A 144,179-nucleotide genomic window follows, 5' to 3' on the forward strand; every position below is an offset into this window, starting at 1 on the left:
AAACAGAAATGACAGCTTGGCCTGGAGTGGCAATGGAGAAGAAGGTGAAAAGGAGTTAGATTCCTATTGTGAAAGTAGAGCCTAAGTATTTACACATGGGTTAGGCATGAGCATTGAGAGGAAGAAATTAAAGCCTGAGTTACTGGTAGAAACGTGCTGTCATTTACTGAGATGGGCAAGACTGGGGAAAAGAGGTATGGGGAGATGGGAAGGAGGTACCAAGCATTCAAATAGCAAGTATTGCATTAAGTCAGAGGAGAGATGATGATGCCTTGGACTAGGGTGGTTGTAGTATAAATTGAGAATTAGATAGATTTGAGATATCCTCTGGAAGCAGAATTGGCATAATTTAATGATGGATTAAACATGATATTTGATTCATATGCTGTCTGGCTTTTTTCTTGAACAACTGATTCAAGGGAATTCCATTTTCTGAACTGACTAAGAAGAAGCAATTCGGCATGGTTCAGGGGTCTGTTTTTGGCAGATGACTTTGGGATACCTTTTTGTTATCCAAATGGAAATGTCAAATTGCAGTTGGGGTCTAGGGAGAAATGAGGGCCGGAGATAGAGATTTGAGAGTCGTTTGCACATAGATGACACTCAAAGCTAAAGGGATTAGATGAAATAATCTGGGAGGAAAGTGGAGATAAGAAAGTGGAGATAAGTACTGAGCCTGGGGTTGCCCAGACTTGGAAGTTGAGCAGAGGAGGAGGCAGGAAAGACAACTGCAGAGGAGTCCCCACAGATATAGGAAAAAACTAGAATAATGTGCCCACTTCACAGAAATCAAAGAGGCTTTCAAGAAGAGTGGCATGATAAATGGTGTTGAATGTTGCTAAAAAGTAGAGATTAGGTCTAATAAGCCTTTGGATTTGATAAGATGGAATCTCTGTTGACTTGTCAAGAGCAGGTTCAGCAGAGCAGTAAACACAGAGGCTTTATTGGGGGAGAGAGTAAGAGGTGAGGAAGTGGAGACATCCACTTCAAGAAGTTTTGCTGTGGGGGCGCCTGGGTGGCACAGCGGTTAAGCGTCTGCCTTTGGCTCAGGGCGTGATCCCGGCGTTATGGGATAGCCCCACATCAGGCTCCTCTGCTATGAGCCTGCTTCTTCCTCTCCCACTCCCCCTGCTTGTGTTCCCTCTCTCGCTGGCTATCTCTATCTCTATCAAATAAATAAATAAAATCTTTAAAAAAAAAAAAGTAGAGCTCAAAAAAGAGATGATAAAGGTTGACAAAAGAAGTAACAGTGTTAGTAAAAGCCAGTATTAGACATNCTATCAAATAAATAAATAAAATCTTTAAAAAAAAAAAAGTAGAGCTCAAAAAAGAGATGATAAAGGTTGACAGAAAAGAAGTAACAGTGTTAGTAAAAGCCAGTATTAGACACGGAGAATAAGACTCATGGGAAGGCAGTATACAGGGACATGCCTCAGAGTGGGGTCAAAATGAACAAGTTAACACTGGTGCTAGGCTCCCACCCTGTACCCTGTGTGTGTATATGTGTGGGGGTGAGGCTGAACTCACACACACATATAAATGCTATTATTTAATTAACAGCCAATCTGAATGGAGTATGCCCTCAAAGAATGTACTTACCAACTTGTTAGGAAAACAATCAAAATAATGATTAGGATGCACACTTCAGACAATCAGTGATCCAGGAGTTCAGCCTTGCGAGAGATTTGGGGAGGGGGAGCGTGGCGGTGGAAGAGGGATCAAGGAAGCAAGGAAAAGTTCAGAGCAGAGCTATACCAGTCAGGCAGGACTTGAAGGAGGAACAGGTCCAGGAGAAGGAGGAACATGTCAGATGAGAAACACTGGAAAGTTCAGTCACAACAGCAGGGAAGGTTTGTTGGACAGTGAGGCTACTGGTGTGAACACAATGAAGAGTAGGTGGATGACAGGGGACAGAGGGGGATGCCGCAGGATAGAGTCTAGCTGTTAGAAGCCAGGCTGAGGAATTTAGCCTTGATTCCATAGGTATGTAGGGGACCGCTGTGGATCAGAAGTGATCAAAGAGGGATTCAAAACATATAACAAAGTTTTAGTCTGTGTATCCTATTCTACTTAACCATTAAAATAGAGGTCCTGTGTGTGTTACACTTTTTATTTTTACTGAATTAGATTAGATTTCTCTCCAGATAAAAAGGATAGTTAAAAATAACTTAGACCTTTGTTTTTAACATGGATGCTGAGATTCTAAATGGAATTCTAGATAAGGGGCACCCAACTCTTGTTGACATCTGGGAGCACTTTACTATGTTGCTGAACTTCATGAAAGAAGATAATGACCCAACCGAGAAGCAAAGACCTGCTGATGACATATTGTAATTTAAAAATGATTTAAATAGAAATGCTTCTACTCATCTCATACCAAGAATAATTAGTGGATTGAATAACTAATCACCAGATGTAGGTAAGCCGATGCTAATGTGCTATTTTTAGAATGGAAGCACATGGCTATATGAGCGTTGCTGAGACATATATTCATAAATTCTATATTATATCATGTAAATAACCATTAAAGCATATTATAATAAAATATAAACATCTATATTTAAATACTTTTCTGTATCTGAGTTAATTTTGTGTAATATGTGCCTAACAATGTTACACTTCTGCCTCTTATTGTTTCCTTGTCTCTCTTTTGTTGACAAAACCTGTTCTGACATATCTTAGCATTCTGATCTCAAGCTGGGCATTGTCAATTTTTTTTTTTCCCCTAAAAATCAAGAGCAGTAGTTTGGGCCAAAGGCCCATGTATACATGTAAATTGTTAAAAAACATTTAAAGAAAACATTTAGGTCCCAACCTACAAAAAAGTAGTGTCTCAAAATATTCATTTGCAAGAGAGTTGTTTGAAACTTAGAACATGCTCTCCCGTAGAAACGGCCAGGTAAATCATGGTTTAGTCCCTGACTAATCCGCAAAATGTTATTTGATTTATGATATTGTTCAGATAATGTGCATTTGAAACGAAAAAATACAGCTGAAAGCAATAATTTTGCAATAGTTCATAATTTTAAAAACAAGAAGGAAACCCTTTTGGTATCGAGCTGGTAATTTTTCATGAACACTGGTGCTTAAAAGCAGGTTTGAAGGGCCCGAGGATGGAGAGCTGGATGGAAGTTGCGGAGCTCAGAAGCGCACAGGGGAACGGGTGGGTGAGCGGGAAGCGGCGCCCGCCCAGCCATGTTGGAGCCTGGCGCGACCACGAAACGTGCCTCCTTCTACCGACACGGATCAAAATATCCTCCCCTATTTGGAATCAGTCGGGATAAATTAATAAAAGCCCACGACTTCGAAAACATCTATATATAAAACCCCGCATTGTCAATCTGTTCTCACACCCCTGTCAATCTTCACAATCCGCCCTGCTGGGCAGCGGGACTGACAGCCACGCGAGCGGGACTCGCGGGCTGACTGGAAACCACTGTTGCTGCGCACAGCGATGCGGGATTGGAAAACACACAGGCAGCTTGTCTTTATTAAAAGGTTGAGACTGTACTTTGTTAGGACCATGGGCTTTTTTTTTTTTCACATTCATTTTTATTTAATTTTTAATTTTTAAATATATAGCATTAAGATTATTTATTATTTTGATTTGCCTTGATTACTGGGCTTTTGCGGGTTTTTTGATGTTCCCTGATGGCTCATCCCAATCCCGGCACTGGTGGAGAGTAGTGAGGAAGGCAGCCTCACAGGCAGCACCCACGCGTTACACTTTTCTGCCTTCCTTTCTCCCTCTTGCCCTCTTCCCTCCCCCCCTTTATTTATTTATTTATTTTTAATTTTTAAATTCTGCTTTTCTTACTTTGGGCCTCCAGCTCCAGCAACTTTCCCTGGCTGTTACTGAAGGCTCTGACATGGCTAGGAGCCAACTGGCTCTTGGGGACTGGGAGCTGGGGAGGGCACAATATTTCTGAGGGGAAGAGGCTTAATCTATTTCGACAGGTTTTTAAATACTTTTTTTTTTTTAAGGTGGTTAAACCTTCTAAATTTCAGAACCTCAGGGCCAAGTCTGGTTTGCCCACACCTAGTAACTGTTAATTTCATGTATATGATAAACACAGTTGGAGGGGAAAAACAAACAACTAACTTAAGAAGTAACTGGACAAGAAGAAAAAAGATATTTTAAAAAGGACTGTGTAAATGTGAGAAACAGAGTGCCTGAGGTGGAATCACTTTGGCTGTGAGGGGCAAAGTCCAAAGAAAATTGAGGAGAGTGTGTGGTGGGAGGAGAGATTTGGGGTTTGGGAGGGTCATTCTCTTGAGGAAAAAGAAGTTGAGAGGGAAGAAAAATTGATTTGGCCAGTTCTGCGTCCTGGCCACTGAGTGGTGCTGTGGGTACAAGACCGGCTGATTTCTGGAATGAGGGACCGAGGGCTTCAGGCCTCCTGGAAGAAAGATTAGGGAGAACTGTCAGAGGGTTGGCCAGGGAGTTTGTGGGGAACAGAAATTTACACATCAGGTTTTTGTAAATTGTGCTTATTTGTATTTAAGTGCCCCCAATAGATGCATATTTTAAAGTAATAGTAACTTGCAGGAGACATTGCAAACAGTTCTAAACTGCTGCTTTTAGTAGTGCGGAGTGTACTAGAAGAGTACAGCATGAAAAAGCACGGGTTTCCAGGCTAGACCACTTTACTCTGACAGAGCAAGAAACTTTAGGGCAATGTTAAGGAAGGTTATAGGAGCATTTTAATGCATTCCGCAGAAATGAACAATGTCAAGTTGTACAAGGTACCATTATTCCTTTTTTCTTGTTTAATTCTGTCTCTATTTATAAAATCATACTTCGTTTTTAGTTTCACATACAAGGCCCGTGGGTACACTTCTTCTTTAGTCACTAGCTTGAGCACTTCTGTAATGGACTAATTGTTCTGACTATACCCTGACCGTGAGGGGTGCTAGAAAGAAATGCGTGGAGTTAAAGACAGCAGATGGAGGATACTCATCTCACCACTACTATCAGAAATGTATGTTTCCTATCAGAGAAGTTCTTTCATGTAGCTTAGGGTATCCTTCTGAATACCGAGAAGCAAAATCTCCTTCCACATGCAGGAGAATAGTATGCTAAGTTGATGGACCCTCCGTGTGCCAGGGGAAAGACTGTTCGCAGCACTTTGGTGCTCATTGTGTGGAGACATGGTTAAGAGCATAGACCTTAGGGTCAATACCGGTGGGTTTAACCTCCGATTCTAATACTTATACTCTGAGAAACTTTGGATAATCCCCAGTTTTCTCAACTAAAGTTTGGAAAAATAATTATCTACATCACAGAATTCAATGAGATAATATATCATAAGTGCTTGGTGAGAAAGGATCAGAAAATGGTGCTAATGCCCAAGGGAAGAAAGGAAGACCAGCACAGGTATGGAGATTCTTTGGTATGACTGATTATCTCCCTATTTTTAAATTGCATCAAGGGGGAAAATGGTCAAGTAGGTTAAAAGTATGGATTTGGAACTGCTCTGCCTTGGTTCAAATCCTGGTTCCACCACTTCTTTTGCTTCTATGGCCATGAGCAGATTATTTAATACTTCTGACCACAGAGTTGTTATAAACCACCTACATGTTTGCCTTATTATTATTGTCATTTTTTTCCTTTTTTTTTTCTTTTAAGATTTTTATTTATTTATTTATTTGACAGAGATAGAGACAGCCAGCAAGAAAGGGAACACAAGCAGGGGGAGTGGGAGAGGAAGAAGCAGGCTCATAGCAGAGGAGCCTGATGTGGGGCTCGATCCCAGAACACCAGGATCACGCCCTGAGCCGAAGGCAGATGCTTAACCGCTGTGCCACCCAGGCGCCCCTATTGTCATTTTTTTTCTATCTATAGCCAGAGGACTTGGATTAAACATGTGATAAGCTGCCTTGCTATGGGACTTGATTATGCTATATTTACAAATCTATTTTTTGTAAAAAGAGCATTAAATTACCATTTTAAAAAATCATACTGCTATATTGAAGGTGAAAAGTTAAATATAAATTGGTATCCCCCATTTCAGTGGGCATCAAATCATTAACATAGGTCATTTCTGGAATTTGTTTTAATACATTCAAACTCAAGAAATTAAAACAAATAAGCAATCATACAAATGCAAAGAATAACAGAGAGAAAACATCTGGTCTGTAGAAGCATCTATGGATTTCCCAAGGATTCCTACAATTTTAGACAATCAGTCCTTTTTAGGTATAGTGTTCAGTATCATTGCATTGTTTTGCAAGCTAAGTTATTCTGTCCCAAGAACACCTTGCAATTAGATTTCTGTACCTGTTCGTGAAATGTCTTTTTTAACCTGTCATTGCTTTCCAGTAGTTTTGGAATGTGGACCTACACATACAGAATCACTCAGCATTCTTGGACTTTCCACCTGTAGTTATCAATTTTGATCCACAACAGGTAAACTGCTTGTTCAGAAGCAAAGGCCAGGATGTGGGGAAAGCCTGAACGAGAGGTGGGAATCTAATATCAGAGCCAGCAGTACAGAACTTCAGCTAGAAAACTGGTAACTGGGGCATTTGGGATTTCTGAGCAGAAATTCCCAGGGCTCTAGAAATTGTTTTCTAAATCAATAAGAATCTGTGCAATTTGGAAATGTGGTCCTTACGCTCCACATACTTTCTCAATAACTCATCAGTTTTGAACCTTATTCTTTCTTGGAAATAGTAGGTAACACTGGAATTTATTCCATCAACTTCGCTGTGGAAACTAAGTACATGTGGACAAATAGCACGCTAATATGCAATAGTAATATGATGTAAATAAAGACCACAGCTACAAGTAAAGGAAAAAAGGAGACCCAGATACCATATGCTTGCAGTTCTGCTTATTGTCAGAAGACAGCACTCTCAGCACATAAAAGTTTCAAGTTAAACTACTCCAGCAAGAAGAAAGACATGTGATTTAAGAATCCCACTCCATAGCTTTTTCTGTTTTTAGAGAGAGATCTCGAGAGAGCACGTGCAAGCTGGGGTTGGGGGTGGGCCGTGGAGGGGCAGAGGGAGAGAGAGACTCCCAAGCAGGCTCCATGCTAAGCATGGAGCCTGGGCATGGAGTCTGACATGGGGCTCGATCTCAGGACCCTGAGATCATGACCCGAGCTGAAATCAGAAGTCCAGCACTTAACTGACTGCGCCACCCAGGGACCCCTCTATAGCTTTTATTTGGAGCAAAGATGATGTTCATGTTCCTCCTGATTCATGAGCTGGAGTCACTTAGCTGTTACTGGTTCATCCTGAATATAACAACTAATTTAAATTTAGGCCTAATAATTAATGAGAAATGCAACAAAACTGAGATTTGGTGCTCTCTGTACAAATAGTATTATCAGTGTGTCTTCATTAAATAAAATTTGGGAAATTTGGTAGTCTGGGGAGCTTTATAAAATTTTCTACTATTTGCTAATTTAGTAACCTTGAGAAAGTTACTTAAACTCTCTAAGACTCAATTATTGCATGATCAAGTGGGGATAATAATGGTACCTACTCACTGTCGAGGATCAGCATGGAGTCTGGCACAGAGCAAACACTGATGTGGTTGCCGTTGCTATTATTATTTATTATTATTATTTCTGTACTTTTATGAAAAGCCTCCCCTGCTTTGTTGGAAGTAAGCAGGAATATAAACAAATAAATAATCCAAATGTATAGGTTTCATGTGAATGTGGTTTTAAAAATACTGTTCATTTTCTGCTTTCTAGAAAATTCTTTTTTTTTTTAAGATTTTATTTATTCATTTGACAGAGAGAGAGAGAGACAACCAGCAAGAGAGGGAACACAAGCAGGCGGAGTGGGAGAGGAAGAAGCAGGCTCCCAGCAGAAGAGCCCAACACAGGGCTCGATCCCAGAACTCCAGGATCACTCCCTGAGCCGAAGGCTTAACGACTGAGCCACGCAGGCACCCCTGCTTTCTAGGAAATTCTTTTTTTTTTTTTTTTTAAGATTTTATTTATTTATTTATTCGACAGAGAGACAGCCAGCGAGAGAGGGAACACAAGCAGGGGGAGTGGGAGAGGAAGAAGCAGGCTCATAGCGGAGGAGCCTGATGTGGGGCTTGATCCCAGAACGCTGGGATCACGCCCTGAGCTGAAGGCAGACGCTTAACCGCTGTGCCACCCAGGCGCCCCTCTAGGAAATTCTTAAACACACAAAAACGAACCTCCAGATAGCCATCACCTAGCTCAAGCTACCATCAGCGTTTTCACCAATTTTGTTTTTTTATACCCAACATTATTTTTCTGGAATATTTTAGAGCAAGGAAATCATGTCACTCTACCCATAAATACTTCAGTAGGCAACTCTAACTGTAGGATTGTTTAAAAATGTACTCACCACGCAAAACAAAAAATAAATTCTTCTTAAGATTATCTAATACCATATTTAAATTTCCATATTTGTTTCAGAAATGTTGTTTTACAGTGGTTACCAGGGGCTGGGGAGGGAGGCAAGGGGGAAGTGTCTGTCAAAGGCTGCAAAGTTTCAGATACTCAGGATGGATAAGTCCTGGAGATCTCATGTGCGGCAGGATGGCTACAGTTAACAATGCTGTACTGTGTACCTGAGATCTGCTACGAGAGTAGATCTTTTTTTAAATATTTTTCCCCCAGGAGAGATCTTTATTGTTCTTACTAAAAAAAGAAAAAAGTTAACTGTAGGAGGAGAGAGCAATGTTAATTAGCTTGATTGCAGTGAACACTTCACAATGTATACATCTATACAAGGTGTCGCCTTGTACACCTTAAATATACGCAATTTTTGCCAGTTATACCTCAATAAAGCTGGGGAAGAAAGAAATGTCATTTTCCAGCTGATTTGCTCAAATCAGGATCCAAACAAGGTCTGCATATTGCCTGTTTGTTGTGTCTCTTAAGACTTTATAATTCACGTTTTGTTGCCATAGATTTGTTAGAGAAATCAAGGTATTTGTCCTTTCTGATTTGGCTGTTTGTTTTATTGTGGTGTTATTTAACTTCTCTGTCCCCTGTATTTCTTGTAATTTGGTTTCAGATCTTAGACACTTGATTAGATTCAGATTAGATAAATTTTTTTTCCTTAGCCAAAAATACATACAGGTGATGCTGTATAATTCCTGGTACATAATGTCTGGGTATCCCAAATTTAGTAGAGCTAAGATTGATCAGTTGACTCAGATGTTGTCAACCTCACCCTTCATTACAAAGTTCCTTATCAGTCCTGCATGATTTTAGCCTCCATTGATGATTGTTGCTTATATTATTGCATAATAGTGAATTTTCTGCTTTTATAATTTCTTCTTCATTTATTAGCTGGAATTCTTCTATAAGGAAGAATTTCCCCCTCGTTAATTATGTGATAACCCTGGAAAAACAATTTGTATATAAAAGACAAAATATACTTGATTTTTCCCCTTTATTTATCAATATTCAGAATCATGAACTGGTATACTAAGAAACCTCCAATTTATCTTTTAGATAAATTTATGCATTTTATTTTTATTTATTTATTTATTTGAGAGAGAGAGAATGAGAGAGAGCGTGTGCTCATGAGAGGGGAGAGGGTGAGAGGGAGAAGCAGACTCCCTGCTGAGCAGGAAGCCCGACAGGGGACTCGATCCCCGGACTTCAGGATCATGACCTGAGCCTAAGGCAGTTGCTCAACCAACTGAGCCACCCAGGTGCCCCAAATTTATGGATTTTATGTATTTCATGTGTTTCAATCCATTGCAGTTATTATTTTTTTTTTTGATACTTATATTGTCCCATCTTAAGCCAAATGGGAGTCCCTTCAAGTTGGCTCTTACATCCTTTTGACATGACTCCCGTTGACGTAAAATGAGCCTGGGACATCTTTCCCGTTGTTTAAGTTTTTATTTAAGTTCCAGTTAGTTAACACATAGTGTAATATTATTTCAGATGTACGATAAAGTGATTCAACACTTCTATACATCACCCAGAGCTCATCATGAGTGCGCTCCTTAGTCCCCATCACCCATTTAACCCAAACCTCCACCCACCTCTCTCTGGTAATCATTAGTTCGAGGACATCTTTCTTGATAACTTCTTAGATTGCATGTTCTAGATATCCAGCCACCATTTCTCCATGGATGCTTGGTTCTTTTTAATGGAAAATGATATTTAGAGATCACAAACTGAGTACTAGGGTTGCTCATTACTATTGAGTCATCATTGTTTCTAGGTCTTTTGGCTGACAGAGCTTTTTTTTTTTTTCAGGAAAAAAATCGAAAGTTCATATCGATATTTCCAAACAATTTTAGATAACATGATTTTGGGGTACCTGGTTAGCTTGACCAGTAGAGCGTGTGACTCTGAATGTCAGGGTTGTGAGTTCAAGCTTCACACTGGGTATAGAGATTACTCAAAAAGAGAAAAATAACATGATTTTTACTTGATTTGTTTGATTTTATATTTATGCCTATTTTTTCTTATGCTGAAAAGTTTAGCTCTGATGACATTATCATGATTATTTATTTGTTTAATCCTAAAATACACCAATAACAGTTTCAAAGTAATAGTAACAATAATAGTAAAATTAGTGACTACAATTTATTTCTCATTTCTTTGCCACAAAAGGTAACACAGAAAAACAAAAAAGCATTCTGCTTTCTCCACGTAACAATATATTTTGACAATCACTGCCTGTCATTATATAGAGCTCTTTTTTATAGCTGCATATTACTTCATTGTGTAGATGTTTATTTTTAATGTATCTGACAAACTTTACATTATTCCTTACAATATTGTCTATTGAATGCTTGTGATAATCTGCATATTCTAGCACAGTTATAATTAAACCATAATTCCTAATAATCTGACTAAATTTAGACAGAATGCAAATATTGGAAAAAGTGTAAATTCTCAACTAAACATAGTAGTTTGAATACCCACTGAGTGAGAAAGGAAAAAGGTCTCCAAAAATGTAGGGTGGAAGAATCTAGTCTGAAATTGTCTATAACCTGTAATTTTATTGCTAGTTAAAAAATGGCTATGGGGGCGCCTGGGTGGCACAGTGGTTAAGCGGTTAAGCGTCTGCCTTCAGCTCAGGGCATGATCCCGGCGTTATGGGATCAAGCCCCACATCAGGCTCTTCCGCTATGAGCCTGCTTCTTCCTCTCCCACTCCCCCTGCTTGTGTTCACTCTCTTCCTGGCTGTCTCTATCTCTGTCAAATAAATAAATAAAATCGTTAAAAAAAAATGGCTATGATCTGTCTTAACACAGATAACCTGGAAACAGAGCCTGAAGCAAAAGCTTACATGCTAACACTTCATAATTCTGAGGGTGAGGAGTCATGTGCAATCCCAGGGAAGTAGAAGCCAGGGGAAAGGGAAGCAAAGCAGAGAAGGAGGGAGAACAAGTGCATGGAGTATGTTTCTGATCTGGCCTCACCTCCCCAACAGCCATTGTTGGTATCATAATGGTGGAATGCACTCCACAGGACTTCCTCATTTCTTGATTGTGTTACCTGGCCCTGGCAGGCTGGTGGCCAGGCATGAGGGTCTCTCCTTGTCAGTCACTCAATGTGTGGGGGCTCTTTGGTGATGGGGAGGTAGCAGTAACAGTGGTTACACTTCAAGACAGCCTAGTGGGCTCCTCCAGCCATGAAGCTGACCAGGCTACTGAGGTACCAGCCAACCTGGAGGGTGCATAAACTGGATTTGACTCACAATTCCAAATGAAATCCACTTCTTGTGATGAGCACTGCATGTTGTATTAAGTGATCAATCACTAAATTCTACATCAGAAAAAAAATGAAATCATCTAAATCTTTCCTTACTCAGAAATATTTGATAACAAAACTTGTTTTGGGTAGAGAACTAGAAAACATCTCAAGAAACCATCTAATGTTTTTCCTTGACCTTAAACAAGACCATAACTTATTTTATTTTTGAAAATTCTGAAGGGGGGTGCCTGGGTGGTTCAATCAGTTATGTGTCTACCTTGGGCTCATGTCATGATCCCAGGGTCCTGGGATTGAGACCCAAATCAGGCTTCCTGCTCAGTGGGAAATCTGCTTCTCCCTCTCTTTCTGCCTCTCCCCCAGCTTGTGCTCCCTCTCTCTCTCAAATAAATAAAACAAAAACTCTTTTTAATCTTAAAAAAAGAAAAGAAAATTCTGAAGGGTATTTAACAATTTCCCTGAGTAGCCCATCTAGTATTTAAACATAGTATTTTAAGTCTTAAGCATTAGGCTATTCTCTTTAAGCAATTTGTGACTTAGGTGAATTACCTCCTAGCAAATAAAAATGCTAGCCATTTAAAAAATCTAAAATTTATGACAATTAGAGAGTAATAAAGAAAAACTGTCTTAAACTTGGTCTGGGTATGAAACAATTCACAACCTCCTTTCAAGCAAAAATCAGCATTTCTCATAAAATGTATTATAATCAAACTATGATAAATTCTAATGGAATTAAGTATTCTGGGGAATTAACTTCTTTCACTCTCTGTTGATTGCTGGTCAAAGATTTAATAGTCTTTAACCAAATAACTTTTTTTGTATTAGTTTAACCAGTCACCTTTTTTTTTTTTTAAGATTTTATTTATTTACTTGACAGAGAGAGAGACAGTCAGCAAGAGAGGGAACACAAGCAGGGGGAGTGGGAGAGGAAGAAGCAGGCTCTCAGCAGAGCAGGGAGCCCGATGCAGAGCTTGATCCCAGAACTCTGGGATCACGCCCTGAGCTGAAGGCAGACGCTTAATGACTGAGCCACCCAGGTGCCCCTGGTCATTTTTTTTTTTAATTAAATGTCTCTAATCTGGGGTGCCTGGGTGGCTCAGTCGGTTAAGCGCCTGCCTTTGGCTTGGGTCATGATCTCAGGGTCCTGAGATGGAGCCCTGCTCAGCAGGGAATCTTCTTCTCCCTCTCCCTCTGCCGCTCCCCCTGCTTGTGCGCTCTCACTCTCTCAGCCAAATAAATAAATAAATAAATAAAATCTTTTTTAAAAAAGGCTCTAATTTAAATGAATCTTTAAGTTGGCCTGTTTTACATATCTTCTCTTATGGCAATTTTAAAATAAAACTTCAATGCATGCTCATCATTAAATTCTCTGAAAGGGTTTTTTTTAAAACTTGAGGTTCAGATATCAAGCATACATAAATATTGTTGTAGTAATAGACATGATTAATTTTTTCCCTTAATGATACTGATTGTGTGTGTGTGTATTCTATATTCTGTCTCACTCTGATTAGTACGTTATAGTGGCAATAATATTAGGAGTGTATGAGAGAAAAAGTTCTGCTCAAACTAGTTCCTTGATGTGGCATGCTATTAATATGGTAACCATTAATTACATTTATGTGGCAGGAAGGGACGGGGGAGTGGGAAGAAGAGAGGGAGAGAAAAAGATATTTCATGCAAACTCCTCTCCCCCCACCATTGGGTAACATCATTATCTGCATAGTAAGAACAACACAGGTGCTCATTAGATCATTTTTGAATCAATGAATGAATAACTACCACTCTGGGACTATCAGCTACTGCACACTGTTGCTTGGAGGCAAAGAGATGAAGATATCTTCCTATTCTATGGTTCTGTGGTTTCTTTGACTACTAAAAGTTGGCTAGGTTGGAAATTTATTTTAAAGTCTGAGAAGTAAAATGCTTTCAGATGAAAGGCAGGGAGAAAATACTCCTCAACATGTCCACTTTAGCACCAGGAAAGCCTAATAAATATCATGGTCATATATGAATAAGCAATGTAAATTCATCAAAGCCGTGTACTGTAACAGCACTAACTTGTGCCTGGAAGAAGAACTTTGTGCCAAAATTGATTCCATCCGATATTAGCCGTCCTGTTTTCAGTTGTGCACAGAAGAATGCAGGCGGCCACCTTTCCGATGTAGCTTCTTGCACTGATCAGGAAAAACTGCTGAAGTCATGAGGCTCTCCCCTCCGAGCCCTCATGTGAGTCATATGAAAGCTCCAGCCTTGCTGACCTCTGGCAAAAAGGGAGTGAACAAGGACAGGAGAGGCGGAGGGGAGAGGTTCAAGTGTGGGTTTTCTCCTTGAACCTAGAAGATTATGGGTCAAGAGCTGTGTTCAAAGACTCTCCAGCCTGGACGCAGCTGCCATCGCTGCTGGGAGGGAGGCGAGGCACAGAGCTGCCAGAGAACAGCGCCTGTGCCCGAGACGCCGGAGCCTGCGATCGAGGTATTTGTCTCCCAGGAGGAGCATCTTCCTCTGTTAATAAACAAAGGAGTTCAGAGACTCCCTTTCTGAAACAGGGTCGGATTTTTCTGCGGTAGGTCTCAACCAATAAAGGAGAAATCCTATTAAAGTCACAGAGAATTTATGGCTGTTGTTATCAAATTTGTGGATGTTCTTGTAAACCAAAAGGGAAAAACAATCGTATGCGTTGGGCTGCACAAAACTCAGTTGACCTAAAGTTGAGAAAGCAGTTATTCTCTTGTAATCTCTGAAGTACTAAATTACAGAGCTGAGCCTCAGAAAGCAAGCTGCAGTATTGGTATGCTATGGGTTCCAGACCTTGATGATTAGCTTATGGTTATTAGCAATGACATATGAGAAAATCATTCCCCAAAAAGATAAATTAAGAGGACATGAGGGAAAAAAGAAAAGGCTGAGTTAAACAGAAAAATTGGAAACCATCCACCAGAGAGATTTAGGTTAACTGAAGTGTTTAAGACATATTTTTAAGTGAAGAAAGAATGTAGAGTTTCTGCAGTTGATATCATCACGGTCTTTTTTAAGGATCTGGCTTTCAGAAAAGGACTTGCTTTTTGGGGTGTAGGAGGCTTAGAAAGCATCTGAAGAATGACAATCAGACAAATGAAGAAAAAATAGTTTCTGCCAGCCACTGAGTCTTGACTTTGCATACATTTATTCCTGTACTTTCCTTTTTCTCTAGCTGACGGACCTAAAAGAAGCGTCATGTTCCATGACTTCATTTCACCCCAGGGGACTTCAGGCTGTCCGTGCCGGGAAGTTCAAGAGTAAAAGGCCACGGAGTAACAGTGATTCTTTTAAGGAAGAGGATGTGAGGCAGGGTTTTCAGTGGGTGAGTGAACAGCTGATGTGGGTGAAGAATTCAATGTGTGCTTGTCTAGGGAGGTTGGCCCTCCCTCCCAGGGTAGTTATGGAGGGGGCCTTCCCAAGTATGCTCTGGCAATGCTGTCTAATTTCTCTTGGGGGGAAAAAAATCAACCTTAAAAAAAAGAAGTGTTCTTTCTTTCTCTCCCACCTCTCACCCCTCCCCATTCCGCTCAAGCAGAGGAAGAGCCTCCCTTTTGGGGCAGCCTCATCTTACTTGAACTTGGAGAAGCTGGGTGAAGGTTCTTATGCTACAGTTTACAAGGGGATTAGCAGGTGAGTGACTCATAGCTGGGAGAGACTCTCTAGATGAGGATCCCACCCTTCTGATTAGAAATAATAGAGCCAAGGGGACACAGGGCAGAAGTTCCGAACTGGTGCAAGACCATAGTCAACAGGGAGAGACACAATGATTTAAAGAGCCTTGCAAGAAAAACAAACTTCTCTTGCCCTAATTAAAATCGACCCACTGAGATGTTTATCAGCTTTTCCTCTCTTTTATTCAATTCGAAGTAGAATCTTTCTACTACAGACCCAAGAAACAAGTATTGTTCTTCACAAGTGCAGCCTCTAAGGGGTTTTTCATATTTCTCCCTAAAACATGATGACAGAGGTTTGCAATGGCAACCTGAGTGTTTGCTCCTTCCTTCTTGCTTTACCTTTCTAGAAGAAACTGAAGTTGGTTTCTACAAAGTATGATACATGCAAAAAATGATTAGTCCTGGGGTTTGTACACTTGCAAAATACACAAAATGGCTGGAGAATAAAAATAATGCTAATCCAGAAGCCAAGTGCCCATTTTGGCTAACAAAGTTTATTAAACCTATGTGAAAGATCCATGAATTTCATTGCTTTTTAATCAAGGTGGGAAAGTCAGAGGTCTGATTTCTTTAGTTTATGTTACTATTAGTGGAGAAAAATAATGGCTCAATGATTTAAAAATCATTTAAAAATGTAGTATAAATACGGCAAGACTATTTATTATTTATCCTAGTAATCATGTTATTATTTTTACATGTTGAAATAGGATTTTAGGGAAATATCATTTAAAATATATTATTTAATTGAATTCCACAGACTATCTTAGGAACTAAGAATATAAGATGTTTCCTTCAAGGGACTCACCTGAGTAATAGGATAAAAAATACATGAGGGGCGCCTGGGTGGCACAGCAGTTGGGCGTTTGCCTTCAGCTCAGGGCGTGATCCTGATGTTATGGGATTGAGTCCCACGTCAGGCTCCTCTGCTAGGAGCCTGCTTCTTCCTCTCCCACTCCCCCTGCTTGTGTNGGGGGTGTTCTCCCCCCCCCCCCCCCCCCCCCGTGCTCTCCCTCTCTCTCTCTCTCAAATAAATAAATAAATAAATAAAATCTTTAAAAAAAAGAGAAATAGTTTTTTAAGTGCATAGAGATATATATACAAGTATATTCATTGCAGCAAGATTTATAATAGAAAAAGTAAAAACCTAGTCACCTCGTTAATGGAGGACTGGCTAAATAATCACCATGCAGTGAAGCAGTGTGCAGCCATCTAAAGGAAAAGGTAGACGTACCAATATGAAAAGATGTCCAATATTTTGAAAGATAAAAGCAAGTTATAGAATAATATATACTCTATATTCTCACTTAGGAAAAAAACTACTTTTTATCATTTAAAAATTTATCATTTAAAAATAAGTTCATCATTTCAAAATTCATCATTTAAAAATAAGTTTTAAAATATCAAAAAGATAGATGCCAAATAAATTCAACATCACTTACTAGTTTTTAAAACTCTGAACAAAATAGGAATAAAATGAAAATTCCTCATCATGATATAGAATATTTCAAATCATCAATCCACATACCTTTTTTGTTAAATACTAGAGACATCCCCATTAAGTTAGAGATAGGGTGAGAATGCTCATTATCCTTTACTCTTAAAGATTATCATAAATATTCTAGCCAATGTAATGACAAAAAAAAAGGACTGAATGTTGTTTTTGTGGATTATAGAATTGTCTACCTAAAAAAACCAAGGAATCATCTAAGAAACCAACAGAAGCAGTAAGATAGAACAGTAAGGTGATCAATTACAAAATCAAAATACACTTATCAAAAGTAGTCTTATGTATTAGCAATATCCATTTAATAGAAAATATAGTAAGGGAAGTTACTCTTACAATATCAACAACAAAAATCATTAGTATCAAAAAATGGGCAAGGGTTTATTAAGGGACATAAAGACCTGAGAAAGAGCCAGACAGGAATTCATTCATTCTACTAATATTTATTAAGCACCTATTATGTGCCAGGCACTATTTCAGCCAATAAAGAGTCATTGGGGAACAAAGGAGACAAAATTCTCTACTCTTATGGTGTGTACATACTAGTCAGGCAATAAACAAATTGACGAAAGACTGAGTCTGTAAAAAGTGAAAAGTGCTTTGAAAAAAAATAAAACAGCAAAGTGGGATAGGAGTGCCAGAGTGCGGTGGTAGGTGACTCTTTTAAATAGCGGGATGAGAAAGGAACCCTTGAACACAGACTCTGACAAAGGTGAGGCACAATCCGTATGCATGAACAATGGAACAGAGCCTCATGCGGAGGGAATAGCAAGTAACAAATCCCTGAGGCAGGAATAGGCAGGACATTGCAGGGGAAAGTCGAACGAGGTGAGGACAGGGAAGAGCTGCAGTTGCAGCTGTATATAGATCAGGTGTATAAAGTCTTGTGGATTATTCCGGAGACCATCATAAGTACAGAATATTTGGGTGAGAAAATCAAATAGTGCAAAGATGTCAATGATTCTTTAATTTCAAGTATTAATATATTATAAGTATGTTGAAATGCTATAGTGTAGTATAGAAATAGTGTATATATAATGAAGCATCGAACTTTGCATTGGAATCCGGGGATGTACTGTATGGTGACTAACATAATATAATAATAAAAAAAAGAAATAGTGTATATAGAGTAGTATAAGAAAAGACAGATCAAAGAAATATGATTTTTTTTAAAAGTCCAGAACAGTCACAAACCCAAGTGTTAGTAAGATCTAATATATAATCGTGGTAACTTGTCAAATCAACCAAGGAAAAGAAGACAGTCCAATAATGAACCTGGGATGATAATTAGCAACTTGGAAAAAGTAAATAAACAATATAAATTCCTAATAGATTAAAGAGCTAAATGAAAGGGACGCCTGGGTGGCGCAGTCGTTGGGCATCTGCCTTCGGCTCAGGGCATGATCCCGGCGTTAAGGGATCGAGCCCTGCATCAGGCTCTTCCGCTATGAGCCTGCTTCTTCCCTCTCCCACTCCCCCTGCTTGTGTTCCCTCTCTCGCTGGCTGTCACTATCTCTGTCAAATAAATAAATAAAATCTTAAAAAAAAATAAAGAGCTAAATGAAAAAGAAAAGATAAGAACTAGAAGAATAGGTAAAGGAATTCTATGCAATCTTTGGGCTGGAAAGATCTGTCTATACATAATACTGAAGTCAGAACCCTTAAGAGAAGATTGGAAGTGTCCATGGTGCCCCATCTGGCCATGTATGTTCTAGGGAGCCCTAGTTCTGAGAGACCTTACGAAATGTTTCACCGAAACACTTGCCGTTGTCAAATCATTGCAGGGAACACTAAAACAAAACTGAAAATGTGATTCGTCATTACAACTGCTTTCAGCATCTTTGAAATGTTAATGTATACCATGACTATCTAAGAAAGATTAAGAAAAATTTTAAAGTATAAAGCATTTTCTAAACATATTTGATCAAAAAACTGTTTTGTGGGGTGGGAGAATGTCACAGAGGTATGCTCTGAGTAAAACATTTTGGAAAATACTGGACTTCATAAGAATTTTAAAGTTCAAAATTTTAAAGACATGTTAAAGTAGACAAAATAAATAGGTGAAAAGTATATGAAAAATATTTCAATAAAATTTTGGCAAATAGGCAAATCACATAAGAACAGAAAAGACCAATAAACTTAAGAAAATTCAGGTCCGCGATTAGTTAAAAAATAGAAATTAAAATGTGATAATCCTTTTTAAGCAAATTAAATAGGCAAAAAGAAAAAAATGAAGATAGAAGTATGACCCCCAAAAACAACTCCCATATTTATGGGGCTACGTCAAAGGGACACAGGAGCCAATTGAAAGGACTCCCAGAGGATAAAGCTGGAAAAATTTGAGCAACAAAATAAACTAGTATTGGATTATAACCCAAAGTGTAAAATAAATATCTATGAGTCTACACTGCTACGAATAAATGGCTCAGTAAATTAATAAATGGGAGAGAAGAGAGAAATTTCCTGTGCAGAAGAATTTCAAATAATTTATGTAAATAACCCACCTGGAAGGAGGTGGAGCATATATCCCCCATACCTTAAGTGTGGGTTACTCTTAGTGACATTCTTCCAAAAGTACACTGTGGAAAGGGAGTTGGGAGGAGTAACCACAGTGAAGAAGTCTGATAGACACGACCTCAGCTGGTGGTTAAGGCCAATATCAAAAGTCATAAACTCTGATGATAGTATGTACCCTTAATCTGATGTGATGAAAATGGCACTTTACCTTCTCAAAAACCATAACCCCCATCTCATCAGAAGAGAAACATCAGAAATATTCACATAAAGAGGTATCCTACAAAATTCTTTACCAGTACTCCTCAAAATTGTCAAGGTCATCAAAAACAAGGAAAATCTGGGAGTCTGTCACAGCCAAGAGGAGCCTAAAGAGACATGACAACTATATGTAATGTGGCATCTTAGATGGGATCCTAAAAAAGAGAAAGGACATTAGGTAAAAACTAAAGAAATCCTGATAATCATACTGCAATATATAGATGTAAAGCAACACATTGTACACCCTTAACCTCCAAATGCTGTATGTCAATTATATCTCAATTTCAAAAAAAGATTAAGATAGATAAATTGATACTTTAAAGGAGATAAAAGAAAGCGTTTTGAAATCAAATTGGAAAACCATAACAAACTTATAAATGCCGTAGAAAAGGAAAAAAAGGAATATGTAATATCAAATAAATTTTTAAAACTTAAAAATCCTCTATACTCCATCACTCTAGCACAGCAATTGCATATGCACACAAATTATTTAAAGTCACAAACGTGGTATGCTTGCTACTTAGTATTCCATTGTTCATTTTATCATGAATATTTTCTACTTTTTACATGTTTCCTGACTTATGCTATTGTCATGAATTCAAAGTATTCTATCATATTGACGTACCACACATTTTTAAATTGCTCTAATGTTGGACATTTCAGCTATTTCTATTGTGTTCTATTATAACATAGTAGAGAATATCTTACATGCATTTGGAATTTTAAAAATCATTATTAAATGAGTTCATTGGAAAAAATTCCTGGGTCTGGTACTTTTATGGCTTTTCCTGTGTATTATCCTGTTGCACTACCCCCAAATTTTACCAATGTATAATGCAACCCACAATAAAAAATACAATTTTACTGCAAAAAACTAAAGAACTCTTAATAAACTATAATCTTTAGTTAATAATAATGTGTCCATATTGCTTCATTAATTATAACAAATGTATTGTACTAATATATTAACAATAGGAGAAACTGGATGAGGGGTATATGAGAACTCTCTATTTGATCTTCTCAATTTTTCTGTAAATCTAAAACTGCTCTAAAAAATGAAAGAAAAAAAAAAAAGAAAGAAAACCAGTGTTGGCAAGAAAGTGCTGGAATGGCCACTCTCATTACCAGTCAGTGGTGTGATCACTCTGTGGCATAATTTGGGAACGTGCGTTCAAAACAATAAAAACTACCTACCAATTCCGACTCGACCCTAAGAAAAGAATAGGGGCTGTGTGAAGAGACTGAGCGACAAACAGGACAGTGACTGTATTTTTATAATGGCCCAAAGAAACAATTTAAAAGCATTTGGAAGCAGCTAAGCATAAACACACTGAGGTATATTTATATGATGAATTATTATCTCATTATTAAATATCATATAGTACAAGAATGAATAGAAGAAAAATTAGATGGAGGAAAAGCAGGTTACTAATAATATGATATGAATCCCACTGTATTAAAAATAATATATTTAAGGGTGCCTGGGTGGCTCAGCCGTTAAACGTCTGCCTTTGGCTTAGGTCATGATTCCAGCGTCCTGGGTTCCAGCCCCGCATCGGGCTCCCTGCTCGGTGGGCAGTCTGCTTCTCCCTCTCCTCTTGTGCTCTCTCTTGCTCTCTCTCAAATAAATAAATAAATAAAATCTTTTAAAAAATAATATATTTACCCTTATATGAAAATCTTGGTTCTCTAGGGCTTCACTTACATCGGTGACCGAAAGGATGAATAAGGGGAGAGCAGGAGGAGATTAAGAGAGAGAAGTAATGGTGGGGCCGGGCAGATATCAGGGGCACCCAGGAGATGGTTCTAAGAATTTGGCTTTTATTCAGAGTGGAATGTGAAGATAACATGGGCTGTGAGCAGAGAAGTGATTTGTTCTGACTTTCCCTTTGAAACGATGTCCTGGGCTACTCTGTTGAGAGTAGAAACTAGGGGTACAGACATACAAGTAGGGAAACTGTTAGGAGGTCACTATAACAATCAGAGGGAAAATAAGGATGGCTTAAAGTGCACAAAGGGAAATTAAAGGAACAAGATACATCAAAATATTACGAGAATGGATTTGGTGGGGGAGGGGCAGGGCTCTGTGCTTTTCTATATTCTCCAAAGTTTCTATAATGAGTCTCTATCACTTTGGTAAAAAGAAAAAAATATATATATATTTTGGTATACATACATATGACTTTTTAAACCTGTTTATTTTGAAAACATTGTGGATTCATATGCTGGAATATATTTGGAAGGAAAAGTGACTTTTGTTACACTGTCCTTAGTATAAACTGCTGCTATGAACTGCTGTGAACCATTGCAATAAATGTGTGCCCTTCCCCCCCCCAACCCCAACTCTTCTAGGATAAATGGACAACTAGTGGCTCTTAAAGTCATCAGCATGAATGCAGAGGAAGGAGTCCCATTTACAGCTATTCGGGAAGGTAAGAAACAAGAGATCTGTTTTATAAGTCCTCGACTTGGTAAAAAAAAAAAATCCATTGAGTCTCTCCATTCAGCATCTAGCTTTTGATATTTCTAGAAGTAATATTATAATTGCAACTGTATTCTTCATAATGGTTTTCAGAGTATATTGAAACTATCATTGTATTATTTATTCTTGAGGAAATTAAGATTCAAAACTATTATATTAGTTGCCCAAGACTGTGGACTCAATGTGTATTCACTAAATACTCTCTGTGTGTTTGGTCCCATGCTAAAGTGCTAAGGCTATATATATAGAACCCTGGACAGATCCATATAAAAGAGAAAAAATAATACAATCACACAAATTCTCTGTTAGTAATTTACCTGAAAATCGTAAGTTGTTTAGACAGCATTTGAGAAACTCTTTGGGAAGGCATGAATTTTTAGTGTTGTTCCTGTATGTTCTCTGTACCCTGGGCAGTACAGCAAGTAGGTGAGGCATCTGGTCTCAGATGGACTTGGGTTTGAATCCTAAATCTACCAATTACTATGGTGTGACCATGGATAGATTAGCTTATCCGTTTTAGCCACATTTATTGCAGAAAGAGGATAATAATACCACTTTTATTGAGTTGTTATAAGAATATGCATCTAAAGCACTTATCACATTTCCAGAGGTCAACAAATACTGGCTATTACTTACTATTCCATTCTTGTTCCTTTCCTTTAGTGATGTCTCATTCACTATCAGGATAACTAATAATCTATAATATAAAAATCAAGAAGGGGGCACCTGGGTGGCTCAGTCAGTTAAGCATCTGACTCTTGATTTCAGCTCGGGTCTTAATCTCAGGATCATTCATTCAAGCTCTGTGTTTAAAAAAAAAAAATCAAGAAGGAAATATAGTAAAAATAAATCATTAAAAATATAATTTATTAACATTTTACATGAGCCATTTAAAATAAAATGATGATAGGATTGCTGTCCATTTTAGGAAAAAACCAGAAACGACTCTTCCCTTTTATTGTCTCCCCTTTGAACTACTTTATCTTCCCCTCTTTATGGAATGCATAGTCTATGTACAGCATAATGCTGGGCCTTGTGAAGGATGAGAAGAAAACGCTCTGATCTTTGCTCTGTATCATTTTCAGTTTTAACAGAGTAGATGATTCAAGTTACAAGTGTTATAATGGAGGTTAGCAAAGAAAAAAGACATAAACTAAGATGAGAACCAGTGAGTCTTGGTGTGGCTAATGGAGTCAGTAGATTTGGAACTGAGCTTGGAAGGATGGGTTATGTAAACAGGCATGGAAAAAGCAATTTAGAAAATGAGTTTATAACTAAATTTGATGCCATTTTCAAAAGTCTTTTAGAGCCCTTGGGAAATAATTCATTTTGAATTTGAGTAGAGGGGCCAAATGGCTCTCAGGTTAGGCGGGGATTCATCCTGGTAGGATCAGGTGCATTCTAGAGGAAAGCAAGGTTTTAAGTGTTTAATATAATGGAAGCTGCATTTACTAATGTACTTATTAGTGGTCCCCATGAAAGTATGATCAGATTTAGAAAGAGATGTGTGGATAGGTTGAATAGTATTTCTGAACATAATAGAAATCCCCAGGTCACCAATATAATGGGAGAGTCTCTGGCCCAGTTTCACTGCATTTTCATGGTGTTGCCTTTGTGCGTTCGAGTTTGCCTATTACTTCAGGCCTGCCTCGCTCAGATTTTGCCCACAGCCAAGTTTTTCAGGTTGACATTTGACTTAGCAATGAAAATTTTTCACCAGTTTTGCTAACAGATGGCTCTCAGCATGGTTCAGAAAAGCTGGATCTGTATTGTTCTGTATGGTAGATGTTTCTTTTATTGCATATTTACTGAGGAATTGCCTCTCCCTCCCAGGTGTTTGCAATTACATTTAGTATTCGACTGTGGACTTTCTGGGTTTGTTTTATGGACTTACCTTACTGAACGCTTTGCTTGTATAATATTAAAAACCACAAGAGGATTTTTGACACATTGGAGGTTGTTAGGCATCCATTTTCCAACAATGAATGTTTCTTTTTCCATCACTGAAAAACTGGGGGCCCTTGTTAGAGAAGCCCTCTCCCCTCAAGAAGAGATGAGGCCTCATTTGAAAACTTTGGCACTGTCCCATTTTTCCTGTAAGAACTTTAAGGATGTGAGACCAGGGAGACAGGAGGTTAAATGAGAAGGGATGGAAGGCAAAATAAGAACAGCTGGAGTTCATTAGTTAAAATCCAGGGTCACTAGCTAAAAAGGCAACCAAAAGCCACATGCAGAAAAACTGAACAAGTAATGCAGATTTTTTTTAAGAAAAGCCTTGAAGCAGGAATTACTTTTCCTGAACAGTTTGGCTGCTCTGATGGGATATCAGCCAAAGATTTACTGAGTAGGATTTTACTACATGGACGGTCTCTCTCCATATAAGTAGAATACATATGGTGGTTCATTAATCTGGTCATTTGGAGAACTATTTGATCTTAACATGTAATATGATGAAATTAGCAAAAGTATGAGCAACACTAAGGGACACATATCATAATACATGTGCCAGATACTTTTTATGTGTCACCTCTTTCAATTCTTTTAACAACCTTTGGAGATAGATGCTATTATTATTCCAATGGATAGCCATGATTCAAACCAAATCTCTCTGACTCAAAAATCTATACACTCTCTATGAATATTCCACAGATATTCTACAAATATTTATTGAGCACCTACTATGGCTACACACTTGGATGGATGCCAGATACATAGCAGTGCACATAACAGACACGTTCACTGCCCTCATTCCTTTGCTAATTAAAAAGATTAGCTGCCTTCATGAAAAAATCTTCCACAATTGGCTCTAGAATTATATTTTAACTGTTTATTTTTACAGCTAGGAGAACATACTTTCATTTGAACGGGTGAATATTTTAAGCTTTTATGTAAGAATACATTCCCTAGTTTTACAAAACTGTGTATCATTACGTATCTTAATAATGTGCATTATTTTAAATATCTTTCAAAAAATAGAAACTTTTGGTTTAAACCCAAGACTTTTAGCCCATTAGCAGTATTTGTTTAGGAAGCAATCATATAACTAAATTTTTTTGAAGACTAGGCATAAGACATAATCTTTTCTCCCCTTCCCCCCCCATTATCTTTTTTTAGATATTTACATCAACTCTAGGAGGTAAAGCATGTTATTTTTGTTGTGCAGATGAAGGCATCGAAGTCTCAGAGAGGTTAAGTAACTTGTCTGAAGCCTCAGAACTAGTAATCAGAATAGTTAGGTATTAGAATCCATTCTGTCCTCATCCTACTTTATTATGATAAATTTAGAAATCCATAACTCAATCATTTCTCCTTTAGCAAAAGTAAAAATAAAAATAGAAATCTGTTTTTATGATACATTTTGTATAAATGTTAAGCAAAATGCAGAAGTAATATTTTAAAGAGAATAATATTGTATGTTTGTCAATTCTGATTCTATCATGTACTTTATAGCACCAGTAATTGCAGTGTTTAAATTAGAAACAGTTTTAGCTGAGGACCTTTCTCTAATAGAAAACATTACAAAGTAATTATTCCCAGTCCATATTTGAGAAAACTGAGCCAAAAATAGACTAAGGAACCACCCCAAGGTCATACAATGGGGTAGAGGATACGATAAGAACCGCTGACTTGCCTGTTACTACAAATAGACTGCGGGAGGCCTGGTTGACAAGAAGTCCTCCATAGAATGCAATCAAATCACATCACAGACCTAGCACATTTTCATAAGCATAGATTTTTATAAAACAAAATGATGTCGGGATGACGATATGGGATCAGATTACAATTGCAAAGAAATCGGGTGACTATCTAACGTTTGTCTTAACATTTAACATAATCTAGATTTCTTTTCTTGGAATGAATAACTTGACTCATTTACTTGATTTGTGACACCCAGGCCGAAAGAAATGTAACATCAGGAAGCACAAACTTTTTAATTCAATGCCCAGTGGAGGTTGGGGGTGGAAACTGACTCCATTATTAACTCCTACATAAACTCAATTACAACCATTTGGTCTTCACTAATTTACAAGCTCTTACTGAGCAACACATGCCAGGCCTATGCTAGATGCTAGAGATGCAAAGATAGGGACAAGGACAATCCAGACTTTCAAAAGCTTACAGTCAGCCAGCCATTCACTACCTAGAGCTGGGCCATAGGACTTTGGGAGCCAGCCTCGTTCTTCCCTGTCCCCATCATATTTTACATACACTAAAGCAGACACAGTAGAGTAACATTAAAACATCATGACCCGTTGCACTTGGAAAGCATCAATTTTCCTAAAACTTCACTAACCCACAAACCCCAATAAAATTTAACGAAACCAGGAAACTAAATATTCTCATATCATTGCAAGATGAAAATAATTTTTAAAATTGTTAAATATCTTACATATATGAGAATCAAATTAAGTGCCATTTAATGTTCAACCAGTTGGTCCTACTACATTTGGACACTTAAAATGAAGAAAGAATACTTTGGATTTTTAAAATGAGCTGAATAATGTTCAGTTGTGATCTGATCTTTGGGATTAAGTTGTTTTCTTCAGATTTACTCTTTGGCTTTCTGACTGTTCTCATACCAAGGTAATATATGCAGAATTCCTACAGCAATGCCTGGCATGTGGTAAATGCTCGATGAGCTATCATCATCATCATCATCATCGCCATGATCACCAAAAGTATTTTGGAAGCACTCAAAGAAATTCCACTGTGATTCTACTTGTCTGGATCTTTAAAGACTCCCAATTTATCTGTGTGTCTTTTCTTTGAAAAGAAAACAAAAACAGGTATACTTAGAATATGTGAATTATAAAAACAATAATTTTACAGGAATCAGAATGCTCTGATTTTAGGATCTTTCCCCTTCGCAGTCAGCTTTTGTATCCTTCAGTTTGTTAGTCTGCAGAACACACCATATCCTACTGTGAAGTTTATGAGGCAGCCTTGAAATGAGAAGAAAGAACTTTTCGTCTTGGGGTTGAGACCCACACATCTGAGGCTGAAAGCATTTTAGATCCCTTTGGTAGATGGACCTGACAATATCCAATACCATGAGATGCCATTTACTCTTTCATGTAAATTGCCTATTCTTGCTCACCAAAAGTCACAGTGTGCATATAAGTATTTCGGTAGTTCTGGAGTGTTAAAAAAGCAGTCGTAGATATGGCAATAACACTCACAACATTTATAACGTAATGAGGAAGACAACGAAAAGAAAGCATTTCTCACAGAAAACCCTCTGCGAACCAATTATAGTTATAGTAATGATATTAGGTGGTTAGGGGCACCATATAATATTCTATATCACTAGAGATACAGCAATAGGCAAAAAAGACAGAAGTCTCTGCTTAAGGGTGGAGATAGAATATTAACAAATATATAATAGGTTAGGGGTAATAAGTGGTAAGTGCTATGGAGAAGAATAAAAACAGGGCACAGAGACAGAGGATCATTAGCGTAGGTCAGGGGTGGGGAGGCTGCTATTTCATTGAGAAGGGTCATGGAAGCCCAGACTTTACGTGTGTGGTTTGAACAGAGACCTATAGGAAGCGAGGGAGAAAACATGCAGGGAATGAGATAAGAGGGTTATAGGCAGAGACAAGGACAAGTATAAGACTCAAGGAGCAAATGTGTTTGGAAGTGTCCAAGGAACAGCTAAGAGGCCAGCATGCTAGAGACAAGTGAGCAAGGATAGGAGTGTGAATTGATGAGGGCAAGGAGGTAATGCGGGCTGGACAGGCCAGTGTGAGTCCTTTGGATCTTACCCTGAGTAAGATCCACTGGAGAGTTTGGAAGCAAGAAAGACTTCCATCTGAGGAGGTTGGCTGTTCTGTGCACAACAGACTGCAGAAAGGGAGGGAGGATGCAGGGAGAGACTAGCTGGAAGGGATGGGCACGAATTCAGTCAAGATAGAATGATGGCTTGGCCCGGGATGGTAGCAGAGAGATGGCAAGAAGGGAGAGATTCTGGGCATGTTTTCGTATTGCCAACAAATCTGCTGAATTGGATAAGGGTGTGAGAAAAAGAGCTGAGAGGAGTTTAAAAAGATTTCTGCAAAGAAATTGTGAATTGAAGATGAGACTAATAATATAAAAAGTGCACAATAGAGAAATGATAAAACTGACACTTTTCCTACCCCTATAAAATAGAAATTACCAAGAAAACTAAATAAAATATTTATACCCAGTGTTAGCAGTGAGCCTCATCCTAAGTAGATATTGTTCCTTGAGCTTTTTAGCAAATAACAGTATGAAGCCATCATGATTAAGAAAACATGCCACCATGACTTTAAAAATAAGCATCACAAGGGGTACCTGGGTGGCTCAGTCAGTTAAGTGTCTGACTCTTGGTTTTGGCTCAGGTCATGATCCCAGGGAGGTGAGACTAAGCCCCACTTTGGGCTACGTGCTCAGCAGGGAGTCTGTTTGAGATTCTCTCTCCCTCTCCCTCTGTCCTTCCTTCCCCCCCCCACCCTCTCTCTCTCAAATAAATGAATCTTTAAAAGAAAAAAAAATAAGCATCATGAGTTTTAGTAATATCAAATTTAAGTAAGAATAAAATTATATTAAAAATATCTTAATATTATTCCTAGCGATTACAGCTTTACCATATCCTTTAAAATCTAGTTTTGGTGTGTGCTTTACAATGCATGGATGTGTGTGTGTGTGTGTGTGTGTGTGTGTGTGTCTGTCTGTCTGTGTGTCTTTGTATAGGGAGAGAAAATGAACATAATTCATAAATAAAAATATACACAAACACAGCATTCTCAACTGATGGTCAGAGGTCATTGTTGTAAATATGGAAGGTGCTGAAAACTCCAGCAGGAACATAACACAAACAAAATTTAAAGATATTCACCTGGGAGTTAGGGTTTAGTGGAGTTCAAGGTAAAAGGCAGGGGCAAGAAGCTGACGGCTGGGGTATTAATTCTAATTTGCAACTGTGTGATGCTTGCCATTTTCCAAGGGTTCCACACATAACATCTGATTCCATCCTCATGTCAACCCTGTGAAGTCAAGTCAGAAAAGGCCTTATCTCTTTTTCAGTAGGAGTGAATTGAGACTGGGGTTGAGATACTCTCCTGAGCTCACTCAGATAGAAAGTGACAGGGCCGGGATTCACATTAGGGCCTTTGGCTCCACAATCGGTTCTCTGTGAAGACATTCAATAAATACATTTGACAAATTAAGTGCTTACTCTTGGCTGAGTGTTGTACTAGGTGGTGCGGCCGCATCCAAAAGAGAGGGAACGTCCCTCCCTCTGTTCCCATGTAGCCTTCAGTCTGGGGCCAGGGACATTAAACAGATGCCTGTCAAACTGTTCACTACATTGACAAAGCAACATATTTGTAAAAGTGGAATAATAAATTTAGCTCCTAAGGACTCAGGGGGCAAAAAGTAAAGTTAGAGTATTAGTCATTAGAGCAAAGTAGGGTTAGCGGGTATAATAGGGCTCCTTTGAAGTTTCGAGGTTCCCAGCTCATACTGATGTTAAATAAAGAAGGAAATTCACTGGCTGATAGTTCTGATAACTATGGGCTAGCAGGGCGTAGATGATGTCACCAGGAATCCAGGCCTCTCCATCCTCAGCACTGTTTTTCTCTGCCTTAGTTTTAGTCCCAGGCAGGCTGTCACCAGGTGTTGGTAATCTGGCCAGAGCAGCTCCTAGTGAAATCCTACAAGCTCAATCTTCTTTTCACAGTGGAAAAGAAAGTACTTCTTTCTGGACAACACCAACAAAATACAGTTTTGTGCCTGGTCTCTATCGCGGTGCCTAGAGAGTGCTGTGCTCTGACTGGCCAGGCCTGGGTGACACACTCAGTCTTGAGTAAGGGTGGGGTCAGCCCCACCGGAATAGCATGGACTGGGTGGGTAGAGGGTTGGTTCCCCAGAGGAAAATGGAGGTGTCCCCACTAGAAAGGAAAATGGCAATCAAGAGGGCAAAACAACAGAGGACCCTCACAACAGGGTAATAAGATTCCTGAAAGAAGTAATTTGTTCCAAACCTTGAGGGTGGTATTTGAGTTTGGTTTTGATCTTATGGAATTCTGGGAAAGAGTTGGTGTAAGAGATTCTTGACATGCAAGCGTGCCCTGCAGAACATGGATTGGAGGCTTATACTTAACTTTCCCTTTCCTGTAAGTCTTAAGGACACCATTTACTCATGCACGGATGTCCTGAGCTGAGACTCATCATCTCCTTTTATGCCTTTTCTAGTCTCCACCCTTGTGAAGCGAGGGCATCCTATCCCGGAAGCCCCCAACAACAGCCTCTCAGACTCCTTCCCAGCCGCTCACTGGCCTTTTGTGGTGACGTCTCCCTTTTAAAGCTGCCTTTAGTGACCTAATAATAATCTGTTATTAAAGATGAAAGAGACAGTTCTCAGACCGCTCCACTCACACTCCCCTGGGCTCCCCAAGTTTGCCTCTGTCCTCTTTTCAAGTTTGCATTTTCTCCTTTCCATAGAGATTTGCAATTCTCCCTTTAAGAAATCCTCTCCACTCTCTATCATGTTTCAACAATTCTTCATCCCATACTCTTATCCCCCGCCTTCCACTGATCACATCCACTGGCCCTGCTGACCCTCTGTGACACTTTGAATTTTAGAGAATGGTCACATATTGCAAAGTCCTACTCTAGAGGGCAGAACACTCCATTTCCTGCTCCTCCAACGGCCTTTATCTCTCCAGGCCTTCTCTCCTGTAACTCTGAAGCGGAGATAAGATTCCCAGAGGGAAGCACTTGCAAAGTGCTCTGAGTGCTTTGATGAAATTGATTAGATAAATGGAAACATATTTTTTTTGCAACTGCTCTAGCCTGTAAGAAAAATAAGTTATGTAAATGCAATGACTTGCCATTTGACAAATAATGAAGGTCCTTTGTAATTTCAAATATTATTTCATGAGAGTTTTTTCCCAACAACAAAAAAACAGAACGTTTGATTTGAAGTGTTTAAAAAGTAAATACTACTTGATATCTTTAAAGCAGTACTTTCATTATCAATGATTGAATTAACATTTTGTTTAATTTTTCTAGCTTCTCTCTTGAAGGGTTTGAAACATGCCAATATTGTGCTCCTGCATGACATAATCCACACCAAAGAGACTCTGACATTCGTTTTTGAATACATGGTGAGTTGCCCCAGCATTTTATAAAGCATAAGGGAAGAGCCTGGTGCTTGTATAATGAATCTGTTAATATTTTATGGCATGATAAAACTTTCATTACAATGTGGAAAGTGTCATGGAAATTTTCATTATTATGATTACTAAAGCCTATTGTTCTTACACTCCTTCTTTGGTTCTGCTTCTTTACCCACTGTATTTGCTGTCTTTTTCCCCCCTTACCGGCAACAATAAATAAGCACGTTGAGTTTGCCTCCTAAATAAAACTTCTGTACTTATTTTTTTATGTATTTTTAATCACCATCTGAGCAGAACCCAACATTTTTTCATTGACAATAAAGACATAAATCACAAGGTTTTTAAAAATTGTATACAAGTTTGCTGAATAATAACTCACTCTCATATTTTTGAAAGGAAAAAAAGCCATTCAAAATATTAGCAGAAAGAAATCCTAAGGCATGTGTACTTGACTTGCCTCCAAGGAGAGTGAAAAATGCCTGTATCACTGTGTTCAGTGGCAGCCATTTAAAATGAGCACCTTTTTGTGATGGTGAGAAACAAGCTTCCTTCTTAGGACAGCCATTTAGAAAGACACACTGTGCTCGACCTTAATAGGGAGGTCTCAGGAAACCTGGTTATGTATCTTTTGTACCTTATTCTCAAAAATTCTGAAGTTTGTAATACCTCTGACAGTCACGTCTGGGGTCTGCTTTAGGGCACTGTTCAAGACCCACTAATGTCGTTCTCTCCACCATTTGGTGCAGCACACAGACCTGGCCCAGTACATGTCTCAGCACCCAGGAGGGCTTCGTCCGCACAATGTCAGGGTGAGTACTTTGAGAGTCAGGGCTCCTCTCCAGCTTGCCCTCAGCAGACAAATTTTGAAATGGACTGTCATGGCAAAGCAAAGTCCCATCATACTAAATAGAAGATGCATAGCATTGATATTCTGGAGAAAAGTTTTTTTAAAAAGTCCCCCCTTGGGGCGCCTGGGTGGCTCTGTCAGTTAAGTGCCCAACTCTTGATTTCCGCTCAGGCTATGGTCTCACGGTTGTGGGGACTGAGCCCCCTGTCAGGCTTTGGGCTCAGCGGGGAGTCTGCTTGAGATTCTCTCCCTCTGCTCTGCCCTGCCCCCCCCCACGTGTGAGTACTCTCTCTCAAAATCAGTAAATAAAATCTTAAAAAGAAAAAAAAGTTCACCCTCAAGATATAGAGCAATGTCTAGCCATTTTCCAGGCAGCCTAAACTTGTCAGTCATTGCCATGGTGCAAATGTGTCTTCAGAAGTACAAACCAATTAAAAAGAATTGCATTCAAAGGAAAGAAGTGAAGCTAAGCCATCATAAAATAAATACATGGCAGACTACTGTGGTCTGTGATAAACTCTGTGTTTTACTTACAGTTCCCCACCAGAATCAGCAAACAAACTACCTTTGTTAGGTTGAAATTAGTTACCTGTTTGCTTGTTCTATCAGATCCTGTTATAAATGGGACCAAGTTCCATTTCCCAGTCACTGGAATAGAAATAATAACAAACTCTTAACTCGTGTAATTCTATGTCTGCTGTAAGCTTTAGAAGCCATTTTCATTTCATACTTTTCATTCCCTAAGGTTTTTATTGGCATTAATTAATTGATTGGTCCTTGATATAACCTATATAAAATTTCTATATGATGTACTCATTCATTTAATTAAAATTTATATTCTTTTATTCATTTATTCATTCAAGAATGATTGAGTACTTGGTATTATATTAAGTTCTGAGGTTTCAGTAATGAATAAGTTGTGTTTCTTGTTTTCAATAAACTTAAAGCCCAGTAAGATACACAGACTTAAATGGGTAGTAAGAAGCAAATTGACAGGGGCTATGGCCATGTTAACTAGAAATACCATTAGAACTCATAGTAAGGGGACCTAATCCAGTCTTGGGAGCAAGGTGGGTTAAGAAGGTTTGGGGGTTGAGGAGAGTGAAACATTTTAAAATAGCCAGTGGAGATAGGATAGAGACCTAACTAGGCAAACCAAGAAAGAATATCTAGTATTGTGTTGAGGACTCTTGGTGAGAATGAAAACCATTAAATTATCTGCATAGTCATGGGATTTCCTTTTTAATGGCAGTGCTGAGCAATTCAGATAGAGGAATAGAAAAAGGAGACAGATTGATTCAGAGTTGGGATTTTGCCAGACATGTGAAATAAAAAGACAGTTGGGCAAGAGACTTGAAGAGATTGTTAAGAGAGAGTTTAAAGTGATGGTCAGGCTTCTAAACTGAGTCTAATCTGAAGGAAGGAAGTGAAGATAGGCAGGTTGCTGATAGCCCAGGAGAGGGCAGAAGACTCAAGGAACTAGATGTATTAATTAAGTTGATGAACGCTTGGAGAAAGAATAACCAAGAAAGATAGAACATTTTCAGGCTTGAGTGACTCTCATACCAGGCACTGTGCGAAAGGCTTAGAAGGATAAAACGACATAGAAGACATGATTCCTACCCTCATGGGCCTTACAACCAAAAACAAAAGATAAGAAATATGCACCAATACTATTACAGGACATTTGTGATAACACCAAGTGAAAAATAAGACCTAGTGTAGATGTGCGAAAAAGTAAAAGATATCTTCTCATTTTAAGAGACTTTATTAAGCCAGACGTTAAAAGATGTATTGCGTTTCAAGAGGCTGGAATAGGGGAAGATGTCACAGGAGGAAAGAATGTTTTCAGCAAAGAGCAGAAAAGCAGAGCAGAGAAGTATAGGATGTGTTGAAGGAAGAGGACCCCAGAGTCATGGACCATTAGGGTTGGAGGAACCACAGTGTTTTTCAGTCTTCACGTTCTGACCCATTCATGGGTTATGAAATCAATTTGGCGATTAGCAACTAGCATTTTAAAAAATGAGATGGAATAGATGAGAAAAGAATGGAAAATATTAGAGTACATTACACTTAGCAAGAATTAGCATTATTTTGTGCAACTTTTCTAGTTGAAACTGTACTTGTACTTATGTATGAATACTGGATACATATGTATTTCTTATTGTAAGCTGCAGCAGCGGGGCGGGGGGGGGGAGCCTTAACAACATTGGGCTGGTCTAACTTCCTTATTTGCAGAATTGGAGTCCAAGGTTTGAGAAGACAAGTATTTTGCCTGAGGTTATAGAACCAGCTCTTGCCATTGCTAACCTTGATTCGTGGTTAAGATCCTTTTCCACTAGTGCCAATACTGCATCTCTGGTCCTGTTGGCCTGAAATAGAGAATATATTAGTGAGATGGGGGTACTTCAGTCTGGAAGAATAGATTGGGTAGGTGGCTGAGAGCCTTATTTTCTAAAATGTGGACTATATTTCTTAGACAGTAGGGTCATTAAAGGGGTTTGAGTTGAGAGAGAATGACATGATCAGAAGGAAATTTATGTAACTGTGGTCTGTGGGATGGATTAAAGAGTAGGGATTCCAGTTAGGAGTTTATTGAGGTGGGCTAGCCCAGGGCTTCTCAAACTTCAATGAGTGGACGAATGACCTGGGCATCTGATTCAGGAAGTCGAGGGTGAAGCCTCACCTTCTGGATTTCTAACATAATCTCCTTGATTGACCAGAAGAATTATAGCACTATTAACAGAAATAGAAGAAGTTGATTTGCAGAGGAGGAGGAAGACTCCTGTTTTAGACATGGTGAGCTTCTAGTTGTGGTGGAAATCCATAGGGAAGTGAGTAGCAGACAATGAGAGAGGAGATTAGTGTCCAGGAGGAAGACATATGCTGGAGATGTAGACTTAGGGATAATCAGCAGATGGAGCTTGTAGTTCATGACAAGAGGGTAGATAACCAAAAGAGCAATGCACAGAGATAAAAGAACTGATTATAGAACTTTTGCCTTTAGGGGTTGAAAGAGGAACAGGACAACAAGAGACAAAAGGAAGCAGCTTTTCAGATTGTAGAAGATCCAGAAAACACACTCTCATGGAAGTCAAGGGAAGAGACAGTTTCAGCGAAGGCCATGGTCGAGAGGGTCACTAGCACCAGGAATATAGTTGAAAACCATACTTGACTGCAATCATACTTGACTACTTTGTGGATCTGTGAGGGCTACACTAATTAATAGGGGGATTTATTACGGGTATGTGAAAGCACAAACGAAAAAGTTTTCCAGTCAAAGCAAGTGGGTATAGGGATGAGTTGCCCACAGCAGAGGCAGCAGTGAAAATGCTCACTCTGGCCCAGATGGCACTAGCCCAGTGAAGTGATTTTGTTCCCAAGAGCCTCACTGTGTTGAAAACAGGACTAACCCCTGGGGTATGGGAAGCCTTTCTGGAAAGAATCACCCACGACCTGGCTTGATGTTGACTGAGGAAACACCATTGGATTGGGTTGTGTTATCAGTGAAGTTTGGGCCAGTGTGATGGAAGAAACTAGGTTGCAAAGGATTCAAGAGTGAGTGGGTGGTGAGGTTAATCAGGACAGACTGCCGTTTTAAGAAGTGTGGCTGTAACATACATACATTAATATTGACCGTTTATGAACGCTGGTGGACATGCATGTGGAGCCGGGGAGGAAAGGGGCCGAAGAGCGAGGAGGTGGGAGGCGGGGGTGACTCATTAGTGAGAGCAGTCTGTACTCCAACGCGAAAGGCATTTCAGGCTGGCTCTTTCTCCGACTCAGCCAGCTGACGCTCCCTTTCCCTGTCATGTTTTAATTTTCTTTTCTCTGGTTTCTCAGAATGGTGTAGAGGAGTGAGGCAGGTCTGAGTTTGAGTTTTGGCCCTGACTGTCTCTTGACATGTTTGTAAAGTTTCCCTGAGCCCTAGTTTTCTTATCTGCAAATCGAGGACAAGCCTGTCATCCCTCATGGGATTACTCTGAGGATTCTAAAAGGTGCTAGGTGTTCAATAAATGTTGTTTTCCCTTCCTCCCTTCTGTCTCTGTCCCTCAACTGTCTTGTGCTCTCTCCTTCCTTAGTATTTTCACATTGAAAAACATATCTGTAAGCACATAAGGTAGCATCTTCTCTTTTTCCTGCAATTTTAGTTGGTTCTTCGTATTGTCTTTTCCAGAAACATTTGTATTTATAGCTGATTGGAAGGTTTAAATATTGGTATAGGAATTTCATATTTTGGTAGCTTAGTGGTTTGATGAACGGTAAAATGGACAGTGTGCGTATGCAAAACACGAAGAAGGGAAAGCACTAGGGAAACTCATAGAACCAGTGAACATTTGAAATGGGAGTCTCAAGAAATCTTCCATACTCTTAAATGGCTTGTGAGCCCGATGTGGGACCTGCATGGAAGTAACAGCCCCCAGGCCCCTGCCCCGGTCAGACCATGCTGCCCCTCAGCTTGGCTCCAATTTCTCCTAGTCATTGTTAGGCCAGTGCAGGTCCCAGTGTCTCTGAAGTTCCTAATTTCCAGGATCCCATCCTGGAAAAGTGGATCTGTTTGCACAGCTCGGAATCGGCTACTTTGTCTGTGTCTCCAGGAATGCTGGGGCCGGGCTTTTCTCTTCCAAACTGCCGGAACATGTTCTCAGTTGGCAGAGGTCTTTGTAAACACTAACGTTGCTGTTTCAATTCTCAATTGCCAGTGGCACTGGAAAAGAGCAAAAGACATTGGAATCCTACGCATTCTTTTTTTCCTTCAGTCTCTACATTGGTGAGAACCTAGTAATGTCTTCAGTTTCTATACCTTATTTACCACATGTGACATTTAAACATTTGGGCCCAGAATGTATTTTTCCTTCTTCTTTTTTCTTTCTACTATTTATTCCTTATTCTCTTAAGGTTTTTTTTTTTTTTTGGTCTCTTTTTTTTGGGGGGGGGGTCTCTCTTCCCTCTTAATCAAATGGCTGTATTATAGCTTGTTTTCAACTTTCAACTTTAGACTTTAAAAATAGGTTTAAAAAGATAATGGTTCTTTTATTTCCTACTACCATCTAAAGATATATTTCCTAGTCTGGTCTCCTTGTGTTATGTTTTTAAAAGGGTTTCATATCAGAGAGCCTGGAAAACTCAAGCAGTTGTAAACCTTAGAATATCATTTCCAGGTCAACTTTCATCTTATATGCCAAGTTCATTGGTGGGAAAAAAAATTAAACCTTTCACATCTAAATCAGTAACTAGTGTTCCAAAGAAAACTTCAAAGTTTCCCTTTAGATTTTTAAGGAAGGGTAATTCCTCCAGTATCAAAGAAATGAGATGTCAGGAAAAGGCAGAATCCCTTTGTTTAGGACATGGTCTACTTACTTGACTTTTCTTGTCTTTTTTTTTTTTTTTCTCTCACTGAATGTAAAATCTTCATTTCTTTCTTTCTTTTTTTTTTTGGTCTCTCAAGAGACACTTTTACTATATTCTTTCAGATGACTGTTTTTGATTTAGAGGAGAAATCAACACATAGTGGCTCAAATCTGCTTAGATAAGGTGTTCATTCCTTCCAGCTTTTCATGTTTCAACTTTTGCGGGGCCTGGCGTACATCCACCACCAACACGTTCTTCACAGGGACCTGAAACCTCAGAACTTACTCATCAGTCACCTGGGAGAGCTCAAACTGGCTGATTTTGGTAAGTCTCCCCTCGAGTCTCTTTCTGGGCTGCAAACAATGATGCTTTTGTGCACACATGTTTAAAGCATTGAGTAGGCCTGGCCTTTGAAAAGTGGAGGCCCATGGAACGTGATGCTTTGTGAGGATGTCAAACTACCTTATGGGAAGTGTGAGGCAAAAAACAGGGCAAGACTGGTAGCGTCTAGAATTCCATCAAACCCCAGTCTAATCAGATCCAAAAATGGGCACCTCTACTGCCCCATTGCCATTTTTTATACAGAGACATGTGTAGAGTGAACTGTACCTAGAAGGTTTTCCTCTTCCTACATGATAGAAAATTCTGTCAGGTTAGATCCAGGTTATCGCATGACGACAGGATAAAGAGGTAAACCCCAGATTATAGGATAGACTCCTGCGGGAATAGAGGCCCCAGGGCACTTGCTCCTGCTCACCAATCAATAGAGCTGTCTTTCTATGAGCGCCTGAGGTTTTCTGTTCCCATCAAAGTGACGTGGATCTCCCTGGGGTATCACTGTATCTTTCCATTTCAGCACTTATCACAGCTTACAATCATATACACATGTATATTTGTGTGATGATTTTCTCTTCCACTAGTCTGTAAGTATTATGAAGGCAGCCAGAGTCCATTTTGCTTATCATTGTATCCCTAGTGCCAGACACCACAGTCAGGGCTCAGTAATATTTGTTGAAAAACTGGAGTTGAGGAACCACTCTTCTCTGTTTGGCAGGTATCAAACTGTTGCACGATAGTTGCAGTACTTTATTCTGATGTAGCTTTCATCTGGACAAGCAAGCATTTAACAGATATTCATTTATCAATTCCCCACAACAGAGAACTCATCTACTGAGGTTTTTCCTCAGCTCTAGATCATGTGATTCTGTGAGATAAGTAGCTAACTGGCAAAAATACTAATAGGGGCTCCTGGGTGGCTCAGTCAGTTAAGTGTCCGACTCTTGATTTCAGCTCAGGTCATGATCTCAGGGTCATAAGATCAAGCCCCATGTTGGTCTCCATGCTGGGCATGGAGCCTGCTTAAGATTCTCTTTCTCGGGGTGCCTGGGTGGCTCAGTTGTTAAGCATCTGCCTCTGGCTCAGGGCGTGATCCTGGCATTCTGGGATCGAGCCCCACATCAGGGTCCTCCACTGGGAGCCTGCTTCTCCCCCTCGCACTCCCCCGGCTTGTGTTCTCTGTCTCGCTGGCTGTCTCTCTCTCTCAAAAAAATAAATAAAATCTTTAAAAAAAAAAAAAAAGATTCTCTTTCTCCCTTTCCCTCTGTCCCTCCCCACCTCTTTAAAAAAAAAAAAAGTACTCTGATATTGCAGAAGAAAATTTGAGAGTGATGTGTCCAAGGTCTTACCAAACTAATTAATTTGGATTAGCAGTACCCACCCTGTATTTTACTAAACTAGGGATTCCTGGACTACAAAAATGGAGGGCAACCGTATTAGTTGTGAATTGGGTTCTCTGGTTATGATAGGGACCCCAAATTACAGAGGATGTAAACATGTTAGAAGCTTAACTTTCTCTCATACAACAGTCTAAGAAGTCAGAGCTTGTATGGTGGTCCCGTGGTGTCTTGACCCATGTCCCTTCTGTCATGAGGCCCCACCATCCTTAGGATATTGCCCCAGTTACATATTTAAAGATGACTGCCACTGCCTTCTCATTATAGTGTGGAGGAAGAGGAAAAGGGAAGAATGTTTAATCCCTCCAAAATGGCATGATCTGGACGCTCACACATGGGTTCTGTTTATAGCATATAGGGAAGAAGTTGGTCTCACTATACTTAGCTGCCAGGAAGGCCATATCCAGCTGCAAAATAAGCCAAAATTTGAGAAATTCACTTGATAAGGAGGTCCATGAGGGTCAAGATAGTTGAGTGACTCTATTAAAAGCACCCAAAGTTTGTGTATTATTTTTAAATGTTGTTTATTCTGCCAGTTATTAACTCCTTGGTTGCATGCATCTCTTCCTGGCTCTCCAGAAAGTCCTAGGACAGTGAGTTCTGTGCTTTTCCTCTATGGTCAGGTCTCGCTCGGGCAAAGTCCATTCCCAGCCAGACATACTCTTCAGAAGTTGTGACCCTCTGGTACCGGCCACCTGATGCCTTGCTGGGAGCCACTGAATATTCCTCTGAACTGGACATATGGTAAGAGCTACTGCCAAGAAAATGAAGAAAATGTGAGTCATTTTACCCATGAGGATTCCTTTATCATCTGTATTGCATTTTAAAAAATAATGTTAATAATGACAATCACATTTATATACAGAGACATAAAGTGCTTTCAAATATGTATCTCATTTGACTTTTGCAATCATTTTGAGAGTTTTTATGGTTAAAGAAACTGAGCCTCAGAGGGATCTGGCCCAAGGCATATTCTGAATCCAATGTTCTTTCTACCATGCCTCTCCTCTTAGCTCTTCTCTTCAGTCCTTCTTCTTTCCCCCTTGTCCTCAGAGAAACACACACACACTCCCAGACCACAGATACACACACACATACACATGTCTTCACACTAATGCCCGCACATGCCCCAGCACAGTTCAGAGCTTAGAGAAAAAAGCACACAGACCATGATTCAGCAAACCTGATTTTAGCACCAACTCTATTTCTAATTAGTTACTCTGGATTATGTTATCTTGAACAGCATGTGTCCTCTTTGTGTCTGTGTTTCTCCATTTTTAAAATAAGGGTAAAAACTCTCTCCATGAGGGGTTAATTGGGGATATAGTGTAAGTATAAGAATCAGATAAGTGTTTCCAAGTAGAACCACATCATTGGGGAGGTTCTTGGATTAATGGGGTGCTGTAGTGAGTGTGGGATCACTCATCATCCTAAGCAGCAATTTTATGTTATCAGATCTTATTTCTAGAAATGCTCCAGTTATCCGGGGGCCACAGTGAAGTATGTGGTGACTTTGCAATCATAGCCACCCCATCAAAGGTAACAAAATACATGGACATCCTTCAATTCCTTAGAAGGTCTTTTATAAACAAAAGGCCTTGTTTCCTAAAAAAATCAATAATAGATTTTTTAAAAATTAAATAGTGTTCTAAAAGGCTAAACTAAGCTTTTGGAGTTCCCAAAGAATTGAGAAAGGTTGCAGAAATATCCCTCCAGTGTATCTGGAGTCATTGATTTCCCAATACCCAGTACCATTTCTAGAAATATCACCAGCTAGTCAAAATCCTCCTGAAACTGTCAACTCTCATGGCTCTGCACTGTCACTTCAAAGGCCGGCGGCAGGCTCTGCCTCCTCAGCGCTTAATGATTCCTTCCTAGTTGTGCTTCACAGGCAGAGTGAAACTTCAACTCATCACTTTCAAACTTTGTTTTATTATGGAACATTTAAAACATTCAAAAAATAGACCATATAGGGGTGCCTGGGTGGCTCAGTCAGCTAGGTGTCCAACTCTTGATCTCAGCTCAGGTCTTGATCTCACCGTTGTGAGTTCCAGCCCCGTACTGGGCTCCACGCACAAAACAAGACACACACATGAAAAAATGTATACCATATATATACGTCAGTGATTCTCAATCAGGGCCAATTTTGCTCCCTGGGGACATTTGGCAATGTCTAGAGACATTTCTTATTGTCACAGCTGGATGAGGTGTGCTCCTGGCATCTAGTGGGTAGAGGCTGGGGTGCCCCTATAATGCACAGGACAGCTCCCAGCATGAAGATTTATCCAGACCCAGATGTCAACAGTGTCAAGATTGAGGAACCTGATATAGATTAAGAAATGTGATAAGTGAACTTCGTGAATCCACTACCCAGTGTAACAACTAGAACGCTCGGTCATACTTCCGAGTGATCCTCTCCCAACAACCTGCCCCTCCCCCAGACTGGCTTCGAACCTGAATTTTTTTCTTATTGTCATTCCTTTACCTCTTCTAAAAGTCATATTTTTACATTTTTATGTGTTCTAAAGATATTCTTTTGTTTTACCTGCTTCTGAATTTTTGTAAAAATGGTATTATATTGTTTTTAGCCTTCTGGGCCTGCTTTTGTCTACTCAAGATGTTTCTAAGATCATTCATGTTGACCTAGGTAGCTATGCTTTATTCCCTGTTGATGGACATTTCAATTAGTTAGCTTGGTTTTTTTGTTTTGTTTGCTTTTGCTGTAATAAATATACTTGGTGCTCATATTTAAGGAGTTCTCTCGAATACTTACTTAGTGGATTTGCAGTGTCACAGGGTATATGAATGTTCAACTGCCTGAAATAGTGCTGAGTTGCTTTCCAAAGTAGTTGTAACAGTTTATACACCAGCAGTGCGTTATGTCTCAAGAAATTAAATTTTGTATTTTATATAAGTGTTGGTCTCCCACTCAGATTGTGATTTCCTGATACCATTTTTCACTAAAAAGAACTCAGACATTTTGAAGAAATGGCCAATTCTAAGGCTGGCGCACGGAAAGTAGAAGATGAGCCAGAAACATCTTGGTGGGCCAGAACATATTTTTATAAAATGGTCAAAAAATGATAGGAATATATCAAAAGGACAGGGGAAGCGACCTGAAGAAAAACCACTGGTCTAAGATGTGCAATTTGAGTACAATTGAGTACAATTTGACTCATAATCAAAGCAAATAATGGGGTCATGGATTATAACCCACTGAATAAATTAAGAATGCATAAGTCCATAGTTAGGTTCGCTAACTAGCTGTATAAGAAAGGAAGTACCCCCTTAACAGAAGCATGCCAACTAGTAACTGGAGAAGAAACGATGGACTTAGAAAACCACTGTTTTGCAGCATAGTAGTGATTGCTTTGAACAAGAATTAACAATGCTAAATTAGAGCAGAAAGTCTGATGAGGGATAAAAAATGTATGTAGTCTCAAAGTACCTCTCCACAAATTACTTACCGATTACAAAGGGGAAAAAAAATAGTAACTTTATAGTAGAGAAACTTGGCCAACACCACCTTCACCAACTGATTAGAGTTAATATTATTAATAATGGGACTGACCGACACAGGGTGCTTCCTAATATGAGGCACTGAGAAGGGTACAAGATCACTTATGTGGTTTTCCTGCAAAAAAATCCCAAACTTATCAGATAAACTAACTCTCTTTGAGGGACATTCTGCAACATAACTGGCCTGTCCACTTTTAAAGGGCTGTAGGGGAGGGAAAATTTCCCTCTGTCCTCTTAGAGTCTGTGGATGAGCCTGCAAGCTGACAACAGATTAACGAGAGAAAAGCATATAAATTTTATTTGATGTTAAAAGTTTTCTGTGACATGGGGAAGGGGCTTTATAGAAAGAAGAGAAGACCCCCAAGGAACCAGCTAGGCTTGGAGGGTTTTATACTATTCTGACAAAGGGTGATAAATTTGTAGGAAAGTGATAAGACAAAAGAACGGGATTTCTGGACTCTTTAGGGGCAGTAAATTGTGGGATGGACATCCTCACAAGGGGAGTTTATGCCCAACCTTCAGGCAGATAAGGGGAGGCAGAAAGCTCATCATATGTTTGATGTTTCTCAATTGCCTTCAGCTCAAAATAATCTTTTTTTTTTTTTTAACTACCAGAGTGGCATATTTTGGGCTGGCATATTTTGATCCCCTACTGGGTCAAGGTTTTAAAAGGCAAAGAATGAGGAATTATTCCAGAATAAAGAAACTAAAGCGATATGCCAACAAATGCAATGCATGGTCCTAGATTTGATCCTGGGGGAAACGGACAGACAGTACAGTACTGGGACAAAAGGTAAAATTTAAAAAGGGACTGTGGATCAGAGTGTGATATTGGATCAATGTTAAATTTCCTGATTTTGATAATTGCACTGTTGTTATGTAAGAGAATACTTTTGTTCTTAGAAAATACAAAGTTACATAGATGGGGTGAAGAATTATGATCTGCAACTTACTCTCTGGTGCTTTAGAAAAAAGAGGAAGAAATGAAAGAGGCAAAACATTGGAAATTGGTGAATCTGTTTGAAGAGAGTTCTCTCTACTGTGCTTACAACTTTTCTTTAAGTTTGAAATTATTTAAATATTAAAAGGTACCACCAAAATTGAGAAAAAGCTGGTGTTCCGCCAAAGATAGCATGAGAAGCACTGACCTAGCATGTGATCGGTGTTTGCAAATATTTCACATGTGTTTGAGAAGAATACAGATTCCTGAATTGTTGGGGACAGGTTTTTACATATATTCAAAAATTCAAGGTTAATTGTGTTATCCAAATCTTCTTTATATCATTGTTGTCTGTTTAACCGATCAATCAAAGGTGTGTTGAAATGTTCACTACATTGTTGATTGGTCATAATTCCATTCATTTTTTGCTTTATATACTTAAAGCTGTTTTCATTAAGCACAAATTTAAAAATGTTTAAAACTATTTAAAAATTTGAAACTGTTTAAAACTGTGCACTTTAAAATCTTAACGTTTGGAATAATTTTCCTTTCTTTTGAAGTAAATCTTTTAGAATATTCTTTAGCATAGGCCTATCAGTGGCAAACTCTGTTTCTGTGTTTTAAACTTTCCTTGTTGAAAGGTAGACTTGCTGGGGATGTAATTCAAGATTGATGCTTATTTTTTTCTTAGAACTTTGAAGATATCATCCCCCTGCTTTGTCTTCTGCTGTCACTGTTGTGAAGTCTGCTTTGAGCCTTATTGTCTTATTTTTGGAGGTAATCTCTCATTTTAGGTAGATGTTTTAAAGATTTTTTTTTTAGTTTATTATTAAGACACTTTAAGGTGTCTGGTGTGGTATATAATGTGCTTCCTCCAGTTATGAGTCATGTCTTTAGTTGGTCATTTCCTCTTTGAATGTTGCCTCTATTCCTGTCTCTCTTTCTGGAGCTCCAATGAAAGATTATCAGACCATGTTTATTATCCACAGCTCTCATCTTCTCTCTCATATTTCCTGCCTGCTTAACTTTCTGTGCTACATTCTGGATAATTTCTTCAGCTCATCTACCAGTTCTTTAAGTCTGTCTTAAGCTACATAGCCCTTACATATACAAAATGTTATTTCATTGGTAATTGTTTCATGAATTTAACCATGAATAATGATAACATAAAATAGAAATTCAATTGTAAGTTAAAATTATTGCCATTACTCTTATTCATTCCATTATTATTATTGTTTTCCCACTAAAACTCAAAAAGTAATGTAAAAATAGAGCAATAGACATCTTTCATTGAGTTTACTGTTATTTGGTCACTCTCTACATAATTGTTTGATATTGAGTGTGTACATTACGATTCCTCTTCCCCCATTTTTTTTTTTCTTTTCAGAGTGGTAAAAGGGAAAGTGAGTAGGGAGAAGATTTCCAATTGACAAAAGAAGGAAAGAGGGAAAATCCTATTGTGCTAGGCCACAAAACCCCACAGGGTACAAACTGAGTGCATTTGATTGATTAATTGATTGATTGATTGGGGGGGAGCAAAGGGAGAGGGAGAGAGAGGATCTTAAGCAGACTCCATGCCCAGCATGGAGCCCAATGATGGGCTCGATCTCATGACCCTGAGATCATGACCTGAACGGAAATCGAGTCAGACACTTAACCAACTGAGGCATCAAGGTGCCCCAAACTGAGTGCATTTTGGGAGGCAGATGACCATGGGTGGGCATTAGAGCCTTTGTCTTTAAGAAACTAATGATACCATAGAGTGCCAGAGCCTCTCATTCACAGTGAGCCCCGGTGGCACCAGTGTCAGTGGGAGCCCAGAGCAATCAGTTAAATTATGGAAATATACAAGTAGGACATACTGGTTATTCCCTGCACTTAACACCAATGCTCTCTCATCTCCCATCATCATTCCTTCTTTCTTTCTGCCATCTTTTCAGATCTTAAAAGATTCTATTAGCAACTTCATTGAGAAAACTCAATGTTTTAGGATAAGTATACCATTTTGCTTTTGTTTTACTTTTTTGCACTGTGTTAAAATACACATAACATAAAATTTACCATTCTAACCATTTTATTTTTTTAAGATTTATTTATTTTAGAGAGACAGAGTATGAGTGAGGGGAGGGGGCGAGGTAGACAATCCTCAAGCAGACTCCCCACTGAGCAAAGAGACCAATGCAGGGCTCAGTCCCACAACCCTGAGATCATGACCTGAGCCAAAATCAAGAGTCAGACGCTTAACTAACTGAGCCACCCAGGCACCCCCACTTTAATCATTTTAAAATGTACAATCTGGTGGCATTAAGTACATTCACATTGTGGTATAATCATCACCATTATCCATCTCCAAAACTTTTCATCATCCCAAACTAAAACTCTGTACCCATTAAACAAAAACTCCCTATTAATCCCTTCCCCCAGCGCCTGCGAACCACTATTATACTTTCTGTCTTCATGAATCTAACTCTTCTAGGTACTTCATATAATTGCAAGCATACAATATTTTCCTTCTGTGTCTGGTTTATTTCACTTAGCATAACGTTTTCAAGGTTCATCCGTGTTGGGGTAAACTGGCTTTAAAAGAAGGATTTATTTTGGCACACAAAGTGTACTCTTCAAAACTGACTTCAGGCAGCTGCTGGTTTTGGGACTATGAAAAGTTGTTCCTGCCCAAGAGACTGCAGATTTCCTGCTGCAAACTTCCAAATATAAAGAGTGGCCCAGGGAAAAGCAAATGGAAATGTCATGTCCCTGTCATATGTTATGTTGTTCTGAATTAATTTCAACGTTGAAAAATGAAATACTGATTCATTTCTCCCAACAACATTTTTGTATGTTCCTCACACCTCTGAAAAACCTAAAACTCCCGATGGTTGATTTCCCCAGAGGTTGCCTCAGGAATTTGAAGAATTTTTTCCTCTCTTATGGAAGAATTTGTTCATGCTCAGAATAGAGAAAAGATTAGGAAGAAAGCCAGAAAAAGCAGAAAACATATAAGCTGTTTCCTCTAACCTGACTGAACAGCCACGGTTGGAGCAATGCATCTCTCCTTTCTGGAACGATTCACTGGTGGACACCATCGGGTCTTTTTACCCTGATAGGAAGTTCCCTTTATCTATATGGGCTGCCCCAAGGGTATCTCCACAGAGCAGAAATCCTCTGAGAAGCCTAAAGATAGGAAGGGTAAGAAGAAGAGGTAAGAAGAGCCACAGGATGATTTAAGAACAAAACAGAGGAGTGAAAGGAAATAAGAGCTGGTTTCCTATCTGGAATATTTTAAATGTTTGTTTAAGGCTAGGCTGGGGGTGGACAAAATAGACAATAGCCGCTCAACTTGTTTACAAAGCAAATTAAAAAATACAGTAGCTCTGAAGAACAAATGAAAAAATCAAAAGAGGAATTGTATAGTTTTTAAAGAACAATGGTTACACCTAGAAAGCATCTTTTGTTTTTCAAACTTAAAATGCACTGATTTATTTTCTTACCAATGCATTGATATTTATGGTACTTATGGATATTCCAGGTACTGAAATATAATTGATTTAGGAATTTTGTTTGTCTTGCAAGTGTCCAGACACACACACACACACTCTCTCTCTCTCTCTCTCTCTATATATATATATACATATGTATATTAAATATTAAAAGTATAAACAAGTAACATTAGACTCTGTATTTGTTAGGTGAGAAAGGTTTTAATCTACGCCTAAGTGAAACTTAAAAAAAAGACTCAAGAAAATGCCGCTAAGGCACCAACCATACAAATGCAAATGGAGAATTTCAACCAAATATTAGCATATTATTCTGTAACACAAACGTCTTGTGCTACTTCCATAATGGCCTGAATGTCCAGCTTTCTCCAATATTTTACATAATTTTGTACACTGTCCTAGTGGAGTAGAAGACAAAGGACACTAAGAAGTTGCTAAGAAGTCTTGGTTTCCTGTAGCCACTAGTATGAAAAAGCTACAAGTTTTTCCCAAGCAATGAAAACCTTTTGAAGAGAGGAAAAAAGTTGATTGCAGATTTAAACCCGACAATGACCTTGGTTTTGAACCTTGTTTAAAATACCATCAGGCCTTCTAGTGGCTTGTGAGCTCCTGGCGTTTCTGGTAGGCGTTAGGGTACTGGATGGAAGGTTGGCTCAAATCTTCAAAAACCAGTACATTTCCATTTCTATTTCATAGCAGTTAATATACAATTACATATATGTTTTATATGTTTTATACACACACACACACACATTTTTTCATTTCAAAATGAAGTGGTTTGAGACCTTTCAAGCACAAATAGAAAGCTTCAGGGGCAGTGGGCGGAGACCATTTGATGGCATTCACCAATTCAGTTTCCTAGTTGGCTTATCTCATAATTGACCAGCAATCAGGATGGTTTTTAACCATCACCATTTTCTATTACTTTTATTTTCCTCCATATATAGTTTAACTCANACCAATTCAGTTTCCTAGTTGGCTTATCTCATAATTGACCAGCAATCAGGATGGTTTTTAACCATCTGACCACTTTCTATTACTTTTATTTTCCTCCATATATAGTTTAACTCATACCTTTTTTTTTTTTTAAAGATTTTATTTATTTATTCAACAGAGATAGAGACAGCCAGCGAGAGAGGGAACACAAGCAGGGGGAGCGGGAGAGGAAGAAGCAGGCTCATAGCAGAGGAGCCTGATGTGGGGCTCGATCCCACAACGCCGGGATCACGCCCTGAGCCGAAGGCAGACGCTTAACCGCTGTGCCACCCAGGCGCCCCTAACTCATACCTTTTATATCTGTTGCTTTAAAGACAAGAAACAAAAAAAATGGATTTTAAAATACAAGCTAATGAGGAGCTTTAAAATGGCAATAATTCTAAAAATTCACCTCAAGATACTATTCGCCAGATTCTTTTTTTTTTAAAGATTTTATTTATTTATTTGACAGAAAGAGAGACAGCCAGCGAGAGAGGGAACACAAGCAGGGGGAGTGGGAGAGGAATCCGATGGAAAAAATGAAAAGTTATCATATGTAATAAATACATATGAATAATATTAAAGACCATATTTAAAATGAACTCGATAATAAATTTTTAATAATATGATCATCTATAATAAAATGTTCTACTTAACTATCCTTCTTTATCATGCCACACAAGAAAATGTCCAGATGATTAAGGGAGTTTGCAAAATTATGTGTAATAAATGAAAAGAATTTGGAGTCAAAGGATAGGACCATGAGGCTAATCACTGTAATCAGTCACCTGGACCATTTTTATCTCTCGAAAGACTTCTATGAATAAAAATGTGTATTCTTAGCAAAATAAATCTTACCCCTTACTGTCCCTCGGGAATTACCCTCCAGTTTGACGACACAGGAAATAAATTTTGTATTTCACCCTATTTCATCTATTTTGAGATGCACACTCTCTGCTAAATCATGACGTACCGTACAATCAGTAGCATCTTACCAAGGCCATCAGCCAGGCTGCTGTTGTGACTGCAGCTACCATTGCACCTGTGTGAACATCAAATGCTAGCATCAAAACTTGCAGAATGGGCGTCAGTGACTTGGAAGAAAGTCTTGCAGACAGGAGACTTTTTGTTTCCTTCTTTTTTAACTAGGAACCAAACGGTTGTGGAGAGAGAGTGAATCAGACATGTTTTGTAACATTCTTTAAGCAGGAGTCAAAAGTAGGTTAACTCTATGCAATGGCAAGGTCAGCTTAGGAGCCCAGCACCGATGACTCTTAGTTTTCTTGTGGATTATTTTAAGAAATGCTGCATCATCAAACTCCCGATATAGAGGATGATCCCAAGGATAAAAACAGACATCAAAGAGTCTGAGTCAAATGCTGAATGTAAAAAAGTTTCAGGAGTACCCAAACCAACTTATTTCACTTAATGTTTCATTTGTTGCATGTACAAGTGTGATATGTGATCCAGTAATCTGTCTAATTAAATTTATAATAGCCCTTTCAATAACAGTAAAAGAAACATTCTGATTGTGTAATGGTTTAACTTGCAGGAGTTTTTCTTCTTAATAGTTACTTATACTAACAGTGCCACTTACAGCGTAAAGAGAATATTCAATTTGGAGATTCAGTACTTTTGCTTCTTCTCATAAAATGGATAATGAACTTGAATGAGCTGAAATGTTTGCTATCTTTACTGTGTTCCTCAACACTGGTTGCATATCACTTTAACTAAAAGAGGCTGGCTGTTCTTACTTTTTTTTTTTCTTTTTTCTTTCCCAAGACTTTTAATAGCAGGTGGCCCCTATTTAACTCCCCCAAATATTTACTGGGAGGAGAAATACTAGTAGTTCAGTTTCGCATGCATGGTTCCTTGAACGTGTCAGGCTGACTCCTGTTTCCTTTGCTAGGGGTGCAGGCTGCATCTTTATTGAAATGTTCCAGGGTCAACCTTTGTTTCCTGGGGTTTCCAACATCCTTGAACAGCTGGAGAAGATCTGGGAGGTAAGAGAAGAATTCCTCTGAGGAAGAAGAAATACCTCCATTTCAAACTTTGAACCAAATTCACTTTAGAGACCATGAAGTAGTCCATCTGCCGAGATTTCATGCTGTGTATTAAGGCTGTGGAAACTGTGGTATTTGCCACAGGTATAAACACCTTGGGAATGAAGACACGGTCAGGAAACCACCTGTTGTCCTGTAGCAGCCCTGAATCCACCTGCTCCCTGCTATGGTTTTCCCAACTTCCCAGGGCAATTTCTGCCATTACAGCTTAAGCACATCCCTGCCTCACTCACCCTCAGCTCTAACTCTATCATACATTTGGCCCTGGGTCTTTGTCAACTGAAGGCGAGACACTACATTTCCATAGAACTCTGATAAAACAAAGGCTTACCGTGTTAGTGTGAGAGAAGTATACCATTTATCATGCTCTTCCAAAGCCACCTTCTTAGGTGTGAAGGTACTTTCTGTATGGTTCCCTTTCTTGACTCACTATTTATCCCTACCTCATTTAAATATTTTATTCATTTATTTGTCAGAGAGAGAGAGAGAACACAAGCAGGGGGAGCAGCAGGCAGACGGAGAGGGAGAAGCAGGCTCCCCAATGAGCAGGGAGCCCGATCCCAGGAGCAGACGCTTAACCGACTGAGTCACCCAGGCGTCCCCACCCCTATTTCATTTTACCATTATGTACTTCATTCTTTTGTCTCTTGTAGCTTATATGCCACGGACTATAGTCATGTGTATATTTTGCTTTTTTGGGTGACTTTTTTCATTGTGGTAAAATATACATAAAATCTACCATCTCACCATTTTTAAGTACATGATTCATTAAGCACATTCACCTCGTTGTGCAGCCATCACCACCATCCAGTTCCAAAACTTTTTCATCACCTGAAGCAGAAGTTCTGTACCCAGTAAACATGAACTCCCCATCTTCCTTCCTTCCAGCCCCTGCTAAGCTCTCATCAGCTTTCTGTCTATGCATTTACCTATCCTGGGTATCTCATATTTGTGGAATCCTATAGTATTTGTCCTCTGCGTCTGGCTTATTTCACTTATATTTTAAAGGTTCATCCGTGTTGTAGTGTCTGTCAAGTGCTTTAAACTACACTGTTGTTATCCGGGGTCCCGCTCCCTTTCCAGTTTGCTTACTTCAAGCAGGCATCTGGAGCGTTCATGCTAAGAGCCTCTGATAAGGGGTTTCTTGGGAGATATGGCCGGAGTGGGGGTTTTGTGTGTAGGTGAGGAAATTTGTCTTCTCTTGAACTACCTTACAACTTTGAGGCAGAGACACAGCTTTGTTAACACAACCACAGTTCCAAGCTCTGAGGACAAAGTGAGAGCAAGTCACCACATTCAGCAGTGTGTTATCTTTTACACGACTACAGTTCAAGCAGAGTAGAAACTTCGACATTACAGACAAATCCTGAATTAGTATTTCATTATTCGTGGTCTACACAAATGAAAATAGGAAAGCTATTTTGAGTTCCGTGATATTTGATGTAGGAATTGCCTCTTTGAAATAAATGGGTCCATTCTACTCTCCCAAACTTTAACCACAACTGTTCTTTACATTTATCCTGAGAGCTCACTCTTAGGAATAAAGACATAATGGGAAATCCTGAATCTTTACTTTACCATCTTTCTAAAATGCCTGTGTGTATGTGTGTTTTCATCTGAATAACTGTCACCTCTTTCTGATCAATTTTTTAGAAATCTAATGCTTGTAATAAGTGTTTTTAGCAAATAATCCCAGATGCTGTTCTAAAACCAGAATAAAATAAACTATGCAGACTTTAAATCCATTAATCAAAATGCCTTCAGTTTCCATTCCAGCAAAGGCAGAAAACAGCCCTGTGCAGCCTACTGTGATTTCAAACATAGCACTCACTAGCTGCCTTTTAAGAGCCTTCAGGGATGGAGTAGATCAACAATTTTTGGTTTTCAGTTTCCCAGACAGTGAAGGGGAGATTTGGTAATTTTCTCAAGTGAAACCAAATTCAATAACTTTCAAATAGAAACTGAGCATCAAAATTCCAAATAAAGGATATTGGATTTTCATTTAACCATTAAAAATCTCAAGCTTAAAGTTTTCAGTATAATATTCAAACATGTTTGGTATCCATTTTGTTGGCTTTAATTAAACATAATACAAAGTAACCAATAATTCTAGTAACTATCGCCTTAGAGGAAATATGGATGTGGTTGCTATTTATTTCCTTTGTTGCTTTTTCTTCATTACCTTTGCTTTCTTTTCATTGTGCTTCGCCAGCCACCCGAAGACATATGGGTGCATGTGAATCACTTGTTTACGTGCACATCTGTGCAAATACAGAAGATGGTAGGTTCAAAAAGAAGAATCAGCTTCCCATTCTCTGGCCCTCTCCCACAAAAGAAGAATTAGTCCAGTTGGTTTTTCAAAATGGATTCCAGGATTCTTAGTGTTCCCTCAGGCTCAGGGTAGTTGATAGGAAAAGCCTATAATCCCCTCAGTAGCTTTGCAGTTTGTTTAGGGAATGGATCAAAGAAAGATTTTCCTGGGTGGCATGATTTTTTTTTTTTTATTGTATGAGAGAAAATAGCACTTCGGTGTCTTTTGTTTGCGGACGATCTTAGCAGGCACCACATAATGTACCTCTCAGTCAGAGTCCTAGTCAGCAAGCTGGTAGACGTTAAGATTCTGGATTCTTCATTGATTATTATTAGTCATTGTTGGGCAATTGACTTCCTGCCCTAACAACTGGACTGGCATCGATATCCACCATTTTGCAGTTGGATTTATTAGATTCTTTCTATGACAGATGCTTCTAAAAGAGTTATGTTGAGATATGCTTCTAAAAGGAGTTAGACTGTCTAGGGGTGTAGTGAAAGCTCTAGCATTTCACTAATATTTCACAAAAACAGTGTTATTCTAGTTCCCAGATAGAACTGACATTGGGCTTTTATGGTTAGAGTAAAAGAATGGTAAAACAATACCTACAAAAGAACTCAAGGTAAAAGCACCATCCCAAATCTAAAGTGTTTTGACTTTGTACTCCAAAAGACTTTCATTCTCGTATTAATTACAAACTGGAGGTTCAATTCGGTATGCCACAGCCTAGGTGAGCTCTTTTTCAAGTGATGTTACTTTTCCAATCCACCAGTTAAAAACCAAATACCATATTCCAAGCTGCCAGGCCACCAAGAAAACAAGATAAAATGAATTTGGTAGGAAGGACTAGAGTTAGGTTTGGGATCATTTTTAGCTAACATTCCACTGTCTAAAGGTCAGTAATCCTAATCCTTTTTAATTTGAACGCATTGGGGAACAGCTGAATCCTCACACTGAGGCATAACTCAGGCTATGTTCTTTTGTCAATGTGTGTGTGTATGTGTGTGTGTATATATTTCATCTAATGTAGGGCAAAGGGACAGTCACTCCTGCCTCTTTATATCCCCGACTCCCAAAATAGCACCCTGTTATATGTTGACCATGCCACAGAGATTTAGTGATGAGACTATGACTTTAAGCAAGGCTGTATGACCTGCCTCAGAGGAACAAGTGAGTTAGTGACAACACAGGCTCAGGACCTGTATTTGGGTCCTCTGGAGAAACCTCTGGAGAAACCTCAGTAGGAGGTACAGAGATACATAAGAGGAGATTTATTATGGGAACTGGCTCGTGTGATTATGGAGGCTGAGATCTGCTGTCTGCAAGCCAGAGCACCAGGAAAGCTGGCAGTGTAATTCAGTCTGAGGCCGAAGGCCTGAGACCTGAGGGGATGCTGGTGTAAGTCCCAGAGTCTGAAGGCCAGAGAACCAGCAGGTCCAATGTCTGGGGGCAGGAGAAGATGGATGTCCCAGCTCAAGAAGAAAGAAAGAGGGAATCTTCCCTTCTTCCACTTTTTGGTCCTATGTGGGCCCTCAGTCAATTGGGCAATGCCCGCCCACACTGAGAGGGCATATCTCTCTACTCAGTCCACCAATTCAAATACTAATCTCTTCCAGAAACATCCCCACAGACACACTCCAAAATAATATTTTACTAGCTATCTGGGCATCCCTATTCCCAGTCAAGTTGGCACATAAAGTTAACCATCACAGGACTTTAAGAATACACTGCAGTTTTGCCCATGAAACTGCAAATGTAGGAAACACTCAAGTTCCTGTCTTGAGTGTACCAGCTAGCATGATGTGATGTATATAATCAATTCTTCCCTATTCCTCCCAATCTGGACTTCATGTCTCCCGCCTCATCTTTCTTTCTCTTTCTTTGGCTTTATATAGGTGTTGGGAGTCCCTACAGAGGATACCTGGCCTGGAGTTTCTAAGCTACCTAACTACAATCCAGGTAATATCGATTTGAGCTTCCTAATGCTCTGAAAATTAGCAATGTGAAGGCATTTGCCACAAAGACACAATGCCCTTCTTTTATTGTTAACTCAACAGTGAAGAGAGGTCTGGATAAACTTTTAGGTTCATATATTCCCTGCTAATCCTTTTGTGAGAAGGACACTGAAATAGTAGTTGAGGTTAGATCAGTTCTCCAACTCTGTACAACACCGGTGGCAAGCTGCATAAGAATCTGGAATGACTATTACCGTGAATTCCACATCCGTTTCCAAATATCCAAAGGCTAAAAAAAACCTCAAAAGATGGTCTCATTTTTGAGCCCCATGACTCTTATTGACTTTATTTGCTACGTTATTGTACCTCATAAAGTATACAAAGAAAGCTGATACAACAGAGGGGAAGCAGAATCTCATTAGGCCTAGGACAGGCCAGGTAAGATGTCTTTAGATTACAGAAGAGTTCATCCATTGTCTCTGAACCTAACACTTGGTCATTCTCATCACCCATTTGGTCCTCCAAGACTGGCTCCTGGGAATGGATCTGGAAGTGTTGGAAGTGTTGCCCATGGGGGAAGTCTCTGAGAAATGGTCCCAAGGCCATGTCAGAGAGATCAGATTACCCAGTAGTCACATCAAGGATGTTGAGACAGAAGAAAGGAGATAAGCAATGAGCTACAAGATGAAGGACTGTATCAGAGGCTGGGGAAGCAAGCGATGGCCATACCAAAGCTGGACTCTTATTGGCAGGATTAAAGAGGAGGTAGATGTATACAGATAAGGACAAGATTGGGGTGATTATGATTCAAGTCAGATTTTCTAGTCCTTATATTCTCATACTGAACCATCACTAAATATGGATTTTCCCCAAATTGTTGTCATTACTAACTGTGGTATGAGATTGTCCTAGAAGGGTCTCATGAGAGCAAGAAATTGTAGGGAGATTAAAAAAGCAATTAAAGAGCATAACAAAAGAGATAAGAGGCCAGGGATTTTTTTTTTCTCTTCTTTTTTCCTCCAGGATAAAATACTTTTGCTCAAACAGCTATACATAGGAATCAGGCATCTTGAACCGGCCAGGATTATGAAAACCCTACAGCAAGCTGAAGTCATTTCAGCTGCCTTATGAATGATACATGCATTGCTAAATGGCCTTAGGGTCATTTACAAATAGTTTACCATTTCTAACTGTCTTGCTCAAGTGTAGCACCTGAGAAAAATGCCACTCTGGCCACAAGGCTTGGAATAGTGCCTTTTCCTTTTGGTCTGAAACAGAAGAAGAAACAGGCTTCTTGTGGAGACCATGGAGTAGTCTGTAATAGTTCCATCTCTAGCTGCCATGGTCTCTAGAAGAGCCTGGTTCTATTTTCGCACCCTGCTTATCCATACCTCAGATTCCTACCATGGATGCAAGCAGAAGTTTAGGGCCACAGATGGGTTGTAGAAAACAATTTGCATGGTGTCTATACAAATCTGCCATGGTGAGCCTATGCTATTCCTCCAAACTTCAAACGTTTGGGTTTCAGATTGGTTCAGGCAAATAAGCAGTGATCCTTAACAGAGAATGCCTTGGTGAGAACAATAATGATAGAAACTTGTTCAAAATGCTTCCCTGCCAGATTCTGTACTAAATAAGATAACTGGGTCCCAATAAAACAGCAAGAAATATGTTGCATTTTTCATTTTGCTGTCATTTCAAAGTAATGTGCAATTTTTTATTTATGAAGAGAATTCTCCAGGCCCAACATCAATAGGGTTCATACTTTGCATTGGTTTTCTAGTAGGGATTCAATTTAATCCAAATAAGTAAAAAAATTTTGAACACCTACTATCTGCCAGGCAATATATTATGTGTTGGGTCTGCACAGACGGATCTGGTACATTCTTTGATCTCTGAGAGCTTGGATTTGTATTCATTCATCCACACTCTTTCACCAGCTCTCCTTATTGGGGGGCGGGGGGAAATGATCACTTGTGAGCCTCCACTTCTGTGGGTTTGGGCAGTGTGTAGCTGTGGGTCAAGCTAAGCTTTTGAAAGGAAGGGAGTTGTAACCCATCCTTAGCTACAATGAAGGTATCTAACTCTGTATCTGTGAATCTTAGAAGTCCAGCATATCTTCAGCATGGGGTCAGTACTACCGATAACTCAATCGTAAGAACTATGTTTTAAAAGGGTCATCATCTGTGTTCCAGGACCATCCCCTTATGTCAATCGAAAAGTCCCTTTGAACTACCCTCCACCCACCCCCATCACTGAGCTGCGGCTGTTGCTTCCACACACTTGAACTCCAGGGATTAAGAGAAAAGAAGAGGGGATGGGAGCCAGAAAAATATCACAGGGAGAGCAGTAACACCATTCTGGATGAGACTTCCATTCCTTTCCTTTTCATTCAGGAGCAGTAAGAGTTCCCAAACTTTGAATTTAGCCATAGACTAATTAGAGGGAGCCGAGAGGTCAAAACTTGGGAGAACCATCCAGTGTCCATCTATGCCTACTCTACCCTTTCCCAGGCCTTGTCTGGACTATATCTAGGAGGGGAACACAGTTTCTATTTGTACAGGCTTAAAAAAACACCTGGTACTGACCCACCTGGACAGGTTTCTCTGGCCAATTACCTGTTTTCTTGGGGCACTAATGAGCAGGGTTGTAGGTTTTCCAGCCATCAATTCGGACTCTTGTATCTGATTAAATCTGGGCAAGGGAAAAGAGGCACACAATTTTACACACTAGGCTTCCTTTTTCTTTCTTTCTTTCCTTCTTCCTTCCTTCCTTCCTTCCTTCCTTCCTTCCTTCCTTCCTTCCTGCCTGCCTTCCTTCCTTCCTTCCTCTTTTCCTTCCCTCCTACCCCCCCCATTTTAAGCAAGCTGGCTGAGAACTCTGTGTCCTCTACTTCAAAGGACCAGTTGTCTTATTTTGATGTGGGCCGATTGAGAAGTAGGCTTTGAAAAGTAGGCTTTTTTTGTTTAATCTTTTCTCCTGGGATAGCTTTCAGAGCAATATATCCAAGTGTCAGTAAGGGGGTTCTGACGAGCACAGATTCCCAGACTCTCAGCAGGATCATCCTCTAACAGAAATATAAAAGTGAAATATTAAAAACCCTGGAACGTGAACTCCAGCTGCAGAGTAGCCAGTGGCTTGCCTGCTTGCACCATGGGAAAAAAAGATCTTGAAAAAAGAGGGAGGAGAAAAAAAGTGCTTTGAGTAAAGAGGTTTACAGGTTTAGTAGAGCATAGTAACATCCCCTCAAAGAAGTGGGTGTTGCTCTGTGACCCCCCAAAATGCTCCGCCTTTGACTCAGCCGCCGGAACACTCACCCTCCCCCGGCAAAACACCCCCTTTTCACATGCTAACTGAGGTGCTGTGATTGGCTGAACAATAAACTGGTCACACTTGCTAAAGGCCTGCCATCTTTCACACAATTAGCCAAGACACATTAATCAAACTGGCGGTGAACTGGGGCTGTGCTGGCCTCCAGTGGGGCGGGGGTGGGGGGTTGTGGCGTGCGTTTTTGGTGATCCTTAATAAGAATCCATAGGAAGCAATAATAAAGAGCAACGGGCTGGAGGGGATTCTACTATCAGGAAGTCTGAAAAGGTTAAAGCCCAGTTGATGCCGTATCTGGGATGCACTAGGTTTATGGCAGAGAGGATCCCAGAAGCTGGATATTAGTCTCGGCTAAAATCTGCTCATACAAGGCGGTAGTGTGAATTTAAAGTCTGGACCCCTATAGACAATTTTACAAAGGTCCCTGGCCCTCTTAGCTTCCTCTCCTGCCAACCCCCCTCCCCCGCCCAAATGCGCTCACGAGGCCCTCCCCTTTTGAGCCTCAAGCACTTCAAATCTAAGTAAAACCAACAGGAATAAAGCATATATAAGAAGTGGAGAACCATTTAGAATCAACTAAGAGAAAGTATTAACTGGCAGGATGTTGGTTCTAAACTAAGTATTTGGAGGACATAAAAAAGTTAATTTTGAAAGAGAAAAAAAAATAAGCTAACATTTGTACTTTCAGTGGTAATATCTTCCTTCATTTCTTTTCCAAATTCCCTTTAAATAGATTTTCCAATGGCAATATAGAGCTAATAAGATCATACCTTAGAGACCAGTTTGCTACAGAATCATGTAAGGCTTTTAGGAGAACCAACTAAATATTTAGACGTTTCTCACTGAAAGTAAACGGAGCCCTTATTCCTCTGGAGGTTGTCCAGTCACCATCTCGTTAGATGCAAAGATCCTGTGATAAAGAAAAACTTTTTTTTGTGCCCACATGACTGCAGCCCAGTTGTGGTTTTTAATGTGTCATTGATTGTTTCATCCAACTCCTTTTGCTCCAATGAAAGGGTCTGCCGTGGCTCTGTTTGCTTCCTTAAACACGGGTTTTGAAAGCGCTCATGCTGTGTGAGCTCAAATCCTAGCATTAATGTACTGCTGGGTTCATTTCACTACACTCAAAAGCGCTGAGTTTAAATCCCTCTCAATTCCATTTGAGGCACCAGAAGACTTTATCCTTCTCCACTAATGGTTCCAAGTTTACATCTAGATACTGGGGGTCAAGGACAGGAGAGGATTTAGAAATAACAGTGCATGACATTAGTCAATGCATTTGCCAAATTGGCAATTAGTTCCTGATGTGCGTGCAAAGCATTTTATTCCTGTCTCTTTGATGCTTGTTCCCATTGAGAAAGAAATCAAGTCCACAGAGGCCTTCAAACTTTTAAAGAAGTATCTGCTGAAAATCATGCCTGATTTGTGACATGAGCTCAGCTGCAGGGAAGCATCCGGGATTATCCTGGTTCTTTAAGCCCCGGGAAAGAACCCTGCACATGGAAAGATTTTCCACTGGAGGAACTTAGTGGAAATCAAAAGGCAGAAAAGCAGCACTGAAAGCCCTGCGGGGACCCAGAATCAGATGTACTAGAAACCATAGGCAAAGGGATCCTGCAGACGCCCAGTCATCTTCAGGACGCCTGCTTTTTCAACTCCCCACCACCAGGTGGAAGCAAGAAATAACAGGCGTGGAATACAGACATTACATTATAGCAATCTCACCTTCCACTCGGAATGTTTTCTTTTGACTGAAATACAGTATGAGAGCTTCACTTCATCTGACACTGCTATGGGACAGGTGATGATTGCAATCTAAAATGATCTTTGTCCCTACTGGGATGACAAAGAGCTACCACGCTTTGGGCTCAAGGGATTCTGAGCGCATCTTTGTGTTTGCCGTGGACATGATGTAAGATCTGCATCAGCACCCACTGTGTCATATGAGCTGTCAGCCGAGGGAGTTATTCAGTGGGCTCAACAGGGAAAAAACTACTGACAAGAGAGGTTTTAACTATGGACATCCGCACCTCACAAAATGGCAAGTCTAAGCTCCACCTTTTACTACCTGGGGCCCTTGAGGAAGTTCCCTAATCTGCAAAATGGGAGCAATCCTGTCATTTTAAAAGTGTTCTTAGGCACCAGACAGAGAACAGAGGTAACTGCTACTTCTTGCTACTGCCTGCCAGGGTCCATGTCGCTGAGAGGAGTGCGGTGTCAGGCATGAGGAAGCAGACTTTCTCTCAGGTTCACCCAGAGGCATTTCCTAGCTTGGAGAAGAGTCAGTCCACGCCCAAACCTGGTTCTCTTTCCATTAGCCATGCTGCATCCCTCTGTCTCATTTTGCAGAGTGGTTCTGAGAAATAAGTGAAATTATTGAACCTTACCTGCCATGGTTCCTAACTTCCAGTAGGTGTACACAGTAAGTTAGTCCCCATTATTTTACCCAGTATGGAAGTTCATTCAGTAGTCTGGTGACTTGCCAGGGTTCAGACTCAATGCAGGTGTGTGAGAATTGAAGTTATGCCTGGTTTTTGTTTTTTGTTTTTTCTTAAGGTTTATTTACTTATTTGAGAGAGAGAGAGAGAGAGCAGAAGGAGGGGCACAGGGAGAGAATCTTCAAGCAGATTCCCCGCTGAGCACAGAGCTCTCCCCACCCATGAGATCATGACCTGAGCCTAAACCAGTCAGACACTTAACTGACTGAGCCACCCAGGCACCCCATGAAGTTATGCCTGTTTTTAGTGTTTGGCTCCCTTAGCTTTCTCGACTTCCCTCTAGATATTAGGCGCGCCTCCCCGCGCCAGAACTGACTTCTGTATTAGCTTGTTGGGCCTAAACCTTACCTGAATTCTCAGTCTCTAAGAGCTGATCCTCAGTTTTCAAATTTCTACCCAAGTCAGTGTGAGCACCTGTTAAGGCTGTCTCTTCTGGTGAAGGCTCCATTCTGCACCTCCCCCACCCCCGCTTAAAATGCTGCAGAAGACTGCCCACTATGACATGGGCTCTTCCCTGGCAGAACCCTTAGTGTCTACATGCTACATAATGAGTGGCCAGTAAAATCTACTAAATCACAGAAGGCATCAGTGGTATCTTTGTTGATTTCACCCCACGCGTGTATGGTAGAAAGAATGCTAAAGATTTCTACAGAGCAAACTTGACCACTTCTAGGGTTTCTAGTAATTTATACATGCCCCCTAGCTGGCACATAGTAGTGAGTCAATACATATTTGTTAAATGAAATCAGGGACCAGGAGTTAGAAAACGTGCAATTCTACTTCTAATCACACCCTCTAGGTCTCTAATAATCCTTGTTCTGCCCACTTGGCCAAGAAAGTACATGTAAGTTATTAGTCACCTTATTTCTGGATAATAATAACTACTGTTTATTGAGCACTAGCTTGAGTTAGGCACTTTACCTACATTATTTTACTTTGATTTCACAACAGCCCTATCGGATAGGGGCAGTGTTTTCATCCCTACTTTACAGCTGAGAGCACTGAGGCTCGGGAAGGGATGTGTCTTGCCTAGGGTCACCTAGCCAGAAAGGGGGTGCTCCGGAATATCTAGACCTGTTGGATTTCAAGGTGATGCTCACAGCTGTATTCCACCTTACTTTCCAGCTACCAAAGGGCAAATAGGAAGATATGGTAATAAAACAATGCCCTAGACAGCTAAAAATGAACTCTCCAAGTTCATTTCCAAATGATTATGTCCTTCTAACTAGACTTGGTTTTAGAGTCTGTGAGCTTGGTGACATGTTTTGGAATGTAATGTGAGTGGAATCCCCATCCTGGGACCCAGCAGCCCTGGCTTGCCAGAGCTAATGTGTGAACCCTGATTGGGCTCATTACCGTTGCACTTCTGCAAGGCTGCCGAAAGCTCCCGGGGAGTTACTATTAACATCTTTATTAACCCGTCCCCCAAATCAGTCAGTGAAATTCATTTAGATACACAGCCTACTTTGATCTTCATTAATAGTTTCTTCTAGTTTCTACATTTATTTTTAGTTTTCTCATATTTAATTTATTTGGTGGCAGTTACTAGTTTTTATTGAGGAGGACTAGAAGGTCTTAAAGTAGTTAAGATTAGGAAGAATTGAGAATGAGTGAAAGCAGGTAAAACAAAAAAAATTTTAAAGTAAAACTCTGCTATAGTCCTTTCCAGTTCAAGAAAAGGGACCTTAAGATTCCAAATATCATGGAAATGGCTCCACCCACCTTCATGGCAGTGCCTTGTTCTACCCATCTCTGTAAGGCATAGAGAAAGACACTTAAGTAGGCTCTCTTGAGGTACTCTTACCTTTTAAGGATAAGGTTTAGTAAATTTATCTCACTTTTATTTTGTATCCAGGATAATATCAATTTTTCATTCATTTAATAATATTTATGAATGGTAGGTGCTAGGGACTAGGAGATTAAAAAATAAATAAGACATCGCTACCTGCCTTCAAAGAATACAGTCTAGAGGGGAAAAATATAAATAATACAACTTGGAAAGTATTATTATAGCAGCATCCCTTGGGGACCTCTGGGAACACTAGGAAAAAAGCTCCCTTAGTTTGTCTGGGAAATTTAGGGACTGTCTGAGAGAGACAGAGCTGGGTCTCAAAGATGACTAAGTGGGCTTTCTCCAGGTGAGCAAGAGGGGGAAGACATTCCAGACAAAGAAACTTGACACAAAGGAAAAAGAAAGCGTGCTTATTTGATTATATACCAAGCAGGTAAATTGCTCAAGGAAGCTAGAATGTTACCTTTGTGGTGGTACATTGCTGGAGATTAACCTGGAAGGGTAGATGGGGACCAGATTGGGAAGTGCTTTGTAGTCAGCCTAAGGATTTGGACTTTGACCAATAAGCAAAGAGAAGGCATTGGATAATTTTTAACAGGGAAGTGATATGGCAGGATTTAAATTTAAAAATTGTTTGGAATACTATATGTAGAATTAAATTGGCGGTGTATCTGAACCCAAGTCCGTCTGCCCAATGCACAGCACACTCAATCCCTAAGACAGCAGGTACGCAGCAAGGGGATCAGAAGCAATGGGGCCATGATTTAGATTCTAGAAGACGAATATTAAGTTCAACTAGAGAAGTAGCAATGGAGAAGGAATGGAGGGGACAGATCTAAAAAGCATCCAGGTGGTAGAGTCAAGGGGAGGTTGTAACTGATAGGATTCGAATGTTGAGGGAGAAACTGATGGATCTCCAATGGGTGAATGGGAGGCCCATTCACAGGCACAGAAAAGAAAGGGGGAAGGAACAGATTTATGGGGAAAGTAATGAGTGTACGATTGGAACATTTTGAGATTACAATATCTATGGGACCACCAAAAGAAGACGTCTAAAAAGCAATCAGAAATACAAGCCCTTGGGGGCGCCTGGGTAGCGCAGTCTTTAAGTGTCTTCGGCTCAGGGCATGATCCCGGCTTTCCGGGATAGAGTCCCACCGGCTCCTCGGCTGGGAGCCTGCTTCTTCCTCTCCCTCTCCCCTGCTGTGTTCCCTCTCTTCGCTGGCTGTCTCTCTGTCACATAAATAAATAAAATATTAAAAAAAAAAAGAAATACAAGCCCTTGATTATAAGAGTCCAGTGTAAAAATACAAAATTGGAAATAGGCTGATTAAAGAGGTATTTGAAGCCCCCATGTGAATTCAGTTACCCAAAAGAGAATGTGAGGAGAAAGAAGACTGGGATAGAACTCTGGAGCACCAGTCCTGAAGGGTCAGGCAGAGGGAGAGGGGTCTTTGGAGGCTGAGCAGGAAGAGCCAGAGGGGCTGGAGAAGACCAGAAGATGATAGTAATCATAACACCATGAAAATCATATGGTCATAAGCTTGTTGGGGGACAGGCAATACCATGTCTATGTCAGCCCAGTGCTGAGCACACGTGCAGCCCTTAAACATTTGTGGAGACCACAGGGAAGTGGTAAATGTTGTCACCTGATGCATCATCAAACACCATATGATCAAGCTATAGCTCGGGGCACCTGCCCGCTTCAATGTGTAGAATGTGTGACTCTTGATCTCAGGGTTGTACATTCGAGCCCCACGTTGGGTATAGACATTACTTTAAAAAAAAAAAACTATAGCTTAAACATCATTTATGGGGGTGGACAGATGTTAAACATGGCACTTACCCCACCCCTGCCCCGGGGAAACGAGCGAGAGACTTCTGATTATGCCAGTTCCCTTCACCTTCCCCACCTACCAGGAGCAAGGCCTGCCCCCCCCTCCTCTGCAGAGACCATTCAGAGGATGAAGTATGTTCTTAGAATCCACAGAAAGTTTGAGGCAGGGTTAGAAAAGTGATAAGCTACCAATGTGAGTTGGTGTGCCAGGTTCAAATGCCAAAGAATGTACTTCATGAGAGCACCGGCTTTCAGCATCCTGATGATGATGGCCAAAGAGAATCGACAGCCTGGTAAAGACCCAGGAAAGCCAAGTTTAGACTCCTGGAGCCAAAGCCTAAGGAAGTCAGTGGCTGTGAGGGCGTGAGTGTGGTTGAGGGGGGTAGGAGAAGATCTACAGAGTTTTGCAGTGAAGTTTTAAAGTTACTACCTGAGATAGTGAAATAAGGCTAACAACATTATCAACTATTTAAATATATGGTATCTCAAGAATGCATTGTGTTTGGGACATTCCAGAGGTGTAATTCAGTAGGCTGCATTATAAGATAACCTTAGGGTGGCTGTGGTAAGACCATGGAAACCAGAAAATGTTTTACCTTAAGCTAAGACTCAAGATGGTTCTGATGATGTTTTATCAATCAACCAGCAAATCTCTGTTGACTTGGATCTGTTGTAAATGAGCTTTCTTATTTCACTTATGAAGTAAGACTTATGAAAAAAAACTGTGTTATTTTGTATGGGAGCAACACTTCTGCCCTCATTTTAATTTTATTATTCCATTTAGTTCAGAAATTAATACGTTCGACTTTTTAAATTTCCTTTTGCAACTTACTTCGCTATTCCTACCTCAGATTCCAATTGAATTCAAATGAGAACTCTTTTAAAAAGAAAGGCAGTAGGAAAAGATGGAGAAAAATTTGGTCTATTGATTTTACCATCATTTTTGGAAAGAGAAGGAAAATAAGCTACCTAGAGCCCTATTCTTTGAGAGAATCCTGAAGCCAGAGAAACAAACACCTCTTGAAATGGTGCTGTGTAAAATGCCTATCTATGGATCATTCTCTCATTGATCGCTTGCAGCTTAACTACTGGGAAAAATCAATGGGAGAGAGGCAAGGTCACCCAGCATCAGATTATCTGCATGAGGGTGGGCGGGCCGAACACAAACAAGCACAAACAGCAACCTGCGTGTACCCTGGACCCACCAATCCCTCCATCTGATCTAATGTAGCTACAAAGCAGATGGGGGAAGAGATTCAGACACAGTCTGGCAAGACATGGAACCTCAAGTTCAATGTCATTTTATTGCCTCTGGGGTCAACTCTTACAGGTCAGCCTTTAATGGCAGAATTTCTGAGGACTGATTTTTCCCTTGTCATGCTTCCTCTTTCATCGCCTTGAAAACATAAGTATGCATCAGACACTATGTTCTGCAATTTTTATATATACCCTGATTAACTGAATTTTTACAACTAGCTCAATTGAGACAATGAGCCTCAGAGAAAGTGTGTGGTAGTCATTGATGAGTGGTCGACCCTACTCTACTTGCTAGACCAGCACCTTCTGCCTCATTTGGTGCCACATGAGAAACATCTGGAGATTATTAAGAACAATAATAACAACATAACGACGGGCCAATGCTGGGCTGTCCCCAGGCTCACTGTATCAGATTCTGCAGGGTGGAGCCAGGGGTTCCTTTCGGTTCAAAACTCTCCCAGGTGAGGCTAATTATGCAGTTTGGCTTGAGAACCCCTGTGTTAACCATGCTGCCTCTCCACAGTAAGAGATGAAAACAAGAAGGAAAAAAAAGAAAAAGGAATAAGACTAATATTTGTTGAGCCCCTACTATATGCCAAGTGCTTCATCTTATCTAATCCTCCCAAGCAACTGGAAAAGTATTCCCATTTTACAGGTTAGGAAACTTCTGCGTTACTAAACCAGAGAGGTTAATTTCCCCCAAATCTCAGAGCTCACAAGCCGCAGAAGGGAGATTTGAACCTTGGCCCATGTTCGTGTTCCTACAGCGCACAGCTGAGAAGCAAACCTCCAGCCCATGCTGAAGACTGGGGAGAAATCAGGTGGGGCTTGTAAGAACTAGAGCTCGGAGTGCATTAGAATTTCAGTGCAATGAAACTGCAAGTTATTGAAGGAGAAGCATAAGACAGAAACACCTGAGGGGAGAGAGGAAAACATGGTACATCAGACCAGAGAAGAGGCAGAAAGAAAAGAGGCAAAGAGTGAGGAAATACTAACATTACCCTTACCATCCTGATTCTCACAAGAACCTGACGGAGCAGGACCTATAATCATTCCCCTTCTGTAGGCGGGAGGAGATGCACCGAGGCTCTGGGAGGTCAAGCAACACCCCCAGGTTACAGGGCGAGTAAGCGCCACACTACGCGCTCAAAATCCAGCTCCAGGGTCCTAAACGCACAGGCTTTCTATTGCCCACCACTTCTCAAAAGAAGAAAAAGAATTGGATTTATTTTGTTTCATGCTCAGAGGCAGTCACTTTACATTCAGTATCTCACAAATCCCAATAAATTCAACGAATCACTTTGTCCTTGAGAGGCGAATATGACCTCCAACTTGGGTTAAGAAAACAGGCTGGCGATGGTTAAACCACCTTGCTTAAAGTGTCAGGAAGCTGCAGCCGCAGTTGCAAAGTTGCAAACCCAAGGTGCAGTGTTGGAGCCCTGACTCAGCCAATTCCAAATCCACGTCCCACAAGAACAACGCTAAAGTTGGAAATAGTTTTAAAATACTAAAGACCCCCAAAACACAGTGCATAGGGCTCTAGAAAGGGAAAAACAAAACATGGGAGAGCACTGAAATGAATTTCATTATGTTGACTGGAAATTGGTTTATGACTGAATGAGGAAATATTTTAATTTTCTTTGGCCAGGGAGGAACCATAAATAGGCAGCAGAAAGTGGTTTGGAAATAAACATTCTAAACAGATACCAGATATTCTTATCTATCTTTACTGGTTATTTGAATTTAGGCACAATCATCTGAAGAGACACCAAAGAAGGTGTATATACAAGCACTTCCCTTTGTGCCCACTTGGGACTATGAAACCGCCAGCAGAGCCGTTGTCATTTGATTACACCTGACCTTGAAAACTCCACTGAAATCACTTTCTTTGATCACTCCTTTCACTCTACAAGTCTTGGCACTATAAATTCTATTTTTAATTGAACTTACTTTCGAAGTTACAAAATAATGTGTTTGTTTGTTTTACAAAATAATGTGTTTTTTTAATAAAAAATAATTTAAGAAAATAAGCACAGAAGTAAAGGAGTAAACCCCAGAACCATTACCATTATCAGATGAAGAATCTTCCAGGTCTTTTTTAAATGCATATACAGACATGAATATATCAGTATTATCAAAATCATTTTTTTGCCCAACTAGGATTAAATTCTTTGTTAAATAAACAGCGTTGGTGTATTCCATTCCTATAGGAGCTGGAAGAAGAGATCTTTTAAAAACAAAACACATACATTTCAGGCCCAAGAAAAGCATAAAGCAGAAACATCATTTTAAATGAGAGTTGAAATACTCTTTTCTCAATTTGGAGCAGGAAATAGAGGGATCTGATAAGGAGCTTCAGCTTATAGCCCTGCAGCTCCTCTTACCTCCTTACACAGAGTAAGCGTTCAGTTAGTACTTCTTGAATAAATGAGAAATTGTCCCTTTTTATGGTTGTTTTATTTTGGGTTAAATAGTGTCAATACCAAAAATAATAAAAATAGATGTGTTCATCCGTTATTCATGTGTTATAAAGAGTGCTCCAAAGAAAATGACAGATCTTATCATCATCCATCTTGGATTATTCAAGTCAAAATTCACTTCCATTTTTACTGCAAGTGACATATAAAATTAGTCCCATTCCCTTTTACCACTTTTGAGCTCATCACCTGACTTTTCACGTATTATGCACACACACGCATGCTTTGTTCTCAAATGAACTGTGGGCTCTGCAAGTGTGGGGAGGTTTCTGTTGGTTTCTTTTGTATTCTCCCCAACGCTTGGTACATGTTCTGCACACAGTAGATGTTGAATAAATGTGTGCTGACTTCCATGAATATTGTGACTCTATTAGTTGGCTAGGGCTGCCATAACTAAGTACCACACACTCTGAGTGGCTTAAGCCACAGAATTTGTGGTCTCACAGTGCTGCAGGCTAGATAGATCTAAAGTTGAGGTGTTGGCAGGGTTGTTCCCTTCTGGGGGCCCTGAGGGAAGCATCTGTTCTGGGCCCCCCTCCTTGGCTTGTGGATGGCTGTCTTCCCTTTGGGTCCTTTTGTGTCATTTCTCTTATACATGTCTGTCTCTGCGTCCAAATTTCCTTTTTTTTTTTTTTATGAGGACACCAGTCATATTAGATTAGGGCCCACACCCATGACCTCATCTTAACCAATTATAACTGCAATGACCTATTTCCATATAAGATCAGATTCTGAGGTACCTTGATGTATCAATTTTAGGGGGACACAATTCAACCCATAACAGTGACCTTTCACAGAATCATGAAAATTCAGAGTGAGAAGAGGCCACTCTGCCTACCTGATGCCTGAACTCTCTTTGCCCAAGCTGAGAAGAACATGTAGAATTTTAATAATGTTTTGGCACTAGGATTTTAGGGTTGTTTTTGGTTTTTAATGTGTCTGTGTATGCTTTCCAGAATGGTTCCCACTGCCTAAGCCTCGAAGCCTTCAAAATGTCTGGAACAGGTAAGTACCACCTTGGAAAATTTCTCTTTCAAGCAGGGCCTCAGTCCCCTGGAGCACCTGGATCTCTGGGGGCCATAGGGCCCAGGAAGATGCCTCTGGGAGAGCCAGCCACCTGTGAGTGTGTTAGTTTTTCTCTATGAACCATTTTACTTTCAGTGAGTTTGGTCATTAAAATTGTTTTGTGCCCCTCGACCATGCCCGAGGCCCTGAGAATGAGGGAGTGTTGCCCTGCAAGAAAACCTAGTGGGTTTATTATTCTCCAACACAGAGAAACCAAATAACATCATTGAGTGGCTATTGGGGGGGGGGGGGGGGACTTGATTCATGGAGGTCATGCTTTCCCAGGCCCTCTCCACGCAGTCTCGGCTCAGACCAGGGCAGACTTTTATTACCAGCTTTCAACAAATCCCTAGTTTCTTTTACAAAGTAAAACAGATAATAGAGACATTCCCGGAATAGTTAGCTAACTAAGCCGTGCCAGGCAACCTCAGGGCTAAGAAGAACTCAGTGTTTTCGGACAATGACCAATTACAATAACCAGTATTATTTGATCTGAGAGTAATTAGCCGAGGCTCTGTTCTTTTTGCTTCAGTGAGGAGACAAAAAGGGCAGTGAGAAAAACGTCAGAGACAGGGGAAGCAGCTCAAATGTCAAAGAAAAACACACTCTCGCAGGTGGGGAGAAGGGAGAGATCCTAACTGAATGTTTGAACGTTGTTCTTCCCTGAAAATGTGGTAGGGTTTAACCCAACCGAATTTTGTTTGATTTTTTTCATGCTTACTGTTCATGCATTTTTAAAAAAGCCTCCATGTAGAGTGAACATCAGAGCACAGAGAGGTCAGAACATAGAGTTGCGGGCTACCAAGGACCTCTTGTTGGGAGGGACAGGTCTCCTCAGGAGGGCTGCGTTCTCTGCTCTTATCTGCAAGCTCACTGTGTCACCTGAAACCCCCCCTTGTTTTGGAGACAGGTCCCCCGGAACCAGCTGTTTACCCTTTCATGCAAGATGTGCAAACTTTCTCTTGCCAGCATAGTCAGGCTCCCTGACCCCAGCTAGAGATATTTGGGTATTAGCACTGCCCTAAGGCTTTCTTTCATTTCACTGTTGGCTTCCAAAATAAATGGTAACTCCAAACCTGCAAACCACCTCAATACCCTATGAGGCTGCTGTTGGCACTGTTGCATGGGCCAAAGAAAGTGCCAGAGCCCCCTGCTATCACTGCACCAGCCCTTCCTTCTAGGCTGAGCAGGACTTGGACTCACTGAGTATCCCTCTGGCATCTCTGACCACACACAAGACCCACCACCTCTGCCCATTGTCTCGTCCCAGCTGTACCTTTGTCTTAGCTCAGACTTCTGGCTTCTCTTCGCTCACATCTTCAAATCAAGGATAATATCTAGAGACGTGCTGCCTAATACAGTAGCCACTAGCCACACATGGCCATTTAAAGTAATTAAAATTAAATTTTAAATTTAGTTGCTCAGTTGCACTAGTCACATTTCAAGGGCCCAACAGCCACATGTAGTAGTGGCTAACATATCGGATGGGGCAGAACTGGAGTATTTTCATCACCATGGAAAGTTCTGTTGGACAACACTGGTCTAGATGATCACACGCGGAAATTCTTGGCTCCAAGAAGGACTCTGTCACTGAACTAACCCTCCGTGGAATGTTTGCAATGTATTATTTCATTTCTTCCTCACAAACCAAAGTCCCAGTTCCAAGAGGTGGAAACTGAAGTTCTAAGAAGTGAAGTAACTTGGCCATGGTTACCAGGCTAAGCAAGGTGGAGCCCAGGTTCACCTGGTACACAGGGCTCTGTGACTTTGCCAACTGAGTCGGGTTGCAAGTGTGATGGATAAAGAGGAGCTGAGGTATCACTGGCTTTTCTGCAAGATTTCTGCAAGGTACAGAAGAGCCGTGCATGGGCCATACATACACCTCAGGGCATTGCCTGGGGTTTGGTGGTGACCCGATAGATAGGGGCCTAGTAGGTACACACCCACTTGGCAGATTGATTGGAAGATAATGGACAGCTTCCTTGATGTTGTTTCCTCCTAGTGTTGGATATATTTCTTATTGTAGGTGCCTGCTTTACCATGTCCTAAACTGGCAGCATCAAAAAAGTACCCACTCTCCTAGAACAATAACAAAAAGGTCATTATTGGAAAAAAAAAAAAAACAGTGATATTTGAATAATGCCTGCAGCTTAGTTAACAGCATTGTGCCAATATTAATTGCTCAGCTTTGATCATTTGACTATGCTTATGTAGAATGCTAACATTAGGGGAAGCTGGTAAACATATAACTCTGGGGACTATTCCTGCAAATCTTCTGCTAACCTAAAATTACTTCAAAATAAAAACAAATTGAAAAATTGAAAAAAAAAAATAGTGCCCACACTATCCCTGCTCTTTTTCCTCTTTCTGTGGATCTAAGCGAAAAGAACAAAGAACCCAGGTGAGCTGACAACGACCAGCCTTGAGCTGCAAACAGATAACACCCTTCCACTGGAAAGGTAAATGGCAGTCATAGCAGTGGGAATTTTATACCCAGAGCCAGGCTGTGCTGGGAAATCAAGGTTATTGCCTCAGGCCCTGGAGAAGCACCAGATTGTAGATGTGTCTCGTGATGACCAGTGGATGGAGCTTCACGCAACCACAAAGCCTGATTTTCATTTTTTCTTATTGTTTGTGTTTCTACTCTGGACTTCTAAAATTAAATGTGGATGTCCTCACACCCAGCACTTCCGGTAGGATTGATTTACAATTTGAATTCTTTTAGCAACTTTTTTTTTTTTAAGATTTTATTTATTTATTTGACAGAGAGAGACAGCTGGCAAGAGAGGGAACAGAAGCATGGGGAGTGGGAGAGAAAGAGGCAGGCTCCTAGGTGGAACTCGATCCCAGAGCACCGGGATCACGCCCTGAGCCAGGGGCAGACGCTTAACGACTGCGCCACCCAGGCGCCCCTCTTTTAGCAACTTTTATAAGCGACAAAGTCTGTGGCAATTCAGGTCTGCTGGAATGAATTTGTTTTCCGGGACACAGAGACAGGAACTCTCCCAGGCTGCCGGAGGAAGTGGAAATTGGTACAACTAGCTAGTATTCTTAATCAAATACCTGAACATGTTGTATGTCCCTCAACCTGGGGATTTCAGAATTTATACTAAGGAAATCATTGTGCAGGTACACAAAGATTTCTCATTGAGGATGTCACAGCATGATTTTAATGGTAGCCTCTCACCCCCTAACAAAAAAGAAAACAACTTTGAAACAAGGAAACAACTATGAAAATTATGGTATGCCCACATAACAGAATGCTATGTAGCTATTAAAATTATCTCCTAGAAGGCTGTTCAAAGTCCTGGGAAGATGATCAAGATAGTGAAGTGGAAAAGTAGGGTATAATAGCATGTAGAGTACAATCTCATTTGTATCCACTTAAAAATAAAGGGCTAAAGAAGAAAAACGGAACATCAAAGCAATAGTGATTATCTTTGAGTGAAGGGGGTTATCTCAGAGTGGTGGGATAGTTGTAATTTTCTTTCTCTACATTTTCTAAGTGTTCTACAATAAATATGTATTATGTTGACAATGGAACACTTCTTGCTTCTAGAAATGTTACTAGAAGGGGGGATTCATCAGAGAATATTTTTCTCTTTATTAACAGACTCTCATTAATTGGATGGGTGGGTTCTCTTAACTCTGCAAGATGCTCCTGGCATGTTTGGTATTTAACATCACAAGCCTAACACATAATTTTTTTTTCAATTTTTAATTTAAATTTTGGTTAACATACCATGTAATATTGGTTTCAGGAATAGAATTCAGTGGTTCATCACTTACATACAACACCCAGTGCTCATCATAACAAGTGCCCTCCTTAATCCCCATCACTCAGTTACCCCATCCCCCATCCACCTCCCTTAATCAATCCTCAGTTTGTTCTCTACCATTAAGAGTCTCTTATGGTTTGTTTCCCTCTAACACATAATATTTATTAACATCTAGTCTATATGGAAAGGTGCTGGTAGGCAAATTAACTTTCGTTAATGTCACTTTTCATGCCAACTTTCTTTTCCAAAGTGGTTATAATCAGTGAAGAATTGTCCTGGCAAGAGTTAGAGGAGGTAGCAAATTACAGAAATGTGACAATAAAGGCAGTGGATAGTAAGTAAGATTATAGATGGCAGAAAGAAGCAGAACGATACAAACATGGAAGTAAATTGGCATCTGTGCCCAAAGAAGCAACGTTTGCATTCCCGGAGCTCTTTTCTCAGCTCCCAAATAAGAATGCAATACGCCAGTCACAAGAGGTAGCAGAACTCTTGACCAGACTGGGTGGTCCCACTGTCAGTGCTGCTAGTAAAGGCTCATATCCAGGAGGGCACAGACGTGGTGTAGACAGGGAAGATCAACACGCACTTGGCCCATGGGAGGAAGGAGCAGGAGAAATGGGTGGTAGCAGTCATAGCCTAGAAGCCATGAGACTGGAACAAAGGCTGGCCCCACTAAAAGCCTTGATACAGTCTTGAGGGAAGTGTTGGGTTAGTTGAAAAGGAAAGTCCTAAAAAAGAAGTCTTCATATTGCTGATCAGTACCTACTCTCCTTTCTTTTACCCATCTGGTAGGAAAAGTCAGTTCTTCTTATATGAGTCCCTACTACTTCCTTTCCTGGCTTTCCCAGCCACCCAACATAACCACAGTCTAAATACAAAGAGTATGTGTGCCATGCTAACACAGGTTCAAAATAGGTCCCCTGGCCTTCCTTGTCCAATGAGATTGCAGCTCCCGTCTACAGAGCAATTCTGTAACGATTCTATTATTGTAAGCCAATGCGTAGGACTGTGTGGAGAGAACCAACCATTGACTGGGGTGGGATTGTGGAGGTGGAAGCTGAGAGATGCATCACCACCCCCCCACCATCAACACCTACCCACCCGTGCACCCCCTAGAGTTTCATGGAGTGGGTTCAGGGCATGATTTTGGCACACATTTCACCCCACCCCCCTATAGCAAGGGTGGACTATATAAAAAATTTTATCACAAGATTTTTCCTTGAATGTCCCTCCAGATTGAAATTAGGCCCTAGTGATCTACACCACCTTCCCCCACTCCAAACCCCCCTTTCATTGGCCCTGAAAACCTGTGCCTGGGCAAGACAGCCCGAATGGAGAAAATACCTTCTGGCCTTTTCTCAGGCCTCAAGCTAATGAGCAGGCCTCCACCCCGTGTTCCCTTCTCTTTTAACTAGCCTGGAAATTGGCAAGGACTGGGGAGTTGCAAATTTTCCTCTATCTTAAGTCTATGAAGCAATGACTGCTAAGTTTGAGGGTAAAGTTCTCTGTTTGTAGAAACAGTTTTATGTCATGGGAATCAGATACCTAAAAGGTTTTAGGTAAATCTTATGCAAAAATTAGGCAACTTACAACTCTGGGCCAGGATTTCCAGCATTACTGCATCATGGCACCCAGGAAGGGGAGGGTATCAGTTCTTTGTCTATTTAGGTGGGTATGTATATTCGACATTAAATAAGCTCATTTACTTTTGCTCAATTGGGGATTTGCATGGCCATGCAACCTAATTCTGAATGTCAGACATCAGTCCTGTGGTTAATTGCCTCCTGGAATCTGCACAGTTTTCTGTCTCATGGCTTTCCACTTGTAAACCTGACTGTGGGCTCTAGAGATGGATGTACTTAAATGATTGGCTCTAGATTAGCAAAAACTTTCAAACAGTATAAGTAAATAGGAAAATTAAGACTCACGAGTCTGGCAGGATCAGTCCCTGCCACCCTCCCAGCTTCATATCCATCCCCTCTCTCCCTTGGTCCCAGGCCAGCCAACTGGCCTTTCCTCCTCTCCTTAAATTCACTCTTCTCCCCTCATCCCCGGGGTCTTTTTGAACACACAGATCTCACCCTGCACTACCTGCCTCTCCCCTGCCCTCAACACTCAGCTCAAATGCTTCTTCCGCAGGGAAGCCTTCCCTGACCAGCTCTTCCCACTCTAAGTCAGATATCTGAGCCTTTTCTGCATAGGTATTTATGCGTCTCTATGATGATTTAGTGTCCGACTCCTCCCCTAGACTAAGCTGTCAGAAGGCACAGTCTTCCTTGTGTCTTCCAGAGTCAATCGCCTACTAACACATGGTAGTTGTTCAACTAACAGATTTGCTCATCTCCAAATTTACAACTCAACACAGGTCAACTCGAGGATTTGTCCTTACTGTAATCTGGGCACTTAGTTATCTCTTTCTTTGCCACATCTCAGGGGGAACCAAGAGCACTTCTTAGGTAATACCGTGGGGGCTGAGCTTCAGAAACACTGTAAATAAGGGTGTTTTCCACCCAAGCTTCACCCTCCAAAATTACCTCTTTCCCTCCCTCCCCTCCAGGATGCTATGCTTGCAGCCCTTGGAACATATATCCAATTGGGCTTTTCTGCTTGGTGGGCACTGTCCCTCAAAGCAGCATCCTTAATTACACATTTCTGCTTCTATAATTATATTTCTGAGTCCTTTACGAATATATATACATGGTACCCAGAGCCAGTGGGGAGGTGGAGGCTGAATGAGAGCATAGTGAGGATAGGTAAGCGTTCCAGTGGGGGGTTATTTTTCCACTTGCCATCAACTTTACTAATCCCAGGAAAATTCTACTTGAAACTCTTCTAGCCATCTCCTTCTCTCTACTTTTCTTCTTTCCACCTTTATTTTTCTAGAAGGGAGGCCTCTGGAGTAACTATTTTTCTCTTCCACTTTTCCAGGTTGGGCCGGGCTCCCGAGGCTGAAGACCTGGCCTCCCAAATGCTGAGAGGCTTTCCTAGAGACCGCGTCTCCGCCCAGGAGGCCCTGGTTCATGACTATTTCAGTGCCCTGCCATCTCAGCTGCACCAGCTTCCCAACGGTGAGTGAAGGAGCGTGCACGTGTGTGTGTGTGTGTGTGTGTGTGTGTGTGTGTGTGTGTGTGTGTCTGTGTGTGTACAGTTCCTGGGGAACTGTAGTATTTGCAACCAGAAATGAGTTTAGGGGTCGATTTACCTGAGAGAAACAAGAGGGGACCCAATCTTGTCTGAGTTTTCTACGAGAGTCTCTAAAACTCTAAAGCACTGGTGGGTTGAGGTGACACAGACCTCCTTGTAACGATCCACACATTTCACATAGACAGTCTTAGAAATTGGATGAGATGGGGGTGCCTGGGTGGCACGGCGGTTAAGCGTCTGCCTTCGGCTCAGGGCGTGATCCCGGCGTTATGGGATCGAGCCCCATATCAGGCTATGAGCCTGCTTCTTCCTCTCCCACTCCCCCTGCTTGTGTTCCCTCTCTCGCTGGCTGTCTCTATCTCTGTCGCATAAATAAATAAAATCTTTAAAAAAAAAAAAGAAATTGGATGAGATGAAAGTCGCCTCTGAGTTGTTTGTTTTCCCCAGTATCTGCCAGGAGAAGCAAAACCAGAGTTTGCAACAACCCCCTTCTCTCTCCATAGAGAGTAAGATGATAGGTGACATGGAGATGTCACAAGAGGAGAGCTGGCCTGCCTTGATTGGTAATTTGATGCTGCTGAAGGAAGTGCCTGGTGGGGCGCTGGGGGGAGGGGAGCGTCCTCCCAGGCCCAACGCCCACGGAAACACAAGTTACCCTGAAATCAGCCTTGCTGCCTGGGCCTGAAGTCATCCTCCAAATCTGAAATCTGCTGAGGGATCATGTGGCTGGAGCTCTCCTCATGTTTCTCAGAATGTGGCCAGGAAGGGCTAGGCAGAGGATGTGGGCAGTGTGGTCATGGCCTGGCTGTTTGGGGGGACCATCCTTAGGTGGGGTTTCTTTGGAAACAATCACTATGCAACTAAAAACAATTTTTTTAAAGATTTTATTTATTTATTTGTCAAAGAGAGCGAGAGAGCATAAGCAGAGGGATCAGCAGGCAGAGGGAGAAGCAGCCTCCCCACTGAGCAGGGAGCCCGATGTGGGACTTGATCCCAGGACTCTGGGATCATGACCTGAACTGAAAGCAGACGCTTAACCAACTGAGCCACGCAGGGGTCCCTGAAAACAATTTTTAGAAGCCCTAAGTGGGAGAAAAGAAAGCTAAACAGAAGTTGTAGGGGCTCAGACTGGGAAGAGGGACCTGAGATGGCATGTGGGGTGACAATGAGGACAGAGTGAGGAGCTGCTGCCCAAGAGGCCTGGACATACGGTCTGGCCAAAGCCTCCAGGGTCTGCAAACACAGCTCTGCCGTATCTAGGACATTGCCCTGCCACAGCCCAAAGCTCTGAGTTTGGGACTTCTTGAGGCATTTTATTATTAAAATGAGTTATTTAGGATCTCCAAAAATAACTATAATCATACAACTGGGGTTAATGTCTTACTTAACCCTGTAGGAAGAGTTAGTCATCAGGATTTATTAAGTTGCCATTAAGTGTCAAGAACATATTAAGTGCTATAAAAATTGAGGGAAAAAAGAGGCTTGTCCTTGACCTCAAGGATCCTACGGCGTGGGAGGAAAAGGGGTGAGGAAGAGGAAACAGGGCACCCTTGTACACATATTAGCACAAATCATATCTAAACAGCTGAAGTCTGTGCATAATCAGCTACAGATGTTCAGAGAATATCTGTGTGCTAAAGGCAATTCTTGGGAGGAACTAGCATAACTCAAATGAGAGAGTTTGGACTAGAGGTGAATCTGGACTGGAATTTGGAAGGAGGGGAGGGGCGCTGTTTGGCATATGGGTGGAACAAAAGACATTCCAGGCAACCTATGATTCTTACTCCCTTTCCAGTACCCTAACTCCTACTGTACCCCCATCTTCTCCCCTATTCCCATCCTAATACACTGTTCCCAGTCTAAGCCCCTAGGTCCCTCTTAAGCTTTCTTCTTTTGGGCCTGGGACTTCTAACTACCACTTCAGGCAAACACCCATGTTCAGGAGTGTACGCGCACATGCATACTCACACTCACACTCTTACACACTCACACTCCCTTCTCTCCACTCAGCGAGACCTCCCTCATTGGCCCTCCTCCAGGATCTATTATTCTACATACTGAGAACCACTGGGGACCTTCAAAATGTCCTGGGCACAAGCTTTGCCCTGATAAAAAGTAATTAGCAAGCAACAGCCACTGTCCAAACTGATGCATTGTTAGAAACTTGGGTTTTGATGCCATCTGAAGCAGAGCCACCAACAGAGGGGATCTGCTGCGTGTGTGTGTGTGTGCGCGCACACAAGCACGCACACCCAAGTGCGGGTGTAAGAGAGAGATCCATCTGTATTCCTTCTCTGTTCACCCAGCCACAGAGCCCAAATCTACTTTGACACTTTGAGAAAAATGAAAAGATGGAATCTTGCAGGAGCCTGCCTGCACTGGGGGGGAGCCGAGGAGTGCTCACAGCAGGAGGGAAGTTGACTTTTCTTTATACATATAGAGGTTTTTCCATGCAGAGTTTAAATTATGCCTGATAAAAGGAGTTTCGTGGATGTTTCAGTTCTTTCAAATTCTCCTGGCTTCCTCCCAATTAAATGAGGTTTGTCAAAGCCACAGGGCTCTGCTGCTGCCGCCTCGGCCGACAAGCACTTCCTGCAGCGACATCTCGAATCCCCGAGGGAGAAGATGAAAGGGCCAGCGCCAAGAGACAGGGAAGGGGGTGGTGGGGACCGGGCGTGTGTATGTATGTGTGCATGTGGGAGGGGCTGCAGAAATCAGCAGAGAGACAGACCGACAGATAGGACGTGGGACGAGTAGACAGGGAAAGCAAAGCCACCAGGAAAATAGAGAAACACAGAGGAAGCGAGAGCAGCTGGGGCCAGTTGCACACCTTGACAGCAGCAGCCCTTACCAAGGACATGTCTACCAAGGGTGCACTCCCTTGGCCTGGCAGTGCCAGCCTCCTTTTTCACTGCCTGTGGCAATTAGCCTTTATTAAGAGCCTCCTTTGCAGAGAGAGAGCACCAGACAGTTATCACGGTTCCCAACCTGCAGGGATGCACAATCTCTGTCTCCCTGGTGGGCTGCCCCAGGCATAAGAATTGTGCCAAAATAAGACATGCTCTTGTGAGTGGTTTGTAAAGAGAGTTTCCTTGCCATAATTATGCAGGAGATTTTGCTCTCTGGTGGCATTTCAGTATGGAAGCATTTAGGAGCTTATATTTATATCATTTTATTATTCTGGTTTTATTCTGGTTGCAGGATAACAAAGTTGTCACTTTAAAATATATTCTGTTTCCCCTTTGATCTGAGAGATGCCAGCTCTTATTGTCTGCCCTCTGAAGAAGACAATCTGAGCATGAAACCTGTGGCTGGGAAATATGTGAAGAATGGAGGGACAGCCTAAATCCCAGTGCAAGAGTGGCAGAGAAATTCCCCACGACGGGCAGGAATTGATCCCCTGTACCCATGGATATTTAGCCAAAGCTGAGACTTTCCCTAGGTGGTGGCAGTAAGCTCACAGCCAGAGGAAAGCAGGGAGGTACTCGCCATGAAAACCCCAAGGTTTCCAAAGTTAGTTTCCTTTTGGAGCACACTCCGAAGTGGAGAAGCATGAATATTAGAACGGCAAGCATGTGGGAACTTCAGCCAAGCACTGACATTTTCCCTTATTGCCTCCTGAACACCTGAAGAAACATGTGTTGATGGAGAAATTAGTGGTAGTCGCTCTCAAAACACACCCAACAGCAAACTAATTGCTTTTGCAGATGGCCAGGGGGATGCTCTCCCCTGTCGGTCACCGGCTCGCAGCCACACTTGTGGTCCTCATGGCTGAGCCAGCAGCGCAGAATGTCAGCTGGGGCAGCGAGAACCTAAAATTAGGTCCTTGGCAACTCTCTCATCTTAGCTGCAGGCTCCGCTTCTTCGTTTAATTCCCTTTGCCCTCAGCATGAACTTGGGCTCTGGGAGAGGAACACTGTTTAATGATTTGGGGGTGGGGGGAGTAGAAGATCATTAAGCTGCCCTTTCTAGAAACTGGCTCCACTCTGTTCTTGCAGGAAGACTTCCAAATGTTACCCTTGGAAAGTTAAGACTGATTTTGGAAGCTAGCCATTTTGAACCACAGACGGTGATCCACAGAAGAATTTTTTTTTTTTTTTAATCTGGGGCAGTAAATGCCACGTGATTTAAGAGTCTGGTCCTTAAGCCATGGTCCTTGATCGTCAGGACATCAAAGGCTGTCTCTCTCTGTGGGTTGGTCCCATTTTGCTTTCCAAATCCCAGACTTGAGTCCCTCCCAGTCCTTCCTAGACTAAATTCCCCTTCTCCTTTAAAACAGGTTTCAGCATCTTAGAAAAAGAAAAAGAATCCTAAAACTTGAAAGCTTATAATTGTTTCACAAGTAATTTTGCAAAAACAACTCACCAGAGTCTCTGTCATCATCATATGCTTTCTTACTTGCAGGCATAGAAGGCATGGCATTGTCCCCTCCCATGTATCACACCCTAGTGTCTATATTCTGGAAGCTCTTCAGCAGGCCTTATCCATATTGCCCCCATTAACATCTGAGTAATTTTTTGTTTTGCTCTAATAAAAGAATTTCAGGCCTTCTTTTAATTACCTCTTTAATATATTTGAAGATCCCTTGATATCACTTTCCAAAGTTCACTTCTCTAGGCTGAATTACTTTGGCTTCCCTTCCCCCCAATGTAGATTCTGTTTCTCTCACTCTTTAAACATTTTTGTTCCATTATTCTATTCTGACCTGTTCCACTTATTTTGCTTATCTCTGAGACTACAGACCCACTGCAGACTCAGACTTCTAATGTAGTGGGGGAATTCTGTTCCGGTTCATTCATTAAAGATTTACTGAGGATCATTAGTATGATACCGAGTAATACAAAAATGAATTAGTCAAATAGTCTGTCCTCAAAGAGCTTATAGTCCTTAAGGAAATGAGACAAGTATATAAACAGCCACAGTTCAAGTGTAAAGTGCTCTGGGCATTCAAAGAAGGTGAGATTAATTCCAGCTCTGGGGATCCATGATGGCTTTGTGGGTGGACCTTCAAAGATGCTGGTCTGGATGGTTGGGTAGGAAGGACATCCAGGGAGAGGAATGTCATCCTCCTCTTAATACCATCTAACATCATAGTGAGGTTGTCCCCTTTTTAATAACGGTGGCACCATCCTGACTCCTATTCCATCATGGTTTTTATTCCTTATTGTATGGCTTCTTGCAATAATTTAAACATTCTTTTTTTTTAAAGTAAACTCTACCCCCAACATAGGACTCAAACTCACAACCCCAACATCATGAGTCGCATGCTCCACAGACTAAGCCAGCCGTGTGCCCCAATTTAAACATTCTTTATCACATACTAGTGAAATTCAGTTTCATGCTTTGTATGCTAATGATTTCAAGTTTATTCTGTTCTCGCTTTTATTGTCTAGTCTACTCAAAATTTAGCCAGAATATTCTGTCATTCTAGAGGCCAAGTTTCAGGGGATGGGAGCGAAGGGAGATTCTGAGCCAGGACTCTCTTTTCTGCCTTTATGAGTTTGTAACCTAATTCAGACCACCCCCTCTAGCCTTTTAAATCCTCCGTTATTCAGTACTTAAGCAGTACAGTAAGAAACAAGAAGTTAGGATGTGTCTTCCAGAACACACTCACTCACCTTCCATGCTCAAAGACGTCCTCAAGGGATTCCAGTGCATTAGAGAAGATCTTGGAAAGAGTTAGAGGACAAAATTAGAGACCCTTTGAGTGGGAGAGGATCTCAGAGACTTGCTCTTCCATATCATTACAAAGATTGCATCCCTGAAACCCCGGGAAGAACAGTGGCTGTCATTTATTGGGCACCTATGTGCTTTATACAAGTTCTCATTCAATTGGTAGACTAGCTGGTGAGGCTGGAGTTATTACCCTCACATTACATATTAGAAAATTGGGACTAAGAGAGGCTAAGGAAATTGCTCAAAATCACACAGCTAGTAAGTGGGAGAGCCCAGGTTTGACTTCAAGTCAAACCCCTAAGCCCTACTCTTCCTACTACACACTGCTGCTTACTAAGGATCACGAGAACTCAGTAAGAAAACAAGGATTAGAACCAAGGTCTAGACACCCAGTCTGACCTTCTACTGTCTTATGCTCTATGTTTATTTTGAGCCTTCCCAAGAAAGATTCCACCTGTCCCAGGTAATGTGTTTAATATCTCACAATTAAGAAGGTTCAATTTTATGTTTATTTTTTAAAAAGATTTATTTACTTCTTTTAGAGAGAGAGTGTGTGCACTCACACAAACAGCGGGAGGGGAAGAGGGAGAGAATCTTCAAGCAGACTCCCCACTGAATGCAGAGCCCAGCTGGGGCTCTATCCCACGACCCATGAGATCGTGACCTGAGTGGAAACCAAGAGTCAGATGCTCAATTAAATGAGCCACCCAGGCATCCCCAGTTTGATGTTTAATAGAGATACCCCTGACCTCTTTCTTAATCCTCAATGTCATCTTGTCTTAGTTTCTGTTTCCTTTTTTTTTTTTTCTTTTCTTTCTTTTTTTTGTTTTTTGGGTTTGTTTTGTAATACAAAGTCGCCTTTGGGTTTTAAGACTTCTTAATCAATGGTGGTTCTTTTTTGGTTTTACTGTAACTCACTCAATTTTGTAAGGTAATTTCAGGAATCCAACAAAAAATTGCACAAAGGCATAAAATAGCAATTTACATTAAAAAAGCATACCAACCCATGGAATAAAAAGACAGCCTAGTGATTAAATAAATACAAATAACTGCTAAGTAGTTATCCGCCCCCCCACACACCCACCTAATGACTCCTAGTGTTAGTGAGATTGTGGTAAAATGATTTTCTGCTGATGGTGTTGTGAGTGGGAGCAACCTTTGCAAAGCCTTACGACATGCACATCAGGAGCCATAAAAATGGTCACAACCTTCAACCCTAAGCTTTGGTTTCTGGAAAGTCTTCAAAGAAACAATTGAACAGGAAAAAAAAAAAGAACCCTAGATGCATAAAAATGTTCATTGCAGTGTTGTCTATAATTGTATTTTTAAAATTACAAAACAAAAAGAAACAATCTAAATATTCACCACTAGAGAATTAATCGGATAATGTTGTTATATTGACTCAGCATCTAGTACTATGTAACCATTTAGAATAATTCGGAGTGTGAGGTATGGAAATATTTATGCTATTTTGATGTGAGCTAAAAGAAAGTAGGATACACAACTGCATATTATAATCTACCTGTGAAAATGTATTATGCATATCAACAAAACCGAAAGGTAGCATACAAAAATAAAAGTGCTCTTGCCATTTTGGGGCATTGTGGGTAACTTTTTTTCTTTTTTAACGTTTTCTTTGATGTTGATGTCATGTTGCTTTTATTGTTTCAAAGAATGAGGAAGGGCAAATGGTACAGGGAGTCCAGGCTCTGGACTGAGAGTTAAAGGACCTGAGTTTCCTTCTTTTTTTCCAACGTGACATGCCTTATTGGCCTTCATAACCTCAATCTCTCAGTCTACACAGTGAGTTAACATTAGTTTCCTTTACCCCAGATTGACAGAATGTTTATTTTATAAATCTTTTAACTCATTCAATGCAAGGGTTCACATAAATGTGGTCCTAGGAGAATGAGAGGTGGGAGGGAGAGGAAAAGATAAATAGGCACTAATTAATTTTAAAAGGAAAGATCATCTGCTTTAATCGGAAATGCATGTGTGCTGTGCCCCCAGTCAGAGTTTTAAGTGCACCCCATGTTAGTTAGCAACTTCAGCTTAAAGTAGTCCTGTGTGATCCTTTGGGCTTTGAAGATGCGAAGCCTATATACATACACAGGAGCTAAAATTACCCCGTAGTCAGGAGGCTGAGCACACTCTGAATAATTAAAGGCACAGAGCAACTCCAGCTGATGGATTGATGATGTGTAAGGGTAGTGCAAAAACCACGTGACAGGGACATTACAAGACATTTTGAAATGATGGTTTAATTTCCAAGCTTTGTTTTCAACTTGGCGCTTTCTCTTTCAGCCATTACAGACAAGTAAAAGAGATTTGATTATCTTGTTTCCCGTGAAAGGTTATTTAGCGCCTCAATCCCATTAAGTCACTTTCTGCACTCCAGTGCACCCAGCCTTCACCAGGTTATCAGCCCAGGAAGAGTAAATGGAGACACCAGGATCCGATTTCTAAAGGAAGGAAAGTTAAAGCAAAGTTTGAAAGGGGTGACAGCCAACCGCCAGGAGCTTAGGAACTCAATTAGACTGAAAGACAACTATCTCATTATCTCGTTCTGAAATGATCTAAATACCTAAGAATCTAAAAGTTTTAAATAAACTTGTCCTACTGACTGTCTAGATGACTGAATTTCCCTTCTCAAAAAATTTTAAACACCCACTTTCATATTTATTTATTCTAAGTGCGAAGCAGCTGTGATAATTATGCTGTCAGATTCAGTAAGCTAATGAGGAGTCAGTCGAATGGAAGGTTTTGCATCTGTGAGATAGTGCTGCAGGAGAACCACTCTGCCGCTTTTTTCCTTCTCTTTTTCTTTCTTTCTTCCTTTTTTTTTTTTCTTGTTTTTGTTTTCTTTTTCTATGAGTCGGAGGGAGAGTCGGGCAGTCCTGGGCCAAATTGGAATCCCTTTGATTAACTGGTTGCTTTCCTAACACTGTTCCACCAGAGAATTTCTCCCTCTTTCCCTCTCCCTTTCTCTCTCCCTCCCTCTCTCCCACTGTCTCTCTCTCCCTCCCTGTCTCTCCCTCACTCTTCCTCCCTCTCCCTCTCTTCTCTCCCTCTCCTTCTCTGTCTTTCCCTCTCTCTCTCCCGCCACCCCAATTCCCTTCTTTCTCTTTTCTTTCTTCCCCTTCTATCTTCTCTTTTTCTCTGCCTCCAATTCCTCCTCCCTCTTCCTCTCCCCTTCGTCCCCCCTGCCCCTGTTTTTACCCTTTCTCTTTCTCTCCCTCCCTCTATCTCTCTCTCCCTCCCTCCCTCCCTCCTCCCTGGCTTTTGAGGGACAAGGAGGCCTGAGGGAAATCTTTGTGCCACTGTCCCCAAGGCAAAAGGACACTTCTCCCTGAGGGAAATTCCCAAAGTGGGTTGGGTTTGAGTTGATTTGAGAGTAACCTGTGAAGTTTACACACTGTTTATTTTAGCTGTTTATTTATGTTATGACATGAGCTAGAAAAAAGTAGAATACAAAATTGTGTATTATAATGTACCTGTGAAAATGTATTATGCATACCAACAAAACTTGATGTCTCCCCTTTACAGCCTAGCAAGGGTGTAATTCCAAACCCAAGGACTCAAGGCTCCAGACTACTCATGTCATTCAAGGCCGATGTCTTGGCCAAGCAGGTCAGAGATGGCCCTGCAGGTTTATTTCTTCTCTTTGGGTGTGAGCGGCCTCCAGCAAACAGTATTATTAAGGCATCTTATGCTTTTGGTGTGCCAAAGCTAGGAGCTTCTCATTTTGTTAAATTGTGCGATATTTAGAGCAGTCCAGGTCTGTGCAGATTGTGAGCCTTGGAAAAGCAATGGCCAAATGAAAAGAGTCCTGAGTAGGTTTGTGGACATGCTTTGGTGACAATGTGGCTGTTGTCTCTTGCTGTTTTTCCCAGCTGGTATCTGTGCTGATGGCTTGGAACAAAGGCTACTGTTATTAAAAATATATTGTGTATCAAGAACAACCCAAGATGTTTTGAATATATTATCTCCTTTAAACTTATAGCAACCTTCCAGGAAGTTTTACTATCCCCATTTTGCCGATGAGCTCCTTAAAACGTTAACTTTGGGAGGACTTGACCTATAATTTAAGCGTAGTAAGCACCCAGGAAAAGCACATACTTAAACACAGGCATTTGTAAAAATGCAAACCGCCAGCATACTGAACAAACCCAATACATAAATCAGAGGGCAAAGGTAGTGTGTGTATATACATATATACATATATTTCCAAAAAAAAGTTTTTTTAATTTACCAAAATTGTACCATAGGGTCTATTTAAATAGATTGCCTAATGTAACTAATGCACCAGGATTGAAAATTTTCCAAAACACATCTAGCCCCAGCATGATGCTCATTGCCTGCCATCACTGGGACTAATGTCCAGACTCTGTGGCTTGATATTTACTCCCTTCACCACCTGGTTCCAACTCATTTTTCCAACTTCATCTACTAGTCTGTCTTGCTCCAACCATGCAAGAATACTTCGCAGTTTCCTCGTACACTTTCCTTCCCCCTTGCCTTTGCTCACACTGATCCCTCAGCCAGCAAGATCCTCCCTGGACTTTCTTGACTGTTGAGAGTATAGTCTTCCTTCATGGCTCATTGTCCGAGCTTTCCTGTGCTCCGTGGAAACGTGGGAGAGGGGCTGTCATAATTCTTTAGTTGTACCTCACATTCGGCTCTCGTTTGTTAGTGTGTGTGTCCCCAGTCCTATTCCTGATTTTGGGTCTTCAATACCTAGCATAACACTCTACCCAAGTGCTCATTTGGTAAATATGTATTGAATTGAATCAAATAGGAGGCACTTGACAAGTATTAGTAGATCCAATAAAGTGAGTTACCCATGAGTCAGTTAAATTATTGGTGGTAAGTCTGCCTCAGGTTGTGATGTCTCTTCAGGTAACAAATATTACAACAGACATAAAGAATACATCATGAAACATTCCAGGAAATAATATGTTGGTGCTTTTCCCTTTTCCTCCCACAGAGGAGTCTTTGTTCACAGTTTCGGGAGTGAGGCTAAAGCCAGAAATGTGTGACCTTTTGGTCTCTTACCGGCAAGGTCACCACCCAGCCCAGTTTAGCAAATGCTGGTGAAAAGAGGGAGCGACATCACCAACATCCTTTCAGGTAAAGGGTCCCAACGGTGAGTCTTCTTATGGACAGAATTGAAAATCCATCACCGCCAGGTGGAGAGGACATTGTTCATAGATTCAGAGAACATCTGTTCTGTGCCTGACTCTTCATTCCCACTCTGGGGACAGGTGGCCTAGCCTCTTTAGGTTGTAAAAGGAGGATGATACTGTGCATCACCCATCTCTCTCAGTCCCAGAGGAGTACTAAGACTCCTAAGACAAAACTTACAAGGCATTATAAAGCCTTTAACTGATACAAATGGAATAAAGTACCACACTGGCATGTTGCATTCCCTTAACTATGTAGCTCTCTCCATCAGCTGATAGGACAATTCAGAGGTCAAAACCCATCCCCGTTTGCTCAAGACTGAGGAGTGTCCTGGGATGTGGGACATTCAGTGCTAAAATTGGCACAGCCCTGGGTAAACCAGAATGTTTGGTCACCGTAGTGGTGCAAATGACTCCCTGGCCTGCCCCAGGACTGGTTCAGGGACTGGCCCCACTCAGGAGATGGTTTTTGATGCCTGTGAGAATCTAGTCATCACTGCTCCAGGCAGGCTACCCCTTCTGCATAGTTGGTTACAGGGAGTTCTCTTATTGGGGTGAGTTTGGAGAACAACAAGGACCTGATGGGGAGCCATTCACAATGTCTCAGACACAATTACCTGCCCCCTTGTAACACCAGTCGCATGGCAGAATTCAGCTCTTTGCCACTTTCTCTTGGACCTCTCTTTAGCTGTTGATATTTCAAGGCTTGTACATATCAGAGATATTTGCCTTCTGGATTTTCTAAGATCATTGTATTTAGAAATCTGGAAAGGTCAGGGAAGTTTAGAATTATAGCTGTTTTTCAGAGCATTTTATGCAACTCCCAGGTTTGTATTTTGATAATGCGCAATTGGAATTACAACAGGCAACACAATAATATGGTATTTCCCAAGCACCATATTTTCTAAAGCAGAGATTTTGCTGTGTAATTATGTCACTTTAAACCTGCTAATTATGAGAATAGGATGTGCCTTAGCTACATTCTATAAAGTAAGGATTCGCCCTTCATAAAATTATCAAAGACATTGATGGAAGTGGTCTCAGATTGTGGTGTTCCATTAGCATTACTATTACTTCTAGTATTTTTGTTATTTTATTTTGCTAAGCAATTAGAAGACAGGGAGATAACCCTGCCTCTCTGATCTTCAGTGACTTTCCACAGAGGATTATTACCTGTAGATATAAAATGGTCACCAGAGAAGGTCAAGTAAATGCAGCATGTCAAACTTGGCCCCTGTGCCAGCAACTGAGAAAGGGAGGAGGCAGATTTCACCTCTATTGGAGTAACCTCGTGATGTCCCTAGGCCCTTGGTATTAATGTAAGGAGATAAAACCGGCAGGAGAGGAACCACAATAGGGAAAATCTAGAGCAATTAAACTGTTTAATAAATGGCTTGGGATCAGCAAACTCTGGGTGTGCTGGAGTTAAACAGACTAAAGGTAATCACATGGACACTTGGGGCCTCTAAATCTTTTCCACTAAATTGAATTTATGTTAAAATATTCACTTTCCAAGAGATTCAAAATGTAAATTGGGATATTAGGATTTGTAACAGGCAGCAGTGCCTCAAAATTAAAACTCTTATAAGATCCTCAAAATGTCAGTTTCAGGAATGGAAAAAAAATGTATATTGATGTCTATAATGGAAAAATAGAGGGGAACTAAAATTTACTGGGTACATACCGTGTGCCAGGCACTTTACACATGTTATTTCAAAGCTTGGCATGTTTTGAACAATGGGGTATAGTATGGTACAAATGCAGTTTATATATCTGGAGATTGCTTTTTATTATTTTTTAAAGCTCTTTTGGTTATTATTACAGGGGTAAGACGTAGTCTCTGTTATAATTTATTATTACCTTTTCCATCTCTATATATAATTCCATCAATAACTTCGCACTAATGTTTAACAGGTTTTCCTTACTCGACTTGACACATATATTTTGATTTTGTTTATTCTTCATTTGCTTTCAGGGCTACATTACTGCTGTTTCAGCTTTAATTTGCTTTGCCTTACTGAGAAGCTTCAAATCTAGCTACACAATGGACCAGGGTTTTCATACCATCACCTGTGACCTGGAATATTGTAAATATGAGGTCCAAGGCAATGGGCATGATACTTGAAGAAAAAGAAATGAATGATTATTGCTCTTGTCATTTGCCTAGAATTTAACATTGATTGCCTCAAAAATTAGACAACAGACTGAAATTGTCTGAGAAGAGGATTTCTGAATTTCATCTGTTTTGTGACTTGAATGAGAGATCCCTGGGCCAGAAGGACTACAGGCCAGATGAGAGGCTAATGATTAAAAGAATCTGGAGACAGAGCTGGGGCTTACAGCGGCCTGTCCCTCCTGTGTTCACTTACAAGTTCCCCCAACAAAAGGACTTCTGTGGCAAGGAGAGGATTAGTTTAAAGGTCAGGAGAGTCTCAGGGAAGATGGTTTCTTGGATAAAGTTGTCAACAAAAGGACTTGCTTAAGAGTCTTTGTTAAGATTTCGTAGAGGGCGCTTCTTTCTTCATTAACTGGATTATCAAAACACACTACTACCCCAGTCCTTTAGAAGTTTGGATTGAACTCCTGGTTAGATTTAAATTTTTTGGCTCTCTCCTTCTACTGAATCCCAGTTATTGGTGATGATAGCAAAAGCGATGAGGAACCTAAGCTCTGATTTGATGGTGGAGATACTGAATAGACAGATGGGAACAAAGAGTTCCAAAGACGTAATTCGAGCCCTGCTGCACCATCAGACACGGATGCGTGTGCACACACACAACCCTCAAATAAAATGAGAGATTAGTCTCAGCCAACACATGCATCATTTGCCGCAATGACTCCTTCTCAAAGACGCCAGGGAAACTCAAATTACTTCACCGAGGGATCATCTACTCAGGAAATGTAGTAGCCTCTAGAAACCAGAGACTTCTATATATCCTTTAGAAGAACAAGGAAGAACTAATTAAGAAAGAATTAAGAAGTAACACCAATGTACCTGAAGTCTGAGACGGGAAGAGGAAAAATGCATACAAATAGCCCAAAGAAATCTACCTTAGTATTTGATTTAGGAAGGTATTTGACTAAACTTCTCCAAACACATCTGAAAGATGAAATTGTGTGGGCTGGATTATGGGGCAAATACATGTGCACAGTGAATGTGGCTTTCCAACCTAGAAAAAAGCTAGTTGTGGTATGGTATAAGGTACAGTCTTAAGCCCCATTCTACAAATATTAATACATATTTGTATTAATCATTTGAAAAAAATCAGAGAAGGTACACAATTTATTCATACAACTCACTGAATTAAGTAATTATTATTAATTTATTACCTCCATTTTACAAAAGAGAAAACTGAGACTCAAAGAAGTTACATAACTCATCTATGGTGGTATACCAGAGTTAAGGTACAAACCTCATGTCTGTCTCCAACGTGTACGATCTTTCCAAAAATCATATACCTATCAGATCTATAGACTACACAATTCTTGAAGATGCAGCTGATATTTAGCATTGGATCATGATTTGAAAGACTGAGACCTTGCTAAAAGCTAACACATAGGGGGACTTGGGTGCTCAGTTGGAGCTTGTCCCTCTTCCTTTGCCCTCCCCCCACCCTCATGCTCTCTCTCTCAAATAAATAAAATCTATTTACAAAATTTTAATTTTAATTTTTTAAAAAAGCTAATGTGTATGAACCACTAATATACCTATTAGAATGGCCAAGTTCCAGAACACCGACAACATGAAATGCTGACAGGAATGTGGAGCAATAGGAACTCTCGCTCACTGCTGGTGAGAAGAAAAAATGGTACAGCCACTTTGGAAGACAGTTTGTCAGTTTCTTTCAAAACTAAATATATTTTTACTGTATGATCCAGCCATCATGCTCCTTGGCATTTACACAAAGGAGTTGAAAAGATGTCCGCACAAAAACCTACACATAGGTATTTATTCATAATTGCCAAAACTTGGACATAAAACCATGATGTCTTCCAGTGACAGAGTAGATAAATAAACTGTGGTACATCCAGACAAAAGAATATTATTCAGCACAAAAAAAAAAGAGTTATCAAGCAATGAAGCTATGAAAAAGACATGAAGGAGGCTTAAATGAATATTACAAAGTGAAAAGAAACCAACTGAAAAGACTACATACTAGGGGTGCCTCGGTGGCTCAGTCAGTTAAGCATCTGCCTTAAGCTCAGGTTATGATCCCAGGGGCTGGAATGGAGCCCCCACATCGGGCTCCCTGCTCAGTGAGGAGTCTGTTTCTCCCTTTCCTTCTGTCCCTCTGACCACTTGTGCTCTCTCACTCTCAAATAAATAAAATCTTCAAAAAAAGAAAATAAAAGACAGCATACTATATGATTGCAATGATATGACATTCTAGAAAAGTCAAAACTATGAAAATAGTAAAAACATCACTGTTGAGAAGTCCAAGATGGCAGAGGAGTAGGAGACCTTCATTTCATCTGGTCCCAGGAATTCAACTAGATAGCTATCAAATCATTCTGAACACCTGCAAATGGAACCCTATGTCTGAGAAAAGAATGGCTGCAACTCTATGAACAGAAAAGTGACCACTTACTGCAAGGTAGGAGGTGCGGGGATGTGAATCTGAGGTGATATACGGGAAGATAGACCGTGGGGGGAGGGGCTACCGGCAAGTGATAGAGCAGCAGAGCACAAAATTGGAACTTTTCGAAGTCTGCTCCAGTGAGGGACATTGCTCAGGTGCAGTCTCAGGATCCTCGGGGTCACAGGAAGACTGGGGGCGCCTGAGTGCAGCAGAGCTCCAGGCATTGGAATGTGGAAGTCAGCTGCAAACAGCCCAGGAGTGGTCTCTCAGCTCGGGGTTGCCATAAACCACAAACCATGGCACAGTCGGGTAACTGCTTTCTGAGCAGGGGACCAGCAAGTGGCAGAACCAGCGAGACCCCCCCTTCCTCCCCCCGGGAAGAGCAGTGCAGGAGCATGCTGTAGGAGCTTGCAGGGTTTGGAGACCCAAAATGGGGTCACATACCTGAGACAGAAATGCTCGGTCACAGGCCAGGTGAGCACAGAGTGCAGCCGGAGACCAGGGAGACTGGAGTGATTGACTGCTTTTCTCTGAGGGTGCACTGAGGAGCAGGGCCCTGAGCTCTCGGCTCAGCCACCAGAGATTAGGAGGCCGCCATTTTCATTCTCATCCACTAAAGCTGCGCAGAAAGCCTTCAAGGAACAAAAGCTACGGAGAGCAAAGTGGGCAGATGACTTAGCCCGCCCCCACGCAAGGGCGGCGCAATCCCAACGGGCAAAGACACCTGAGAATCAGCGCAACAGCCCCCTTCCCCAGAAGATCAGCAAGAACATCCAGCCAAGACTGAGTTTACCGATCAATGGGAACTGCCAAACTCCAACGTTAGGGGAGCACTTAGAATTCATGGCTTTTCCCCATGATTCTTTAGTCTTTCAACTTTTAAAAAAATTTTTTTTTCTTTCCTTTTTCAACCACTTTCTTATTTTATCAACTTGTTTTAAATATTTTCATTTTTACAGTTACATTCTATCCCTTCACTGTATTTAATCTTATTTTTTTGTGTTAACCTTTTCTTTCTTTACCATTTTGAGATGTAGTTTCTTCTATCAAACTGACCAAAATACATTCAGGAGATAGTGTATTGCTCTGTTCTGTTCACCTGTCTGTTTATATCCCTTCCTTTTTTTTTGTTGCTGGCTTTTTTTTCTTGTTTATTTTTTCTTGCCTTTTAATTTCTATTTTTACAATTACATTCTATCCTTTCATTGTATTTAATTTTATTTTTGTACATATATGTTTTCCTTACAATTTGGGGATCTAGTTTTCTAAAAAACAGACCAAAATATACACAGAATCCAGTGCATTGCTCTATTCAGCTCCCCTGTCTGATTATATTTTTTCTCCTTTTTTTTTTTAAATTTTTTTCTCCCCAGTTTTGGGTCTCTTCAGATTTTTTTAGTGTATATTTTTCTGGGGTCGTTGTTGTATTCTCTCATTCATCTATTCTTCTCTGCAAAGAATGACAAGATGGAAAAACTCAACTCAAAAAAGAGAACAAGAGGCAGTACTGACTGCCAGGGACCTAATCAGTATGGACATAAGTAAGATGTTGGAACTAGAGTTCAGAATAATGATTATAAAGATACTAGCTGGGCTTACAAAAAGCATAGAAGACACTAGAGAATCTTCTTCTGGAGAAATGAACTAAAATCAATCGAGTTGAAATAAAAAAGCCTATTAATGAAATGCAATAAAAAATGGAGGCTCTAACTGCTAGGATAAATGAGGCAGAAGAGAGAATTAGTGATACAGAAGACCATATGATGAAGAATAAGGAAGCTAAGAAAAAGAGAGATAAACAACTACTGGATCATGAGGGGAGAATCTGAGAGACAAGTGATACCATAAAGTGAAACAATATTAGAATAATTGGGATCCCAGAAGAAGGGAGGGCAGAAGGTATATTGTAGCAAATTATAGTGGAGAACTTCCCTAATCTGAGGAAGGAAACAGGCATCAAATCCAGGAAGCAGAGAGAACCCCCCCTCAAAATCAATAAAAATAGGTCAACACCCCGACATATAATTGTGAAACTTACAAATCTCAGAGACAAAGAGAAAATCCTGACAGTAGCTCGGGACAAGAGATCTGTAACCTACAAGGGTAGAAACATTAGATTGGCAACAGACCTATCCACAGAGACCTGGCAGGTCAGAAAGGACTGGCATGATACATTCAGTGTGCTAAATGAGAAAACTGTGCAGCCAAGAATACTTTATCCAGCTAGGATGTCATTCAAAATAGGAGAGTTAAAAACTTCCAGGACAAATTGAAACTAAAAGAATTTGTGATCACCAAACCAGCCCCGCAAGAAATATTGAAAAGGATCCTTTGAGCAAAAAGAGAGCCCAAAAGTAACACAGACCAGAAAGTAACAGAGACAATATACAGAAACAGTCACTTTACAGGTAATACAATGGCACTAAATTCATATCTTTCAATAGTTACTCTGAATATAAATGGGCTAAATGCCCTAATCGAAAGACATAGTGTATCAGATTGGATAAAAAAGCAAGACCCATTGATAAGCTGTCTGCAAGAGACTAATTTTAGACCCAAAGACACCTCCAGATTGAAAGTGAGGGGGTGGAAAATCATTTATCATGGTAATGGACATCAAAAGAAAGCGGGGGTGGCAATCCTTATATCAGACAAATTAGATTTTAAACTTTTATTTTTTTTAAGATTTTTTTATTTATTTATTTGACAGAGACAGAGACAGCCAGCAAGAGAGGGAACACAAGCAGGGGGAGTGGGAGAGGAAGAAGCAGGCTCATAGCGGAGGAGCCTGATGTGGGGCTCAATCCCAGAACGCTGGGATCACGCCCTGAGCCGAAGGCAGACGCTTAACCGCTGTGCCACCCAGGCGCCCCATTAAACCAAAGACTATAATAAGAGATGAGGGAGGACACTATATCATATTTAAAGGGTCTATTCAACAAGAAGATCTTACAGTTGTAAATATTTATGCCCCTAACATGGGAGCAGCCAATTATATAAGCCAATTAACAACAAAATTAAAGAAACACATTGATAATAATACAATAATAGTAGGGCTTTAACACATCCCTCACTGAAATGGACACACCATCTAAGCAGAAGATCAACAAGGAAATAAGGGCTTTGAATGACACACTGTACCAGATGGACTTCACAGATATATTCAGAACGTTCCATCCCAAAGCAACAGAATACACATTCTTCTCGAGTGCACATGGAACATTCTCCAGAATAGATCTCATACTGGGTTACAAATCAGGTCTCAACAAATACCAAAATATTGGGACCATTCCCTGAATACTTTCAGACCACAATGCTTTGAAACTGGAACTCAATCACAAGAGGAAAGTTGGAACAAACTCATAAACATGGAGGCTAAAGAGCATCCTACTAAAGAATGAATGGGTCAACCAGGAAATTAAAGAATTTTAAAAATTCATGGAAACAAATGAAAACGAGAACACGGCTGTTCAAAATCTTTGGATGCAGCAAAAGCAGTCCTAAGAGGGAAGTATATATCAATACAAGCCTTTCTCAAGAAACAAGAAAGTTCTTAAATATACAACCTAACCCTATACCTAAAGGAGCTGGAGAAACAACAGCAAATAAAGCCTAACCCCAGCAGAAGAAGTGAAATAATAAAGATTAGAGCAGAAATCAATGAAATAGAAACCAAAAGAACAGTAGAACAGATCAACGAAACTAGGAGCTGGTTCTTTGAAATAATTAATGAGATTGATAAACCCCTGGCCAGACTTATCAAAAAGAAAAGAGAAAGGACCCAAATAAATAAAATCATGAATGAAAGAGGAGAGATCACAACCAACACTGAAGAAATACAATTATAAAAAAATATGATGAGCCAAAAAATTATATGCCAACAAATTAGGCAGTCTGGAAGAAATGGATGCATTCCTAGAGACGTATAAACTACCAAAACTGAAACATGAAGAAACAGAAAACTTGAACAGACCCATAACCAGCAAGGAAATTGAAGCAGTAATCAAAAATTTCCCAACAAACAAACCCAGGGCTGATGGCTTCCCAGGGGAACTCTACTAAACATTTAAAGAAGAATTAATATCTATTTTTCTGAAGTTGTTTCAAACAATAGAAATGGAAGGAAAACTTCCAAACTCATTCTACAAGGCCAACATTACCTTGATCCCAAAACCAGACAAAAACCCCACCAAAAAGGAGAATTACAGACCAATATCCGTGATGAAAATGGATGCAAAAATTCTCACCAAGATACTAGCCAATAGGATCCAACAGTACCTTAAAAGGATTATTCACCATGACCAAGTGGGATCTATTCCTGGGCTGCAAGGTGATTCAACATTCACAAACCAATCAATGTGATACACTACATAAATAAAAGAAAGGACAAGAACCATATGATCTTCTCAATAGATGCAGAAAAAGCATTTGACAAAGTACAGCATCCTTTCTTGATTAAAACTCCTCACAGTGTAGGGACAGAGGCAACATACCTCAATATCATAAAAACCATCATATGAAAAACCCACAGCGTATATCATTTGCAATGGGAAAAAACTGAGAGCTTTTCCCCTAAGGTCAGGAACATGGCAGGGATGTCCACTCTCACCACCGCTGTTCAACATAGTACTAGAAGCCCTAGCCTCAGCAATCGGACAACAAAAAGAAATAAAAGGCATCCAAATTGGCAAAGAAGTCAAACTCTCACTCTTTGCAGATGACATGATACTCTATGTGGAAAACCCAAAAGATTCCACCCCAAAATTGCTAGAACTCCTACAAGAATTCAGCAAAGTGGCAGGATATAAAATCAGTGCACTGAAATCAGTTGCATTTCTATACAGTAACAATGAGACAGAGGAAAGAGAAATTAAGGAGTCAATCCCATTTACAATTGCACCCAAAACCATAAGATACCTAGGAATAAGCCTCACCAAAGGGGCAAAGGATCTGTCCTCAGAAAATTATAGAATACTCGTGAAAGAAATTGAGGAAGACACAAAGAAATGGAAAAACGTTCCATGCTCAAGGATTGGAAGAACAAATATTGTGAAAATGTCTATGCTACCTAGAGCAATCTACACATTCAATGCAATCCCTATCAAAATACCATCAACTTTTTTCACAGAACTTGAACAAATAATCCTAAAATTTTTACGGAACCAGAAAAGACCCCGAATAGCCAAAGGAATGTTGAAAAAGAAAAGCAAAACTGGTGGAATCACAATTCCAGACTTCAAGCTCTATTACAAAGCTGTAATCGTCAAGACAATATGGTACTGGCACAAAAAGACACATAGATCAATGGAACAGAATAGAGAACCCAGAAATGGACCCTCACCTCTATGGTCAACTAATCTTCGACAAAGCAGGAAAGAATATCCAATGGAAAAAAGACAGTCTCTTCAACAAATCATGCTGGGAAAATTGGACAGCCACATGCCAAAGAATGAAACTGGACTATTCCCTTACAGCATACACAAAAATAGACTCAAAGTGGATGAAAGACCTAAATGTGATAGAAATCCATTAAAATCCTAGAGGAGAATAGAGGCAGCAACCTCTTCGACCTTGGCCCCAGCAACTTCTTGCTAGACACGTCTCCAAAGGCAAGGGAAACAAAGGCAAAATGAACTATTGGGACTTCTTCAAGATAAAAACTTTTGCACAACAAAGGTAACAGTTGACGAAACCAAAAGGCAAGTGACAGAATGTGAGAAGATATTTGCAAATGACATATCAGATGAAGGGCTAGTATCCAAAATCTATAAAGAGCTTATCAAACTCAACACCCAAAGAACAACTAATCCAATCAAGAAATGCGCAGAAGACATGAAAGGACATTTCTCCAAAGAAGACATGCAAATGGCCAACAGACACATGAAAAAATGCTCAACATCACTCGGCATCAGGGAAATACAAATTAAAACCATAATGAGATGCTACTCACACCAGTCAGAATGGCTAAAATTTTCAAGTCAGGAAATGATAGATGTTGGTGAGGATGCAAAGAAAGGGAACTCTCCTACAGTGTTAGAGAGAATGCAAATTGGTGCAGCCACTCTGGAACACAGTATGGAGGTTCCTCAAAAAGTTGAAAATAGAGCTACCCTACAACCCAGCAATTGCACTACTGGGTATTTACCCCAAAGATACAAATGTAGTGATCCAAAGGGGCACATGCACCCCAATGTTTATAGCAGCAATGTCCACAACAACCAAACTATGGAAAGAGCCCAGATGTCCACTGACAGATAAATGGATAAAGAAGATATGGTAAATATATATGATGGAATATTACTCAGCCATCAAAAATATGAAATTTTGTCAGTTGCAACGAGGTAGATGGAACTAGAGGGTATTATGCTAAGTGAAAGAAGTCAAGCAGAGAAAGACAATTATCATGTGATCTCACTGATATGTGGAATTTAAGAAACAAAACAGAGGATCATAGGAGAAGAGAGGAAAAAATAAAACAAGAAGACACCAGAGAAGGAGACAAACCATAAGAGGCTCTTAATCACAGAAAACAAACTGAGGGTTGCTGGAGGGGAGGAGGGTGGAGGGATGGGGTAACTGAGTGATGGACATTAAGGAGGGCATGTGATGTAATGAGCACTGGGTATTATATAAGACTGATGAATCATAGACCTGTAACTCAAAACCAAAAAACAAACAAACAAACAAGCAAAACTCAAAGATGTAGCCACTCCCAATTTATTTGGGGGGTGAAAACTGTCATCTGAGTCAATGAAAACAATTTTTCATTTTGTCTTAAATTAGCCATTATCCTTCAGTTTGCTCTTCAACTGATCCTACTATGGTTTTGCGTGTATGTGTAAGAAAATAGCTATAACTATTTTGCTTTGTTAATGCAGTGGTTTTCATATAGGAGTCTAAATACTTTATAACTATCTGTAGGTCATTGATTATATCACTATTTCACTGATCAAAAATGTGATGCACAAGATCCTCCACAAATAAAGAAAATAATTGACGAAAAAACATCAGTGGTTGCCAGGAGTTAGGAGTGAGGGATGAATAGACAGAGTGCAGAGGATTTTTAAGGCAGTGAAACTAAGTGTAATACTATAATGGTGGATACGTGTCATTATAAATTTGTCCAAACCTGTAGAATGTATAACTCCAAGAACAAATCCTAATGTAAACTATGGGCTTTGGATGATAATGATGTGTCAATGCAGGTTCTGGTAGGGGGAGGCTATGCATGTGTGGGGGGAGAAGGTATATGGGAAGACTCTAACTTCTTTTTTAGGGGGGGTTTCTGTAACTTCTGCTAAATATTGCTGTGAACCTAAAGTTGCTCCAGAATACAAAATCTATTAAAAACAAATAAAAAACCAAAGAGCTAATAAGCAACAAACTAATACATTTATTCCTATGAAATTTTATCTGATTTAATTTTTTACACTATTTTTTTTAAGATTTTATTTATTTATTTAACACAGAGAGAAAGCACAAGCAGAGGGAGTGGCAGGCAGAGGGAGAGGGATCTTACTATAATTCCATGTATAGTCCACTCACAGCTGTTCAAAAGTCCTTATTCAACAATCTTGGGATTGGATGGGACCCTAGAAGTCAGTTATTTTAATCCCCAATATAGAGACCCCTCCTACAGCTTTCTACATCTTCTGGCATGCAGAGGAAGTCCACTACTGTTGTGGGATCTCATTCCTTTGGTGGACAAGTGAAATTGGTCAAGGACTCTTCCTGCTGTATCAAAAGTAGCCTCTCTGCACTTTCAATGTATTCATCTTGGCTCCACAACCACCCAGGAGAAGGCCAGCTTCTTTGCTCAATCCTCAATCCTTTGGAGGGAGTTTCTCTGTCCTCTGGGTTTTCTTTTTTTGGGCTATTCCTCCTCGTGCCTTGGTCTCCATGCCCTCTACTCTCCTAGTAGCCCTTCTTGGAGCATGCAGCACAGAGTTGTGGTTAGGGTAGGGAAAGCACAGACTTTGGGGACAAAGAGTCTGAGCATCAAATCTACTTAAATTTGGTTCTGTGTTCTTCTCTGTGAAATAACTACACCTACCTCCTAGTCTTGTGAAGAGGATTAAACAGAATTAGATCTGTAAATTAATAGATACACAGTGAATATTTACTTCAATATGATTTTTCTTTTAAAGCGTGATGGGTAGATAAGTGATTATTGAGATGGGACCTGATCGGTGGAGAGTAAACTATTTCCCTTCTCTTGGACACCATCTTATTATTCTTCTATTTATATCACCTAAAAGCATTGGCATTATCTTTCATGGGCAGCCAGACACATTGTACTTAAAAGTGCCAATTTCCCCTAAGTCACAAGCTTACCTAACTTGTTAAGATTTTAAGTCTAAAGTGTAAGAAATTGGGGCACCCAAGTGGCTCAGCCAGTTAAGCATCTGCCTTCAGCTCACATCACCAAGCCCCACATCGGGGCTCCCTGCTCAGCGGAGAGCTTGCTTCTCCCTCACCCTCTGCCCTCTGCTTATGCACGGGCTGTCTCTCTCTCAATAAATAAAATCTTTATACTAAGATCTTATTGTTGCAAGAATGGGTAGACTTTGGGGGTTTTTTTAAGATTTTTTTTAAGGGGCTCCTGGGCGGCTCAGTCAGTTAAACATCTGCCTTTGGCAGAGGTCATGATTCAGGGTCCTGGGATCCAGTCCTGGGATCCAGTCCTGGAACCCAGTCAGGCTTCCTGCGCAGGAGGGAGTCCTCTTCTCCCTCTCCCTCTCCCTCTGTCCCTCCCCCAGCCTGCGTGCACAAGCACGCTCTCTCTGTCTCTTTCCCTCTCTCCAATAATAATAATCTTAAAGATTTTCTAAGTAGAAATTGACAAAATTATCCCGTTTAATTATAATGGAAAATAGATCATGCTTGTGCTTTATTCTTTTTCTCCTTTAATTAGTGGACCTGCCTATTCAAAACCTTAATAAAAATTATATATAAAACACCAAGCTCTCTGGGCTCAGACCTAGTTTTCAGCAGCATGGCTAACTGCACCAAGAAGGTCGGAATCATGGGTAAATACGGGACCCATTATGGTGCCTCCCTCAGGAAAATGGTGAAGAAGATGGAAATAAGCCAGCACACTAAGTACACTTGCTCCTTCTGTGGCAAAACCAAGATGAAAAAATGAGCTGTGGGGTTCGGCACAGTGGTTCCTGCATGAAAACCGAAGCCCTTGGCATGTGGACCTACACCATCACTTCTGCGGTCACAGCAAAGTCGGCCATCAGAAGACTGAAGGAGTTGAAAGACCAGTAGAAGATCTACCATTTGAAACGTTGCTAGCATATAATAAATGGGTTAATTTATGTAACAAAATTACTTTGGCTTGTTGTTAAATTTATTAATTAGATCTTCCTATTTGTGTTGCATTAATTTTGCTTTCTCAAAAGACTTGGAAATCAAAAATCCTTCTAATTTTTGTTGGAAAGAAAATAAGCATAAATAAAACACCAAAACATCGTTCCAGTCTTCCTCCTTGATTTTGTAAAAGGAGCACTCCTGGTGTTTATGCATAACTTTTCTTCCCATGTTTTTGTTGATTCTTTTGTATAGACATACATCTGACCTTTAAATACAGTTTGTTGTATTAGTTATTTTAAGGATGCTTACTCAGTCACGAATGCTACTCACCTAGTATTTCTGTCTCCCAGGCTCCATAATTGGATGGTACTTCCTGGCCATCTGGTAAGTAGATAAGGCTGTATGATTAGTGCTGGCCAACAAATTATGAGTGGAAGGGGTATGTGTCCCTTCTGAACCATGCGTTCATTTCATTGCCAGTCCAAGAACCTCCAGGTCTCTTTTTATTTTTTCCTTCTGTTACAGTGACTAGCAGTGTTCAGGGTGGTCTCAGAATGAGGAGATGTAAAACAGAGTCCCCAGATGACATATGATGAAGATATAATGGGAAAGAGAAATAAAACTTTGCTTTAAGCCATTAATATTTGGGGGTTATTAGTTACTGCAGTATAACCTAGCCTATCCTGACCAGTACTGGGTCACTGTCCAACATGGTAGTTACTAGCTATATGTGACTATTTATGTATAAATTTAAACTTAATTAAGTTAAAAATACAGTTCCTCAGTCACACTAACCACATTTCAAGAGGTCAAGAGCCACATGTGGCTAGTGCATACCATAAAGCACAATGCAGATATAGACATATCTATCATTGCAGAAAGCTCTGTTGAACAGTGATGACATACAGTAGTGGGATTTTTATGGGAGTTGGTAATGATATCTTCTTACTTTTCTTGATACTTTAAGTATGCATCTAATACCACCTTGGAGTTATTCTCGAAAAGTGTCACCATTCTAAAAATCTCTGGCAGTGTCCAGTGGAGATTACCTTCTGGAAGAAAATAAATCACTCTGGGCAGTTATATTCCTTAGAAGTAGAGGGCTCAGAGGTCTTTTCCTTTTGTTACCCTTCACACCTTTCATAAATGAATTCTCACAGTTTTTTGTCCATCCTCTCTGAACCTATTCACATTTTCTACTTCTGACTCCTCTGTATCCCTAAGTACGTAAATGGGCACCTGGTATAAGACCTGAGGTACTCAGTAATGATTCATCCAAGTTTATGAACATCTTCATAAACAACTGTTTCTACTGTAAGAACTGTCATTGGATATCACCAGAAAACCTTGTAGGACCCCCACACTAAACCAAGATATAAAACAGTTCTCCCTAACTACTCATTAATTCATTCAACAACCATCTAGATACTAGAAATACAAAAAGTAAAGTTCCCCCAAGGATCTTATAGTCTAATGCAGAATTAGATGGAAATAAATATAAGATCCAGTGACAACATATCCATCTGTCCTATCATGGAGGAGATAAGATTTGCTGAGCAGGCAATCAAGAGGGTGAAAATAAGATAAACCAAATATAACACTGCATGTTAATTATACTTTGATTAATAAATAAATAAATAAATAATAAGATGACCTGTGTGAGGGAAATGCAGAAGGGATAGGATATTTTTGGAACTGAAAAGGAAGGAATTGAAAGGATAAATCAATTAATAAACCTATTATTATTATTGATTATTATAATCAATTCAATGATTAAATCCATAAGGATATTATTTCATATAAGTCCAGACATAGATGGTTCCAGGATTGATTAATTTGATGGGTCAATGACATCAATAACCCAGGTTCTTTCCACCTTTCTTCACTGCATCTTTGATGTCCTTCATTGCCTTATTCTCAGGCTGTTCCAATTGTTACCAGATGCTTTCACAGTTTCAGGCATCACGTGGAGGTACAAAAATGTCCAGTTGAAGAGGAGGACATCTCTCCCTGTGTGCCGCTTTTTTTTTTTTTTAAGATTTTATTTGTATATTTGAGAGACAACACACCAGAGAGGAAGGGCAGAGAGAGAGGGAGAAGTAGGCTCCCTGCAGGGAGCCCAATGCCATGGGGCTCCATCCCAGGACCCTGGGATCGTGACCTGAGCCGAAGGCAGACCTTTAACCAGCTGAGCCACCCAGGCAAAGAAAGCACCATTGTCTTCACATCTTAGTGATCAGACTGTCACATCTCCACTCCTAAATTGCTAGCAAGAGTAACGAGATGACTGCTTTAGAATAGTCAGGAATCACTCCTGATCTGAGGCTAGGATCACCCTTCCTGAGGGGTGAATTCCTGAATAATCATGACTTTCTTAAAACTGAGAAAGAAGTGGGAATGACTGTTGGACAAACAACAGTTGATTTTGGGGTCTAGAAGTGCGGGGGGGGGTGAAGAATGACTATAAGCTTTCCAGTCTGGGGCCTGGATAACTTCTTATATAAGTTATAGTCAGGTAATTAGTTTGAGAGAGAAAGCTATGAGCTCATTTTGGACATCTTGAGTTTGAGGTATGCATCAGACAACTATAACTGCTGACCTGAGACCAGGAAATGAGGACTGGCTATATGTGGGCATTACCCATATGATAATGTCCTTGAAGTCCCAAAGATGCAATTGCCCAAGAGAACAAATACAAAAAGAAGTGCAGGGGCGAGAGAAGAAGCACCAAAGAAGACAAAACATTAGTGGCTATAGTTTGGTGGGTTGGAGGGATGAAACAAAAAGTGAGAATCATTCTGGGTGACAAAAGTTAAGAAGAATGTCCTTTTTTTTTTTTTAAGATTTTATTTATTTATTTGACAGAGAGAGAGACAGCCAGAGAGACAGGGAACACAAGCAGGGGGAGTGGGAGAGGAAGAAGCAGGCTCCCAGTGGAGGAGCCTGATGAAGGGGCTCCATCCCAGGGATCTGGGATCACTCCCTGAGCCAAAGGCAGACGCTTAATGACTGAGCCACCCAGGTGCCCCAAGAAGAATGTTCTAAGACTGAATGGCCTACAGAGAAAAATGTCAGGGTGCTATAAACTAAGGCAGGCCATAGACTGTGGTGCGTACTGGTCATCAGTGACCTATAAGGGAGCAGTTTCTATGGAATGGTGGTCATAGAAAAATACAGTGGGTTAAAGAGTGAGTGGTAAGAGAGTAGAAGCAGAGAATATCTTTCAGAAATGTCACGAAAGGATGGAAAAGATGGAATACTAGCTAAAGTGTGGAAGGGCTGAAGGAAAAAGAAAGAAGTTGGAAGCATCTGTGGATAGTCTAAACACACAAGGCATAGCTCCCTCCTTGGACTTCCGCCTGGCTCCTCCCCTTCTCCCAAACATCCACACAGCCAACTCCCTTGCCTATATCAAGCCTTTACTCCAGTGCTGCCTGTCTCCTTTGTAAAATGGGCATAATAATAGTATCTGCCTCATAGAGTTGCTTGTGAGGATTAAGTGCGTGAATACACGTAAGGTATTTTAAACACTGCCCAGTAGATAGCAAGCACTATAAAAATTAGCTAGTAGTAGTACTGGTGGTGGTGGTGATGGTAATAGCAGGAGTGGTGGTAATTATGGAGTTGGTGGTCATGGTGATGATAGTAGTGGTGGTGATTATGGTGCTGGTGGTGGTGGTGGTGGTAATAGTGACATGGTGGTAGTAGTAACAGTAAAATGGAAGAAAAAAGGACCAGGGAAATTAAAGGTGCCAAGACCAAGGATTCCAGTTAACAAGGTAAGGCAGGAGTCTAGGAGGGCAAAAGAAATCAAGTTAAAGAATAAAAGAGTTAGCTGGGGTTTAGAGTGAAGATGGTGACTACACCTGGTTGTGGTTGGCTGTGACTATAGTTCACTATGGTGAGCCTGGCTAGTTAGAGTTGCAGGCACTTTTATAATGAAGTGTACTTGGATTTTATTAGCCTCCTGCTCTAATAAACATTCAAAAATAAAGATAGGTGTTTTGAAATATAAATATTATTCTTTCTGTACAAATTTCAATTCCTGCAAACTTGTATGAAATAATGGCACTGATTTTTTTTCTGTCCTCTGAGACTTTTTTGTCTTTTTTTTTTAGTTTTATAGATATTTTGTAATTTATTATGTTTAAACAATATTTGAGGAAAGATCTAGGGGATTTGAGGCAGGAAATGCAAAAGGCCAGGCTAATTGTACTAACACAGCCCACTACAATGGCCACAAAGGGCCACATGTCTCTAGAAAAGACAATTTCCCAAAAGGGTGGCTGGGGAAGGCAGATAAAAGACCGAAGTTGGGTCATGTGACAGGTGTCACTTGAGTAACAGTACCCGGCCAGAGATAAAAGCCCACTCCTTTTGGTCACATGACACAGCTTCATTACACTCCCAGCGGGGGGTTAGAGAGTCTGGATGCCATTTTTACTTATTTATTTATTTGTGTGTTTTTTCCCCTTATTCTGTGATAATGAGAAAATGTTTAAACTCCCATCTCTGTGTTTAAACATTTCTCCCTGCTGACAGCAGCGGGATACCCCTTGATCAACTGTCAGATTGGAAAGTGCAATTTTTCTGGAAAGTAAACAGCATGTTAGCCGGTTGAAAATAATTTTCTGTTTATTGGTAGCTGTTAGTCCAGGAGCGATGGAGCCCTGTGACAGCACTTGTCAAGTTAGGAATAAGAAACAAGTTTGGAAATATCTTTAAGACATAGTTTTGACAATAGGGCCTTACCATTTTTTGATAGGAATATACTCTAAAAAAGTTAAGTTAAAATGGGCAAAAAAACTTTCCAGGTGTTAGCAGCTCCTGGAGATCTTTCTGGCAAAACTGACACAGAGTCAAAGGCAAACTCTTGGAATGCGGGAGTTGAAAGGGTCCTCCACAGGACTAAATCCAACCCTCCTTGTTACCAGTGGGGAGACAGACTCAGCCAAATGCCTGGGACTCTTCTCACAAATAAGAAGAAAACATAATAACTATCAATATAATAAAGAAATAAAGGTTATATTTGTTTTTCAAATTCATGTGTGAAAATAAATGGAAAACACTAGTGGAAGCTTTTTAAATATTTGGACCTACATATACTTAACCAAGTTTAAGGCCTTAAGGAAGGCCGTGTGATCCTGGAACGCGCCCTAGTACGAGAGAGCGAGGGCTTCGAGGAGCATGTCCCATCTGATAACTCTTGAAGAAAAAGAGTTAACTCCATCTTTTCCCAGGTCTTCTTCACCGAAAACAAAAATCTACTTACATGCACTGTCACCTTAGCATCACGGTCGGATTCATGAACTGCGGAACAAGAGGTTGTGAGAATCTAAGGTGGAACCTTTCTTTTCTTTCTTTCTTTCTTTCTTTCTTTCTTTCTTTCTTTCTTTCTTTCTTTCTTTTTAATTTTCAATTTTCCATCCAGCAGCAGTGTGTAGAGAGAATATTATGCATATGCCGTTATTTTTTTTCCTATGTTTACATCTTCAGGCAGAATAGTCTATCTGCAGCTACAGGATGGGCTATGTGAGGGAAAAAAATCTGGGCTGTTAGAGTGAAAAAGTGTGTTTTATGTAAATTTTGAAAGGAAAACGTGTCAAGAGCATGGTTTTTAAACTTATTTGGGCTTCATTTAAAAAAAAAAAGTTTTTTAAACCCAGTTATTTCACTTGATTTGCTAGCTTCAGGGAAGAGATCCGAATTTGTGACCAGCGCTTAAAAAAAAAAAGTTTTTAAAACCCAGTTATTTCACTTGATTTGCTAGCTTCAGGGAAGAGATCCGAATTTGTGACCAGTGTTAGTATGGCTTGTGCTGTCCACTGTGCCATATTCTTGTTGGAGATGAACCGTAGCACCAGAGCCCATCCTTCCTTGTCAGTCTTGACCCAAAGATGTCACCATTCCTAGTTATTTATCACCACATAATTGGTGTTGATTGGAAACTTTTCCCGAAATGGGGCAGAACTGCTTCGTTGTCTTTTCCATGTAACTTAAGCATAGTAATATAAATAAAGTAATATTTGGAAAAAAAAATTTTAAGGCCTTGTGTATAATGTGATCTTTTATTGTGGAGTGGCCAAAAAACGCCATCATAGCCCTTCACGGATTAAACATATTGTCATCAGAAAAAAAAAATGGCTCAGGTAGAAATAATATATATTCTCAAGCTATATAGAGCAATCAGTCCATATCTACCTTGAATTAGGCTAAATCTGAGGTCCTGATTTGTCCCAGAATTTGCCTCACTTCTTCCTGATAGAGAAGTATGGCCAGGTGTCAACTAGGAGCCTTCACCTAGACATTTCCAATAGGTCAAGTCCCATAGGTGCAAATGTCTTCTGCCCCATATCATAAACAAAGCAAACAGTCTTCTCCATTCCCCTTTCAGTTAATAGCATCACCATCCACCCAGTTGCCTGATCCCCCTCCTACCTCCCTTTAAAATACCTTCCAATCTGTTTTCTCCTCTCTTTCTCCACTGCCAGGCGCAGACCTGTGGTTTCAAAGTAATGTCCCTGCGTCCTTAGCATCAGCATCACCTAGGAAATGGTTAGAAATGCAGATTTTCAGGCCCCACCCTGGATCTTCATAATTGGAACCTGGGAGCTGGGGCCCAGAAAGTCTGCATTTTAACAAGCCTCACAGGTGATTCTGATACACAGAAGTTTGAGAACCACTGCTCTGATGGTATTCTCCAGATCTTGCTCAGTAGTTCCTTAACTGGACTCCCAGCCACCAATTCTTTCTTCTCTGGAGACTTCTCCACACGAGTGGTTCTCAACTTTGGCTGAACTGGATTCACCTGGAGAGGTTTTTTTTTTTCTTTTTTTTTTTAATACCAATGCCTGCGTCCCAGTGCCAGGAATTCTTATTTAATCTGGTGTGTAGCATTAAGCACCAGGATTTTTTAAAGCTCGCTCTGTTATTCTGATGTGCGGCCAGGGCTGATAATCACTGCTCCACACTGAAGCCAGGGTTCTCCTGTTATGCTGTCACTATCCCCCTGGAAAAATCTCCATCAGTCATAGGATAATTCTTAACAGGACGCTTCAACATCTAGCTGGTTCTATCATCCTCCAGTCTCTATACTCAGCCACACAGAATTTCTCATCATTCCCCAAAGGCAGTATTCTGTTCATAGTGCTAGACTTCCATATGTTCTGTTCCCTCTGCTTGGAACATCCTTCTACCTTCTCTCTGGCGGATTCCTCATCATCTTCAAGACTCAGCTCAAAAGTCACCATCCCTGACTTCTCCAGGCCACAGGTAGTTGCTCTCCCCCTAGGATCCCAGAGCACTCTTTTGCTATTACTCTGAGTATTGGTGCCATAGGATTGTAATTATGAATGGACACTTCCTCCTCCCTTACTAAAATTGACCGCATCAGGAGCAGGTCAGAAGAATGTTTAGCTTTCTAACTGTATCCCCAGTGTCTACTATAGACGTTGAGAAGATGTTCAATAAATGTTGGTTAAATGCACTCATTGAAAACATAATCAACAACACTTGCTATCTTTCATTGAGATCAAACCATAGCACCATTCTGCTTGTCATTCCGGAAACAGTAAAGCTCATATAGCTTGATTTATATGTATGACAGGGAGTCAACCAGACCTAGGCTCTGTCACTTTCTGGCCTTCATTTGCTCATCTTTAAGACAGCGTCAATAATAGCTGCTTTGTAGAATGAGCATGAGGCTTCATCATGGAACACTCAGCAGCATGCTTGACACAGAATAGGCAATAAATAAATTAAAATTTCTATTATCATAATAAGTAAAACTAACAGAAAACAAAGTTGAACTGAGCAGCCAATGTTTATTCATCTGTCCCCACCTTCAGAGTGTGAGCTCCCAAGAGTTAGGAACTGTCTATTTATCTGTGTGCTCTCTGGGGCTGGAACACAGTAGACGTTCATTAATTCAGTCACTTTCTCAACAGCATTTATTAAGCTAGTGAACGAAATAAATAAGATTTGGGTAAGAAGGAAGGGGGGCTGTATAGGGAGCACAGGCTCACATATTCGCCCATCTTACCAAATAGAATCCACAATCTTGGCAGTTGGAAGATATTTAGAGATCATCTCTAAAAGTCCTTATTTGCAGGTGAGGAAATGGAGATACCCAACTAGGAAAGCTATTTTAATTTCAATAGTTATTACAGAATTTCTGAGTGATGAGTCAAAGCTGACCAAGTAGAATTCAAGTCCATGTTTATAGAAGTTGGCCCTAACAGTGACTTGTTGAATGAACAAGAACTAGGACAGCACCTGATTTTCCGCATGATGAGAAACTGGAAGGTTGAGAAGAATTTTAGGGAAAAAAAAATCACAGTGGCATCTTTGAGTATTGTTGATTCTAGACTATGTAAAAATAAAATAAAGCATCTCTTACCCAATACGTATTTAAATTTATGTTACTCTGTCCTTTCAAAGGCTGGCAGAAAACACAATTTGGGTCATTTAACAAATGTTTATTTAAGCAACAACAAAACAGATAAGTGTTGAGCAGATATATTTGCAGAAATAAGCCTCTTTTAAAAAATACCTCGATAGATGTGTCCCCCAACTCTGAGTCATTCCCGAGCAGTCTGAAAGCTACTTTTAGCTTTCAGGGAAGTCTAGTGTGGAGTTTTCTGGGGGAGCCAGAGAGACTGGCCTTGAAAGTCAAGAAGGCTGCTCCTGTGGTACAATGGTGACAGCCAGGAGTATTGGTCACAGATGTGCAGCAGGAAAATCCAGGGGGCTCTTTATGACAAACATCCCACGCCACTTGGCCTCGGTGCTCTGATCTGCAGGAAGCATCTCCATGTAACACCCTACCTAGGAGACACCCAGCGCCTCCCCTAACCCCTGTGTGCAAGCCCAGAAATGGAAGTTCAGCCCTGTATTAGGTTACTAGGGTTGCCATAACAAAATACCACAGACTGGATGGCTTTATTTATTTTCTCATGGTTCTGGAGGCAGGTGGTCTAAGATCAAGTTGTGTGCAGGGTTGATTTCTTCTGAGGCTTCTCCTTGGCTTGCAGACAACACCTCTTTACTGTGTCCTCACATGGTCATCCCTTGGTATATGTGATCTGTGCCCTCATGTCCTCTTATTTAAAGGACACTAGGGCCCACCCTCATTTAACTTAATCAACTATTTAAAAACCTTATCTCCAAATACAGTCACATTCTGAGGTATTGGGGATAGGACTTTAATATATGAATTTTGTAGGGGACACAATTCCCCTACATAACAGTCCTCTTAGCTGCAAGACTGGCTGCTGACTTCTCTCATGCAGAAGAAGAATGAATGAATGAATCAATGAATGAATGGATGGATGAATGAATAATGGATGAATGAATGAATGAATGATGACTGAATGCTCTAGACCAGCCAGACACTATGCTACAAACAATGCTGTTTTTCTCTGGCTACTCTGGTTTTTCTTAATGTTGCTATGTAAAAAAAAAAACAACAACAAAAAACAAAAAATGCTATTGGGGTGTGGCCCCAGGTAGGCGTGGGGGTCAACAGGCAGCCCCTAGCTCCAGATAACAGGGCTGCTCTCCAGGAACACGTGTTAGAAAAAGTGCTTGATCAGAGTGTCAACTTGCGGGCCGTGTAGGAACACTAAGTGGTTTTGTCTGTCACCTCCTCCACCCCCACTGGAATTTGGCCCTAATCTGATGGAAACACTTTGCCTACTTTCAGGAGAATTTTCCACTATCAGTAAGGCTGTTTCTCATACTTAGGCTATCACCAAAGGCTTTTAGAACAGCAGTACTGCTCTCCCCCTGGCAGGCGTGTGTATCTCAAGGGCAGCAGGATGTGTGACCAAAAGCCACTCTGTGCAGAATGTTCTAGTAATTGAGGGGCGCCTGGGTGGCACAGCGGTTAAGCATCTGCCTTCGGCTCAGGGCGTGATCCCGGCGTTATGGGATCGAGCCCCACGTCAGGCTCTTCTGCTATGAGCCTGCTTCTCCCTCTCCCACTCCCCCTGCTTGTGTTCCCTCTCTCACTGGCTGTCTCTATCTCTGTCGAATAAATAAATAAAATCTTTAAAAAAAAAAAAAAAAGAATGTTCTAGTAATTGAGCGCTTCATTCACATTCAATTACAGCCCGTTTCCAGAGCAGTGACTGGGCTAGACGCTACTCCTGAGTCTAGGGCTACTTCATTAGCCCTACTTTACAGAGGAAAAAACTTGGGGCGGGGGGCAACATGACAGGTAAGCGAGAAGCAGGCAAGCTATTTTCAAACTCAAATCCAGCCCGTGTGGTTCCAAAGTCCATGCCTGAACCCCTACTCATGCTGTCCTCATGTCCCTGGGAAGCAGTCCAACTGGCCTTCGTAAGCAGCTATGCGAGAAGGGGTTACACGTGCCAGTATGAGAGCCAGAATGCCTGGCTTCACAGCATTGTGCTTAAACACTTCGAGGCAAGTCCTTTAACCTCATTAGGCTTCAATTTCCTCATTTATAAAAATAGGTCCAATAACAGTACCTACCTCTAAGAGGGTTATAGTGAGGCTTGAAAGGGTCTGATCCACCAAAGATATTCAATAAATGAGGGTTACTAGTGTTATTACCTCACCACAAATACAATCAAAATGACAGACTTGTGGCCCCCTAGGGGTGAAGAAGCATGTGCGTTTGTTTGTACACTGTGTGTCTGTAAAAAACAATAGCCACTATTCATTGAGCACTACTATGTGCCATGCAGCAGACTAGGTACTTTATACACATCACCTGCTATTTTATATATACGACCTTATTTCTTCCCTGTAGCCATCCTCTGAGGTAGTTAATATTGTAATCATCCTATTTAGATGAAGAAAATGAAGTTCAGAGAGGTTGAGTAACTTGCTTGAGGTCACACAGCTAAAAAATGATGGAGCTGAACTTTGGTTCCAGGACTGACTCTAGAACCTATGCTTCTGGTCACTAAGATACACAAAGTCTCTCTGAAGTAATAAACTTTAAAAAAATACCCAACGTTGCTACCCTCAACTGTGTATAATCTTTTAAAGAAATTGCTTTGAAACGTGCCAATTTATCCCATCAGTGCTGCCATTGTTCCTACTCTTTGGCCCTCGGAACATCCACAGCCCTCACGAGAAAACTAGTCTTATTCAATTATATCAGCCTCATCTTTTAATCTAACATGGTATTACTTAACTCGATTATTCACCTTCTTCCCCAGACTTTGATCTAAATGAATTTTGGCTGTTGTTAAAAATCAAATCCACCTTTAAAGCATAAATATTTGCCCCCATCAAGATACTCCAAAGAATGCACTTAAGTGTTTAAAAAAGAAATGAACCACAGTGTTTTTAACAGTATTTTTGGAATAAGTGATTCGTCTTCCGAGGAGACTGCTTTGAAGGGGAGACTCATGTGGGATGCATAAGCTCTGGTATGTTTATTTAAAACATACCTTAAATTTCCTCATACACATTCACAAGTAACTGGCCTGGAATCCCCAGACACTTGATTCTGTTAAGGCTGGGGACATACATCAGGTCACTGGGTCCTTCTCAGTTGTGTCTTTTCTGGACTTACAATGTTTATTCAGTGGATTATAAACATGAGCAAAAGAGTTCATTGAGGAAAGCCACCCCCGCCCAAATAGGGATTCCCCCACATGTACACCCGGAACCAGGATTCTGCTCTGCGATGCTGAGCCCTAAGCCAGAAATGGCAGTTGCTAGCTAGAGAGAGATTCTTGGGCTCTGAAGGGACCAATGAAAGTTCTTCTGGGTTTGTTTTTTTTTTAAGATTTTATGTATTTATTTGTCAGAGAGAGAGAGCACAAGCAGGGGGAATGGCAGGCAAAGGGAGAAGCAGGCTCCCTGCTGAGTAGGGAGCCCAGTGCGGGGCTCAATCCCAGGACCCTGGGAGCATGACCTGAGCCCGAGGCGGATGCTTAACCAACTGAGACACCCCAAAGGAAAGTATTGCTACAGTTTTTTTGCTGCTGTTTTTGTTGTTGTTTTTGGAAGTCAGCAATTCTCTCATTCATGGAACTACCCTGAACTTAAATGTCTATCAGTTGCTAGAAACCAGGTGTTGCATCTGATCCGAGCAGTGCTGGATCATTTTGGACAAAATGTCTCCATGTGATTTTTAGGTGGCCTCCCGTTTGATAGTCAATTCAATGTCAGATGCGTGGGACTGTCCTTCCACAGCCTTTCTCAGGCATCAACCCTTGATGAATCAGGGTGGTTACCCCAGCCCAGACATTCTAACTGGATTTAGTCACTATATCAGACCCTACTTAAATCCCTCCTTTCAAATCGACTCAAAGCACAGAACTTCTACTTTCTGCAATAATCTAGCTTCGGTTTCTTTAAGCTCTTGTCATTTTAGTTTTGCCTACACTGCTGCCCCGTTTCTCACAAAGCTTCCTCCCCAACCATACTGTGCTTCCCAGATGTTCACCATCCTGAACTATCCCAGATGATAAAACGTATACACACCGTACTCATCGAAGTAAGTCCATCTTCATTTACTCTAGTCTAGCCCCTATTTGTCTTATCAATTAAATAGTAAAACTTTGATTCATGTAATAGGCAAAATAATGTGCCCCCCACCTCCCTGCAAAGATGTCCACACTCTAATCCAGGAATCTGTGAATATGTTACATTATATGGCAGAAGGGAATTAAAGTTACGGGTGGAACTAAGGTTGTTAAGTAGCTGACCCTAAAACAGGGAGATCCTGGATTATCCAGGTAGACCTAACATGATCACAAAGTCTTCAAAAGTGTGGGACAGAAGAGGAGTTTAGAGCAATGTGATGTAGAGTTGGAGGCAGAAGCAGAGGTCAGAGTGATGTGTTAGAGAACCGGACACACTCTTGCCAGCTTTGAAGACGGAGGAACAGGGCCACGAGCCAAGGAGAATGGGCAGCTTCTATGAAGCCAGAAAGAGCAAGGAAACAAATTCTTCCCTAAAGTCTCCAAAATGGAATGCAGTCCTGCTGAAACCTTGACGTTAGACCACTGAGACCCGCTTTAGACTTATAAACTACAGAATTTAAGATAAAAAAATTTCTGTTGCCTTAAGCCATTACATTTACGATTACGTGATTTGCTACAACAGCAGAAATAACAGTTAGCTAGGACCTAAATAACCAGAAAATACAATTCACTGGTATTGTTTCTGCTGATCACTTTCAAGAGAAGAATCTAAATCTCAAGAAAAATTTAAATTAACAGTTTACTTTAAAGCAAGATCCTAGATGGGGTTCTCTTGAAAAAGGCTCTAACATGGAAAGCTGGGGGCCACTGGTTTCTTAGGAAGAGCTCTCAGGGGACGGACCTGTAAAGGGTGAGGACCCAGCATGGGAGACTCTGGCCCACGGTGCAGCTGGATCTGAGCACTTAGCAGATCCCACAGACAACACTGGGGCTGGTGCACCCCTTCAGAAATGTCCCAGATGGAGGCAATGGGGCTGAACTGGTGTATCCACATTATCCATTCTGGGAAGGGTAATGATCTTGGGCCGGGGCGTTCCTAGTGGCTGAGGTCAATGCCCAGCTAGGAACACAACAGTGAGTCCTCAGCTGCTGATCCTCCCAGCTGCTGGGGGGCTGGTGGATCAGCCCTGAGGAAGGGATCTGTGTAGGCACTATGGTATTCACTGCAAACAATCAATTTCTGCAAGATCTGTGAGATCTGAGATCCATCTATATTCCATTTTGTCTTGATACAATGGAGAAGAAGAGCTCTTATTTGTTTAATGCTTCTTGCATAGCAGATACTATGCTTACAGACTTTGTACTCATCCTCTCCAGTCCTAGCAAAGCAACCACTATTCGTTGCATTTTACAGATGAGAACACTAAGGCTCAGAAGCTCAGACTGGTGAAGTGACCAGTCCCAGACCACCCAGCTCATTAAGGGGCAGAGCCGGGTTTTGACATCAAAGCCAAGCCACTTCATCTCCAGCCCACCACAGACCACACGGAGCAAGGTCTCAGGAAGCGAACTAACGTTTACAAACATCATCTGACGCGGCAAGATTCTTAATGGCCCTCAGAGAAAGATAAGATTATGTTCGGTAAACTCCGCTTCCTAAATAGGAAAAGGGGCCTACGACCAAATGATAAGATATTAAACAAGGGTCGAAATGAGAAAGAACTTCTGGTGGCCCAGAGGGTTGAGTAGATCAAGGTTTGTACTACACTCTGTAAATCAAAGTTAATTACATTTTTGCTACACATTGTACATGGTGAATTGGGTCATAATTTTACATATGCCTCAGCGTTCTCTTTCCAAATGGAAGCTTCTGGGGGAAATGCACCAGGTCAGTCTACCTTTACCTTGGACGGCCCCTAGCACCACATCAACACGGGACAGCACGTCATAAATACCATTTGATGATTTTCTTCCCTCGCCATGGTGACCCAGACCCCGTCTAACAGCCTACAACGTAGTATCAGTCATTGTAGCACTCTCCCTGCAGGCTGGATCTAGAAAATACGGTGCTATGAGAAACACCACGAAAGCTCTCCTCTTTAATAAGAATCCTGGTGTCCTGTGATGAATGCTATAAAATCGAGGACTGGCTGGGGTGTTCATAGCCACATGGGCCCATTAACAATGTCTGGGTCTGTGGTAACATACTTCATATCCTGGAAAGGAGAAGGTGGTCACCAGAGTGCAAAAGCGAAAGCATTTATTATAAATGACACTAGGTGACCCTGGAGTAAACACAGCTGTGCCCTCGTGGTGTCTTGTCAGGGGCACTCCCTCAGTAGATTAAAGAAATCCATGTTTTATGGGGCCATTACTTATTCTCTATATATACCGTGGAAGGCTGCTTTTTCATCAAACCTCGCTTCCCGCATATAAGGTTTCAGGTCCTGGGGTTGTAGCAAGTGAAGATGCTTCCCTAGAACTTACACTAGCATCTTCTAATATTTTTCAAAGGGGTAGTGAGGATAGGTTCCTATTTGTTCCTAAGTGATTTACACAGCATTTCTGGCTCTGCACAACTTGTAGCTGTCCTACTGATTTCTTTCAGACTCTTCTCACCCACCCCCCGACACCCTCCCCTGCAGCTGGGGTGGGTGGAATGAGAATGAGACTTTATTTAGGAAGGTTGGGGGCCTGGATCTGTCGTCTTGAACTCACTAAGCCTTATTTTTCTCATTCTTTAGTGGAGAGAATGAGCTCTGCTTCTTGGAATTGTGCTAATTGTCCCCAAATCAGGGGGCAGAGTGGGAAGGAAGTAGCAATACACAGCAAGACTCTTTAAGTTCCTGGGAAAAAATTAGAATATATATGAATATCATCACATTTATATAATATTATATTATTATATGCATATTAGCAAATAGAAATATTTGTTAAATATATAAATTTAAGATCATATGACAGTTAAATAGGTATCATATATGTATATGTGTATGTATATATATAAAACCGTTGTGGGATTGTTTCTACTTTTATGAACAATGCTACTGTGAATATTCATGTATAAGTTTTATGTGGACATATGTTTTTATTTCTCTTGGAGAAATAATTTATTTCTACTTAGGAGTAGAATTTATTTCTACTTAGGAGTAGAATTGCTGGGTCATATGATATCTCTATGTTTAACATTTTGAGAAACTGCCAGATTGTTTTCCAAAGCAGTGGCACCATTTCACATTCCCACCAGCAGTGTATGATAGGAACGTATTCATTTTAAGGCCAAATTCTCATTAACTCCTATAGGAATTCCCCTTTGGATTGAAGGACTGGCTCCTGGCCCTTCATCCTGAGGGAAGGAGTAGGAAGTGTTTGTTGTGGCTGCCTTTGCTTTCAGCCCTGCTTGGAGCTTGTCGTAGAGGATCCAGGCCACCCCCTTTGTTTTAGGCCGCTTCAGTCTCTGGGATGGTTGGAATCAAATGTTTATTTTCCTGTTTCTTAGGAGTGTTTTAAGAGGGAAGTCTGTGTGATCCTTGGAATGGAATAGCACAATTTAATGGAATCTGTTGGCGGTGGTTGCCACAACAAAATGAATAGCTGTAATACTTAAAATTATTGAACGTTCGCCTTGGAAGGGTCCGTAAAGCGACCATCTAGCCCAGGCTTGGTAAGTAAGCTGCGGCTCACAAGGCAGTCTAATCAATTATAGGTGCGTGGGATTATGGCGCTCTGTCCAGGCTCAGGAAAGGGGCTGGGATTGATCAGCAATGTCTGCCCTGGTGACAGGAGGGCATCTATGGTGGCAGTAACGCTACCTATTTGCTTTCCCTGATTAAAGTCAGCCATGCTACAGCGGAGGCTACAGCCAAGGTCACACAGCTGGTTAATGATAGAGTTGGAACAAGAATCAGTTCAATGTTTTTTCCTCTGCACCATACTGTCCCCAGTTCTGTAAAGGGCCTCATAAAGGGTGGGTTTAGGGACAGGAGTAGGATTACCAAGTCTGCAGGTCAGTTTCTATCCTGCTATGTTCAGACAATTCCCATCAATGCCTGTGGGAATTACTTCATCAGGCTTAACTAGTTAATGATTATAAAGTCTTGGTAAAAGCTAGCTAATAAAGAGCGGGCCATTCCCACCTCCTGAACCCCCATATCTGCAGCTATCATGTGGAACGCCCTTTGAAGTCCACAAACTTGATGCATTTGTACACAGGGAGTGTAGAGGGGGATGGGTTTGGACCAAAGAAAAGAAGTTAAGCTCCTGTGATTTGAGAGGGAATGACTGTGTGTGTGCTTTCCACTTGAACAAAGAGAAAAGGAGCTCATATTCAGTCCTTAGATCAATCAAACCCCAAAGTCAAATATGGTTTTTCTGTAGGGGAGAAATGAATATTGACAATAAAAGAGAACCAACCATTTCTTAAATTCTCAAATCTATTTGAATTTCATTAGAACGTAAAATATGCCTAAATTTCTCCTTTTCTACTTTATTAATGAATTAAATTATATACCAGCAAAAAAATACATTGAAGAACTCAGAGACCCTTTGTAACTAATTCCTTTTCTTTCTAAGTGTTATTATATAAAAAGAGAAATAATATGAGAATGATTTCCTTTTCTTTCTGTCTCTCTACCTTCTTTTTCTTTTTTTCTCCCCTTCGTCACTTGAACATCTATTTAATGTCCTGCATTATGTCAGGATTCCAGTGAGTGAGGCAGTCCCTGTGCCTGAGGAGCTCCGTCCAGCCAGCTTAAGGTCACAAGCTCTTCTACTGCCCAAGGAGGAGGCAGAGATCGACTGCCTCCAGGGAAGGGGAAGGTCAGGAGGGCTCTGGAAGGCAAGTGGGTAGTCAATGGGCAAAGAAGCAGGAGAAAGGCAGTCCATGGTCAGAATGCACGAAGGCACCGAAAGCTTCCAGAACTGCAAAGTCGAAGATGCTGAAGTGTGACGTGGATAGGGAGGAGGGTCATCAGAGGAGCAGCTGGAAGCGAAGCTGGGAGAAGGACCTGTCTTCCCAGGCCTCCGGGCTGAGCCTGGCTCCAGGCCCCTTCTGTGGAGAAGACTCCTGGGTTTTCATCAAACTGCTGAGACTAAACCATGAGTGCAGGCAGGTGTGTGTGTGTGCACGTGTATATGAGAGAGAGACCACGTTTTATTTATCCATTTGTTCTTAGACATTTGGGTTGTTCTCACATTTTAGCTATTATGAATAATGCTGCTATGAACATTTATATAAGTTTTTACGTGGCCCTATGTTTTCATTTCTTCAGGGTATGGACATAGAGGTAGAACTGCTGGGTTATACGCTCACTCTGTTCAATATTTTGAGGAACTGCCAAACTGTTCTTCCAGATAACTTTTAAAATCTGAATTTAAAGGTCACTTTAAACCTTCAAAACATGACATTCCTTTCACAATTGCGCACAGCAATCTGTGCTCCTCGAGGATTACGTGCTTACTATTGTCAAATAGCAAAATCAAAACAATTCGGTAATGAGCTTGATGTCTTTTATTCAAGAGAAAACAATCCAGGGCCTTGCAAGCAGTGGGGCGCTCTTCTCAAGGGATTTTGGGCGAGAGCGAGCTTTACCATATGTTAGAGGCCACAGAGGAGGCATCGTGGAAATAGGGCACGACTGGGGAGGAGGTCGGGAATTTCCTTATAAGGCTAGCAGGTCCTATTTGCTAGGGTAAGGTAAGCCAGCTAAAGCTGAATTGGAGGATTGTGATTGGTGTTAGTTTTCCTTGACAGTGAAGCGTTTTCTGTAAGAGCAGGCTGACTTAGGTTGAGATTTGTGATGTGGGCTGAGCACTGGGCAGAGTTCCGATATAAAAATTAGCTTTTTCGGGGGGCGGGGGAATGGGATAGACCGGTGATGGGTAGTAAGGAGGGCACATATTGCATGGTGCACTGGGTGTTATACGCAACTAATGAACCACCGAACTTTACATCGGAAACCGGGGATGTACTGTATGGTGAATAACATAATATAATAAAAAAAATTTTTTTAAATTAGCTTTTTCTTTATGTTAGCAGGACATCTTTTATTCCTGCAGTTTGGGGTTGGAGCATCACAGATCTCAGTGGGACTAAGATTAAAGGGATCTCCACCCTCCCAGGGGAAATCCCAGGTCAGTGCCTCCAACTCATGGAGAAGTAGTTTCCCTCCTGCCTGGCCTAAAATCTTTTCTTGGTTTTATGTAAAGGTACTGGCTTTGATCAACACACATATCCCTTAGATCCTTCCTCCCACTAACATTGGACCAATGGCTATGGGATCAGTTAGGTTGACGGCAAAGGCCTACCTATAGGGCTTCTGAAATCCCAAAGCAATACAGGAAAGGAAACACCAAGTGAGACCTTCATCAGGAGCAGAAGACCTGGGCAATACTCCCTCGATGATTGGGTCCCAGAAGCCCAGGTTGGGGAGGGCAATGGGATGAAGAAAGGTGTCGCTGAGCCAGCCAGGAAATCTGGGGTGGGAAGGGCCTAGCCTGCAGAGCTAACTGCCCACTGCCTACGTGCCAGCTGCTCTAGGTCCAGGTCTTTATTTATCCCCATTTTTACTGAGGAGGAAACCAAGAGCTCAGTGATAGGAAATCAAGAGTCTGATACCCAACAGCAGTAGAAGGCAGAACTGAACTGGAGACAGAGTAGGTCCTAGTCCCCAGATGGGCCTCAGAACTGGGCCACCATCCCTGCCATCTGGAGCACAGGGGCTGGAAGGGGCATCCATTCCACACCCTTCAGTGGCCCTCCGGCACCAGCACCTGGCCCTGCCCCGCACAGCGTCTGTCACTGCTATTTTGGAGGCAATCATATATTTTTAATGACCTGCAAAATCTCCCTGTGAGAAGGGAGGGAGAGTTGAAATTATGGCCAAGCAATTTGCATTGCGAATCAAGTTATCCTCCCTCCTGCTCTCCAAGAATATGCAGAAATAAATGCCTCCTAATGAACCCTGGGGGGCTGAGGCTTTGATATGAATTCTGCTGGAGGGGTAAAGAGTTCTAGCCAGACTGAGCCCCAGCGTGAAGCTGAAGCAGGAGGGCCAGGGCAGTCCCCTTCAGAGCGAGAAGGAAAGGAAATTGGATTATCTTAGCAAGCAGTTGGTGTTTTTCTATCTCTTCGAGCCACAGATGAGAGTTCCTCACCTTTAGATGGGGGGCGGGGGCGGGGAATTCAATTTAGCCCTGTTTAACCAGCCAGCTCTGCATCCCACTGCAGCCTCCCCACCCTCGCCTCACTCACCCTTAAGCTCCCTCCATACTCCCTGGGCTTGCAGAGACCAGGAGTTCCAATGCGTTTGTGTTTTCCAAAACTAAAGAAGAACTATTAAAGATGATAGAGGGGCACCTGGTTGGCTGTTGGAAGAGCTTGATCTTGGGGCTGTGAGTTCAAGCCCCACATTGGGTCTAGAGATTACTAAAAAAATAAAAATAAAAAATAAGTAAACTTAAAAAAATAAAGATGGTAGGTAGATGATAGATAGAAAGATTAGATAGATTGAGAGAGAGAGAGATGATAGATAGATAGATGATGGATTGATAATAGATAAACAATCTTTCTATCTAAAGTCAGGTAGCCTTCAGTTCTGGCTGCCTCTCGGAAAGCACCAGCCCTCCTCCCCTCCCCCACCACCTTCAGGGCCTGTGTTTACTCAGCACAATGAGGTGTGTGTGCAGGCAAGTATGTGCTTGTAGGAATGAGCCTTGTGGGGGCTGGTCTGGGAGGTGAGTGGTGTGGGTCTGAGGGCATGTGGATGTGGTATTTGTGTGGGCTTGAGAGTGTGTGGTAATGAGGGTTTGTGTAGACTTGTGAAAGAGAGGAAGTGGGGAGACCTGTTCAGAGCCTCCCTCCGGGAATTCAGGGGGAGGCGCATGAGCCCAGCTTGGACAAAGGGAATCCACAGAAGATCCTGAGCTCTGCCTCTCCGCTGCCTCCTTGCCCCAACCCCTTTCCCAGAACTGCAAGCACGTCCTACTGATCAAGACGCTCATTTTTTGGGGCGCCTGGGTGGCACAGAGGTTAAGCACCTGCCTTCGGCTCAGGGCGTGATCCCGGTGTTATGGGATCGAGCCCCACATCAGGCTCCTCCGCTGGGAGCCTGCTTCTTCCTCTCCCACTCCCCCTGCTTGTGTTCCCTCTCTCGCTGGCTGTCTCTCTCTCTGTCAAATAAATTAATAAAATCTTTAAAAAAAAAAAAAAAAAGACGCTCATTTTTCACAGCTGGCCCTGCCTGAGAGGAGCCTGAAAGCCCCGCAAGGTCCCTGGTGGGAAATAAAACCTTGTATCACAGCACGAGGGTTCTCCACGGTTAGACAAGTGGATGTATCCTTCAGATAGCCTCATCAAAGTCCAATCCACTCTCAAAAAGAATAGGCAGATTCTTCTATCCCTTTATTTCCTTATTTGGAAAATAGGGAGAGTAAAGGACCAATCCTAGTGTGTCGTAGTAAACACATGTTAATAATATGAGTTATTATTGGGCTGAATGGGTTGGTAACCACTCAGCACTTGGGTCTCCCATTATTTCAAGCAGTATTGGGATCAGATGACTAACCTTTTTAAGATGTTCTGAGGGACAGTGGGCAGAGGCCTGTGGGTTAGGGCCATACCCAGGGGAATAAATAAATTAACCCAATGTCTAAGGAAGGTCTCTGCTTTCAGGATTTCTTTACTGGGGATGGCGCAGCGTACACAGATTTGGGGAACTTGCCTACATCAAGATGCCCCGAAAAAAACAAGAGAGAGGAGAGGAACTGTTACAGATTAAAAAGAAACATAAGAGTCACATTAATCAAATGCAACTGGGAACATTGATTAGATCCTGACTTAAATGATCAAATATTTAAAAATTATGGGACAATCAAGAAAATTTGAAGGCTGAATGGATATTAGGTAATATTAAGGACTTGTTAATATTTTTAGATATTACTATGGAATTATGGTTATGTTAAAAGACCAAATAGTCTTTATCTCTTCCAAAATATACTGAAATGGGGTGCCTGGGTGGCTCAATCATTGGGTGTCTGCCTTCAGCTTGGGTCATGATCCTGGGGTCCCAGGATCGAGTCCCACATGGGGCTCCCTGCTCAGCGGGAGGCCTGCTTCTTCCTCTCCCACTCCCCCTGCTTGTGTTCCCTCTCTTGCTGCCTCTCTCTCTGTCAAATAAATAAATAAAATCTTTTTAAAAATTCACTGAAATGGGTGAAATGATAAAATGTTTTGGACTTAATTTAAAAGAATCTAGCTGGTGGGGGCAGTTTGGGAAACAGGGAGGAGATAAAACAAGATTGGCAAGGGTTCAAGGGACTCCATTATATTTTTTCTCTAATTTTGTGTGTTTGAACATTTCCAAAATTAAAATATTAAGAAATAAAAAAGAAGCCCCCTCTGGAGCTGCCACTTGGAGAGGGCTTCTGCCCTCCCACGGTGTCACCAGGACAAGATGATTCAGTCGGGCCCTGGGACCGACAGGGAGGGGCACCGCTGAGCAGTGCTTTCTAAGCCCTATAAATCAACAAGCACAGCTGAAGCCATTTAGTAGGAAGCTTGTTAATAAGAAAAATCTGGTTTAAATGGGTCATTTTATTAGGGAGAGGGAGCGGGGAATGATGGAGAACAGGGCTGCCCTGGCAAGCAGGGGGTTTATAACGAGTGCCAAGCTCTCCCTTACAGGCAAGGATTGGGTTGCGTTAACTCTATCACCACCTCAAACCTTTTTCAGGAGGGTGATGAACCCAAGGTGCCAGCAACGGGAGTAGGGGAGAGGCCAGAGCATGTACAGGGGAGAATGCCGTTGGCTTATCTACTTCACCGGAGGTGCGGGTCTGCAAGGGGGTGCTGGAAGCTTCTGCAGTGTAGGGAGGCCACATCCAGGATGCAGCACAGACTCTCATGCAGGACTGAGGGCAGAGTAGTGAAGGGGAAACAGCCAATTTGGTAAGATGGTTTCAAGCAGAGTAATCCGAGCCAGAGAGAGAGAGAAGGCCTCCAGCAGAAGTGGAACTTTGAAGGGGAATCTTAATGGAAAAGGACTCAAGAGGGACCCTAAGAAATAAATAATAGAGCCAAACCAAGGTTAATGCTTGCGGTTAAATTTCACTGGAAAGTGGTTTTTGAGGATAGGTGCCTTCGAGGGTCCAATGACAGCTTGCTCAGCCAAGCACTAAGAAGGCCCAGGTATCAGTTCAGGGCATAAGTAGTGACAGGCCTGGAGGAATTACGAACTCACCCTTCTCTCCGTTCTTAATTTGCCAATGACCCAGGGCTGCTACAAGGGTCAGTGGGAGAACAATGAATTTGGACTCAAAAAACCCAAGTACCAGTTTCAGCTTTGCCCTTTCCTAGTGCTAAAACTTTGGGCAATCAATCCTTTGGACTCTTTCAGCCTCAGTTTCCCTATTGGCTAATAGGATGAACAATACCTGTTTCACCAAGTTGCTACAGAGAGGTATTTGCACAGTAAAAAGTGCGTAGGATTTGGAGAATAGGGGCCATGAAGGATCAAGCACAGGCCTCACCAAACTGTGAGCCGTGTGCCTTCAACCCAGTCAGTTGGTGCCTCTGAGCCTCTATTTCCTCATCTGAAAAATAGGAGAGGAGTCCTAGTTTAACATGAAAACAGAGAGAAAAGTAAGTAATGTAAGTAATTGGTTTAGTGTAGTGTCTAGCACAGGTGAACACTCAATAATGTTAGCAATGAGCATTGATGTTATAAAACATAAGAACATAAATGAGGCTAAATGTGGGAAGTCACTAAGAATGTCACAGAGAAAGCATCTGGGGGGCAGAGAAGAGAGCTTGGATCTTGCCAGACTTTGGGTCATCTCAGCATTTAGCTCAGACACTTTGTTTTTATCTCTTCCCTTGGAACACAGGCATCACTTGGTTTTAATGCAGGCACCCTTAGCTTTGACATGCAATAGGCTTGGAGGTGTCTATTAGACCAATAAAGACTGTTGAATGACTGAGATCTTCACTTGGGGAAAATGTACAGAAGCTATAGCATGGGCATGATCCGAGCTTTAGGAGAAGAGAAAGGGAGCTCAGAAGTTGGGAAAATAAAGGCAGAATATTGTTGTTTTTAATCCTGAGTTCAACTGGGTAGCTTTAGAAAAATCTTGAACGTGAAAGTGATTTTTAGGCCAAAAATCTTAGCACCAAAACAAACAAACAAACCCAAAAGTCCTCTTTGCATTATTAGTAATTCAATACTCACAGGTACACAGAGATCTTTAAATAAAGGCCTGCAGACAGTCATCTTCCCCAGAGTTTGTACCTTGTGGTTACTGAAGAGACAGTTATGGCACTTCTCTTACTAAATTAAACTTCGTCCACTTCACCCACATTTGTTCTTGGCTCCTGCCACAGTAACAGCCCTCCCTGCCTTGGCTGGTCCCCAACCCTCCCAAGAGCAGGAGGCGACCAAGCAGGAGGCGACCCCAGCCAGAGAGCGGGATGTTTTCCTTCCCGTCTGCCCTGTCGGTCCCCTGACGGTAGACGCCCGGGGTGTGAAACTGCACACCTACAAAGCTGGCCTTCTGGTTCAGGGGGCCTCAAGAGGAAACCAACAGTCCCTCCATTTCCTGTGGATGAAGAATTACGTGACTGAAACAAATAATACCCTCTCTCCTCTTCCCAGGTCACACCAGCCCAGCCCAGCAGCTGAGAGTTAAGGAAGCAGTGGCAGCAAATCAAGGCCGGGCTGAGACCCCGTGATTTGAAAATAGGTGTGTGGGCTTCCAGATGCTTGTCTCCACCTCCTCACCCCTCCCTGCTTACAGCTTCTCAGTAGGGCAAGTCCTGAGCTAGAGCCACAGGAGCTGGGGCCTGTGTGCATAAAGGGTTAATTCCTTCTGGGGGGATCTGCCACCCCCACTGGCTTGCTGCTGTGTTCCCACAGCTCTCCTTCCACTTTGTTCTCTCTTGCAGGCTGATGCGAAACGCTTTGGGTTTGAAGGGGTTTGTGTCACAGCACCTCTGCTGTGGCCTCTTGGGCTCCAAGCAGGGACTATGCGCCCTGCTGACATGGGACAGCACTGCCCAGGCTGCTCCAGGGGCCCCCAGCACTTTTCACATGGACATGAGCAACCACTTGGCTCCTTCCATAACTAATCACCACTGTTGCTGAAATATTACTACTTCTGTTACAACCACTAATACCCCAAATGAGGAACAGGCACTTCGGGGTTACATCAAACACGGGATGGTCACTTCTCATTTACGATTCCCCAGCCCTCCCAGTGAACATCCGGGGAAGACCAGTTAGATGGCAGGGTCAGCCTGCTGCCTCTGTTGGCAGGGCTGGAACAGTGCTGGGATATGCCCATCTCCTGTTTGTGTGTTTTTGAGGGTTTCAAATGTACTTTATTTCTTAAAGCATACTGTATTTTAATGGGTACACAGTGCTTTTACTTGGCATCAGTTATGAGTTGGTTTTGAAGCAATTCAGCATGACACCAGCTAGGATGATTAGCGATCTTTCCACTGCTTCAGGGTGACTCTGCCAACAGGGGACAGTTTCCATTCTGTTCCAGTTCATATCTCTGTCTATGTCTGTACAGCAGCACAGAAAGTGCTCCACTAGCTAATAGGACATTCTGTTACTTGTCATGGAAGTCAGATGTCCAGATCTGTGGCTCTGCCTTGGATTGTTTGCCGAATGCTTTGAATTTGGAGGTGACTTCGTGCGTTTTTGGCCAAAGGAAACACCATCAAGCTAAAGCTAGAGCTGCAGCTGCTGGTTTGAGGCAACTTCGCCTCAAGTACACTTGCAAAGAGCCCTAAAAAAACTGTCTCCTGTTTAAACTAGGGCTGCTCCCCTGATGACGGTTTTGGGGTATGGAATCTGAAAAGACGTATAGGGGAATGAGTGCAAAGATCATGGGCCTTGGAGTCACTCAGCCCTAGTTTGGGTCTTATCTTCACACCTCACTAGTTTGGACCATGAACTTGGACCATGGCTTGCCCTCTCTGATCTCGTTTTCTCATCAAAAAACCACAAATACTAATAATATCAGATTGTTATGAGGGCTCAGAGAAATGTGGATAGATGGCTAGCACAGTGCCTGGCAACCAGTAGGGGCCCCATAATGAAAGTTATCACAGTCGCGTTGATCTTGGTGTCTGGCGCCCTTCACAGACCCCCCTGCACACACACACCATGCCCCACACACCCAGTGTCCCTTGGCAAAGTAACTAGCTTATGCTTTACACTTGTCTATCATTGGCCCTGGATCCTGGGAAACCAGATGGAGGTCATAATAATGACAACAACCAACATTTGCATTTCCCTTCCTGGCTTATAAAACACAAACACCCACACCTTACTGAAGCCTCAGAACCACCTTGTGGGATATATGTGTATCTTCATTTTTTTTCAGAAGAGAAAGCTAAGGCCCTGAGGGGTTAAGCGAGGTACCCCAAGATCACACAATTTACAAATGACAGTTCAACATTTATTCTCCCACTTCAAACTTCCCGCCACCCAGCACTCTGCCCATGCAGGGAGGTAAACACCCTATCTTCCCCTAAACATTTACCATGCCCCATGTCCCAGAGCTATCTGCTAGGGAATTAGCTTACTTACCTGTGACAGTGTAGAAACAGCTGTCAGTGGGTTACCTCTCCCAGATAAAATATTTGTGTTTGGTTGGGGGGGGGGGTCTTCTGTTGAGTAGCCTTGATCCAAAGGATTTACTATAATGGGGGCTTTTAGGTCTTGTGTGGTGAATTACATTAAGGCCCTGGATGACTGCCTTGCCCTCCTATGTAGAAGACTTGTCACACACATTGGGCTGTGGCCACATGAAATAAAGGGGAGGCATCACACAATTGTAAAGTTGTCAGCAATCTTTACCTCAGTAGACCATAGCCCAATGGCTGGGCCTCTGTGTTCTAGAGGTAACCCCATCTTCTTTTCCAGCTAGCTCAACCATTGGGATCTGGCCAAAAGGGACCAATTTAACCTTTCTGGGTTGAGCTAAAGGAACCATAAGCTTTTCAATAGCATCCACAACACAAATCATTTGTTCTTAAAGACACTCTGTAAGGTTGTATGAGGTAGGCGCCATTTTCCCTTTCAGAGATGAGGCTGCTGAGAGATCCAGAAGGCTTAAGTAAGTTGCCCAGGATCCCAGACCAGCATGCAGTGGTATCCGTACCAGTCTTTTCCTTTCAGAATGGTGGCTCTTCTTCTCTTTGCTGCAGACTCTGCAGTTCCTGGGTGTGTATGGAATGAAGCAACCACAAGTTTATCCACCCATAAGGCTAGGCACTGGCCAACCCTTGACTCTGCAGATGGAACAGTAAATCATGGAGACTGGTAGAACCCACAGAGACCACCCTGTCCACTGCCAAGTTGCATTCGGGTGTGGACCCTGGAACTCCACTATGATGTGGGTTTGGAGAGAACCCAGAGACAACTCCCTCCCAAATGAAAGCAAGGAGAAGCAAGCTCTAGCTGTCTTTGTAGGTGGAGGGAGAGGTCAGGGATTGACCTAGTTATACTCTCTAAGGATGTGAAGTGTTAACTGTGTTTGTCATTTCCCCAAGGGCTAGCAAGAAATTGTGGGTTTAAATCATAGCAGGAAAATTCAGGATTAGCATTAGAAGGAACTTTCTGACCATGAAGGCCACAAGAAACTGAAGCGATTCATATGAAAGAGGAGAGGAAGCTACTTCTTTGGAGAGCTGTAGGAAATAGGTTAGCCGCTGGGTAGTGTAGCATGCCCATCGTGGAGATGAGAAGATTGAGGTGTTGGATTATTAGATTTCCCTTTGAGCCTTGGGGCTAAAAACTGCTAGAAGACACCATATAAACAGAAAGTGGAACTACACTTATTTTTAATTGAATAATCATTGCTTCCAATTTGGGATGATTTCAACAATGCTTCTTCTTGTACTTCTATTTTGGCTCTCCAGAGGAAATTTGAAGTTTCCTGGTAATTTATAATTTTAACCACAGTTTCCCTGAGGCAGTAAGTTTATATGGGAAAATAGTTCACTCTGAATCTTAAATTTTTTTTCTATGTTATAATTTGCCATCACACTAAACACACATGTCATTATCTCATAAGCTCATAATTGCTGACTCTTCTAACCCTGACATCTCCAGAACAGGTAGTTCTTCTTCAAAGAACATATCATTGCAATATCAGTACAAAATTCAGATGCCCCTATATGACAGGAAGAGAAGTTAAAAAAAAAATGGAAACGACACTGGAGAAATAGAGAAACAAGGACATTCTGTGATCCTGAACTTTGAAGCTTACTTCTCGGATTGGAAGATGCCGTCCCTCATGTATACAGATGAGGGTGATGACTTGTACCCAGAGGGCATGTGCTCCACAGCCTTTCTGGGAGGCGATGGGTTTACACAGATCCAGACATACTCTTTCTTGTCCTCTCTCCCTTGTGTTTATGAGATGGCTCCCAGATGAGTGAGTGGAGGCTGGGGGGACTGAATCACCAGCCTGCACAGCTAAACCTATGACCTTATTTCATCCTGAACTAGCCAGACAGCATGAACAATAAGTGATTGAATCATCCATCAAGACTATATTACAGAACAGAGCAGTGCTTCCCAGCATCTCACCCTGTGGCACATGAATACGACAATACAGTATAATGATAACACAAAGATAATAATCTGCAATAAACAGATGAGGTTATTTGCAGCCAGCCAGGCGGCTCCAGCCACTCCAGACCTTGCCTAGACACCCAATGATGGAGGGGCCAATATTTTGTACTGCAAATTGGGAGGCTCTAGAATAGGGCAAAATGGTTAGGGTAGAACAGTGCCAGTGGGAGAGGGCTCTGAATTTAGATGGCTTGGATATGAGTCCTGACTTAGTCACTGACTAAGCTGAGTTATTTAATCTCTTGGTGCCTCAGTTGGCTCATAGGTGTAATGGAGTTAATAGTACTTCATGGGGCTGTTCTTTTTTTTTCAAGATTTCATTTTTTTAGGTAATCTCTACATGCAATATGGGGCTTGAACTCACAACCCTGAGATCAAGAGTCACACGCTCCACCAACTGAGCCAGCCAGGCACCCTTTCATGGGGCTGTTCTAAGGATTTAGTGAGTTAATCCGTGTAAAGTGCCTAGAAAAGTCTGGTACAGAGCAAGTACTGGATAAATGGCAATGACCACTGCTCCTGCTGTATTAGCTCCAGAGTCCCGGGGTCTGCCTCCCAGAAGAGAGGAGCAAACATAAACAGCACTATGCTCCAAATCCAGGTAGAATTTACAGTCAGATGATTCATTGTCTTTTCAGAATCTGTGCCTCTTCTCTTCTCTCTCACCCCTTTCTTTCTCCCCTTCCCTAATGTGGCTATGGATGCCTGAGAGGTAGCAGTCAAAGAGGAAAGAGAATTGACCTGGGAGCAGGAAATTTACACCCCAATTCTGGTCCTTCCACCCACTCCAGGGGGACTCCTGCTGGATATGCCACCTCACCTCTCTGGCCTTCAAGCTCCTCATGGATTGAGAGACGACGGTTGACCAGATGGCTGCAGAAGTCTCTTTCTGCTCTAGTATGTTATGGCTGTTCTATGGTACAGAATTACATAGTATGGTATGTGTGTTCCCAGTGGCTAGGGCCTCAATGTGCAGCACCAATGTCTAGGATGATTAAAACAAAACAAGTTAATGTTTACTGTGAATCAAAACACACCAACACATCCCCACCTGCAGTAAGAACTTCAATTTGCCAATGTTGCCCTCCCAATAGCTGAATTCTAAATTGGAGCCTTTTTTACCTCGAGGATAAATCTGTAAATATGTCTCCTAGGTAACATCTTGTTAGCTTCGTTACTAAAAGCTCTTGAAAATAATAAAACTGCATCTCTGTTTAAAAAAAGTCAGTAATTCAGACATCTCACTTAGGCCTCCCACCCAATTAATCTGAATTAGTAAAGCGTGTTCATTTCTGCTCAGATGAGGACGTTGGATAAAACACACTGGCTTATATTCATCCATGAGAAATACAATTTTTAAAAAATGCCATTTCCCAGCACCTGGGGTTATTCTTTCCTAAGTCTGTTTTATTTAGAGGTGGTTAGAACATGTACATCCTTCTTGCTATTAAAAATTAATATTTTAGCCCAAATAATCTAGCAGAAAAACAGCCAGAGCAACATCTCAATTTAATCCTGATGGTGATAAGAACTATCTCTCACCTTCAGGACTGAGGAGAATTTGCTCTCCGTTTACCCTATCCTTTAGAGAGAATGGTCCTCTGGAGCCATTTCTCACACCTCCCGGAAACCGGCTGTATTGCTCTTGCAAAGCCACAGCAGAATGTCCTAGCAGAGGGGAGTTAGGGCAGAGATGCGTGGCCTGAAGGATTTGGCAGAACAAAGTCCCACCAAGCAGGGCCTGCGGCTTCGCTTTGTTTTCACTGACATAAATGCCCTTCCTCCATGAAGCCCAACCGAGGCCTATGTGAGAAACACTTTCCTAGAGTTTGGACACCTACCACAGGCTCAAAACACTGCCAGTCCCACCCAATGAGTAGAAAAATGTTTTTGAAGGCTCGGAGAGAGCTCTAACCTGCCCCTCAGGATCAGATGGGCTGGCAGCCTGGAGCAGGGCCAGGTCCAACAACTGGCCATCCTCAGAGACATCTTGTGGGGCTGTGGGGGGACAGTGGCATTCATGGATCTGTGTCCTGGAGGGGGGAGGGGAAGGACAAGATGAATGTGGCCAGGACTTTTATTGCCTGTTGCCTTTGACAAATGACGATGGTTAGCAGAATGAGTTCACCAGCAAAGAAAACGTAACTTTCAGAGCAGCCATGGAGCCCTTCGAGAAGTGTATTTTGTCTCTTCTAGTAGCACAGCCAACCACCAAGGCAGAAAGAAGCAAGCCCCAGAGTGTGGCCTGGACCAACCAGGCTCTCCCAGAGCTTGGTTCCTATGGAAGGCTGAATAATGGCCACCAAAGATATCCAGATCCTAATCCCTGGAGCCTGTGAATGTTACCTCATATGGCAAAAAGGACTTGGCAGGTGTGATTAAATTAAGGATCTTGAGATGGAGAGATTATCCTGGATTATCTGGGTGGCCCCCAGATGTAATCACATGTGTCCTTATCAGAGGGAAGCAGGGGGAGATTTGACTACAGAAGAGGAGAAGGTGATATGTGGACTGAAACCAATTGGAGGAAGGGGCCACAGGCCAAATGACAAGGCAGCCAAGAGGAACTGAAAAAGGCAAAGAAACAGATTCTCCTCCAGAGTCTCTTAAAGGAACGGGTCCTGCTAGCATCTTGACTTTAGCCAGTGAAACTGATCTCAGACTTCTGGCCTCCAGGAAGTGCCGTAAGAGTATAAATTTGTGTTGTTTTAAGCCACTAAGTGTAGTAATTTGTGTCAGTAGTAATAGGAAACTCAAAACGTTCCTGTGGAGGTGGCAGGGGTGGGGACGCTCCAGATGCAAGGTCTCCCTTCATGGCAGAGGGACTCCTGAATGACAAAAAGGAGCATCAGTGCCCCTCTGGGCAGATATTCCCACAGCCTGAGCACTGCATCTTTGGCCAACACTGGGAGGAGTGTTCAGGGCAGGGATGGTGCAAGGAAACGTCATCTACGGAGCATCTCTATGTGCTTCATTGTTCATGTATTATCTTATTTAACCCTCATAGCAAAGATGCTAGCACTTCATTTTCTGATGCAGACATTGAGCTCAGAGACTTCAGGTCACTTGCCCAAGGTCACACAGCTGGTCAGCAGTTCCCCAGGGATGTTTAATTGTACACTCTGCCTTGCGTACCCCTTCCTTAGGAATACTCCAAAGCAAGAGATTGGATGACCGTTTGCTATGGCTGTAGTTCCAAGGAGTGCATTCATTTATTCACCCATTCATTCATTTATTTATCCATTCATTCATTCACCAGTGTTAGGTCCAATGCCATGGGAAAAGAGTGACCTTCTGCCTTGGGTCACTTACGAGCCAGCAACAGACATTCATAAGACAAGTTATGTGGGCATTTCCCTCTAAAAAGTCCACTGCCCACCTCAGGAGAGGACAGTTGGCACAGAGGATCATGCAGAGCCACCGTGAGAATTATTTTATTCTACCAAGGAGGAACTAAAGCTTGGCCTTGTTGATAACTTGTCAGAACAGAAGGAAGAGGAACTGGGATTCTTCATGCCAAGGGAAACCACTGATTTGCAATCAGAGAGTTTTCCTGCAGGTGTAAAAAAGTTTTCATTGGGCCCCAACACACCCTGCACACCAAGGGTGAGTGTTGGTTAATACTTGGCCAGTTTAGGGATACAGGCTATGGCTGGAGACAGTTCTGCTAAACTTGATCCAAAGTTTAGCATGAACTGACTTCTATCACATTAGGCTCTGTGAGAGGCAAGAACAGGACCTAAAACTTGCACCTACATCAGCTTCTCTGTACCTGGGGTATACAAGCACTGTTGAGTTCTTACTGGGTATTCCTCTCTTCATGTCCTTGCCCAGCAATGATCCCATTTGGTCTGCTGTTGTTTCAGATAGGATGCTTTCAGTTGCAAACAACAGAAAATCCAATCCAAATAAGCTCAAATAAGCAAGGAACTTTATTGGTTCCATTTAACTGAAAAGTCTAGGAGTAGGGCTGCCTTCAAGGGAGGCTCATTCTAGTGCCTCCAACAGTGCAACCAGACCTTTTTTTCCCCTTTCATTTCTCAGCTTCATTTCCTCATCAGACTCTTCCCACATGAGGTTTTCTTCTCATGACCCCAAGATGGCTGCCAGTACCCCAAACTGAGTCTTGTTGGTCTCAATGTGCTGAGTAGGATGATGTTCCCAACTGCGAGCCAACCAAGAAGGCCAGGGGAAATGCAATGCACTGATGGTTAAAAGCAGATCACACACTCCCAAACTAGGACTTGGGGTGGAATCACTTAGGTGCACACAGCTGAGAAGGGGAGGAAGGACAATTCCCCACAAGAAACTAGGGATGTTATTAAGAAGGGAAGGGGAGAATGAATAGATACTGGGGAGCCAGCCAAAATGTCTATGAAATGTCTATAAAATGGATAGAGTGTTGTTGTTGTTGTTGCTGTTGTTGTTTTGATCTTAAATGAACAAATTTTCTACCCTTCTTAATACTTCCTTGAAATGAATAATCTTGCAAGGGCTTGCTTAATGGGGTACTTATGATATCACATACTCCTTAACACTCCAATGAACAGATTTCTTCTTCATTAAGGCTACAGGGCTTTTAGATGTCAGCTCTTCCCTCTGTTCCCTCTCCGTGCTTCCCCTAAAAGAAGCAGTGCTGAAATATTGCCCTTGATTAATCACAGGCCAATTATCTAGTTTGTGGATTATCAGGACTCCTCCTTTTTCTTCCCTGCGTTTTAGCTATTCCCCTGCTCATTAACAAGACTGCCTGAAAAGATAGGGTAAAAAAAAAGGAAAGAAGAAAGAAAGAAAGAAAGAAAGAAAGAAAGAAAGAAAGAAAGAAAGAAAGAAAGAAAGAAAGAAAACAGAACTCCAAATCAGCCAGTTTAGCAACTTACCAACCCTGGAAATTTTTTTGAGGAGGAAATTGAAAAGAAATGATGGCATGAGATTATCTTGAATTTCTATGATCTGTGATAATTTTATTGACTCCTTCCAAGCCCCATCCACCTCTACCCCATCCTCCTTAGACATAGTGAAAACAGCTGAATTCTCCAGAAAAGGCACATTCCTTAGACACCCAGACATTTCAAATAGCTCTACTCCTATTCTCTCATTTCCCCAGTATCTCAGTAACTTCTTTAAATAAACTTTTTTTTTTAATCAAGACAATTGCTTTTGAGATCTGCTGGAAGAATAACACTCAACTCTACTGCCCAAATTGAGAATTCAGGCCCCACATCTGTTTCCTAGTGAATAGGAATCAGATAAGCATAGTAGCCCTTGCTAAATCAGGTGAACAAAGTGAAGGGGGTTGCAGGCGAGGTCAGGCCACTGGGCACCCCTCCTAGCAAGCCAGAGCACCTCCATCACCTTCACCAAGCACTAGCCACCATTTCCATGCACATTTCACATGTAACTAACCCCTTCTAATGCTGGTAGGCTGGACTAGAATGGTGATGACCTCCTAGGGCTTCAATCTCCTCAGCAGAATTTAAACAAAAAGGAAAAGGATATCTTCTCTATTTTTCAAAGAACATTTTTCCAACATCTAAACATACCATTTTCCTTTGGGATTTGACTTTTGGAACAGAGACTTCCAATTCGGCTACTAGATGAGACTAGTTATTAGAAGGATCCATCTCTGGGGCACCTGGGTGGCTCAGTTGGTTGAGCAACCAACTCTTAGTTTCAGGTCATGATATCATGGGTTATATACTGAGTTGGGCTCCCTGCTCAGCAGGGAGTTTCCTTGAGGGTTCAAGGGTTCTCTCCCTCTGCCCCTCCCCCTGTGTGCTCTCTCCCTTTCTCCCCCACCCCACCGTCTAAAATAAATAAATAAATCTTAAAAAACAAAAACAATTATTTAAAAGAAGAAGAAGAAAAAAAAGAAGAAGGATCCAGCTCCTTCATGCCATAATGTGAGAGTAACCCAGAGTAGGTTCAGTCATGAAACCAGAGGAAGTATTTTCAAATCCAAACTGCTAGTCCCACATTCAGCCTGTAAGTCTTGGTGGAAGGTCAGAGACTTGCCTTAGTCAGTTTGGGCTGCTATAACAAAATAGGCTGGTGGCTTATAAACAACAGAAATGTATTTCTCATCATTCTGGAGGTTGGGAAGTCCAAGATCAAGGCGCCAGCAGATTTGGTGTCTGGCAAGGGCCCACTTCCTCGATCATAGACTGTCATCTGTTTGGCTTTTCACTATGTCCTCACAGGGTAGAAGAGGAAGGGAGCTCTCTGGGGTCTCTTTTTCGAGGCCACTAATCCCATCATGAGAACCCCACCCTCATGACCTAATCATCTCCCAAAGGCCCCACCTCCAAATACCATCACATTGGGAATAGTTTTCAACCTATGAATTCTGTCGCAACCCGCACAGGCTGTAGCAGAGCTGCCGCTTCCTTTCACAGGCAGTGCGGCTCGGCCCAAGTGAGTGGCACATTTATAGGCAGAGTCAAGTCACGCATTGACAACCTCTCCCAGCAATGTTTGGAAGGGTCGCAAGCAACCCATGCCCTTGGCAATGTAGTGGTGACCGTTATCATGGCAGCATAATGCAGTGCTGGGCTCAGAAACAGAAAAAAACTGAACTCCAGATCCACTTTTGCACCCAGCCCTGGGCAAGTGACAACCTCTCTGAGCCTTTGTCTTCTCATCTGGAAATGTGAACCTCAATCAACCTCACAGGGCTGATCTGAGGATCAAATGCACTAATGCACAGAAGTGTAGGCAAACCGTGCTCCAAATTTGGGTAAGGATAATGACAATCATGATGCCAGCATACACGCCTGCCTTCTAATGGCCACAAGCAGTAAGTGAATGAGCATGGGAGGAGGGCATATCCCACACTGGAGCACCCACGGATGTCTTCCCTCATGTGGGTAATTGGCCCCATAAAAATCCAAGTTCCAACTCTGCTCAAACTTGGTTGACTTCACAGCTGCCTCTCCTCCCCACTGAGGGACATGTCATCTTCCCATTGCCCTGCATTTATAGCTCCCTCTGCCAACTGAGGATTGAAAACATCTGTCTTGGGCTGTATGATTTCATTTGCTTCTCCGGTCTCATTATGGCCTTAATGATGAGCACCAGACACTGTGCTGAGCACTTTACATATACAATGTTATATAATCCTTATTTGTAGGTGACAGTATAATAATAGCTGTTGTTGTTATCCCACTTTTACATGGAAAGAATCTGAGGCCCGGAAAAGATTAGTAACTATAACTTTCCCAGGATCGCATGGCTAATAAGAGACAGAGCCAGGTTTCAAGACTACCAGGATCTGCCTGACTGCACATTCTCTAACCATTGAACTTTACTGCCTCTCCGTTCCCTTTGCCCAGATTTCGAGGGAGGTCCCCAGCAGGTTAAGAAGGGCAGTCAGGCCTGCATTTTCTGGGCCCTAAAGAAAGGCTAGAGCTTCCTTCCTGAACCTAGGACCTCCTCCTTGAGGTGACTGGGCCTCTGGACCCCACTAAGTTTCACTCAGGTACTCTGGATGACAACCTACTCCCCTCCCCCCACCCAACAGGTTCACAGATAAATGGATGCCCAGGAACGGAATAGCTCCTTACATCAGCCGGGGCTCAGGAACCTGAGGATTAATTGCCCTGCAAGCAGCTTGTTAGAGGCTGTGTTGGCAGATGAGGAGAGCAGCAATAGAATCAGCCAATTAAGCAGCTAATGGTGCTGAACTAAACGTGACCTCGTACTTAATTGTGGATGTTGTTTCTCAGCAGTTTCTCACCAGTCTGGGTTTGGGAGAAAGAATGGGACGGTGAGGGGAGGGTGAGTGGCAAGAGGAGACTCCCATTTCTTTCTTTCTTAAGGAGACAGTAGCATCAAGGATTCAGTGATTTCCAGCACCAGACAGTCGGGGAGGGGTAGGCAGGCTCTTGACTATAGCCCAGGGGCAGCAGGCAGATGACGAAGGGACAAGGCCTTGCCAGTTGAATGAAACATTTCCAAACAGGCCGGAGACCCGTATCTCTCACAGGGGTTAGGGGACAGTGCCAGAGGCAGGAGGCTACTGGACACGGCAGGAGCCTGGGCTATACTTTACAAGGAGCTCACACACAATTTGAAAACCTCTCTTTCCTTTCTCCTCATGTCACTGGCATGATGATGAGGAAGCCCCTTGGTTCCCTCCACACTTTCTTCATAAAGCACCTGGAGCACCATATTCAGAAGACCTGTGAACCTAGGGAACAGTGAAATAGGGAGCTCCGGTGGAGGAGGAGACAATAATGCCTCCACACCAGCCAGTCTGACTACTTCACCAACGAGGTAGTTAGGGCTTTAAGGCGCCTTCCAGATTTCCCCCTCAAGAAATAACTTGTCTTTGAGTTGCAAGGAGTGCAGTGAGCTGACAGCCCCGCCATGTTAGAGCCTTCAGGCCCCACCTCAGCTCTGAGGTCAACTCTTCCTTGGGAGACCCCAGGTGGTGACTGAGCCCCCAGGAGTACTGGGGCTCAGCTGCCTCTGCTAAGGTGGGACTCCTCTAATGGACAGCCTTGGCTCCAGGGCTCCCTGTTCGGTTGGCTGAGACTCTGTCAGATCTACATTACGTTCTGAGGCTCTCCCTACGCAATTCTGCTTACTCACCATTTTATCTTTCACAGGAACCACCCCCTGAATTAGTCTGTCCAGTCTGTCCAGGCTGTCATAAAAAAACACCACAGACTGGGTGGTTCAGACAACAGATATGTATCTTCTTACAGATCTGGAAGCTAGAAATTCAAGATCAAGGTGCCATTAGAGATGGTTTCTGGTAAAGATCCTTTTCCTGGCTGGTGGATGGTCACATTCTTACTTTGTGCTCACATGGCTTTTCCTTTGTCTAAGTAGAGAGAGAGGCTCTTTCTCTTCTTATAAGGACACAAGTCCTATTGGATCAGGGCCCCATCTATATGATCTCACTTGACCTTAATTACCTCCTTAAAGTCTCTACCTTCAAATAGAGTTACACTGGGGTCTTGGGCTTCAAGATCTGAATTTGGAAGGGACACAATGCAGTCCACAACACTCCCCAATATATTTAGATTTCTGACACTGTCTTAGCATTTGCTTCCCAGAAGAACTAACCAACACAACCTTCTACCTTGGAGCATGTCCCACATCTAAAGGGCTATTCCTCTCTCCCCATTTCCTCCTGGCCCCATTCTGATTCCCCAACAGATGTTCTCTCCCTGCTTGCTCTTGTCGCAGTCCCACAGAATATGTTAAACTAGTGCTTTCCCAACTAGTGCCTACACTGGCTTCTCCCAAATCCCAAACTCCTAGAAAAGCAAATATGATCCCCAAACTTGAGATGTTCTAATCAACAAGGGGGAAATGTCACAGGCTGGAGAAAGTTTTTACCTCAAATGTAGGTTCTAAGTCTGCAGGGGTTTCTGACAAAGCATAGACATAGACTGAATGCCTCCACAATGAGTGAGGTGCCAAAGGTAAGAGGTGTGGAGCCTCCCTTGGAAGCAATCTGTTAAAGGTGGGTTTGGGTGGAGACACATTGAGGATAGAAGCAACAGGGGGGCACCTGGGCGGCACAGCGGTTAAGCGTCTGCCTTCGGCTCAGGGCATGATCCCGGCGTTGTGGGATCGAGCCCCACATCAGGCTCCTCCTATGAGCCTGCTTCTTCCTCTCCCGCTCCCCCTGCTTGTGTTCCCTCTCTCGCTGGCTGTCTCTATCTCTGTTGAATAAATAAATAAAATCTTTAAAAAAAAAAAAAAGAAGCAACAGGGATACAACCAGATATGGGGACCCAGAAGAGGAAGAGATTAACTCAGCTTGGGAGGACCCTGGAGTACTTTTTAATACAGGCAGCACTGGGGTTTGGTGTTGGATGATAGGAAGGTGGGTGTTATAAGCAAAGGAAAGAGCAAAGAGGATTCAAGGCACAGTGCCCAGACCAGCAGCATGGAGTGTATGGTGCTTTAAGATAAGGTTAGAATGATAGGGTATATTTAAATAATGGAGGATTTCAAATGCTAAGGTATTTGGATTTTATTTCATTGGTATTGGGAAGCCATGAAGGGATGCTTCCATAGGAGTGATCAGATCAGAGTTTTAGAAATACAGGTTCTTGGCAAGATAAAGATATAGAGATAAGAGGTGAGTAGAATAGTTAAAGGCTGTTCTAACAGTGAAAGCAGGAATGATAAGGGCCTGAATAGGTCAGAGAAGTGGCTATGGAAAAGAAGGGTATGGTCAGAGATTTACTGCAGAGGAGGATGACCAACAACATTGGACATGGAGCCAGGGGATGCAGAGAAGATGTTGAGGACATGAGTCTGCTCTACAAACTGACCTTAGAATGGGACTGAGTCAAAGAGGAAGAGTATGGGCTGAGATGAAGGCAGTTGGACATGGAGTTCTGGATTCTGGGAGAGTGGTAAGATTAACGATACAATTCTGGAAGTCATTCCCACTGCCATTTTCACACTTTTGGTTCAGGTGCTGAAAAAGAAGAAAAAGTGAAAAGAGAAGAGAAAACCCAAAACCAAATCTTGTGGCAGCCTCCATTTACTGGAACTGGGTCCAGGGAATGATTGAGAGGACCTCATCAGAGCATGGTACAGCAGAAGCTCTGGAAAGAGTTCTTTTTTTTTTTTAAGATTTTATTTATTTATTCTACAGAGATAGAGACAGCCAGCGAGAGAGGGAACACAAGCAGGGGGAGTGGGAGAGGAAGAAGCAGGCTCATAGCGGAGGAGCCTGATGTGGGGCTCGATCCCATAACGCTGGGATCACGCCCTGAGCCGAAGGCAGACGCTTAACCGCTGTGCCACCCAGGCGCCCCCACTGGAAAGAGTTCTAAGTAGAAGAGGATGGTTGACAATGACAGTGCTATAGAGAGGTCACTTCACAAAGCATAAAGATCTGGATTATTGAGAGACTGCCAGGTAGAGAACACTGGGGGCTGGGGGATGGGGGTGCGACTGCAAAGTGAGATTGTGGGCAGGATAGTCCTACTGGGTTGAGGTAGGAACTGAAGGCAGGGAAATGAGGTAGGGAGTGCTGACTCCTCTTCCAGGACATTTGTTGAAGACCAAAAGGAGAGAAGGCAGCCTAAGTTTATGTAACAAGAGTTGTTAATCTAAGAATATAAAATTTTTAAAAATTTTTACTTGGACATTATTTCAAATATACAGAAAAGTTGCAAGAATATAAATTGGACACAATACCTATTTTTTATTCAGATCCACCAATTGTTAACATTTTGCCTATTTGTTTCATCATTTGCTCTCTTTCCCTCTCTTTAATATGTATGTATGCATATATGTAAACCTATGCGTTTACATAAATGTGCATATGTTATGTAAAACATTTTTCTGAATCTTTTGAAAGGAAATACATAAGTCATGGCCCTTTACCCCTAAATACATCAGTGTGTATGTACTAAGAACAAAAATATTCCCTTACATAACCACAGTATATTATCAACTTCAGTAAATTTAGTACTGATAAAATCTTTTCTTCAATTGACCTAATAATGTTCTTTATCACCTTCCCCCTCAAACTGAGGTGAATGTGTAAGCTGGACTTTCTTCATAGATTCTCAGCAGCTGTAGCCCCTGGGGTGGGGGTAGGGCCTAGGTCAAGGGGGGTTGTCTCCTCCATTAGCAGGCATGTAAGCCATATATCAATGGCCAGTGGCCGTAGTTCCTAAGAACATGGGCAGGATATGGGTCTACCTAGGAGGTGAGCAGAGGTCAAAAGACAGAATTGTGTAGAGGTGAGTCAGGCTGACCTCCATATCTGCTATACTCCTGGCCTGTATGTTAGAAGAATTCCTTTTGATGTCCCTTCTCACTTTTGTGAAAGAAAAAACATGTCTCAGTCTTCTAAGGCTTGTTCAGCTTATTCTGTATTCCGTATGCATTTCTGAGCCTGTGTTAAGATATCCATGTCATTGGAAATGGATCCCTCATGGAATCCAAAGCCGCCTCCAGGACTTTATAATTTGCTTAAATGAGCAAATTGCTAAAGCCATTCTAGGATGATGGTAAGTTTCTTCTCATTTCTTCAGTCTTTGGCCTGTGAAAGATGCCTTCCAGTTTTTATCCTCTTCAAGACTGTTCACTTTCTGCATTGGCCACTTCTAAGTCTGAGACGGAATATTCCTGGTAGTTTATCAGCTATAAACACAAAAATTAACGTGACACGGAGGCACAGAGGTGTTTCTGACCTGAATACTTTTAGTAGGATTATTTGGCAACACAGAAACTTTGTTCTCCTTAATACCTCTTTGTGGATCTTGGCAATCCCATTATTTCACACATATTCTTCNTGCCACCCAGGCGCCCCAAGACTGTTCACTTTCTGCATTGGCCACTTCTAAGTCTGAGACGGAATATTCCTGGTAGTTTATCAGCTATAAACACAAAAATTAACGTGACACGGAGGCACAGAGGTGTTTCTGACCTGAATACTTTTAGTAGGATTATTTGGCAACACAGAAACTTTGTTCTCCTTAATACCTCTTTGTGGATCTTGGCAATCCCATTATTTCACACATATTCTTCTTTTTACCAGATGAAAATTATATATTCCATTGTATTTCCTATTTTGTGTTGGATGCCAGAAATTCCAGAGCCTCAATCACAATATATTAGCATAGATAGTTCTTTTGTTTTATCTCCATTTACCATATATGTATATATTTGACTTTTCTTCTATTTATATATATCACCATTTTCTATAGCTCTATGGGATCTATGCATAACTATCTTTCTACATATGATTTTATTGTACATGTGTCTTTAACATTAAATATCGTAAAGGCACTTTTGGAAGCAAATGGGTGCCTCATAAATATATCATTCCTTACAGGACACTGGTCTCATTCTGGCCACTTCTTCTACCCTTTCCACATACAAAAGCAAATCCAAGACATTTTCTCTCGTGCCTGTTAACTACCCCTCCTGGTCCCAACTATAAATGGCCTTGCCACAGAAGGCAATTTGGTTCGGGGCAGGAGCTCTTAGTTAAAATAGAAACTTTTCTCCTTGGATTACATCCTGGGTCCCTGAGTTTATTTAATTCCCTCTGGGGAATTCCAGTCTGATGCTGACATAAACCAAAGGGAATGCTGATCTGGAGGGGCATAACCTTCCCAAGCCGACTTTTACAAGAGAGAAGGAGAGAAAGCCTGGCCTTGGGGAGGTGAACACTCCCCCTGCCACAGCAGAGAAAGATGAGAGGCTCGGAGGTCAGAGTTTCCTCACAGGTGATCCTTCCTCTTACTAATGTGGATCCCTAATTGATTATCGGCTCAGGTTTAAAGAGTGGGACCAAGAACACCGACAGACAGGTCTGTGAGGAACTTTCAAGGTGTTTTTCCCCTGTGACGTAGAAAACATCCCAAGTCAGGGAAGATATTTTCTCTGATGGTTGGTTCTGGAGCTAAGTCTACACTGGCTCTCTGCATGTTTCTAAGAGGAACCCTAGAGAAGTTATAAAATAGATATGGAGGTGAGGTCATTTTGCCCTGTCTCCAGCATAGAAAATAATAATAAAAGCTAACATTTGTACAGACTTTTCAAGCATCAGGTGTTGTTCCAAGCACTTCAACACACACACACACACACACATCACCCAAAAGTATATTATCATTATCCCTATTTTACAGAGGAGGAAACTGAGGCTCATGGAGGATAAATAACTTGCCCAAGCTTACACAGCTAGTAAGGTGGCAGAGGTGGCACTTGTACCCCAGAAGTCTGACTTCTGAGTTTGTGTTTCCTACCCCTGTATTATATACTCATCCAGCAGCCAGCACACAACTCTCAGATGGCCCCTATCCCATGCAAGCCAGAAGAAACAGACCCCGGGAGTCCCAAGAAGGGTATCATCTTGCTCTCAAGCCCCTAAGAATTCCAGAGAAAACTCGTTCACTAGAACTGTCAGCCCATTTTCTTACCCATGGGCCAGAGACAGTATAAAGTGTGCTGATTTGGAGTCTAGTTATAAGTCTTAGAGAATTTCAGAAACATCTCTCTTCAAACTTCTAGAAGAAGGTAAGAATTTAGATCACATATTCATTTAAAACACATTGATTAGCCTCCTGTATGCCACACACTTAGCTGGGTCCTGGAGAGATGATAACTCGGCCTCAGTGGTCCCTCCCCTCAGGACTCTGCGAGTCCCAGCACAAGGTGTAAGGGGATAAAGAGGGAGGGATGCTTCACCAAGTAAGGAAAGGCCTGAGTTGGGGATCCCATCCTACTATGAACCTACTCTGTGAATTCACGTAAGACCTCTGGCCCTCAGTTTCCACAGCTGTAAAGTAAAGAAGTGGTTCTGGAGAGTATCTGAAGAAGGCTCCTTGCTCTGAAGTTCGATTCTAATGGCAGTTCCCATTAATGCTTTTCTCTAACGTTAACAAACATCTTCCGAGCTAACCACAGAGACAGCCTCTGTCGCATACATCTCTAATTTTTCAAAAAGGCATCAAAAAATGCAGTGAATGATTAAGAAGATGATTTTAGTCAGGCTAAAATCTCCCTGTTTCAACAGGGAGAATGATTATTAAGAAAAGGAAGAGGGGCACCTGGGTGGCTCAGTCGGTTAAGTGTTTGCCTTCGGCTCAGGTCATGACCCCAGGGTCCTGGGATAGAGTCCCACCTCCGGCTCCGTGCTCAACGGGGAGTCTGCCTCTCCTTCTGCCTCTCCCCCTGCTTGTGTGCTCCCTCCCTCTCTCTCAAAAAATAAAATAAAATTTTTTTAAAAAAGAAAAAAGATCAGTAACTTGACATTTCTTTAAAAAAGTAAATAAATTCCACCTATTTTTTCACCAATGTCCTTTTACTATTCCAGTATCCTATCCATGATTCCACATTGCACTTAACATATAGGCCTGGTTTTTTGGGAGTTTTTTATTTTTAAGTAATCTCTATACCCAATGTGGGGCTCGAACTCACAACCCCAGGATCAAGAGTCCCGTGATCTTCCAACTGAGCCAGCCAGGTGCCACAACATACATGCCTTTTGACTGACTGAAAGAATCTTTCATGAGGCCTACTAAGTCTGAGGCATCACCCTATGTATTGGAAAGCCAGTGAAACCAGAGTCCTGGGCATATAAAGGATACTGTGGGGACAGTGGCTTATTGTCTGCTCTGTGCTACTTAGATATGAGGAGTCTTTATTACCAAGGACTATGTGTTTGAGTCTGAATCCTATTGCAAACAGGTGTGCCAGCTTTGGTGCACACCCACTGGCTATCAGTGAGAGGGGCCTCAGTATTAGGGTGGTTGGGTTGCCCAGTCCCTGCCCCCCAACTCCTGGCAGCATTTTTAAACTCATGATGTGACCTCTATTAGTCTCCACATTGGGCTGCCCCTCTGGAACCCTATGCTGAAAGGTTAGCACCTTTGAAATCAGATAAAGGGCGTCAAGACACAGCTGTGTTTGTTTTATAAATTAAAGGGCGAATCATTAAAATGATTGTTTTCCTGAAAATAAAGAGATTAAACAGGTCTCCCTTCTCCCCTGCGCCTCACTCCTCTCTTTCCAGTTTGTCTCCAAAGGACTCCAGCTTCATGTTAAAGAGCAAAGAATTATCTCTGTTTCAATCTTGGGGACTGGGCTGGCTCCATAACAATTATAATCTCTCATCTGAACCCGCCTGGAGGCAGGGGGGCCACTGAAGCCAAATTCTTTCCAGCATTAACTGCCATTCAAATGGATACAGGAGAATAATTGAGCCTGGTCCTTTAATGTTGGAGT

The 144,179-nt window shown here is 41.5% G+C and overlaps 2 protein-coding genes across 2 annotated transcripts; both read left to right on the forward strand.

Moving 5' to 3' along the window:
- Positions 1-13,969: 13,969 nt before the first annotated feature.
- On the forward strand, positions 13,970-88,568 carry CDK15 (cyclin dependent kinase 15). The gene is made up of 14 exons (XM_002919131.3): positions 13,970-14,156; positions 14,875-15,024; positions 15,238-15,332; positions 22,008-22,087; positions 31,174-31,268; positions 32,027-32,089; positions 37,680-37,803; positions 39,836-39,956; positions 50,050-50,143; positions 54,410-54,473; positions 68,614-68,662; positions 75,433-75,572; positions 86,312-86,454; positions 88,483-88,568. The coding sequence occupies exons 1-13, from the start codon at positions 14,028-14,030 to the stop codon at positions 86,419-86,421; spliced, it is 1,314 nt and encodes a 437-aa protein (XP_002919177.1). The 5' UTR covers positions 13,970-14,027; the 3' UTR covers positions 86,422-86,454; positions 88,483-88,568.
- Positions 88,569-99,910: 11,342 nt separating this feature from the next.
- LOC100481419 (60S ribosomal protein L37a-like) lies at positions 99,911-100,393 on the forward strand. The gene is given in 2 exon segments (XM_034644437.1): positions 99,911-100,242; positions 100,245-100,393. Coding segments are annotated over 2 exon segments (276 nt in total). The 5' UTR covers positions 99,911-100,082; the 3' UTR covers positions 100,361-100,393.
- The last annotated feature ends 43,786 nt before the right edge of the window (positions 100,394-144,179 follow it).

Source organism: Ailuropoda melanoleuca, chromosome 2, assembly GCF_002007445.2.
Source record: "Ailuropoda melanoleuca isolate Jingjing chromosome 2, ASM200744v2, whole genome shotgun sequence".
Lineage (NCBI taxonomy): Eukaryota > Metazoa > Chordata > Mammalia > Carnivora > Ursidae > Ailuropoda > Ailuropoda melanoleuca.

Coding starts and splice junctions, on each gene's coding strand:
- CDK15 (XM_002919131.3), top strand. CDS start 14,028: ATGGGTCAAGAGCTGTGTTCAAAGACTCTCCAGCCTGGACGCAGCTGC. Junction 31,269..32,026: donor CATTCGTTTTTGAATACATG/GTGAGTTGCCCC, acceptor CATTTGGTGCAG/CACACAGACCTGGCCCAGTA. Junction 75,573..86,311: donor GCTGCACCAGCTTCCCAACG/GTGAGTGAAGGA, acceptor TTCCTCCCACAG/AGGAGTCTTTGTTCACAGTT.